Source organism: Trichosurus vulpecula, chromosome 4, assembly GCF_011100635.1.
Source record: "Trichosurus vulpecula isolate mTriVul1 chromosome 4, mTriVul1.pri, whole genome shotgun sequence".
Classification (NCBI taxonomy): domain Eukaryota; kingdom Metazoa; phylum Chordata; class Mammalia; order Diprotodontia; family Phalangeridae; genus Trichosurus; species Trichosurus vulpecula.
In genome coordinates this window covers 40,384,039-40,505,934 of record NC_050576.1, presented here as the reverse complement: position 1 = coordinate 40,505,934, position 121,896 = coordinate 40,384,039, and the positions used below count along the sequence as shown (strand labels likewise).

General features: G+C 39.2%; 2 protein-coding genes and 1 pseudogene across 2 annotated transcripts; 1 reads left to right on the top strand and 2 right to left on the bottom strand.

Annotated features, from left to right (window-relative positions):
• Positions 1 to 2,670: 2,670 nt before the first annotated feature.
• On the bottom strand, positions 2,671 to 34,642 carry GTF2B (general transcription factor IIB). Its single transcript, XM_036758003.1, has 7 exons — positions 34,532 to 34,642; positions 30,975 to 31,081; positions 11,646 to 11,779; positions 6,197 to 6,343; positions 5,931 to 6,060; positions 4,740 to 5,021; positions 2,671 to 3,184 (listed from the first exon to the last, which is right to left on the bottom strand). Exons 1-7 carry the CDS (start codon positions 34,546 to 34,548, stop codon positions 3,051 to 3,053), a joined length of 951 nt encoding a protein of 316 aa, XP_036613898.1. The 5' UTR covers positions 34,549 to 34,642; the 3' UTR covers positions 2,671 to 3,050.
• Positions 34,643 to 56,946: 22,304 nt separating this feature from the next.
• Positions 56,947 to 117,307, bottom strand: KYAT3 (kynurenine aminotransferase 3). The gene is made up of 14 exons (XM_036756204.1): positions 117,179 to 117,307; positions 108,581 to 108,681; positions 101,686 to 101,744; positions 100,532 to 100,679; positions 98,088 to 98,237; positions 96,493 to 96,579; positions 95,340 to 95,465; positions 95,129 to 95,249; positions 80,066 to 80,142; positions 74,592 to 74,681; positions 69,393 to 69,579; positions 66,701 to 66,771; positions 57,742 to 57,825; positions 56,947 to 57,006 (listed from the first exon to the last, which is right to left on the bottom strand). Exons 2-14 carry the CDS (start codon positions 108,677 to 108,679, stop codon positions 56,947 to 56,949), a joined length of 1,359 nt encoding a protein of 452 aa, XP_036612099.1. The 5' UTR covers positions 108,680 to 108,681; positions 117,179 to 117,307.
• LOC118847646 lies at positions 91,866 to 92,345 on the top strand (annotated as a pseudogene).
• Positions 117,308 to 121,896: the final 4,589 nt, after the last annotated feature.

Genomic DNA, 121,896 nt, shown 5'->3' with positions numbered 1-121,896 from the left:
TTTTGCATCTTGTATTTGAAAGTCAAATTTTTCTATTCAGCTCCGGTCTTTTCATCAGGAATGCTTGAAAGTACTCCATTTCATTGAATGCCCATTTTCTCCCCTGAAGGATTTGCTGGATAGGCGATTCTTGGTTATAATCCTGGGTCTTTTTCCATTTGGAATATCACATTCCAAGCCTTCCAGTTCTTTAATGGAGAAGCTGCTAAATCTTGTGTTATTCTGACTGTGGCTCCATGATATTTGGGTTTTTTGGGGGGCTGCCTGCAGTATTTTCTCCTTGATCTGGGAGGTGTAGAATTTGGCTATATTTCTGGGAATTTTCACTTTGGGGTCTCTTTCAGGAAGTGATCAGTAGATTCTTTCAATTTCTGTTTCACCCTCGGGTTCTGAAAGATCAAGGCAGTTTTCCTTGATTTCTTGAAAGATGATAGCTCTTTTTTTGGTCGTGACTTTCAGCTAGTCCAATAATTCCTAAATTGTCCCTTCTGCACCTATTTTCCACATCAGTTGTTTTTGCAATGAGATTATTTCACATTTCCTATTTTTTCATTCCTTTGATTTTGTTTCTTGATGTCTCATTAAGTCATTACCTTCCACTTGCCCAATTCTAACTTTTAAGGAATTACTTTCTTCAGTGAATTTTTGTATATCTTTTCCATTTGGCCAATTCTGCTTTTCCATTCTTTTCTTCATTGGATTTTTGTGCCTCTTTTACCATTGGCCTAGTCTTTTACAAGGTGTTGATTCAATATTTTTGGTGCCTCCTTTGCCAAATTCTTGACTCTTTTTTTCGTGATTTTCTTGCATCACTCATTTCTCTTCCCAATTTTTCCTCTACCTGTTTGATTTTTAAAGTCCTTTTTGAGCTCTTCCACAGCCTCAGACCAATTCCTACTTTTTTTTTTTTTTTTGAGGCTTCGGATGCATGAATTTTGACTTTGTTTTTTCCTTCTGGGTGTGTGCTTTGATCTTGTCACCATAGTAACTTTCTATGGTCAGAATATTTTTTTTGTCGTTTGCTCATTTTCCAGGTTTTTTCTTAACTTTTAACTATGCTAAAGTGGGGCTCTGCTTCCCAAGCGTAGGTGGCAATGTTCAAGCTTCACGTTTTTCGAGCAGCTCTTTTCAGAGGCAATTCTGGCAACCTGTAAGTTTTTGGCTCTTCCAAGGTGGTATGATCTAGGGAAAGGGGTATTTACTCTTCTCCTGTACTATGCACAGGTTTGCTAGCCACCACAAGCACTCTTTTCAACTCTGGAACTGTCCAGGGTCCCTGTTCCCCTGCAACTCCAAGCTTGGCTATGCTAGTGCTCCTCCTTGCACTGAGACTGCAACCTAGATCCAAGTATATGCCCCTGGCGCCAACAAAGAGACCCGTATAAATCTCCTACTGACTTGTTGTCTGATCCCCTTACCATCTGTGGCCTGGGAGGTCTAGAAACTGCCATTGCCGTCACTGATTCAGTCACCCTGGTCTACTGAGGCCTGGTCTGGGTGGATGGTCCTGGACTGCACTGGTCTTCTTGTGCAATAGACCTTTCCAGCCGACCTTCTAAGTTGTCTTGATGGGGTAAGAGTTTCATGCTTTCTGTGGGTTCTGCTGCTCTAGAATTTGCATAGTCATTATTTAAAGGTATTTGTAGGGGTTTGGGGGAAGAGCTCACACAAGTCCCTGCCTTTACTCTGCCATCTTGGCTCTTAATCCTACACAATTCTAAAGACTGTGGCTGTGTTAACTACTCCATGGGGCATTTTTGGAACATCCCAACTAGAATTAATAACACTCCTATACTCCAATAGCATTTATACCATTCATGACCCTTCACAGCCTGTCCTACCTTCATTAGACCCTCTTCTGTGTACTTGTCACTTATCCTACAAGGCTGTAAACTCCATGGGAAGGGACAGTCTCATACATTTTGGTAATCCCACAAGCAGTCAAAAATTTGCAACTCATACACAAGGTCAAAAGGCACAGAATAGTATTTCCTTTTTCCACTATTATTAATACTTATCATTGCAGTGTTGTGGTAGTAATTAATACAACACTGAGAACCTAAAAACCTTAGCACTATTAAGTATCGCTGTATTGTTTCCCTGACAGTTGAGTATTTGGTGGCTATTTTGTATAACTCTAACCACTTTGTATCTTCATGCATTGTTCTTTGCAAATCTATGAGTAACAAGAAAGTGGTATTAAAAGTCAGGGCTAGAGCTTCATGCAGAATTCTAATTGACCAAGCTTGGCTCCAGAGTAGAGTTGGAAAAAAGCTCCCCATTTGTACAAAAGTGAGGGAGGTGTGATGAGACAGAACACTGGGGATTCTGTGCTGGCAGATTCCCTGAACTGCTCCTCCCTTCCATTCTTTGTTTATGGTGGGGAGACAGGGGAGATATTTGAAAAGGAAGGTCATGTAAAGATAGCCATAAAAATAAGATGAGGGGAAAAGAAAAACACCTGAAAGACAGAGCATTGTCACTTTCTCTTCTGAGTAATGAGACAAAATGTTCAGGACTTTTGGCTTTTATTCCAGGAATAGATTATTTAGCGTACTTAGGGTCTCCTCCTCCTATTGTGTATCTTCTTTAATTGGCCATAAATAAAGTCTTTGGCCTTGTCTGTGTGCCATGCTAGACAGGAAAACAATTGTCAAGATTATGAAATGATCCTGTTCAGACTCACTTTATTATTCACAATGAAATACATAATTTGTGGAACAAGTTATTTTTGGAAAACAATTTATTCAGGAATTACATAATTTCAAATATCTTCCAAAATACAATTTACTAGAATGCTACAAAAGAAATGAAATACAATAAGAAATTAATCTTAACTGCCATTAAATATTTACTTTCACTAATATATACATACGAAATGCCACACAATTATTTTGCTTAGCCTTGGAATGTGCATTATGTTCCATACTGCTGCATCTTCATGTCTGTTTCTCCAACCTTGTGTTAGGAAGGCTCAATCTCAGCACTTTATACAGTTCTTACAATGGGCAAGTTCAATGTTCATGAAACCTTAAAATACATGGAGCAATTTACAGCTGCGGTAGTTTGTCCACAGGGGTGTCGAATTTGAAGTCTGCAGGAAACAGATCTGGGGCTCGAGGATAGATGAGTCTGTAAGACTGTCGGATTGTAACATCAGCAACTCCAGCAATATCTCCAATTTCTAAGAGGCCCAAAACAAGCAAACATAAAAATTACAGACTCTATAGTTTTTCTTTTCCCACATTTATGTTACAACGCGTTCGTATCAGAAAGAAATAGAAAGGTCATTTTTCGAGAAGTTGATAAGAGTTGAACTCCTGCTTTAGGCAGTGTTTACAGCATGACTGAGCACCACCTAAAACCTCAGCCTGATAAGACACAAGTGTACTTCTTTATGGCACAAGTCTCTTAAAGAGCTGTGTCCCGGTGAAATCACATTTTCATAAACCATATTGTGTAAGCTCTCTAAATTTTCCAGTCAATCAGACTGCTTTTCACTCCAGCCTCATTTTCTTTCCTTTTAAAAATACTGATGCTACTGTTAACCAGTTCAGCTTTACACTGTCCTCCACACATTATAATCCTTCAATCCCTTTCCACATGCTAACCTTGGACTAGCTTCACCCTCTGCCTCTGGACAGGACTTGTATGCTGGTGGACAAAGTCACACAGCTGTGCTGACTGGCCCACATATCAAATGTGTGCTCTTGCTGCTGCTCACCAGTCTTCTCACACTAGAAAGTTATCAGCTTCACCATTAAGTCTAAAGTTGTGGGGATGTGGCGGTGAAGGAAAAGGGAGATAAGACCAGCACTTGGATTTTCGGAAACTGTTCCCTGCTCTTTCACCACTGCTTTATAATGCTGTTAATTTTATTAGCACGGGTGGCTATAAAGTAGACATTTAAGCTGATAAAACTAAAACTAAGACATACAGGGAGACCTTGATCTCATGGCATCAAGTTTGAGCTATGTACCAAGATACACAAGCTTAGACACACACACAAAAACCCACCCACTCTCTTCAATAACCAACCACCCTTCAAAGGACATTAGTTCAAATTTCCTGGAAAACATAAGGCTTAGTCCTCAACACTTATACCTAATTATGTTATAGAATGATCACTTTAGTCCATATTAGCATAGGAAAGTATAGCTGGAGATTGCATGAAGAGTCCTTACATAAACATTCCCTTTTTGGGAAGGGGCTGGCAGCTGCTCTACAACAGCCAGTGGCAATGCAGGGACAGGGGTCTTCCTGACTCTTTGGCCAGGATCCCCTGAACCCTAACTCTCTGCCGCTCCATTAAGAGACATACAAATAAAACAAAAAATAAATAATGGCCTTTTCCTTTTATACAGCGATAATCATCAGAGCTGTCAGATTAAGCCATAAATATTTCATGTCATTCTAACAAAGTTTACTTACAGTATTAATGAGAATAACTGAACTCTGACCACACCATACAACCTCTGAAGGTGAAATCTGTAGTGATAGCTTTTCAAAGAGGGGAAAAAAAAAACAATACCACGGAAGAAGTCAGAAAGCAAAAAAGTTTAAAGAGGGAAAGGATTTCAAAAAACCATTGACAGCGGTTTGAACAGTTTCCTACCAGGAAAAAAAGGAGCACTTGGTTTTAGAGTCTGGTACCCACTTAACAGAAGGCTGAGCCCATCATCATGCACAGAACCCACACAGACTCCTATTGCCACCACTGGCCCTAATGAAACACTTACCTTTCTGGGTCCTTTTCTCTGCAGAGGCTTGGGAGGCCATGTAAATCGCTGCAGCAGCCACAGAAATGGGGCTCCTGCCAGGCACCAGGTCCAACTCTACAGCTTTCCGGGCAATGTGCGTGGCTGCCATCTGTACTTGTTTAGGAAGACCGAGGTTTGAACAAAACCTTGACATGAAATCCCCTGTTGTGATCAAATCCACACTGGTTTCTAAAGCCTTCAAAATTAGCTTAAAACACCGGCCTATTTCTTTCTTGGAAATCCGTGATACAGCACATATTTCTGAAGACAGAAACAAAACACACGAAACTTTAGCTATAGTATAATTTAGATCATATTATTTAAGATTTCTTAGTCAACAAAAATAGTACTTTTTCCCTTAAAGAGAGAAGCATGAGGCTATAATAAGACAATATATTCAAATTCTGTCTGACACGTTGATCATTTAATATTTATCAGAATTTCAAGCTTCTTCATCTATAAAACAGGGATAATCATTTTCAAATTAACTGTTATATTGAGGAAAAGCTTTTTGCAAACCTTACACATTATTAAAACAAGAACTATTGTTCTGTCTCTATGGATTCATTAATGTGATTCTCTGATAAATACTTGAGTTATTTCAAAAATTCAACAAATGAGCAAATAAAAAATATCAAGCCTTCTCTTGAAGAACTGAACATAAATAGGGAATCCTCAACTCCTTCTATCTCATGAGGGCAAGAGTGGGGACAGAGATCCACTAGCATTTCCAGAGGAATGCTGAGGTGCTTCAGTTTAAGTTGAAGATGCCCAAGTTATCACTCCACAAGGCTATCCTATGTCACCAGGCTTCAACTACAAGATAATACAGTCAACTACTATATCAAATTATTCTGTTTTGATAAGTATGCTTAGCGTGAAAAAAATTAAGGTAACAAAATATTTAATTAAAGGATAAAATAGTTGAAAAAAATCAAGACAGAGGGAGAGGTAGAAACTGTCTGTAATCAAAGCAACAAAGGGAAACTCAAAGATGACACTCAAGTAGGTCAAACTGCATTGTGAAAAAGACTGCCAAAAAAAAAGATGTCTGTTACAGATACTATTTAAGCTACTGCTGAAAACAGATAATTTACTCAGAACCTGTTTTTAACCAGCATCTATGAAATTAACATTTTTTGGATAATAAATTTAATGTCAGTAACATACCTTTAAATGTTCTAGGAACACCCTCTTGTCTACAGGCAATATAGAGACAAGCGGAAGCTATGGCATCATTAGCTCTCCCCTTCAGGCTCTTCTGTTCATACACTTGCTTGAATAAATTATTTGTTCGATCCTTCAAATCAAAGAAACTAAGTTTAATTAACTCTAGGCCATTTAATTAGCCACAATATCAAAAATTCATATGCTCATTATATTATGCAAACTAAGTCAATGCCAGCACAGTTCAAGAGACGTAGACAAGAACTCACAACTATATTTCGAGGGAGGTTGATTCTGTCTGCCATGGTGGTAATTTCTTTGAAAGCGTTCATCATTGCACGATCAGAACTACTCATAGTTCTGCGATTTTGATACTTTGAATTTCCAAATTCGTCAAAGCTTGCTGCTCCTGTGCCCTAAAAAATAAGAATTATAGATCTAGGTATACTGCTAACTTCTTTTAAAATTGCATATATAGAAAACAAGGTTCTTTGGAATGGGAATTGTGATTTTAACTAAATGGTATGAACAGCAAAATAATTACAGAATTTCTCTTGATACAATTTTTAAAATAGTGTATTTACTTTATTTATGTATACATTCAAAGTCATACTAAACTACCAAAGTATCATTTTTATAGTTACAAAAAATGGTAACAAAACTCATCTGGAGGAACAAGAGGTCAAGATTATCAAGGGAAACAGTAAGAAACAGTGGTAAAGAAGGGGCCAATTTTAGCGGTGCTCCATCTCAAGCTACGCTACAAACTAGTAATCATCAAAACTATTTGGTAATGATTAAAAACCTGAGAGGCTGACCAGTGGAACAGATCAGGTATAGAACAAACATAAGCAAATGAACACTGGTAGCACAATACTCAAGAAACCCCCAAATCCCAACTACTTGGGTAAGGCTCCACCATTCAACAAAAAGCGCTTGGAAAGCAAGAAGCAATTGGGCAGAAGAGGAATAGACCTTGTGCCATATACCAAGACAAGCTCCAATATATGATTTAGATATAAAAGATCACACCATAAATAGGAAGAGCAAAGAAGGGAACTCTGGATAAGGGAAAGAGTTCATGCCTAAACAAAGGACCCAAAAGGATTACAGAAGATAAAACAGAAGATTTTTTACTATATCAAAATCAATTGTTTTTACAAAACCCCAATATAGTTAAAACTGGAAAAATTAAAAAAAATCTTTTCATCCAGTTTCTATTAAATGTCCAAAAATCAAGCTATACAAGTTAACTGAGCCAAATTTATAAGATCAAGAACCATCTCTCAAATAAATGGATGTGAAAAGGCAGTTTTTAAAGGACGAAATCCAAACTATTAACAGCCATATTAAAAAAATGCTCCAAATCACTAATAATTAGAGAAATACAACTTAAATATCTCTCAGTCTACCTCACACCTATCAGATTGGCAAAGTTGGCAAAAAGGGAAGACAGTCAGTAGAAACCAGGCATACTAATGCAACGCCAGCAGATGATGAGTTGGTCCAGCCATTCCACGAAGCAATCTGGAATATGACCCAAAGGTCAATAAACTATGCATATCCTTTCACCCAGTAATATAATTAGCCTCTCTTTAGATGTATAAGTATGTGTGTCTCTGTGTATATGTGTGTGTATATATATGTATATATGTAATATGTATGTGTATATCCTCTCAGATTAAAAAAAAAAAAAAAAAGAGGACCCATAAATACAGAAACATTTAGAAAGTCAGAGTGTTCATCAATTGGGAAATAGCTGAACAAATTATGATATATAAATGCCACAGAACACTCTCGTGCTGTAAGAAATGGTGAAAGGGATGGTTTAAGAGAAACCTGGGAAGACTTGCATGAAATGACAGAATGAAGTGAGAAGTATCAAAACAACTTATACAATAGTAACATGGTAAGGAAAAAAAAAACCTTATTTTAGAACTCTGATCAATCTAGTGACAGACCATGACTCCAGAGGACCAAAGAGGAAGCATGCTACCTTACCCCTCTCAGATAATTTATAGATTAGAGATGAAGAATGATGCACAGACAATGGGACAACGTGTAGATGCTTTCTCCTTCACAAGCAGTATATGTTACAAGAGGTTTGTTTCTCTTTTCTTCCCTTTTACCCCCATGACACACCCCACCCCCACTACATGGAGGATGGAAGGGAGAGAGAAGGTAGGGATAGAACAGCCAAAAGGAAGAACAAAAGAAAAAAAGATCAATTAAGTATTTTTTAAAATCCTCAGGAAAAAACGGAAGGAAGTTGGAAAGAAGCAAAGACAAGCAGTACACTTTGAAAGTTCTATGCACACAGAAGTTCATTTTCATATTTAATTCTCCTCTCTTGATCTGGTATTCAGAATGCAAAAAAGAATTCTTTTAAAAAGGTGAATTATTCAAGCTACCTGATATAGAACAACATACACAGCCTGCAGGCACTATTTGCCTCCCACTAGCCTTTTCAGTTTAGATAGCCTCAGTTATTTGCAGATTACTGCATCACTTAAATGTAAGAAAAGCAAATGAACAGAAAATCATAATCCAAAAATCAAAGAATACACATCTACAAGTTCAATCCATCTCAATATACTGACCCAAAGTATCAATCCCCCCAAAAAACAAAACACCAAGCATGTGATCCAATTTCAGAGCAGAATTCTTTCAAATTCGCCAAGAACAATCCATAAAACAAATATGAATAATAATCAGTACCTTTATGAGGTAAATATGGTGTTGACTTTAAAACCAGTTATAAGCTAAAAAAACTATAGAGACCAATTTTGCTAATAAACAGATACAAAAATACTAAATAAAATAGCAGTCAACTGAAATTATAGCAATACATTGAGAAAATTGTTCATTATGACAAAGCCCAGTTTATGGTAGGCTGATTCAATACCTGAAAGACCATAATAAATAATGTAAACAAAAACTCTCCAAAACTACAATTTTCTCAACCAAATTAGAAAAAAGTATCTGATAAAATTCAATATCAATTTATGATACAAATTCTAAAGGAATGGTTAGAGATTCCCTATCCCCAACACAACTGTAATATTCAATGGAGAAACATTAGAAGAATTTCCACTAAAAACAGGCAGAAAGCCAGGATGCCCCTATCAGCACCTTTTCTGACAAGATTATTGCAAATGCTAACTACTTTAATAAGCAAGAAGATATCAGAGCAAGTAACACTGGAAATGAAAGGGTCCAAGTCTCATTTGATATACCCTGAGGGTATATCAAGAAAATGTTAACTACCTTAACTACCAAAATTAATGGAGAAAATGAGTTCAAGTTGCAGACTTGACTAACCCACAAAAATCACTCATGTTCATATTTACTTGTAATAAAGATGAATATACTAGATTTGTATAAAAATTATGAATAAAGGAAGGCAGAAATAATCAAGGGAAATAGTAAATGATTATAAATGGATTTGATTAGTATGGTAAAAACTGGAGCATTTCCTAAACTAATATATTTAATGAAATATTAACCAAACCACTGAAGGGTCTTCTTTACTGAATCAGACAAAAATCATAATGAAATTATATAGAAAAAGAAAAGTTGCTGAAAGGGATCTTGTACTCATGGATGTTAAAACGCATTACAAAGTGATTATTACTGAAACTTGTCCTAGAAAAATAGACCAAAAGAAAGAAATAGATATACCAGACACCCAATCATGTATATACAAAAGATTAGGTTTTTTTTTTTTTAAACTTTTAGAAAATAAAAACTAGGGAAAAGATCCATTTTGCAACTGCACTTGGGAAAATTCATTTGCAATTTGGTAGAAAAGGGATTTGGATTCATACTGTATCAATGAGTTCCTTCTTGTGATATACACAAAAATTGGAAAAGACCGAAGAAAACAGTAATTGAGTATTTTTTGCCACTGCTGAGGGAGGTTTAGGGATTTTTTAACTGAAAAACTGGAGGGAATCACTGAAGACAAAATAGATATTTTTGCCCATATAAAAATAATTTTTGTACAACAGAAAAGAAAAAGTTTTAGAAAAATATTTACAGCAAAAATAGATAAGGTGATAAAAAAGTCAGTTGTAACTCCCAGGCCACAATGGAAAAATGGCTAAAGGAGATAGGATTTTCAAAAGAGAAAATTGCTCATTACTAATAATCAAACTACAAATAAAAATAACACTGAGGTAATGTCTTCCACCCAAAACTGACAACAATTTAAATTAAAGAAACAATATGGACAAGGTTGTGGAGAGAAACAAATATACAAATCCACTTTCTAGCTGCACACCAATACCTAGGCATTATACAAATTATCACAGATATCCCTTGGCCCAATCATTCCAACACTGGTGATATATTCTGAAAGTGTTAGCAAAAAACAAAACAAAAAGCTTTTCAGATTTCTGCAACAGCACTGTATGTAATTTCAAACAAAAAACTAACACCAAAAACCTTCCCTCAAAACTAGAAGCAATTAATATGTCCAACAATCGGGGAATTGGTTAAATTGCGGTATATGAATATAATGTAATACAAGATAAAATCAAGATGGACAACTATGAGGAAAACAAAGAAATATGTTACTTTCAATATTGAAATTAATTTGGTTACTAAGCAAGTTTAACTACTGCATTGATAGTAAAAGTTTCTGCTAGTTAAAAAAAGAATCTGAGTTTCCTCACTGTTAGCTAGAAACTATACTTAAGAAATGGACAGGAAAAAAAAAAACAAGAAGAACAAGGCAACCACCAACACCTTTCTCCTCCCCCCACACCTGACTTAAATGGGACACATTCCAAAGTCCCTATGTGACACCACCATAAGATGTATAGACCATTTCTAGAACAATAATTCCCATATCTTGCTTCTGTGACAAAGCAAGGGTGCTCAGCTACATACATTTTATTAAGGTTATAATGAAGTTTTTAAAATTAACTTTCACACATACAAATGATGTACACAATTTTGAGGGAAGAGAGAATGTTATGAAATTAAACTAATGATAAAGTGCCACCAACTCCAAGAACGCTGGTCACTGCTATGGGAACACACACTATCAATCAATCTCTCCATGTTTAAATGTCACCTAGAACAGTGGGAATTCAAGTATCAAACATTCCATTTATATATTTGCACAACAGTCAAAATCTGTACAGTTGGGTTGATGCAAACGCAACTCTATTATGAAAGGACAGAGCCTTTACAGTACTTCCTTTTTAAAAACCACCATTTATAAAATCTCAAGTGTCCTTCAAAATAACAAAACTAGTTTTTCCCTAATCCTAGCTTTGCCCAATCTCTGGTAGTGGCTGCTTTGGGGACCTCCCCAACCTCTTTAAGCTCCTGACTGAGCCTTCCTTCCACCCTAAAAATGAGCCAGCAAAGAAAAGGGACACAGTTACCCTGTAACAGAGACATCTTTTGCCCTGGGCTGTACTCTAAATTTAGTTAAGGTGAAGTAAACATTACCATGGAAAAATCACTAAGACCCTCCAAAGGTCATATATATCTCCCAATTTAAATGCCATTTCTTCCCTTTTCCGTCACACTTCCATTTTTTAAGACAGATAACCTGATTTACATGGAAAAACCCTGGGATGTTAAGAACGTCTGACTTAGTTCACATTTCTTCTAATGGCTGAAAATGAAACGTCATAATTTAGTCCTTCCACCAATGTCAGGTGAAGCACAAAAGAGAACAGTTTTCCAAATGACAGAATATACCTTGCCAATCATTGTGGTCAAGTCTCCATCACTCAGGAGAGGATTCTGAGAGTCTCCAACCCGAGATGGGTCTTTGGTTGCTTTGTCATTGCTGAACGTTCTCCATTCAGATCCCACATCTATAACACGATCACCTGAAGAAGCAATATACACAACTTTAAATTTAATCATTAAATTTCTGTTTTCTGAACACCATATAAAAAATTAAGTCAGGTTATAATTCTTCACTTTTCTCTATGGATGACATCAGCTTAAATGTCAATCCTCCTCTAGAGGCTTTCTTTTGAAGAGAGATCCCACCTTAAAAAAGACTGCATGTGTGTGTACGCTTGCACATACACCAATTAGCACAAAACAACAAATTCCCCTGAAGTGTTTAGCATGTACTAAAATTTCCACTATTCAAAGTTATAATTACCTTTAGAATTCTTTTTTTAAAAGTAAAAATTACAGGTGGGGCAAAAATTTTTTAAAAAGCAAGAAAGAAGAAAGACTTGGAAGTTTAGCTGTGAGACCCTGATTGCTTGTTTGGGCCTAAGCTTCATGGGTTAAACAAAGCAGCTGGACTAAATGAGCCCTTTCAGCTCTAAATCTTGTGATAAACTATAATGTAAGATAATACAAAGGTGACTCAGAACCAATTAAAGTACAATTGTTTTGAGGGGCAGTTGTTAGGTGGAGAGCAAATAGAAGAAATCAGTACAGACTATTTTTGCTTCAAAATGCTTTAACAGTTAAGAAGAAAAGAACTAAAGGAAAGGTTTTTAGAATATGGAAAACCTGATTAGGCTTGTAGGCAGAGGAGACTGGAGATAGTGAGAGACAGAGTAACAGATGGGACAGACAGACTGGAAGGCACAAATGGAGGACAGAGCCATTTCAGCTTTGGAGCCTGCACAGGTGGACAGATATGTATGTCAGAATTTTGTAAAGGAGTAACTGGTTGAATAGTATAGTGAGGATTAATTATAATATAATGATTCTATTAACGTCACCTGGGCAAAAACTTCATTAGTTGAGACATTATGCAGCACATATCCATATGCATCTTTATCACTTCCTATGAAATAATAAGTTTATATTCCACTCAGACCTTAGCATAGTGTCTTGTATTTCTAGGGACTCAATATGAGTTGAACCTGATGGAATGAACTGCCATGGCCTACCCTAAACCCTTGAGAATCAAATTCTAACAATCCTCAAACAATCAAGGTCAGAGGACCCAAAAGACAATAGAAAAATGCTTGTTGGGTGTAAGGATGCTGATACATGACCAATTATGACATTCACAAAAATGAGATAAAATTTTTCATCCCAAAAATGTCTGACTGGAAAGGGAAATAGGCTGGTCACGTAGTGAGAAAAGAGACAGAGGAAGATCTCCACTGCAGTGCCTAGATCCTCCACTGAAGTTTTACTGGAGGAGGGGGGACAAAAGTCACAGATAAAGTGAGGAACATTAGCCACTTTTACTGATGGTAGATGAAAATATGGCTATTTCTAAGTATTAAAAAAAAAAAGACTAAATAAAAAAAATCAACCTGTCACTGTTCACCTCAAGTCTCTCTTCACTCCAGTTTCATCCCCACCCTCTTACCAAAGTGATTTTCCTTAAGTGAAGATCTGACTTGGTCACTCCCTTAATCAACTACACTGGGCTCCCTGGTGCCTTTAGGATAAACTATAAACCCTTCTGTTTCACAGCTTGGCACCAAGGTCTCCTTACAACCTCTCGCCCTCCCTGAGTGACCCTGCCTAAGGGGCAGGAGTGGGGGTGGAGGGTTGCCTTGGCACTGGCAGTCTCACAGGTGTGAGTGTGTTCTCCATCCTTAACTTTGTCTCACAGTCCTGCCCCTTCCTTTGAGATGTAGCTCAGGAACAGAAATGAAACAGCCCCTGCTCTCAGAAGGTAGTTTACACTTCATTAGCAGAGACAACATAGACACAGATCCACATGAATACACACATATTCAAAAGTACAAGTTAATTGGGGGCGCAAAAGGAAAAGCCACATTTAGATAGCGATGCTTTAGCTGAGATTTGAAAGAAACCAAGGATTCTGAGAGGCAAAGATGAGGCACCAAACTGTCATGTCGTGTCAGAGACAGTAAGTCTGGCTGCACCATGGTGTACGTAAACAGAATAATGTATAAAGACCAGAAAGGTAATTAATAGTTAACTACTTGCTGGAATGGCATCCATCGACTATCAAAGTAAATACTGTTATAGCACTGTTCCAAACAGGATCGTAGGAGTTACATTTTCAAAAGGCCCATATAACTGTGGAGTGAACTAAAGGGTACCTACCTAAAGAAATTAAAATTGTGTGAACATTTAGGAAATCAGAAGATATGATCAAAGACATGTAGATGTGTTCGCATTGTGTGTGTGTGTGTAGTTATATCCTCCAAACATGTAATTTACCTACACACTTCCTCACTCTGTATGCAAATGTCTGAATATACAGTGTTTCTCTTCTGGCCCAAGAACAACTTCTAATAAATGACAAGTCCTTTTACTGCTCATTGTACCTTAAAGAAAGCAAGTGGACTTTTAAAGAAAATCTGGCATGGTATAAATAGAACACTCAGTACTGGGTGGTGATGTCATTTTTCCATACACAGGAATGACCTAAATGACTCATTCAAGTATCTGTAGTTTGAGTTACGAACCAGTCCCTTGTTAATGATTTTTAAATATACATATAGTCGTTCAGAACATTGCATTTACAAGAATGCAACTAAATTTCCAACACCTAAATCACAAAATGTATTGTGAAGAACCACCAAACCAAGAAGTTTAGTTGAGTAAGGGAAACAGAAAAATCATTAAACAAATACTTGAGGAAAGCAAACTTTTACGTGTTCTTTCAGAAAAATATTACGTATGGATCACAGGATCTTCTCAAAGTTTAACTGACTACAACAAAATCCTATTTACCCATGGGTGTGATACCTTTTGATGAGGAATAAATCTGTCAATCTGCCAACATCATGTAGGCTTTAAAATTCTAAAAACAGAAACTAAATGCCAAGTTTTATCAGTTCAACTTCTCAACCGCACCTTGATCTCTGGACTTAATTAACATCTATAAGAAGTTTTCCATAAAGGCCTCATTTTAAATGCACCAGCCTTTCATCTACTCACAGACAACAGTGCTGACACAGATGTTTTTCTATGGGGTAGTGGGGAAAAAGATTGGATTTAGAGCCAGTTACTAGAGTCTGGCTCTGCCACTCACTAGCTGTGTAACCTTGGACAAATTTCTTAATTCTCAAACTACATTAGCTCCTTCATCTATAAAATGGGGATGCTACAAGAGACCTGATAAAGGCTAATTTGGGGGGTGGGATATGTGGCACTGATTCAGTATCACTTCTGCTGCAGGTTGCAGAGACTGCCAGCCTTGAAAAGGGTCGTGCCCCCTCCCCTGACCCACTCAATGCTGACTAGAGGCCATGTTAAATCCAAGAGTCCCAGCCCATGAGCTCTGCTTCTAGGGTCTCACAGAGCCCCGGTCCCCACCGGACATCCAGCCGAGCAGCTCCTGCGGAGAAGTGGCCAACTACACTCATTGCCATAGATGGACAGAGAGGACAAAGCTCCAGGCAGAGCCGCCCTCCACAGGCATGATGCATGGAAGAAATCCTTCCCTAGCTGTGACCTGGCAACTGTCTCTGAAGGTGCCTCAGGCTCCCCTCCACCACGGGATACCAATATATCAAAAGCTCACATGGTTTGTTCATGGAAATGACCATAAATGAGATTCATTGTCATTACCTTGGGGGTCCTCAGAAGGACCACTGACATAGCTGATGTCAGTGTTATCTTTCCCCATGATTAAGTAATTGCCCAGAGACTAGGGACTCTCTTCCTTTTCTACGTGTATCTCCAGTGTTTTGCACACAGTAAGAGCTTAATAAATGCTTTTTCTTTCATCTAGAAGAAAAGCCTGTCACAGAATCAGAATCTGCGAAATGAAAGGGACCTTAGTGGCGATCAATTTCAACTGCGCACAAAAGGAAGCCTCCAGCACCATGATGTCCTTAAGAAGGAGGTTGTCTTCTCTGCCTGAAGAGAGACCACCCCCCCCCCCCACCATCGTCTAAAGACAGCACAGGATTCAAACAGCTTCTTTGGTAGCCATAGATCACTTTGGTAAATCATACTGAGCTTATAGTACACTAAAACCTCTTATCCTTTTTCAGAACAACTGCTGTTTATCCATGCCTCCCCCACATTGTATTTGTGAAGATTTTGTTTTTTGTCCCCAAGTGCAACACTTTACATTTATCCCAACTGATTTTATTAGATCTAACCCTGTGGACTAATCTATCAAGATCCTTTTGGATACTGATTCTATCACCCAGTGAGTTAGCTATCCCTCACAGCATTGTGTCATCCCCAAATCTGATGAGCATATTCATCCAAGTCACTGACAGCAATGTTCAACAGCACAGATCCCTGGGATACTCCACGTTGACACTTAACTGCTCACAAGCATCCAAGCACTTCTGAATCTATTTGACTCTAGTCAGATCTAATCTATATGCCTCTCGTCTCTTCACAAGGATAGTATCAAATACTTCACAAGTTTTGCTAAAATCTAGGTGAACTATATCTACAGCATGCTTCCCCTCATTTACTAGGTTAGCAATCCTGTCAAAAAAAAAAAAAGGAAATAAAAGACACTACTATCCAGAATTTGGTTCACAGGTCACAATGACAACTGACACCTAGTCTACAAGTACCTAAAAATCACACCAACATCAAGCCAACTGCTTGTAATTCAGACCATCATTTGGTGCCAGCCAAATAAGGAATGTATTTACCTAAGTCTGTGACCTTGGCAAAGTCATCTAATTGGCTCTTATGATTAGGCCCACAGACCACATTATTGGTGTCTTCTGAAAGAGAAGAGCCACATAAAATGAGGTCTTGTTATTGGGAAGCAAAGAAAAATTTTGAATGAAGAGTGATAAAGCATGCTTAATATAAAATAACTACACCTCAATCTTAACTTTTTAAAGAAATAGAAAATTATATAAAGAACATAAAGTTCTCGGTTTCAACTAAGTTTTAACAAGCTGGGAAGAAAATATGAGATTTACTTGAAGACTTTCTTTTAAAGTTCCTTTTAGGCAAAACTTTTGTTGCCTTTACAAGACAATATACAGTAGCACAGGAGTGGGGAACCTTTAGCCTTAAGTACCACATGTGGCCTTCTAAATCCTTAAGTGCAGCCTTTTGACTAAATTTTTTGGATTCAGTCAAAATGCCAAACCTTAAGGTTTTACAAGGCCACATGTAGCCTTAGGGCCAAAGGTTCCCCACCCCTGCAGAAGCCCCTCATTTCTCTAGAATTCTACCATTCAGTGATCTCACTTAAGTCCAAGACTGCAGATTCACAGAAGGGAAAGAAATCAGAAGCTACCCAGTTCAACTTTTTTCATGGGGATAAGGAATCTCCCGAGCTTCCTAGGACTGTATAAATTTCAGATAAAATTCTAACTACTATAAAGAAAGACAACAGGCTAATCATAACTAAATTAACTTTGGATTTTTTCTTTTTTAGCAACTGGGACAGATACTGACAAATACCAAATTTATAGACTGTCACAACCCAAAGAACTTATATTATTCAGCATTCTGTTTGCAAAGAGCTTTTCTCAAAACGGCCCTTATGAGACTGTTAAAGCACCTTCACTTTAGAGAAGAAGAAACAAAAACTCAGAGACAAGGGAAAGACACTGGTCTGTCATCCGAAAGTATTAAGTATTGCCTCTTTAGTTTGTTTCAGGCCCTCAGTGAGCCCTCAATGCAAGCAAAGGGTCTGTGAATGGACTTTCAGATCAGTGATCCAGCCTTCAGTGGGGACAAGCAGCATGAACAGGATAAAGGAACAAGCACTGAATCTGCGGTAAGGAATCCTAGTTAAAGGTCTGCTCTCCTATTTCCCAGCAGTGACCTCGGCAAGTCAAAACCTCTGAGTTGGAATTCCTCATTTGTAAAATGGAGAGGAAAAGTCTCTTGTAAACCTCCAAGTGCTCTAAGTATGAACTCTCATCTTCTTTAAGTACTGTTACATGCAAGTTACTACTAATAGTGGTAATAAAAGATCAGATCAAAAGTATTAGCCAATGCAAAGAAATGTTGCTTTTTTCACATTTCCAACATTTACTGAACATCTAAATCAACAAATGATTGCATATTTCCCTAAGTGTAGTATACTACATGCTACTTTGCTTTAGGGAATAAAATATAGGACTATGCCTGACCTCAGGGAGCTTATACAATCCCTTTGAAGAGGCAAGGCAAATACAGGAAAAGAAGAATAAATAATGAAAGAGAAGCCAAGAGCCTACATATGAATAGTGGAAACAAAAAAATGCTACAATTTCAGAAGTCATTTGATCGCCAGTTTATAAAATCTATGAACACAAACTGCAAAATACACCAGTTAAAGTATGAATATGCTGCCATCTAGTGATCAATTTTTAACGTTCCCAGCACTTTAAACAAAAACCAAATATCAATTCTAACAAGATTTTGTAATCACTTGATTATAAATGCAAAAGTCTTGCTTTATAAGCTCTTTAAAAATTAAAACATATACACACCCGTTCCCCCAAACTGCTAAATTAGCCAATTTTAGCTTAAAATCACCAAATTACAGTTAGAAAACCTCAATATGTCCAATTATAAAACATAAAACCAGCCAGATATTGTACACTGGATTCTGACTAGTTTTTAAAACAACTATTAATGCCAAGTTTTGAGTACAAATAAAAGTGAACAAGGAAAGCCAAAAATATGATCAAGGCTCAGAGTATATGACCATGAGAAAAGGATAAAGGAACAAATCATTTTCTTTAGGAGCATTTGGAGAAAGCAAGGGAAATCTTAATAACATTCTTCAGAAGCTATTTTTACAGACTGGGAAAATATCCCTACTGAGGTCAGAACAAGAAAAAAGGATTAATCTAGAAGACAAGAAATTTAGGTCAGAAATGAAAAAGTTCCTTGACAACAAAGAGTTTATATATTGAGAGTTGCAAAAGAAAATTATGCAGAATCCTTTACTACAGCTTTTAAGTGGTTTAAATCTGTGTCTGCTTTGGTAAATCTGAATGTGGTTTTAACCATATTATACTTAAGAAATGACATTGTAAACTTTCATTGAGGAGAATACCAAAATCTGAACTTAGGCGTTTGGTATTGTTGTACTACACTGAAATAAGTACGAGGAAAGGAAAAAGCATTTATTAAGCATTTGCTATACACCAGGTGCTGTGCTAAGCCTTAGTAAGTTGGCTTCCCATTTATTAAGCATCTAAATGTATACATGTTTGTCATTCACTATATACTTGGAACAAGCATTTATTAAGTGCCTACCATGTGCCAGGCACTGTGCTAAGCATTTTACAAATATTATCAATTGATGCTCACAACAACCCTAAGAGGAGGGTGCTATTTATTATCTCCTTATAGATGAAGAAACTGAAGCAGACAGAGGTGAAGTGACTTACCCAGGGTCACGCAACTCAGAAGTGTCTGAAGCTGGATTGGAACTCAGGTCTTCCTGACTCCAAGCCCAGTGCACCACCTGCTGCCTAATAAAATGCCTACTTATGCCAGACACCAGGGATGAAATGATGGCAAAAATCTCTAAAACCCCAAAATGAGATAGTCCTTTACTTCAAGGAACTTACACAGAGGAGCAAATAAAGGGGAAAGGGCTAGTTGTAGAATATAATCAAGATATAACAAAGATAAATATTCACAAAAATAAAAACAAGAGGGGGAGTTAAGAAAGAAGAGTATTCCAGGTGCTGGGGTCTTATGCTCATATGGCCAGGCAATAAAGAGCTCTTGCCTGACAGGAAATGATGCATAACCAGCCTGAAAAAGTAAGGTGGAGCCAGACTGTATGTATGAGCCTTACACTTTTAATAAATCCTTTTAATAAAAGAATTTGTTCTGTAAAATTTGGATTCAGTCAAAAGGCCACATTTAAAGATTTAGGCGGCCACATGTGAACTTAAGGCTGCAGGTTCCCCACACCTGGGTAAGGCTTTAAATACCAAACAGATGACTTTATATTTTATCCCAAAGACTACAAAACCAAAAAAGTCCGGGCACTGACAGGGTCAGACTTTAGGCATCTGCATGGAAGACTGGTGAGGGGAGAAGCTGGATATGTGCAGACCAACTAGGAAGTTAATGCAAACAATTTTGGTACAAGGTGAAGATTGGTGGTTGTGGGGGACAGGAAGGAGTGAGCCAATGACTCTACTCTGTTCATCTACTCCTCTAGTTTCCATGAGGCACCTTTCTGCTAATGACTCAAAAATTGTGCCTTGAGCCTAATCTGGCCTCGTTTTCTACGGGTCCCCCAATATTGTCACTGAGTCGTTCTGCCACTTCAAATTTAAGGAACATAATACCAAAGAGAAGAATGAGTAAATTTAAAGAAGAGTGACAAAGTAGGGAAGGCAGGATTCTGGAATCAGTAAATTCTATCTCCTAAATGGGGACAGGAATGGTGCAGCATTATTCTTCAAAAATATTCAGGGTTGTCATGGTTCTGTAGAACTAGTACCAAAAGGTGGGACACAATTTCAGGGAGGCAGATTTCTGTTCAATAAAAAGAGCCTCCTAATGGCCCAAGCTGCCTCGATATGTCATGAACACCCCATCAATGGAAGTATTTGAGCAGAGGCTTAATGACCACTTGACAGGTATGACAGGAAAGCCTCTTACATCGAGCAGGGTGGGGAGCTGCACTGGATGCCTGCTCAGGTCCCTCTGCCTTGGCTTTCCCAATCATTTTCCTTCACCTTCATCCTCTCTATCCAATCAGTCCCTGAATTCTGGCCTTTCTCCCTTCAAGTTCAGCACTGCCTCTTTAGTTCCACAATCACTACCTGTGGCTGACTTAACATAGCTCTGACGTTTGCACAATACTTTACAAATGTCACCAAATTTGATTCATCCGAGCCATTCACCTCAATAGACTTTACCCACTAAATAAACTCCAACATACATGGCATGGTGCAAGATGTGACTCTGAAAAAAGACCTAAGACAAAATACCCTCCAGGAGCTTAAAATGTAGTACAGACAAGACCTGCATCCAAACAGCTTTAATATATAAATGCGTGAGACAGGTACAAAGTGATTTAGTTTGATCGACTGACTAGTCTCCTGGCCCATCTTCCTATTTGTAGCTTCTTCCCCTCTAATCCAGTCAGGACCACACATCTAGATCATGAAAGAAACACAGAAGTCACCTAACAAATTTCCACTTGACAGCCAAGGAATGAAGCTCATGGATGTTAAGGGACCTCCCCAAGGTCGTATGACAATAAAAAGCAGAGCTCTCAAATGAATTCCAGGTCACCGTTAAGTGTAGTTAGCCACGATGCCTTGCAATTTCAGCCAACTCAAAAGTCTATGATGATGGCCAGTACACAACGCTCTCTTCTGCCCAGATTTTAAGGGTCTCCATACTGATTCCATGGGCAACCTTCTTTACACACCAGGTAGAATTCCAAATGTGTGCCTTCCTCAAGGTCACTTTGCTCCCCATAAGCACAATGCTTGTGAAGTCCTATTTTTGTTCATATGGCCCTTAAGAAGAAGGCCCACCTAGTGAGGCTGGTGACTGTGCACAGCCTGCCCTCACTTCAATCCAATTCACTTGGCATGACATGGCATCACCTCCCTGAGGTCATGGTACTCTTCAAGAATGAAGGACAAACAACAACTACCACCACTTGGGCAACTATTATTTTCAAGGTATTGTGTTGCTGGGCAATATGAACATGAAAGAAGTTACTGCCCTTAAGGTGCTTTCAACTGCCAGGAAGAGTGCACGAAGGAGGGAAAGGAGGAAGAGGTTCACCAAAAACTACAAGAAAAGGCAGAACCAACGCGTGGCATGCGAGAATTGCTAAGTACAAAGTATCCTGATAGTCCAGAAGAAGAAATCAGGAGAGCAACGATGTAATGCTTGAGCATGGCCTTTAAACACAAAGAAGACTTCAGGAGCAGCATTTGGGACTGGGAAATAAAATCAGCAGGCATGACTAGAGGAAAGCAAGGGCCGAGAGTACTGTGTGGGATACCTGACCTGAAGAGAGAAATAAAGACAAGGTTGTAAAAAAAGACTGGGGCCAGGAAAGGGCAGAGGAGCTTTGTGGGCCAAGGTAGGAATCATCCATGTTTCTGAGAAATCCTGAAAGACTTAAAGAGTAAGAATTTTAACTGGATATCATAGTTATTTGACACCTCAAACACAGGCAGAAGTAAATCAGCAGCAAAGGCAGCTCTCTGCTTCTGTTGACAGCACCATCCTCCTACCACTGAAAAAAAGCATCACAGATTTCAAGAGTCTGAAGAGACCTTAGAGACCATCTAGTCCAAATCCTTCATTTAACAAGGAAACTAAGGCTAAGGTTACAAAGGTTAAAGATTTGCCAAGGACACACAGATATATAGCAAAGGTAAAATCTGCCAGCAGGTCCTGCCTCTAAAACAAGCTCTTTCCACGCCCGCCCCGCCTCCCCCCCACTCCTTTGCCCCCAGGCTGAAGACAGTAAGGTGTGGGGGCAGCAATATATACATTTTCATGTTAAAGAATATTAAAACATGGACTGTTTATACTACTTGGTTTGGTGGAAAGTGCATTAAGATTGTGCAGAAACCTGGGTTACTATTAAGTAGCCAGTCACCTTGGGCAAGTACTTCACACCTCCTGATACAAGTTATGCTCTTTCTTTTCCTTTCAGGAAGAAGAGAGGAAGCAAACTGAAATAGATTCCAACTTCCAGGGTACTAATCTATAAGTGCCTGCCACATGCCAGGCATTAGGGGTACAGAAACAAAAGACAGAGTCCTTGTCTCAAGGATCTTATGATCTTCAAGCTAAATGAGACTTTTCATTCCTGGTAGGTCTGGGTCTAATTTCTAGGTCTTAATTCATGCATCATCCTAAGGTAAATGGATCTTATGGGGCTCACAACAGAGGAACCACAGTTTGCTTGGCACTATACCTTCTTGTTGGCTTGGGTTTTAACCCAGGGTCCATGGATAGATTTCAGAAGATTCTGTAAATCTGGATGGGGAAAAAAATTATGTCTTTTTTTATAAGTGGTTTCCTTTGTAATCCTACATATTTTATGTATTTAAAAACATTCTGGAGGCAGCTAGGTGGCACAGTGAGCAGAGCACCGGCCCTGGAGTCAGGAGGACCTGAGTTAAAATATGACCTCAGACACTTGACACACTTACTAGCTGTGTGACCTTGGGCAAGTCACTTAACCCCAATTGCCCTGCCTTTCCCCCATGCAACACAAAACAGAACAAAACGCATTCTGACATGGGGCCATTGGCTTCACCAGAACACCAAAGGGGGTCCAGGACACACACAAAAGGTTAAGAAGTACTCTAGGCAACTTTACTTGAACTCGACAAGAAAATTTCAAGCTACCCTTGACTTTCTTCTCCTTTATCCTCCTCCCTCCCCCACATTCAACCAGTTACTGAATTTTGTCTGTTCTGCCTTGCTCAGAGCTCCTCATCTGTCCTCTATGCTCCACACACCCTTTCCAACATCTGTTTTCTACTGTGTCAAGTCAGTCAGTCAGTGAGTCAAGTGCTAAGACAAAGAAAGGCACAAACACGGTCACTGCACCCAGGGAGCCTCCACAGTGGGGAAGGCATCGTCATGGTAATAAATTTACGCAAAGTGATGCGAGGAGGGAAGAGAGATGGAAGAGGGAGGTCACCTGGGAAAGGCCAGCATAAGCAGGGAAACCAGGAGTAGGCCACGAGGGGACAGGGCGCTGCCTACCCAAAGGCATGGAGCTCTGTGTTTAAGGTAATAAGGCCTACTTTGGAGCAGTTGGATAACAGAATGCGTGAAGAGAAATAAAATAGAATAAAATGGGCCTTATACTTGATCTTTAAAGTAACACTGAAGTCCAATGAGTACAGGGCTCATAGTCACACACTTGTGGTTTAGAATTATCATTCTGGCAACTGAGCGGGGGATGGATTGAAGCAGGAAGAGACCTGAAGCAGGTAGATAAATCGGAGGCTATCACAGTAGCCCAGGGGAAAGACATGTTAGTCTGAGCTAGGGTGACGAGAAGAGCCGCTTTGAAGGTGAAAAGGACACAAGGTAGCAACAGATTGGACACGTGGGGTGACAGCAATGAGTGGTGGATGACAATGAAGGGTCACTGTAAGCCTAGGCACCCAGGAGGATAGAGGTTTAATAGGGAAGCTGGGAAGACAGACTGTAGATGCCTACAGAACACCAAGTTAAAGACACCTAAAAGACAGTTGGTGATGTAGGACTCTTAGTTCAGAAGAGAGACCAGGGCTGGATATTGAGATCTAGGGAATTGTCTGCATAGAGTTAACCAAACTCACGGGAGTTATATGATCACCAAATCCAACAGCGTAACTCAAAAAGAGAAGAGAGTCTAGGACAAAGCCTTGAGGTACACCCTTCGTTACAAAAACTGAAGGACTCTGAATGTGGGAGAGGAGAGAATATCCAGGAAACAATCAGCAGAAAAGTCAAGAAGGATGAGGAGTGAGAAAGGGGCACTGGATTTGGCAATTAAGAGACCATTGGTTACTATGGAAAGCAGTTTCAGTTGAAAGATGAAGTTGGAAACCAGATTGCAAAGAGAGAGGAAATGAAGACACTGAAAAGCAGGTGGCACCTCCTCCCTAAAACCTTCCCTGGCACCTCACAGTGACCTCCAAATTCTCACAGCATTTCTCCTGGACCTATTTTCTTTTAAAAACACACACACACACTTTTAATGTAACTTAAAATTCAATTTCCTTGTATTTTCAATTTAAAATTCGCTCCCCTCCCCCAACCATTGAGAAGGCAATAAATACAAAACCTGCTGAAAATATGTATAGTCTAATAAAATAAAATTCTGCATTAGTCATGTTACACCCTGCCTCCCCCTCCCCCCCAAAAAAAGAAAAAAAAGAGGCAAGAATGAAAATATTTGTCAATCTGCACTGAGTCACTCAGATCTCTATCTGGGGGTAAGGAGCATGTTTCATCATGCATCCTTTGGAACTGTGGTTGATCAGGGTTAAGTCTTACAAATTTGATTATCTTTACAATACTGTTGTTACTGTATAAATTGTTCTCCAGGTTCTGCTCACTTTGCTACATCAGTTCACACAGGTCTTCCTGGGGTTTTTCTGAAGCCATCCCCTTCAGCGTTCATCATTTCTCATAGCACAATACTGTCCCATTCATATACCATAACTTTTTCAGCCATTCCCCAACTGACCCCCTCAGTTTCCAATTCTTTGCCACCTTGAAAGAGTTTCTACAAGTATTTCTGTACACAGATGGACCTCTCCTTTCTATCTCAGTTCAACAAACATTAAGCAGATACTACATTTAGGGCACCATGCTCAGCTTTGGAGACAGACAAAAATTAAATAATTTATATTCTCAAGGAGCTTACATTCAACCAAAAATATTCTTTATAATACCAGTTATTTGTATATATGCTTTTCTTCCCTATTAGATTTTCCAAGCATCTCTAGGGCATGAACTGTATCCTATCTATCATTATATCCCTCAGTGCCCAGCCCATAGCAACAAATATAATGAACATATGTTGAACTGAATGGTCACATACAACAAAAAAATCCAGAAACCAAGAGAACAACAAATAGGTGTTCCTATACTTTAGGAAAATTAGTCTACTTCACAACAAACACTATTGTCAGAAAAGTTAAAGACTAAACCAAGCAGACTAGTTAGGGAGGCTATGTTGCAAGAGGGCAAGGACCTCTGGAATTAAATAAAATCAAAAGATCTGCCGCATATAAAACTGAAATTGTCAGCTGAAGAATTCAGGAAGATAAATAAGAGCTGATAACATAGAAAAAAAATCTCAATGAAGCAGAATGATTCAGAGCATGAAAATAAAATGCCCCTCTATAAGAAAAGTAGAGCAAAATTTTAAAACGTTGAAGTGCCAAAGCTACAGAATTATTTTAGTTCTTTACAAACCAAAGCAAAAGAACTAGAGGACAGAGCTCAGGAAGATAGTTTAAGATAGTTGTTACTGGTCCACTAGAAAAATATGAGTCAAGTCTGACTATCCCATGTAAGAAATCGTTCAGTTGCTAAGAAGTATTGAAAAGAATGAATGCACATCTACCAGATCCAAAAGAACCTGATACCAGAGAAATCCTAAATTTTACAAATCCTATATGAAGCCAAGTCAGAGAGTTTAAACAAAGACAACCTGGCAAGCAGTTAGGAAGAAGCAATTCACATGCTAAAAAGGACTAATTCAAATTATGTAAGAATATTCTAAGAAAATGAGAAATGAAAGAGGCCAAAACTCAATATATGGAAACAGGAAATGTGCCTGCACCACACACCTCCCAATTACCTGCAGCTAATAACTAGATATTGGAAGGACAAGCCATCTTTGTTGTCGGCTTCCACTCCTCAGCAACCATCTGTTAAGCATTTCCTGTGTGTCAGGCACTGTATTCAGTGCTAGGCATACAAAGACAACAAAAATACCTGATCCCTGCCCTCATGGAGCTGACATTCTAATTGTACTGTACATACAAAATACACAGATTGTAAACAGGGGTTCATCTCAGAGAGGAGGCACTCAGATTACCTCCTCAACTGATCTTTGAAATAAGATCCTCTCAGATCACAAATTATGTTAATTTAAGTAGAAAAATTCTGATACAAAACAGAAAGCTTAACATAAGCAGTTTACTGAGTTTGGGATATCTGAAATGTCATGGTGGTAAAAAGAAATAAGAGAATTTGCAAGGTGGGCAGAAAACTGAGTCATAAAAAAGCTGTATGTATAAGTCATCAACCCACTGGTTTGAGCTAGTAACATTATGGTCTTGAATATTTAATAACATTATTTAATAATTCATGACTTTCCCTATCCCAGTTTTGATATATCATGGGTCAGCATAAGAAATTAAATGAGAATTTGGGAGTTTATAAACTCAGAAATGCATAAAATATATGTATACCATTATATAATATCAAGAATAAAGGGAAGAAAATCTGCACCATCAGATGACTTCCTCTTTGGTATGAAGGGAGGGCCGATAAATTTTACATGGATTTTCCAGAATCCAGGGGTGCTGTGCTCCTAGCCCCAACAGGGTGGAAGGAATAACAAGCAATAAGTGGATTTATAGCAGTAGTTCATCCTGACTGTTTTTGAAAATTTAGTTAACTGGGTATTGTTACCCAAGAGGTTATTCAAAGTAAACGGGGGAAGGGGAGAAAATGGGGTCCTTATTACAAAACATACAAACTACCTTAGTAGGCCAGGCAGTGCGTATTTTTTCCTGTGCTGATGGGAAGCGTGAGTCTCTTTGGCCCAGCACATTTCCACTGAACTAACAAGTACCAAGATAAGGGATGGATTCGCTAGTGGAACAGAGAGGAAATAGTAACAGTGGGGAGTACTCATGGATCACTTTAAGATTTTCGAAGAGCTTACACTTATGATCTCATTTGGGCCTCACGATTTCCCTTGAGGGACCGATTCAGTGACTTGCTCACAGCCCCCCGTATTAACTCACACAGTTTGAACTAGAAGCCGTTTACTTTTACCCATGGGGGAATGGAATAGCACTGATCATACCCTTTGAGGGCACTCATACTATTTGGCACTGACACAGACTTAGGCTAGAATTCTGTAAATCCCACATGAAGGGTTGGGTGAGCTGACTCTGGGTGATTCATATTGGCTTATTTGCTGACAAATATAGTCAAGGAACAAAGGCAGGTCTAGAGAGCCTGATTCACCCTCACACTTCAAGTACAAGTCCAACGAGTTACCAAGATTTCATGGCTCTAGAAGTGAGATAGCATATCATTTCAGGACTGAAATATAGGAGAGCTGGAGACAATCTTGCAATCAAACTTCAGGTCCTGGACTTAATCCTGAATTTCAGATAATGACTTCAACAAAAACTGAATATTAATAACAAACAATTTGAATTGATGATTTAGGACATGATTATTCATATAAACAAGCACACTAGTAAACTCCTGTAGTAATGATCTGCAATAATTTCGATATGTGTCAATACCCCAAAAATGTCTAAACCACATTCTCTGAATTGATTTAGCACTCACACTCACAATTTAAAATCAGAATATTCTAAGTTTGCAAGCAATTTTTAAAAATGGTAAGCAGGATCAGCCCATGGTCTCAGTAATTTTTCTTCAAGTTGTTCAGGGAAGATACAAGATGTTCAGAGAGATTGAATCCAGCCATCAGAATAAACAACATTTCAAATGTAAAGAAATGTAAATGTTATCTCCTCAGTAAACTATAGAGTATTTGCCCAGCCAGAGTTCTTCCTCACCTCCAGTATAATAGAGAACATGGATAGAGCTGGTTACAGATAACACATGGCAGGAACCAAGTAACAAAAAGCCAAATTTGACAAGTGGATGTTAGTGAGATCCTTTCTTACTGACAAAGACACTACCTAGGTTTGTTTTGTTGCTTCTTAAAAGAAACACCTAAGAGAAATTTACTTAAAAATAAAATTTGTATTGCTTAGATTCCAGGAAGAGTCTAAATTTTAGACTCTGACTATTAAGTGTCTCTCCAAGGATTCTTAGGATTTCCCTAGCAAGGTACTATTCATCAAAAATATCCACAGATTTTTTGTCCAACCTTGTCTGGATAAAGAACAGCAACTTTGCTGTAAAAATGACAGCTACCTAATTCAACATCTGCTGGATAATTCTGTAACATACCTTAAAATTAAACTTACATTTTGTACTTTCATCATGAGCATCATATAAAGATAACTATGAACTAGAAAAAAACAAACCCTCAAGTGAAACATTGAAAGACCCCTTATTGTATTTTTTAAGTGTTAGATCTTAAAAATATGTATTCAAAGAAGTATTGGTGGGTAGGGGGTAATAAGTCAGTCACCAAGCAGTGATTAAGCACTTACTTTGTGTCAGGCACTGTCCTACTAAGTGCTGGGGATCCAAAGAAAGGCAAACACAGCCTCAGCCCCTGGGATCCAACATTCTAATGGGGGAGATAATATATGTACTTAATAGACAGTTATGTATCTTGTAAGACATATGTACATACAGAGTTCTGTGTATCTTATATAAGATATTTAACTATGGTTATTTGCATATTATCTCCCCCACATATCAGCCTTCAGAGGGCTTGGGACTAGGTTTGCCTTTCTTTGTATCTCCAACACTTAACACAACCCGCTCTCTCTCTCTATACACACACAAACATATATACGTGTGTGCATGCATACACACACACACACGTATAGTATACATGAATATATATATATACATCTAATGTACATATAGCGTAAACAGAAGGTAATCTTAAAAGGTACGGACTTGAGGGTGAAGGAAGGAGTGAGAAAGGTCTTCTGCAGAGGGGACTTGAGTCTGGAAGCCAGGGAGGCCAGGAAGTGGAGGTGAGCAGGGAAGGGAATTCTAGGCATGGGGAACAGCCAGTGAAAATGCACAGAACGGGGCAATGAAGAGCCTCCAGTCTTTTCGAGACTCACAAGGTAGGAAGAGAACATGTTATGAAGGGTTTTGAGAGCCAAACAGTTGACTCTTAATAGCTGGCTCTTTATAGTTGACCTCGGAGGTGAGAGGGAGCCACTGGAGTTTACTGAGTAAAGGGAGACTTGAGGACACCCAGAAGACTACCAATTGCAATAGTCTAGGCAAGAGGTGATGGGGGCGTACTATGGAAGTGTCTATGCGCATGGACATGAGAAGTTGTAAAGATAAAAAACAAAAAGATTTAACATTAGATTAGATATATAAGGTGAATATAAAGGAGCAGAGGATGACAGGGAGCCTGGGTGACTGAGTGCCCCTGACAATAAAAGAAGAGATGGAAGCAGTGGAGAGTTCAGGGACAAGAGATAATGAGTTCTGTTTCGGATGTACAGAATTTGAGATGTTGAGGAAATCAGAGATGTCCAACATGTGAGGAGAGAGATGAGGGCTGGATTTATAGATTTGGGAATCAACTGGATAGAGATGGAAACCAAGCCCCTGGCACCTCACCAAGTAAGACAGCCCAGAATGAAAAGAGAAGAGGGTCCAGGATAGCGTCTTGGGAGACACCCAGGGTCAGGAAAAAAACAACATGAATAATGAAGAATCACTGAGGAGTACACACTGACAAGGGAACCAGAAAAGACTAGTGTCACCAAAACCTAAAAAGAAGGTATCAAGGAGAAGTGTGTTTGGCAGCCCGAAAAGTTGCAAAGACCTCAAGAAAGATGAAGAGAGAGACAAGAAGCCAGATTGCAAAGGGTTTAGAATTGCAAAACAGGAAAAGTGGAGGTAGCGAGTGTAGATGGCTTTCTCAATGGCCAAAATGAGAAGGGAGAAAGAAATGGACATGGGACAAAAGCACAGATGGTCCAATCAAATGCTGAGGTTTTTTTTTTAAATCCTTTTAACCTAAATAAAGATCAGAATTGAAAATTAAACAAAAATAGCAAAACCAACTTTCCTTTTGAGTTGATACAGAAAGGAAAATGCAAGAAAAACGGGCTAGAACTTTACAATTTGAGAGAAGCAACCTGATCGCCCAGCTTACAACTTCATCTCTGTCTACACCAGGGAGCACAATTACTATAAAAAGCACCTAATGTCAGAGGACAAAGCCATTACGAAGTACAATAAAGCAAATTCATAACATGACAAGTTCCTTAACACAGCACTGATCTTACCCCACAAGACTCTTCATAGGTCCCAACGAGATGGAGTTCCAGAGTCACTCCATTTCACCTCCCTAACACAAGTTTTGTTTTTTTTTTCATTACTTGAGTTTTAATTCTAGGAAACTCTACAGAACCTGTGATTAGTTACAAAGTCTCTTCACCTCTAGCTTTCGGTGTGAATTCCAGGGCTGAGTTCTCCATATGACTGATAAGAAACAATATGTTTGCACCCTCCTGCTTCAGGTATCCTTGCTGGACAAAATGAAATGCTGACATGAAGAAAATGTTCATTCCTTATCTCATTTGCCTCAGGGATGCCAAGCTCAGATAGAAAGGGATCCTGCTGGCTGCTCTGACTTAGAAAACTATCAATGCACATTACATTGCACTATATTTTTATTTAGTTTGCTAAACATTTCCCAATTACATTTTAATCTGATCTGGGGCCTCTCTTTGACACCTCTGCCGTACATCATAGGAATAATTATTTTTAGGCACTTTCTTAATGAAAACCTCAGGAAATACTCACCAACAACCAGGCCACATTCAGGACAGATCATGTCCCCCGCTCTGTAGTCTTCCACCAAAATAGCATCTGGATGGTTTGGACACGTAACTCTTGGAAGTACATCCAATCTAAATGAAAAAGAAAAAAAGTTTTATGTTTATCTTCAACCAATCAATCACACTTGTTCTGCAAGAAAAGAATAAAGTATTTATTAAAATGGGAGGCTTTTGAATACCTTTCTACTATCACAGACACAGCCTACTTTGTAACTTAAAAGTACCTTCTAACATGTTACTAACAAAAACAGTAATCATTCCACATTTCTTTATATTCTTTTGTACTTAAAAGAAGAATCCAAAGCTTATTTTCTACTAGAGCCATCCTGGTCTGTTGACACCGAAGATTTAGAACAATAATCTCAAATTCTTAAAATACTTTTTAAAAATCACATCAAAAAGGAAGATTATTTATTTTAAAATATAGACTATTGTCTAGACCAGAAGTCTCAAAGGCACAGTGTGCGCAACCAAATTAAAATGTAAATAGCAAATATAATAAAGCACAGACAACACTATAGATATGGAGTCAACAAGGATGCTTATGTATGGTTTAGTGGCCCCTATTACTATTTGAATCTGAAACCCCTGGTCTAGACAAAGTAGGGATCATAGGAAGTCAGAGCAGACCATAAGGTTCGTATAATCAACTAATGGTATGGTGGTGAGGTGTCATATTCCCATCCTCCCTGATAGCCAATCACACACCTACCCTTAGTACATCAATGGAAAAAATTACTCCTGCTGAAACATTAAATTCGTTGTTAGGACATACACAGAAATGTACATTGCTTTCATTAAAACATATTGATTAGTAATAGAAACACAGTTTTATAGCATTAAAATGTAAAATATCATTTATTTCATCATAATTTGTATTTTGTGTGATTTATAAAGTACATAGCATACTAATACAATATAATCTATACATAAATACAAATACTGATGGTACATGTTCAAAACTTTTTTGCTAATATGAATGATCAAAAAAGTTTGGAGATCATTGGTCTAGAGAACAAATATTACTTTACGTAAACAGGAGTTCCTGAAGGTTGTGATGATTATTAACCATATAACTACAACAAGAAATTGCACGTTGTGTAAAGTTTTTAGGCAACTGAAGTGAATTAATTCAGGAGCTAATTATCCAGTATGTGGGTTTTCCAAGTAATCTGGTTTCACTTTCTGCCAACTGGTTGACTCTCTTGTTGTCAAAAATAGGTTCTCTCTTACTCTAGTGATGTTGTTCATGTGCAATCAAGTATTTGTGTACACGCTAGCTGATGTGGAGCCTTTCAGACTTAAGATTTCTTAAAGACAGAACAGGATCAGTTCAATCAGAAAGGTTTAAGCATACATCATGTTTTAAAAGCTGCCTTCCCCACCCCCTTAAAATCCAAATAATAATTGTCTCACTTGCCACTTCTATTCCATTCATAAATCCACCTCAGGACAGATATAAAAAATGTTTTCTCAACAATCAGGATCCCACTGAATTAAAAACTCCCAGTATTCTGGTTACTTGAGATAACTAAAAACTTTCATAGGCTACAGCATCAGGTATCTTGATTATTATAGGGCTGGTTTCAAGACTTATATTCTCAATGGACATACCAACTCAGGTTAAAGCTTAACAGAGGAGCAGGTAAATTTTCAAAGTTTCATAGATTTTTCACTGGAAAAAGCACTAGAAATCATTTAGTCAGATATCTTCACTTACAGATGAGGAAGCTGAGGTCTGATGAGACTTAGTAACTTGACTAAGATCCCCTGACTCCTAGGTCAGTACTCTCTGCGCTATGTTACAATTCAAGATAAAAAGATGATTTTAATTCCTGCAAAACTTAAATTTCCTTGAGTTATGCTATGTTTTCTACTCCCTTCTCTTCCCTTGCCACCAATAAAACATGAAAATGTTTTCCCTGACCTATAAATACCTAAAACGAACATGAAAGCATAAAGAGTAACAATTACACCACCATAAAAAGATAATGGGGAAGGGAGAAGATGAAGGGAAAAAGGGAATCTGAGATACACGATTCTATGGTAAAGGGAAAGAGGAAGCAAATGGCCTCTCTAAAGTCAGAGCTAATTCCAAATTTTGTTTTGGGGTCCAGGCTCTATCAGACTCCAGAAGGCAGGGCCTATGTCTCATCTAAACTCTTCCCAGTGCCTACCACAGGCTTCTATGCATAACAGGTAAAATCTGTGCCAAAGTTGAACGCAAAAACTTAACTCTTTTCTCTACCTTTTTTTGGAGAATACAGCTCTTATAAAAACTAAACAGCTCCAAGAAGTAACATTAACAGATTCAGGTTTCCCACAAGCTTTCCTTGCTGCTCCTTTCTTTGGTGAAGGTATTAATTCAGGAGAGATCGATTAGTGGAAGAAAAGAAAAAGTCCTTAATCCTCAAACTATAAACACAGCCCTGAATAGTGATTTAACACTACAGTACATTCTTTGATTTGCAGGGCAATTCCTAGTGTATTCCAATATATTTTCAACTAAATTCTGCCCTAAATATTAGGGAAGATTTTGAAATGTACCTAAACATCTATGGTCAAGAGATTTTTTTATATTTTTATAAATTGAGCAGCTCAATGGCCATCCTGAACAACTGAAACTCGTATTAAGCAGATTGGACTGTCAAGTTTTTCCCCCCCACACCCTCACCTGTCGGCCACACCCACTTCGATGATGAAAGTAGTGGTCACCCCAAGCATTCTCAGCAGAGGCTGTAAACAAGGGTGTCGGGGCCACCCAAATTACTGCCACCCAGGCCAGCCATCGGCAGCCGGATGAAGCTTCTGCGCTAGTTTAGAATGCCACCCCCGGCCAGGGCTCGGGAGCTTTCAGGGGCAGCTTTACTGGGAACGTTCAGAATCAGAGGCTATTAAAGACGAAGACTGCAGACTCCGCCGTGCCCGGGGGAAGGGCAGCGGGTCCTCCCGACGGGAGGAAATCTGCGAGTCCGGGGTCGGCGTCTCCCCGTGGGAAAGTCGACAAGCGCAGGACTCAGTTTCGACTTCGAGCAAAAGGAAGGGCCTAAGACCGGACTCCGGGGGAGGGAGGCTCGGCTGGGGTCTGCACCCGCCTACGAGGCTTGTGCCAGGGTGCAAAGGGCAGCCTGTCCGGGGAACGACACATCGGAGGGCGAGGGCTGCGCTCCCCACCCCCACCGAGGGACTTCCCCAAATCGACCGAACAGATTTGGGGCAGAAAGATTTGCTTTCACAGGCAGCTCCCCAAGCGGAGGCCGAAAGCGAAGCCGCGCTGTCGCCCTGGGCTGAGTCCGAGACCCGCGGAGGGGGCGGCCGAAGGAGAAGCCGCGACGAAGGCCAGGGGTAGAGAAAGAGGAAGCGTCGGAGAAAAGCCCCGGGGCGGGAGAAAAGAAACCCCCGCGTCCCTCCCGGCCCCGCCTCGGCCCGGCCCCGCCTCCCCCGCGTCGCCGCCGCGGCGCCCCCCGGAAGCTGCCCCACCGAGGATTCGCTCCCAGCCGGTCTGGGGCAGGGTTTACTAACCGGCTGGTGGACGCCATCTTGACGACGGCCGCGGCTGCGGTATCGATGAGACTCCAAGCGTAGGGAAAAACAACGATCCGAGGCAGAGAGAAGCGCAAGGGCAACTCCGGGAAGCCGCAGGCGGCGCCGCTTTTATAGACAGACAGCGCGCAGCCGTAGTAGGGCGCACGGACTACGGAACGGGAGAGGAACCAAGAAGCTCCACCGTGCACGTGCTTCGCCTTTTCTTCTTCCCGCACGCCTCGGCTGTAATTAACTCGGCCTCCCCCGAGAGTCAGCTGACTCGACTTGAGTAAGGCTCGTAAATGAATGAAAACTGGAAACGACCCGGCGAGAAAAGCTTTTGCTCTGGTCCCTAGAGCTATGTTACGTAAACCGGGGCTGCCCCTCACCGTCATGCCTGAAATTAGACCCCTCGAGTGCAAGCCTTTTTGTCCTCAGGACCCCTTAATTATCGAGGACCCCCCAAAACGTTTGTTTATGTGGCTTATATCTATCGATATTTACCACTTTAGACATTTAAACTGATAAAAATTTTTAAATGTTTATAAGTGTACTATTAAGATAAAAACAAACCCATTACACATTATAGCATCAATCAATCCTTATATAATTATATATTAATCATATATTTATAAATAACATTAATTCTGTGTATGTATTATGTATGGACATAAGGTGATGCAGTGGCTGGAGCACCAGGCCTGGAGTCTGGAAGTTCTGAGTTCAAATCCAGCCTCATACCTTACTAGGGATGTGATCGTGGGCAAGTCACTTAACCCTTATTTGCCTCAGTTCCTCATCTGTATGACAGGGACACAGTGGAAAAGGAAATGGCAAACCACTCCAGTATCTTTGGCAAGAAAACTTCGTTAACAAAAGTCCATGGCGTCACACAGAGTTAGACAAATCTGAAAAACAGCAAATGTAATATTGTGATAAGTAATGTTATATAATCAATAAACATTTAATAAGCACCGAGTATGTGGTAGGCACTGTGCTCAACAGTGGGGATACAAAAAGAAACAAAAGACAGCCCTTGCCTTCAAGGAGCTTACAGTCTAATAGGAAAACAACATGCCAACAGTCATCTATAAAGCAAGCTATATACAGGATAAATAAAAAAAATAATTAACAGAGGGAAGACACTAGAGTTAAGATGGGTTGGAAAAGATTTCCTGTAAAAGCATAATTTTATGAAAAAATAACTTTTCCAAAACAAAAAAAAATGGGGAGACAAGTGGCAGTTTAGCATATTTTTGCAAAACTCTTTAATGTCTGGCTTAAATAGAAGACAGCTAGATTCTCATATCTGCTTCTGCAATCTGTCTGTGAGCACCTTGGAAGCCAAAAGATGAAAGTATATGCCCAGTAGGAAGGAAAGACCTTCAATAAAAATTTTTCCATTACAGAAGTTTGCATATTTATAATAGTAGGAAAAAGGAAAGAGGAAACACCAGATGTTTCCACCTAAAGGGGTGTGGCATGAGAGGGGGAAAGGTGCAATAAAAGTAGGAAAAGGATAAAACCCCTCTTGAAGGGGAGAAGCAAGATGATGGCAAAAGCCCCATTCCTGTCCCTTGGGAATTTCTAGACTACGAAAATAGGATGGTCTGTTTGTCTACAGGGTCCCAGCTGCATAAGCAGTTTCTCAGTCTAGTGAAGACTGGCCCCTGTCTTGACTCCCAAGGGTACACAGGGAGTCCTGTTTAGTATACAAACAATAAGTTATGCCAGCTGGAGGGGATGCGGAGGCAGGGAGCTTTGTCCTTGACACATTTGGGACCTCCTGCATATTTTAGGTCCAGTGTTTCTGGAAAAATACGGCAACTCAAACACACAATTTCAGGGGACTCCTTAACCTTCCTTAACATGTCCCACCAAGCTGTATCATGTATTTAGAACTGAAAGCACTCTCAGAGGCCAGCTAGTCTAAACTCCACATTTTACAGATGAAGAAAGTGAGACCCTGGAAAAGTGTAGAGATTTCTCAGAGTTCACATAGGTAGTAAACAGCTGAGCTGGATTAAAACCTAGGACCTTTGACTCCATTGGGCCTACACAGAGCTTATTGTCCACCATATAATTCTGTTCATTACTGTCAATAAAATACGGCTATTTTGTAATTGAATAATAGGAGAAAGAAATGAAAGTAAGGAGTAAGAAATGAAAGTAAGGAGTAAGAAATGAAAGTAAGGAGTAAGAAATGAAAATAAGAAATGAAAAGAAAACCCGAAGGCTTCCAGAGTACACTGAACTCTCATGTCATGAATTTAGTCTTCAAGAAAAGTCAAGAAAGATACTCCAAATGATATCACTAACAATGAATGTGATTATATTTTAATAGAAAGAAAATGACTGGCCACCAATGTGGGAGCCATTTCTGAATCAGCTATCTGTATGCAACTAGAACACGAAGTTCTTAAAAGACCCAAATTCATATGAAATTAAAAGTAAAAACGAAAGTGGGCACAATTCAGATAACTCCAACCTGACTTGTTTCAACAAGTTATTGATGTCCAAAATGGGAGATAGATTAAAGACAAACATGGACACAAGATGTCCCCATTTGAACAATGTAAATTAATCACCATAACAAACTGATCAAAAGACCAAGGAAGCACCTCAACCAGAAAATATTTGATTTCCATGCCAGGTAGAAACATATGGCATAAAAACACATGCCTTTAGTTCATATTGAAACTCACGAATTCTTAGTCACTGACTTAGAATACAAACTTTTTGGTTAAGCACTATGTGGTATCTTGGTGTGAGATTGTAAGCAATTATGATCTCCCAGAATCCTGAGAAGCAGTGGAGTGAAAAACTATTTTGCAGAAAACACAGAAACCCAAGGAAACCAGATCATCTTAAAGACTTTACAAAACTGGAAGGATAGTGAACAGAAGAAAAATAAGAAATCCTTAAGAATTTCTATAACAATGTCTTCTCTATCAATGACATTAAGATTTTAATATCACTGCCTTCTATGCCAAATGAGAAAATAAAAATGTCATTGAAGAAGCCAAAAACAAAAGAACAGCTGGACTAGACCAAGATTTTAAGGATGCTGAGGGATCAGTACTAAGCTCTTGGGAAAAACCATGTATCTTATTGACAAAAAATGGGAAAACAAGAAGATGTCAATAACTGTTGACCAATGTGGTTAATTTCTCATTGCTACAAAATCTTTATGATGATAATCTATACACACATCAAGAATATAATCTATGAAAGCTTAAAAAAGGAGTCTTAAAGAAAGCCAGGAGCCAGACTGAGTGATCATTGGCCATGGAGTTCGTATTTAGAGCACCAGCCATTACATTAATTTTTATAGATGGCTGAAAAACTGTGACTTTTAGCATTTTCTGCTCCCTTTTCAACCACCTTGATAATGTCACTGCAGAATAGAGCCAAAACTGGGATATGGCTGTGAGGCCCCAGGATGGGAGCTTTAGAAGATCTGACAGTGTCCCCCTGGGGTATGCTTTTCCCCCCTTCCCATTAGGCCATTTTGCAGCTTTCTCCTGAATTCTGGTCCCTCCCCTGCCTAGCTCATGCCCGGACTCTTTTCCTTCCCTTCATTGTTGGAGAAGCATTGTGGTCTTTGAGGGTATACTTTTCCTCTGAAGCTTTGGCTGTGGTTGTGGGTATAATCCTAGAACCTCTCCTCCTATACCCCTACCCCAGCTACTTCTGTGCGTCATGGTATTCCAGTGTGGGCAGCTAGGTGCACAGTGGGTAGATAACTGGGCCAAATCAGGAAGATCTGATTTCAAATCTAGCCTTAGTCACTTACTGGTTCTGTGACCCTGGGCAAGTCATTTAACCTCTGTCTGACTCTGTTTCCCCAACTATAAAATGGATTTCATAATAGTACCTACCTCTCAGGATTGTTGTGAGGATTAGATGAACATTTGTAAAGCACTTTGCGAATAGTGCCTGGCACACAGTAGGTACTTTAAAAATATTTGTTCAACCCCTATGCCCAAAGGACTGTAAAACTGTGCACATCCTTTGACCCAGCAATATCACTTCTAGGTCTGTATCCCAAAGAGATCATACAAATGGGAAAGGGACCCACATGTACAAAAATATTTATAGCATCTCTTTTTATGGTGGCAAGGAATTGGAAATTGAGGGGATGCCCATCAATTGGGGAGTGGCAGAACAAGTTGTGGTATATCAATATAATGGAATATTATTGTGCTATAAGGAATGATGAGCAGGAGGATTTCAGAAAAACCAGGAAAGACTTATATGAACTGATGCTGAAGTGAGCAGAACCAGGAGAACATTGTACACAGTTCACAGCCACAATGTGTGATGACTAACTTTGATAGACTTAGGTCTTCTTAGCAATGCAAGGATCTAAAGACAACTCCAAAGGACTCATTTTGAAAAATGCTATCCACATTCAGAAAAAGAACTACGGGGTCTGGGTGCAGATTGAAGCATATTATTTGCTCTCTCTCTCTCTCTTTTTTCTTTCTGTTTGTTTCTTCTTTCTCGTGGTTTCTCCCATTGGTTTGAATTCTTCTTTACAACATGACTAATGTGAAAATAGGTTCAATATGAAAGTAGAAGTGGAGTCTATATCAGATTGCATGCCGTCTTGGGGGAAGGAGAAGGGGAGAGATGGGGAGAAAATTCAGAACTTGAAATCTTATGGAAGTGAATGTTAAAAGTAAAAATAAATACATAATAATAATAATAATAATAAACCACATTTCTTCCCATCCCACCCCCTCCCTTTCTCCTTCTGGGCCACAATGCAGGTAACCCTGCCCTGGCTTGCACCCTAGTCTTTTAGTGTACAAACCTCATGATGTCAAGGGTGACCTTCCGCTCCTCGAGTCTCCAAGCCTATTTTCTCATAGTAGCAATCCAGGAAGGGCTTCCTGATGTTCCAGATGTAGCAATCATTAGTTATGAATATGCCAAAGTCCCTCAGGATTGAAGGTCACTTTATATTTTTCTTTATTTCATAAATTACCACGGCCAAAGAATCCAGCATCAAATGGCTAGCCTATGTTACTGAGTGAAAGTGAGGTTGGTTCTCGGAAAGCAGTTTGTTTCTATAACAATCCATGAGGGTAGAGCTAGCCAGAAGTTCAATAGCCTTAAAGAAGCAAAGACTTTGAAGACTCAAATTCATCTCAAGAAGGCTCTTGGTGATGGCTACTTCCATTTTGAGATTTTACTCATCATCTTTCTAATGCTCTGCTCTGATTCACGCAATTTCTGCCCTGAAGAACCTTGCTCTCTAGTAGGTAGAAAAGGTATGAATACAAATAGCCGATAAAAGGAAGCGTGTAATAAATGCCACGATAGTGATATAAAGCAGAGGAGAGAGGTCACTATTGGTTGATCTGAACAGGGAAAACTTCAGAGAAGAGATAGCATTTGACTTTAGTTTTGAAGTGAGGAAACCAACACTTTGATTAGTGGGAAGAATGTAAAGATAGAGAGGTGGGAAATATACTCCAGTTGGCCTGGAATATATAGCATCTGAACAGGGGAGTAAGAGAAGCTAGGTTTGGAAAGGTAGGGAGGAGTTAAGTTGTAGAGGGGCCTAGATCTTTTAGGAACTGGGGAACCATTTAAAGGTTATCAAGAGGCATGATCAAAGTGGAGCTGCTGTAGAAAGGTTACTCCAGTGATAGTGGTCAGGCCTGATTGGGAGAAGACACTGGGGATGGGGAAAACAGGAAGCCATTGCAATAATTCAGACAGTAGGTAATAGGGAAGGGGCAGATGGAAGGGGTATTTTGCAGATAGAATTAACAATTAATGAAACTTGGGGACCGATGTCATGTGAGAGAAGGCGTCTAGGAGAATGCCAGGGTTATGCCCACAAAAAACAAATCCTTCTCCAAAGGGCCTTGACTAAGCCAAGTTCTGCTAATCTTGCTTGTGTTGCTGCATATTCTTAAAAGTTATTACATTGCATTTCTTAAAAAATAGTTCATAATTCAAGTATCTTCCCAGTATCCATAAACTCAGTTTTATTCCAAAGGGCTTTGCCTATTAGTGACCATGGGAAGATTCCAGTGAACTTTTACGACTGCCGTTCCACAATCCTTTTGCTTACTCTCACCACCCTCGGTCCCTTCCTAACTAGGTTTCTGACCTTTCATCTTAGAGGTAACTTAGCTCTACTCAGAGAGGCAAGATGTCAGAATGGCAGGGCTACGGAGTCCTTGTTTGCTTCGTCTCTAACTTCATAGCGTTGTTACATAGAGACTGCATTTGTGGTTCTTCTGTGATAGGGAACTTCCTGGGGCAGAAACTCCCTCTAGCAACGAAAGTTGGAAACTTCTCTGTAATTTGTAGTCTGAGCCACCCCATTTTGGGGGGATTTTTTTGGTAAAGAAACTGCGGAGGTTTGCCATTTCCTTCACCAGCTCATTTTAAAGATGAAATGTTAGTAAAGAAAATTAGTAAGTATCTGAGGTCAGATTTGAACTCGGGAAGATGAGTCTACCAGACTCCAGGCCTGGTACTCTATCCCACAGCACCACCTTGCTGCCCTACCTCTGGGAGTGGCCTAGAGTTACATTTTTTTAGAAAAACTAATCATGTAAAACAAATAGCTCCTTCTGTGTCTGCTTCACTGTCCTAGTGAAGTTTAAAGTTAATCTTGAGACAAACAGTTCCAAAACAGTCAGCCTATTTATAAGATAGTCCCAATTCAATTATCAAAAGTTACTTTTGTTTTGGTAATAGACTTTTGGGGCAAGGGGGAGAGAAATGAAACAAATGTACTATTAAATTTCAGCTTTAAAAAAATTACATCGACAGGGGGCTCAGCATGTCAGAAATCCTCCACTGATTTTAATGTCATTCTTCTTTGGCATCCTGTCTCAAAATTCAGAATAAAAGCAACTTTGGAATCAGTGAAGCTTTTCTTGTGCATCTGTCTTGACCCAGGTCTCTGATAGAAACACTGCAGCTAACTCAGTGGTACATTACCATCACATCCCCACTGTTAAGAGTATCTATGGGTCATCATTTTTATTCTTTTCAATAGCACTGAAGTCTGGCTGCGGTCGCACCTTATTATCCACTCTGGGCAAGGAGTGTTAGTTATTGCTTTCTGAAGCTTAGTTATTCAGATCTCTGAAAACTGGAAAGATTTTTTTTGGATTGTTTTTTAAAAATCCCCAAGGCCTAGGTCTTCCTTTCAGTATGTACTATGGATCCTGGGAATCTCCCCCCAAGCAACCAACGTTCTGGTAAGTCCAGTGAAATCAATCACAAATCTCTATACTCAAAGTGGCTGAAATTTTTTGAGTCCTTTCAAGTCTCTAAAAATTATTTCCTACCTGAGTAGGATATTAGGAGCTGCATTTCAGCCTAATGAGGATTTTGCTCTCTTTCAAACAGTCAGAAGGCTCTATGGGACACTGACATTTTGGACTACTTTGACTTGTGGGTATCAAAAGAATTTAGATCCATTAATGTGCTTGCTCCTCTTGAAGCAAATCAGTACTGTTTTCCCATAGAGCTGATTAGGAACCTGAAGAAAGAGCTTAAATAGCTTATATGAGGTCATGCTGGGTGCCAGTCAAGAGCTCCCGAGGACTATTTTTAGTAGCCATGTCCCAAGCCTGGTTTGTGCTCTCATTAGCTCTCGGCCAGGCTATTGTTACAACCTCCTAACAGCCCCTTCTCCAATCCATTCTCGCACCACTGCTATTGTATCAGTTGGATCTGGCTCTTTGTGAACCTATTTGAAAGGTTTTCTTGACAAAGAAACTGGAGTAATTTGCCATTTCCTTCTCCAGCTCATTTTACAGATGAGGAAACTGAGGCAAACAGAGATTAAAAAACCTGCCCAGGGTCACACAGATAGTAAATGTCTGAGGCCGGATTTAACTCCAGGCCTGATGCTCTATCCACTGTGCCACCTAGCTGCCTGTATCTTTTTTGTCATTTATCAATTGGGTAATTGCTAATTTCTCCATAAATTTGTATCAGTTCCTTATATATAGAAACCTGCTGTGAAGACATTTTCCCCAGTTAGCTGTTTCCTCTTTAATCTTAGCTGCATTGGACTTGATTACGCAAAAAACTTTTAAGTGCAGTCAAAATTGTCCATTTTATTTGCTGTGGTCCTCTCTATCCCTTGTTTGGCCATGAATCCCCCAGCTATCTGTAGATAGGACAGTAATTTCTTCTTTATTCCTCTAATTTGTTTATGATATGTCCTTTTATATTGTGGAACCTTTTATACCATTTTATATCATTTTTGTAATTTCAATAAGACTCAGAGTCTGAACTGATTAACCAGAAGAAAAGCCTGATCCTAACAGTCTCTTTGTTCTCTGAGTAAACTCAGAATGCCTCTATCTTATGTCAACAAGCCCAGATGGAGCTGATTTAAGAGCATTCATTCCTTCTTCTGTCCATGGCCATTAAGGATGAGACCTTTAGCCCTGAGGAACTATCTTGAATTATGTGACTTTTTCTTATCTTAATATTTTATGGGCATATACTATGTTATGGAATGTTAATGGCAAATTAAACACAGAGATCCTGGGTTGTAATTCCAATTGACACTTTGTCAACTATCCTGACTTCTTGTATTTACAATCTATTCCATTAAGGAAAATCCTCTTTTTGTATCATGGTTAAACATACATGGGGATCATAAAAGTGAGGTAATACAGAGGTAATACAGACATGCTGAGTCTGCTAAAAATAATGTACATAAGTTTTCTCATTTCTTTGTTCAGACAGTCAGAACTTATGCTCTGACACCTTGTACGTACAAGTAAGCTAGCTCTGCTATGCTTTAAGGGAAAATAATAAACAATATGGATTTTTCTATCACCTAGCTTGTTTGCCTCCTTTAACCAACTTTCAGGATTAACAGCTATGATTTCCTCCTTTTGGTCAAAGGCAAAGTGAAAGTTTCGCCTATAGACCAATTAAGGTATGGAAAAAACCTCCATCTTCCTCAGGGGTGAAGTTCTAAAAATTTTTATCTAGGTGGATTCAGGTTTGTTTTTCTTCCTGTGGTTGGACATCCCTAGAGATGGGCAGTAATTGTAAACTAATTGTAAACAAGCAGAGGGAGCAAGTTGCAAGGGGGATCAGGGTAGGGAGCATAATGGCTATGGATACCAAAGACATAGGCAAACAGTCTTGGGAATACGAGGGACTCTGAAAGGGAGCTGTCCTTCATACAGGTTCTGGTCCAGTCTCTCGGAAAAAAGCTGTCTGCGTCTGATGCTGTCCCCTTCAGGCTCTTTGAAACCAGAGGGCAAGGTCTCCCATGGGCTCAGATGTCCACTCGGAAGCAGGGGCAGTCCTCAGATGTGACAGAAGAATCAAGGAGTCCATATCTACAAGTTGGCAGCTATAGGAGTAGTCAGACCTGACAGGAGCTCCCAGAATACATATGATTTGGTAATTGAGAGGAAAACATTACAACATAGGTCCCAGCCATGCAGGGCTAAGTTCAAACAGTGCAATAAATGGTTCAGTATCCCAGCCACACAGGGCTGAGTTTAAACAAATACAATAAAGTTTTTCTCACAATTCACAAAGTTGTACAATTACATTAAATCAGGTACAGACCAAACCACTTAGATGGTTCACAATAGACTGGTATGGGGGGGGTGGAATTTGCATGTCACATGTTTTACATTTACACATTAGATAACCAAGAAAACTTAAACATGAACCATACAAAGGTAATGCAATCATTATTAACAATGTTGAGCATCCTAAACTTTTAGTCATGTCATGTCTCTTTGATGGTATTTGCAAAATAAACCACAAGCCATTCTTAACAAAGCTTTAGACAGGCATGATATTAACAAAATAATATTCTCACAAGCCCTTGACCTAATTGTCTTCATACCATTACCAAGAATTAAAGATCTAACTTATACAGGAACACTAGTTCCAGTCCTATAGTAATCTAAGATGTTCCATAATAGATTATTTTTAATAAATTTGTTACTGTACTATAATATCGCATTGCTTAAGGAACATCCTTAAGACTAGTTTTAGATAGCTTGCATGATGTTTCTGATTTAATTCCAGCAATTAATTGCACAATTTGTATTAATACCCAATTTGCTCTTATATTACTTTGAAACATTTAAGGACCTTATTCGACATAGATACAAAGTAACTTTAAATCCCAGTTACATATTCCCAATGTCCATTTGAAGCAGTACTTTTTTTTTCCAGATGCCTCATTGTAGTTATCTGGTCCCTAGGTACTAAAAGAGAGTTCTGCTTCTCTGTTTCAGATCTAGAAGTTCTTAGATAATTCTTACTTAATATAACTTAGTAGAATCACTTAAATTTGGCTCTCTTTTTTTTTGAAACTTCAGAAAATTTCAGTTTATATATCATCTGCTGTTTCTATGCTTACCTAAATTTTGTACCTGGTATAAGAATCCTTTAAAATATGAAGGTCCATCTAACCATAAAATTGAACTCATCTTCCTTTTAAAATTATCAGACAGATACTTTATAAAGGAAATATAATTTCACTTTTTACCACTATCTTATGCAATTTTATTGTGCAAAAATCCAAATTTAAGATCTTATTACCAAAACACACTTGTGGCTTGAATTTCCATGACTGATAAATTTTGGAGCCAATCATACATATCTGTACATAATTCTTAGAGGAATCAATCTGATCCTGTTATTTTCCTCAAAATTTTGCTTTCCTATTTAATTCGACATTCTATCACATTACATCTTTATCTTATTACTTGGCCTAATCATTTCCTCCTTTTGGAGGATGTTATCTCCATATTATTTTAATTTTTATTTGGCCATGAACATAGGTTAAAATTGTAAGCTATTCATTCCTGCATCTTATTATAATAATGCAGAGATATTCCAATATCCATCTATTACCTAATAGACTTAGCATTGTGCTTACAAAACTTCTTGGTAATATAAATTTTCTATGAAAGAAAAGAGGGACAATGTCATATCTCTTAACAGAAAGAACTTCCTTAGCTCTGTTTGATTCCAGGCATGAGTCATATATGAAAGCCAATCATATAGTCACTAGGTGCTGAAAGCAGGGCTTAGCAGTAATCAGGTGGGGATTTTCCTTTTCAGAAAGGAAAGTCAGGAAGTCAGGAAGATCCTACCTCAGCTGTGTCCAAGGATCTTCTTTAAAACTTTTCCCAGATACAGACATCCACCTTTAAAGTTCTCAGCCTACAGTACATGCTGTTCTACTATTGGCTTTATGATACCCATCCCTGTAATCAGAGCTTAAAACAATAGTAAATTGTAGTCCCATAAAATCTTAAATAGCAAATAAATATCCTTCAGATAGGACTGTCCCAAATTTCATTGAGCTAATAATTATCAAATCAAGCTACATAACTTTTCTGTCTTCTAAAATACTTTCTCACACTCTTTCAACTTACTTAAACCACCTGAAACTAGTATTCTCTCGGGACATCAGAGGTTTAGCTAACTCCCATTTGTCCCTGAACTTTCTTATCTGCCTCTCATATTTCCAATCAAACCTTTATTTACCTTTCCAAATCTTTCAAACCCATTATTCAGCCTTCCTTTACATTTCAACAATAAGACAGGGTAGCTCATAAGTTAGTAATTTTTTACGGACATAACTGTCTGTACTGGAATCCCATTACAGCTTAAACAGAACAAAGAAGTTAATGACCAACCTCACAGGTTGATGGATTTACATCTCCTATTTACTCATTCTGGAGGAAAGGGACACTTTAGTAATTAAATCTTACACACATTGATAAGTTCTAACTCTTGCTTAAAATCAAAAAATATTTTTCAAAAGATTTCTAGAATATTTCCCTTCTTTAAAAACAGTTTAAAATTTATCCTGATGTTAAAAGGAATACTCACTAAACTTTTCTGAAGAAAATTATTTAGAAGGTTTTAAAATGATAGACATCTCCTTCTTTCTCTTTAAAGCAAATTAACCCTTAAACACTGGAATTCATTAACTATGTTGGTGGAAAATGTCCTCATTTTCAAATACTATATAGAATTCCTAGATATTTCAAAGTTCCTTAGTCAAAAAGGTGCCGTAATGTAGAGGACACTTAGTTTCTTGTAAGGTTACACAATTAAATTAGCCTTATCACAATAACAAAATTTACCAGGACTTTAAAAACTTACTTCTTAGGAATTCCTCTACACTGAAAACTTTACATAGGATTGATAAGGATTCATGGCTAGGTGGTTCCAAAAATTCTTGTTTCAGTCAGTAAACTCAATTTCTTTTTTTTTTTTTGCTTTTTGGCAGGGCAATTGGGGTTAAGTGACTTGCCCAAGGTCACACAGCTAGTACTTGTGTCAAGTGTCTGAGGCCGGATTTGAACTCAGGTCCTCCTGACTCCAGGGCCAGTGCTCTACTGACTGCACCACCTAGCTGCCCCCTTAAACTCAATTTCTTAATTAAGTACAATTCATAATCTAATAACATCTAGATTATAAGAGGAATTGTTTTTCTAACCGCATAGGTAATGCAATGTTAATCAGGTTATACAATATAAGAAAATTTAGAAATATAAGCATACCACAAGCAATTATCATGTCATGACTTAGTTGGGTGAGCAAGTCAAATCTGGATTCATAATCACTAGTGGTAACATTTTTAATTTCTAAGGCCCTTCTTAAGACTCTTAGCACTGTAAAAGAAAAGATTATTATCTATGAAGTCACATTTTTTTCTTCAATATTACTGATACATCTGCTTGTTAAATTACACAATTTAGAAATGTAACAATGCCCAAAATATAATTATGCATTTAAAAATTGAAACAATCCATTTATCAATTTAGGTGAACGCATTTCTAAATCTCCTTGCACAGAGAATTTTTCATCTCATCATTTGAAACTATAACATTAAACCACCAGATATATTCTCATAATAGAAAAGTTTTTCACATGGAAAATCTGTTTTCATTATTAATTATTTACTTGTTATAACAACATATAACAGTTCCAAAGCATCAAATTTTTGTCACATCCCTTTTAAAAAACTCAATTCACATATATCAAATCAGAATAGAATTGCTATAATATCATTTCTATCACACCATGATCTTCTCAAATTTCACAGTCCAAGAGAATGTTAGAAATACAATGCAATTTTAGAAATACAGAAACAATAATTTTCAGATGATGTCAATTGTATTTCCAGATTATCACATACAGAAAAATTTTCAACTTATTACTTTCGGTATTCAAAAACCACTTCAAAAGTTAACAATTACATTAAATCAGAGAGAGATAATAACAAGGTTGTGTCTAACATATACTAGACATTATGTTAAGCATTTTACAATCATTATCATTTTGATCGCATAACAACCATCATTATTACTTTCCCTTTACAAATCAGGAAACAGGACAAACAGAGATTAAATACAGTTTTGTAATTGGAACAGAGAAGTATGAAGTTACCTAGAGCAGAGGCTTTTATCAGTGATGACAATTCTTGGAGGCAGAGCTTAGGGAATGCTAACCACAGTCCAAATCCATCTACCTTGCCCTTCCCCCACAACTGCGGAAGTTACTGAGCCTAGAGTGGTTTTGCAGCTGCTGGGGATAGAGTGGGCAGAATGCATAGGACCTGGGTGACATTTCCAAGCTTTGCCAAAAAGGATGGGCTACAAAGGTACCCACGGGGCACAGGACTGTCAGGATACTGTCAGTCTGTGATTTTCTGCCCTTCTCCTCCTTTGCCAGGTGGGGAAGGGTGATTTAAGTTTTCCCTACAGTTCTCCTGCATTCTCTTCTCGTAATCTGATCTGGGACGAGAGGAATTTGTTTTAGCTGCTCTAACTTTTACTGCAGCCCTGGCTCGGTCAGAGACAGAACAACAGGGTGAAAGATCTCAATGATTGTAACTCAAGTAAACTTCACCTTTTGCTTACCCCTTAAAAACTTTTTGCACTTAAATCTAAGGGAAAAGATTCCCTCTTACCTCTGGGGAGGGAGTGGGGAACGATAAGTGATCAGCATTGGGAGTGTCTTTCTGCAATTGTGAGCTCCTGGAGTGATTTCACAGTCTCTGGAGTTCTCTCTCAAAAATCCAACTAATCAGTTTCCAAACTTTTAATGATTAATCCCAGAATCTGCTAAAATGTTTTAGATCCATTTTTTTTTTGTAAATCTGGTTGGCCAGACCAGACATTACAAAAAAAAAAAGAGTCTCTGTTTCCCTAGCTGCAGCCTTAGAGATCTCTGGCTGCCTGTGTTTCAGAATTTACAAGGTATAGACATTTCACAGCACACACTCTCACTCACATACTAACAAACAATTAACTGAACAAATACAGACTGAGCTCAGAATTTAAACAACAGAGAGAAAATTAGAAGCTTTCGTGAATTGGCTATCAGCACCCCTATGGTCTTTGGGGAAGCCTTGGTGTCCCTGATGTTTCTGACTCTCCATAACCTATCCCTTAGGAAGGGGGAAAGGGGAGATGGAGGAGGACCAGGGCAGGTAAGGGAAGGCAAGGAGTAAGGATAAAATGCATTTATCCTCCCCATAATCAGAGCCTTTAAGGGAAAAGAAGCAGGAATAGGGCAGAAGGTAAAAACAGAGCCCTTAAGGGAAGGGGGAAAGCAAGGGAGGAGGAGAGAGAGGATGCAACGGTAGCAGAACAGAGTTACCCTTCTCCGGTTATAGTAGGTACTGAGAGGCAGAGGGAGAGGGGGTAACAGCAAAGTGCAGTTTTTCTCCCCCAGATCAGGGCCTCAAAGGGAAGGAAGGGAGGGAGTGAGGAATAGGGTGGAGGGAGTGGAGGAACGGTTAGACTTCTAATTTTAGTTTTTGATTGATCCACAGCTAATTTTCTAGATCAATCAGTGTTTCCAGGGGAACTATGTGCATTTTACCGCAGATCTGTGTTTTACCACAGATTTGATCCCTTGCCTCCAGGGCAAGCTTAAAGGGAATTTTCAGACTTCAACCAATTTTGTGGGAGTCCTTTTTGGAAGCTGGGAATAGGGACAACTTACCTCCACCTTGTCAAGGCCAAAATTCCAGGAAAAATTAATCCTGTGGCACCTGAAGCATTGGCAAGGTTGGGCTACAGTTCCTTGTCTGGGTCCACCATTTCCATCCGCAGTTCATGGCACTGTAACTGTTAATCCTGAAAGTTTGGTTAAAGAAGGCAAACAAGCTAGGTGATAGAAAAATCCATGTCGTTTATTATTTTCCCTTAAAGCATAGTGCTAGCTTAGCTATGCCTTCTTTAATCAAACTTTCAGGATTAACAATATGTAGGTCATGTAACCATTTGGAGCTTTTCTTGGTATATGGTGTGAAATGTTAGTCTAATCCTAATTTCTGCCAGACTGCTGTTCAATTTACCTAGCAGTTTTTGTTAAAATGATTCCTTACTTCAGGGGTTGGAGTTTTTTTTTTTAAATGTATGAATTTTTTTTTTTTTTTTGCTTTTTGGCAGGGCAATCGGGGTTAAGTGACTTGCCCAAGGTCACACAGTTAGTAAGTATGTGTCAAGTGTCTGAGGCCGGGTTTGAACTCAGGTCCTCCTGATTCCAGGGCCAGTGCTCTACTCACTGAGCCACCTAGCTGCCCCAGGTTGGAGTTTTTGAGTTTATTGAACACTAGGCTACTGGGGTCTTTTGCATTGATATGTTGTATAACCTGTTCCACTAATCAACCTCACCATTTAAAAAGTCCTTGATAAATTGTTTTGATGATTATTTCCTTCTTGGATATTTTGAGAACTGGTGTTTCCAGACCCCCTTCCTTCCTTCCTTCCTTCCTTCCTTCCTTCCTTCCTTCCTTCCTTCCTTCCTTCCTTCCTTTTTTTCATGATTTCTTTTGAGAGCCTTGGTTCTTTTATTCTTCCTGATTAATTTTGTTACTTTTTTTAGTTGTATAAAAGAATCCTTTGGTATTCTGATCAGAATGTCACTAAGTAAATTTAAGTGGCATTGTCATTTTTATTACATTGGCTCAGTCTACTCATGAGGAATTAACACTTCTCCAATTATTTAGATCTGTCTTTATTTTCATAAAGTATTTTGTAGTTCTATTCATCTAATTCCTGTGTATATCTTGGTCAGTCAGTCAAAAAACACTTATTATGTGTCTACTGTGTGCCAAGCACTGGAGATACAAAGAAAAGCAAAATTTAGTCCACGTCTTCAAGGAATTCACAGTCTAATGGAGGAAGACAACACATAAAAAGAAGCCAAGAAGCCTGGAGAGGGACTGAGGGTAACCAGTGAGGGTGTGGAAGCATGTTAGCATGTTGATGTTTTACCCTTGGGTAGTCCTCTATGCCCCCTCCATAAGTGGAGGACCTAGGAGGAAATCTATGTCCATCCTCCATCTTCTCCAGTTAGAGGGAGGGATGTACCCCAGGAGGAGGGGATATTGAGGAGATGCAAGTTTCAAAGTTGATTCCATCTTGCAGGAGGATGGCTTTGTAGGACAACGATGCAGTCCAGGATTGCTGCCAGGTGGGAAATGATGATCTTGGTAGCTTCCAAATATTTTAACTATTCCCTACGTATTGTAAATGATTTTCTCTTTCTCTCTTTTCATGATGGTCTTTATTGGGTATGTTTAAAAAGATGTTGAAGATTAACATGGATTTATTTTTTAACCTGTGACTTTGGTGAATTTGTTTCAATTATTTTTTAGTTGACTCTTTTGGGTTCTCTAGGTGCATTTCCCACCAGCTGCCCTTCTCTGGGCTTTTCTACACATACCACTAACCTCAACCTTGCACCTCCCACCTCAGCAGTACCCTCTGCTCCTGAGGCACCACTTTCCCTCTGATTGGAGAGGGTGGAGGGTGGGAAACAGAAAGCTCCTCCTAGCCCCTTCATTTAAGGGAAATACCCAGGTCAGCCACCTCTTTATTTTCCACATTAGATTCTGAGCTCTTTGAGGGCAGGGACTGTCTTTTTTCTTTCTTTACATCCCTGGCACTTAGGACAGTGCCTGGCATGTAGTAACCTCTTGATAAACGTTTGTTAACAAACTGATCACACCATCCTATTTTTTAGAAAACGTGATAATTTTGTTCCTCCTTTGCCTAAATTTATTCCTTCAATTTCTTTTCTTGTCTTATTGCTTTAGCTTTACTAGAGGTCACAATGGACATGCCAGTTTCACTCCTGGTCTTACTGGAAGGAGATTAGTTTATCTCCATTACGTACAATGATGTCTGTAGCTATAGTGTATAAGCTTTGTGATATGCTGTTGTAGACTCTTTGTTAATAGGTTATTTAAGATTTTCAAATCAATGATCATTAATCAAGTCCACAAGCATTTATTCAGCTTACTGTGTGCAAGGAACTACGCTAAACATTGTTGTTACTTGTCCTTCATTCTCAAAGAGGACAATGACATCAGGAAAGTGATGCCATGACTTGCAAGTGAATTGGATTTAAGTGAAAGAGGGCTGTGCAAAGTCACCAGCCTCATTGTCTCCTCCGGAGCCATCTGTATCTAGCGGCAAGATATAGATCAGGACGACTGAAGATGGCCCCTCATGTTAAATTTACAAATACAAGCAAATGGGATGCAAGTAGAAACAAAAAGACACTTACTGCCTTCTAGGAGCTTATATTCCAATGGGGAAACAACACCTAAACGGAAGCTGAAAATTGTTGGTGGTAGGAGTGAATTCAGGAGGTACCAGAGAGAAGGAAGGCTGAAGAGTCAGAAGTGGGGATGCTTTCAAAAGAAAGTTTTCTTTCTCTGCTTTGACTCTACCTGATTCAGATTGACTCTACCTGATTCAGATATCAAGATCATATTTATGCCATAAGAGGAATTATGTGGGACCCCTTCTTTTGCTATTTTTGCTAATAGTTTGTATAATATCGAAATGAATTGTTCTTTGAATGTTTGATAGAATTTGCTTGTATGTTCACTTAGTCCTGATAGTTTTTTTTTCCTTTTGTCAGTTCATTTGTGGCTGGCTTAATTTCTTCCTCTGAAATTGGGTTATTTCTTGTTCTATTAATGAATATTTTATGTTTTGTAAATATCCATCCATTTCTATGATTTCATCAGTGGGGATGCTTCTCCCCTGAAACTTGTAATCTTATAGTTGTCTGAGGCTCAGAGAGTCAGAAACATTAGCTAGAAATTTTGGGGTCCGGGAAGCTCATATGGAAAGAAAAGTGCTGCTGGGAAGTAGTTTAGGTAGATAGCTGGTAGGAAACGTTCCCTGGGACAGTGCTATGTGTGCCCTCAAAATTTCAGTGCCCTGCAACAAAGTCCCAGGAGGGGGAAGGGAAGGGAATAAGCATTTATTAAGCCCTTAATTCTTAATAGTGCTTATATATATATATATAGTGCTTATATAGATAGTAGACTGAGCAATTGATGTAAGAAGATTATTCCCTCTTGCAATATGAAGTTTAGAAGAGGGGGCAGGGATTACAAGGAGAACCATCTGATTCCATTAATTCATTAAATACTATGTGGAAAGCCAGATGAATCATCTGAAGAGCTGAGTTGGGGGAGAGTTAGCAGGAAAAGTTCATGTATCTGGCTGTGTCTAGTGAAACAAGAAAATACAGGGGAAAGATGAGAACAATGTGGGATAAGACCAGAATTCCAATCCTGTCCGGACACTAGCTTTATGACCTTGGGCAAGTCAACTCTGGTTTCCTCTTCTGTAAAATGGGAATAAGTAGTAGCATCTACCTGACAGGGTGGTTGTACAGATTGACCAAATAAGACAACGTTTGTAAAGCACTTTGCAAACTTTAAAGGTTATTATTATTGAGCTCTGTAGAGCTATAACTAAGAGTACTACAGAGGCAGCTAGGTGGCATCATAGTGCACAAGGCACCAAGCCTGGAGTCAAGAAGGTCCGAGTTCAAATCCAGCCTCAGATGCTTACTAGCTATGTGATCCTGAGCAAATCATTTAAGCACTATCTGCCTCAGTTTTGTCATTTGTAAAATGAGGATAATGATGGCCTCTATGTCTCAGAGTTGTGAGGATCAAAGTAAAATTCGTAAATAAAAAATGAAGGATAAATAAAGGATAAAATTTGTAAAGTGCTTAGCATAGTGCCTGGCACATAGTAGGTACCATATAAACATTAGCAGTAATGATGATGATGATGATGATGATGATGATGATGATGATGGTGATGATGATGTCAGGCAGTGTGGTGGGTAGTGAGCATACAAAGATAAAAATAAAACAGTCTCTGCCTTCGAGAAACCTGTATATCATCAGAGACCAGACCAAAAAGGGTAAGGTTGAAGGAAATAGAGAAAAAGGGAAGGTCTGGCACCAAGGAGTCCTCTCTTTCTGGGGAGAACTCAGGACAGAGAACAGAGCTCCCCAAGGGCTTAGAAACTGAGATGAGATGTGATCAGAGCAATAGAATGACCGCCAGGCCTAACTGAAGAAAACAGCTGGAGGCAAGAACCTGGTGTGGGAGTAACTCATGGACAACCTTAAACCCTGAATTTGAAGGAAGGTAGAGTGGTATAGAGTGGACCTAAGGAATTGGAAGTTAGAGGGCCTGGTTTCAAATCCCAGCACTGCCACTGGCCACTTGACCTTGGTAACCTCTTTAGTTCAGGCTCACTTTGCTCACCTCTAAAACGAGGAGATTGGTAAGGCCCCTTCCAGCTCAAAATCCACCAACTCATTGTCGAGAGGCTCCTCAGCTAGAAGAGAACTAGTAAACCCAAGGTGGTGATTCCAAGGCTTTCATTTGAGGATTATCTATATTTGGGGTACACAGTAAGCCATTTGTCCTTTATTTCATTTGCCTTTTGTAATGGTATGGGTAGTATATTTGCAAGAGGTACATTGGGCTGGTCAGTACAGAGATTTTTTTCCCTCAGGATTCTGGGTGGTGGCTCTGAGCTATTAAGTGGAAAAACAGCTCCCCAAGGTGGCTGAGCTCTTTGTGCCAGAGGGGACCCCAGTTCAAAGGTTGTACCAGGTTTCAAGTTGGTGGGGTAATATGGCTGTATCTTGTCCAAAATCTCCTTAAATTCCGGGTAAATTAACTTTTTCATTCTAACTTCTGTTAATTCTATACTCTAATAGAATAGCCAACTCTTTAAAAATGTTTTATTTTTTTCAATCAATGAAAATCTGCCTTCTCTCTTCTACCTCCTCCTCCTTTCCCCAACCACACATTGAGGAAGAAAAACAAAATCTTTGTCACATACATGTATAGTTAAACAAAGCAAAGCAAAATCCCCCATTGGTCATTTGAAAAATGTGTCTCAATCTGCACCCTGAGTCCATCATCTCTTTTTCGGGAGGTGGGTGGCCTGTTTCATCGTGAGTCCTCAGAAATCATGATTATAGTCAATTCCTCTCAATAGTAGTGAGGTAGAGGAGAAATGTGGACAGCAAAAAGACAAATAAATTATCTCCCAGGCTTATTTGTCTCTAGGTTGCTACCAGGTAGCCTAGGATTTTTAAAGGTATTACTGAATGCTTGAGTTTCAATAATTAAGATTTGACCAACATGAAATACTTCCTATGCTATGTGCTAGAGTTTAGCTAACACACAGTCCCTAGAGAAAACGCAAAAGATTTGGGTAACTTATAAATTTAAAAATCATTCTTTGTGGGACAGGATTTACTATATAATCTCTTTATCAGGTGGTGTCATCTCTTTCAAACCTTCAACAAAGATTTTAGTTTGATCTTAAAAATGCTAATCTGAACAATTTTGGCAGCTGAAATGTTTTTTTAAAGAAAATATTTGGATGTCTGAACTCCCTTTAAGCTAATAGAGCTGATAGAAAGTCATTGCCTATACACTCATAGTAAAAAGTTCAGATGGTCAGTTCTGAAGCTCTAAGACTATGGGAGGATAAAACACATCTAATGATCCTTTTTCTGTTGACAGATGTCTCTGATTCCCTCCTAACCACCCCGCCCCCCACATCAGACTTCTGATTGAAATAATTAGCTACTTCCAAAATTACCAGAATATATAAAATCAGGAATTATTATCAGATCAAGTAAAGGTTCCCTTTAGCCTTAGTTAGATAATTCAGGAGGGAGACAAAAACAACCCACTAAGGCATCAGGGCTTCATTTCATTGCTGCTGAGAGAGGATACATCTAATTACCCAATCATCCCAATTAGACAGGAAGTTCACCTGCTGACAAACAGCAATCTTGGGATCGCTTAGAATAAATTGTAGAAATAATTGGCTTTTCCAATCAATATTAACCTCATCATACTATACAGCTGCTGTATACACCAGCTATGGTGCCATTTTCTACAATATCTAACCTAGGTTTGATGGCAAAATCTCATAGCTAAGAAGTCAAAGTATAATCTTTGTTTAGCATTTTTTTCCCTTATGATCAATTAAGTAGAAGTTGCCATCTTTTTTGAACTGCCAAACTCTTGTAACTAATTCTTTCCCCTCAGGAAATAAGCTTGAATTGTTATAGAATTTACCTGAAAAGTGATTTTAGCTCTTCTTTCCTACCTATGTTCCCAAAGTCATAACTCATTTCAAGATTTAAAGGCCAGCACTATTCGAGCTTTTCTCCTCAAAAGTTAACAAATGAAATTTCAAAATTTTGTTAAAATGTATTTAAGAATATATCTTGCATTTTTGATTTATGCATCTTGTAAAATTCTGTAGATTCATTTGCTCTGAAAGCTGTAGAAGATAGCTTCATACTATTTTTAGAAAAAAGTTAAAATTAAAACTAAGGTTGTAATTAAAGTTTCTGTGAATTAATTTACAAAAAATTATGTCCCTACTATGTACAGAATCCTGTTCTAGGTACTAAATTTGTGTTAGCTATTATGAGCATAAGAACAAGCCTCATTAAAACAACCAGGTCTGCAAAGTGACTTTCTATGAAAGGAAAATGGCAATTTTTTTTAGCATGTGGTGTTAGCTCCCCTTCCAAAATAAAAATGGAAATACTTAATTTTCCTCTTCTGTATTGGAAAATTTCACAAAGAAAGTGGCAAGGGAGAAAACTAAGAATAAGGACTACACAGCCAAGGGTTTGATGATTATGTAAACTACTAATAGTGTGACTTATGAAGTATGAATAGCACACATAGTTATGATATATTTATTATGAAGTATCCAATTAAATCTGACACTTCGGGAAAGAAATATGCAGCCATATATAGTAAATACAGAGTATAAAGAAGTTTGGAAATAAGTTCCATTTGTTGTTCCTGTTCCACGATTTGCCTGGAATTCTGAAAATGCAGCTATTTTTTTCAGTTCTTTCCATTGCCTTCCTGCAGCCAACAGTCAACATTTTTTTTGCATATTTCTTCTAATTTTCCTTGAATTTCTACATTATATGACAGTATTATATGGCATCCATTTTTGCTATTTCTACTAAAAGTTTTTTTTCAATATCCAGTAGGTGGCAGCAACTTCATTTTGTTGGCAAAAAATTAGGATTCCTTTGCCCAGTTCTTGATGATCTTCTCAAAAGCATCCAGGGTACTGTCTTTCTGTAAATTAAGAATATAATTGTTATAAAGATCTATAACAATTATATTATTTATTTAACAAGTATTTATTATCCCCACGTGTAGAGGGGATTGACGGCTAAAAAAATACTCAAGACACCATTCCCTGTGTTTTAGGAGCTTACGACCTAATAGCTGACAAACAATGAACTAAGTGCGAGGGAAGGAGGCTTGATCAATGTCAAATGACTCCACTGGTCTTCATGGAGGATGGGGGAGTTGAAGTAACCACGAAGGAATACTAAGACTTCTGAGGTGGAAGGGAGAGACATGGTGTTCCAGGTTTTGTAGGATTAGCAACAACTTAAAACTGTTAATGTGTGTGATGTGTTTGAGCTACAGGCACCACCAGAACGGAACATCCCTCAAAGACTTGAGAAAGCACTCATACCAGCCACCACCACCCCCCAAAACAGTCAACTCATGATGCCCTGAACTACTTCTTGACCTTGTCTTCCACCTCTCTTTTATGGCTGTTTTCCCCCATTAGAATGTAAGGTCCTTGAAGGTTGGGACTATCTTTCTTTTTGCCTGTATTTGTAATCTGAAAGTTTAGCACAGCATCTGGCACAAAGTAAAGGACTTAATAAATGCTCTGTCTCTGTCTCTGTCTCTGCATGTCTCTGTCTCTGTCTGTCTGTCTGTCTCTCTCTCTCTCGCTCTCTCTCTCATGCCAGAGGAAATTCTGTGATTCACTAGAGCAGAATATAAACTTACTTTAATGAAGCAAAACCGTATGTATTTTTCAAAATATTTTTTGTTGGCGCTACAGAAAGCTGTAACAGGAATGGCTGTCAGTTTCTAAAGAAAATAAACATAACAATTTATAATAAACCATAAGTTAAGATTTCACCATAGGGTTACATTTAACACTCTATTTTAGTGACTATTCACATTAGAAACAAATTGATTTTAGATAGTTATAATAATTTTGTCTTATTTTTTCCACTTATATGTAAAAAAAATTTTAACATTTGGTTTTAAAAATTTTATTTCCAAATTCTCTCTCTCCCCTCCCACTGAGAAGGAAAGCAATTTGTGTGGGTTTATTTTATATCCTGCAACTTTGCCAAATTTATTATTTCAAGTAATTTTTTTTATTTGATTCTCTAGGATTCTCTAAGTATACCATCATGCCATCTGCAAAGAGTGATAGCTTTGTTTCTTCTTTGCCTATTCTAATTCTTTAATTTCTTTTTCTTCTCTTATTGCTAAAGCTAACATTTCTAGTACAATATTGAATAACAGTGGTAATAATGGACATCCTTGTTTCACCTGATCTTACTGGAAATGCTTCTAGCTTACCTGCATTACATATAATGCTTGCTGATGGTTTTAGATAGACGCTACATATGATTTTGAGGAAGACTCATTTATTCCTATGCTCTCTGGTGTCTTTAATAGGAATGTGTGTTGTATTTTGTCAAATGCTTTTTTCTGCATCTATTGAGATAATCCTATGATTTCTGTTAGTTTTTTTTTGTTGATATGGTCAATTATGCTGATAGTTTTCCTAATAGTGAGCCAGCTCTGCATTCCTGGTATGAATCCTACCTGGTCATAGTGTATCATCCTCAAGATAATTTGCTGTAATCTCTTGGCTAATATTTTATTTAAAGTTTTTGCATCTATATTCATTAGGGATATGGGTCTATAATTTTCTTTCTCTGTTTTCGTTCTTCGTGGTTTAGGTATCAGCACCATATTTATATCATAGAAAGAATTTGGTAGGACTCCTTCTTTGCTTATTTTCCCAAATAGTTTATATAGTATTGGAATTAATTGTTCTTAAAATGTTTGATAGGATTCACTTGTAAATCCATCCGACCCTGGAGATTTTTTCTTAGGGAGTTCATTGATGGCTTCTTCAATTTCTTTTTCTGAAATGGGGTTACTTATTTTATTTCCTTTTCTGTTAATCTAGGCAATTTATATTTTTGTAGATATTCATCCATTTCACTTAGATTGTCATATTTATTGGCATACAGTTGTGCAAAATAGCTCCTAATTATTATTATTTTGATTTCCTCTTCATTGGTGGTGAATTCACCCTTTTCATTTTTGATGGGGTAATTTGGTTTTCTTCTTTCTTTTTTTAAATCAAATTAACCAAGTGTTTATCTATTTTATTGTTTGTTTTCCATAAAACCAGCTCTTAGTTTTATTTATTAGTTCAATAGTTTTCTTAATTTCAATTTTATTAACCTCTCCTTTGGTTTTCAGAATTTCTAATTTGGTATTTAGTTGGGGATTTTTAATTTGTTCTTTTGCTAGCTTTTTTAGTTGCATGCCCAATTCATTGATTTCTTCTCTCCCTATTTTATTCATGTAAGCATTTAGAGATATAAAACTTCCCCTAAGAACCGCTTTCATCCCATAAGTTTTGGTATGTTGTCTCATTATTGTCATTCTCTTGAATGAAGTTATTGATCATTTCTATGATTTGTTTGACCCATTCATTCTTTAGGATTAGATTATTTATGCTTTCAATTAATTTTTTGTCTATCTTTTCATGGCCCTTTATTACATGTAATTTTTATTGCATCATGATCTGAAAAGGATGTATTGATTATTTCTGTCTTCTGCACTGAATTGTGAGGTTTTTATGCCCTAATACATGGTCAATTTTTGTGTAAGTGCCATTTACCACCAAGAAAAAGGTGTATTCCTTTCTATCCCCATTCAATTTTCTCCAAAAGTCAACCATACCTAACTTCTCTAAAATTCTATTCATCTCCTTAACTTCTTATTTTGTGGTTAGATTTATCTAATTCTGAGAGGGGGAGGTTGAGGTAACCCACTAATATAGTTTTGTTATCTATTTCTTCCTGCAACTCCCTTAACTTCTCCTCTAAGAATGTGGATGCTCTACTACTAGGTGCATATATGTTTAGTATTGATATTATTTCATTGTCCATGGTGCCTTTTATTTTTTTATTTTTATTTTTAAAATTTTTTTATTTAATATATTTAGTTTTCAGCATTGATTTTCACGAGAGTTTGGATTACAAATTTTCTCCCCATTTCTACCTTCCCCCCACTCCCAGATGGAATATATTCTGGTTGCCCTGTTACCCAGTCAGCCCTCCCTTCCATCACCCCACTCCCCTCCCATCCCCTTTTCCCTTACTTTCTTGTAGGGCAAGATAAATTTTTATGCCCCATTGCCTGTGTATCTTATTTTCTAGTTGCATGCAAAAACTTTTTTTTGTTTTTGAACATCTGTTTTTAAAACTTTGAGTTCCAAATTCTCTCCCCTCTTCCCTTCCCACCTACCCTCCCTAAGAAATCAAGCAATTCAACATAGGCCACATGCATATCATTATGTACAACCCTTCCACAATACTCATGTTGTGAAAGACTAACTATATTTTGCTCCTTCCTAACCCATCCCCCTTTATTGAATTTTCTCCCTTGACCCTGTCCCCTTTCGAAAGTGTTTGTTTTTGATTACCTCCTCCCCAATCTGCCCTCCCTTCTATCATCCCCCCTTTTTTATCTTCTTCCTCCTTCTTTCCTGTGGGGTAAGATACCCAATTGAGTATGTATGGTATTCCCTCCTCAGGTCAAATCTGATGAGAGCAAGATTCACTCATTCCCCCCTCACCTGTCTTCTCTTCTCTTCCTACAGAACTGCTTTTTCTTGCCACTTTTATGCGAGATAATTTACCCCATTCTATCTCTCCCTTTCTCCCTCTCTCAATATATTCCTTTCTCATCCCTTAATTTGATTTTATTTCTTTTAGATATCATCCCTTCATCTTCAACTCACCCTGTGCCTGCTCTCTCTCTCTCTCTCTCTCTCTCTCTCTCTCTCTCTCTCTCTCTCTCTATATATATATATATATATATATATATATACATACACATACATATATACATACATACACACATATACATATATATATACATAAACATACACATATATATGCATATTCCCCTCAGCTACCCTAATACTGAGGTCTCATGAATCATACACATCATCTTTCCATGTAGGAATGTAAACAAAACAGTTCAACTTTAGTAAGTCCCTTGCAATTTCTTTTTCTTGTTTTTTTTCTTGATTACCTTTTCATGCTTCTCTTGATTCTTGTATTTGAAAGTCAAATTTTCTATTCAGCTCTGGTCTTTTCACTGAGAAAGCTTGAAAGTCCTCTATTTTATTGAAAATCCATATTTCGCCTTGGAGCATGATACTCAGTTTTGCTGGGTAGGTGCCATGATGCCTTTTAGCAAGGTGTATTTTCCTTCCTTGTCTCTTTTAGTTAGGTCTATTTTTGCTTTTGCTTTGTCAGGATTGCTACCCTTGCTTTTTTTTTAATTCAGCTGAAGCATAATATATTCTGCTCCAGCCTTTTACCTTTACTCTGTGTATATCCCTCTGCTTCAAATGTGTTTCTTATAAACAACATATTGTAGGATTATGGTTCTTAATCTGCTCTGCTATCTGCTTCTGTTTTATGGGAGAGTTCATCCCATTCACATTCACAGTTATGATTACTATCTGTGTCTTTCTCTCCATCCTACTTCCCTGCCCCCTTGTTTATGCTTTTCTCTCTCCTTTCTCCCTTTCCCTCCTCACTAGAGTTGCTTTCTACCACCACCTCCTTCAGTCTGCCCTTCCATTAGCCCCCTCCCCTTATCTTCCCCTTTATCCTTACTACTTCTTCCCTCCCTTCTATCTACACCCTCCCTTTTCTTTCCCCTTTCCCCTCCTACTTCTTATAGGATAAATTAGAGATCTATGCCCGATTATGTTATTCCTTCTCTTTAAGCCAAATCTGATGAGAGTAAGGTTCAAATAATGCTCACCTCCCTCCCTTCTTTCCCTCTACTGTAATAGGTTTTTTTTACCTTTTTATGTGATATAATTTGCCCTTGTCTGCCTTTTCCTTTCCTCTTCTCCCAATGCAATCTTTTTTAACCACTTAGATTTTTTATCATCACATCAAAGTCAATTTATATCCATGCCCTCTGTCTATGTATACCCCTTTTAAATGATGTAATAACAATATAGTTCTCAAGCGTTATAAGTGTCATCTTCTCTTGTAGGGATGTAAACAGTTTGCCCTTATTAATAACATGTTTTTGTTTTTTCTTTCCTGTTTACCTTTTTATGCCTCTTTTGATTCTTGTATTTCAAGATCAAATTTTCTGTTGAGCTCTGGTCTTTTCATCACAATGGTTTGGAAGTCCTGTATTTTGTTGAATGTCCATCTCCTCCCCTGAAAGATTATGCTCCATTTCACTGACTAGTTAATCCTTGGTTGTAATCCAAGATCTTTTGCCTTACAGAATATCATATTCAATGTCCTCCAATCTTTTAATGTAGAAGCTGCAAGGTCTGTGTAATCCTGTCTCCTGATATTTAAAATTGTTTCTTTTTGGCTGCTTGCAGTATTTTTGCTTTGACTTGGTAATTTTGGAATTTGGCTATGATATTCCTTGGTGTTTCAACTTGGGATCTCTTTCAGGAGGTGATCAGTGTATTCTTTTGATGACTATTTTGCCTTCTGGTTCTAGGACCTCAAGGCAATTTTCTTTGATGATTTCCTGAAAAATGCTGTCCAGGCTCTTTTTTTCATCATGGTTTTCAGATAGACCAATAATTTTAAAATTGTCTCTCCTGGATCGATTTCCCAAGTCAGTTGTTTTACTAATGAGGTATTTTACATTTTCTTCTATCTTTTCATTCTTTTGTTTCTGTTTGACTGATTCTTGATGTCTCATAAGAGTCATTAGCTTCCACTTGCCCAATTCTAACTTTTAAGGAATTGTTTTCTTCTATTAGATTTTATAACTCCTTTTCCATTTGGCGAATTCTACTTTTTAAGGACTTGTTTTGTACAGTCAGTTTTTGTCCTTCCTTTTCCAAGCTACTGACTCTCTTTTGCATGTCTGTCATTTCTTTTTCCAATTTTTCTTCAACCTCTCTTATTTGACTTTTAAAATCCTTCTTGAGCTCTTCCAAGAAGGCTTTTTGGGCTTGGGACCAGTTCATATTCCCCTCTGAGGTTTAGTGGGTATAGTGTCAATGCTGTCCTCTTCTGGATTTGTGCCTTGATCTTCCTTGTCTCCATAATAAGAATCTATGGCCATTGTCTGTTTCTGCTTTTTGCTCATGGAGTTTGCCTAATTCCTGGCTTTTAGAGTCAAGCTCTCCTGCTGGAGCACAGGAGACAGTGACCCAAGCTTTTAGTGCCGGGAGCCTGAGACCTGGTCACTGGCTTTGTGTGCTAGGGCCTCACATGCTGGCAGCTGGAGGCTCTAGGGGTCTGACAGCTTACCTGGTGCTGAGCTGGGGTCAGCAACACTAGGGCTCTTGGAGTTGGGGTGGGGAGTCTGGCCACTGTGGAATACCCAGGCCTTGCACTGGCTCCTGCTTACCCTAACTTTTTATTTGAATGCTTGGCTTCTGGAGGATGTCTGCCTGCCACCTGGAGCTGTGCCTCCTACAGTTGTGCCTCCTGGAGTTGTGCTGAAGCACTGGGAGATTGGCTGCTGGAGAATGCTGGCAGACCTGGAGGTTTTCCGAGCTGGTATCTACCAGTTACCCTGCCTGTGCTGAGGCATTTGAGGGGATGCTCCTGGTGTTGGTGCTTGCCTGCTCTACCACCCTGGTGCTCAGAATTTCCCCCTGGGTTTGCTGAGGTGGAGCTTGCCACTGGCTTGCTGGGACACCTCCCACCCTGTACAGCTCCCCCTCCCCTTGAGTGAGAGGTGCCATTCCCTAAGCTTCCTGGGCTACCAGATTGCTGTACCTCATGTTTCTGCTGGCTTAGCTCTTCCAGTGTTTTTCCTGTAGTGATATTTTCTGGGCTTTCTGAGGTCAATAGGGAAGGGTGAGAGTGACTTCCTACTCCACCATCTTCGCTCAGGAAAACAATGTGGTATAGGTTATACATGTGCAATCATGCAAAACATATTTGGATATTAATTATATTGTGAAAGAAAACACAGTCACTTCCTTCCCCCTCCAAAAAACCCCAAGAAAAATAAAGTCAAAAAAAGATGCTTTGATCTACAGACTCCATCAGTTCTTTTTCTGGAAGTGGGTAGTGTTTTTTATCATAAGTCCTTTGGAATTGTCTTGGATCATTGTATTGCTGAGAAGAACTTAGTAATTCACAGTTGATAATCATACAATATTGTTGTTACTGTGGAAGATGTTCTCCTGGTTCTACTCACTTCACTTTGCATCAGTTCATATAAGTTAACTTTTCCTGAGGGTATCCTGCTCATCATTTATTATAGCACAATAGTATTCCATCACAATCATAGACCACAATTTGCTCAGCCATTCCCCAATTGATGGGCATCCCCCCTCAATTTCCAGTTCTATGCCAACACAAAAAGAACTGCTATAAATATTTTTGTACAAATGGGTCATTTTTCCAGTTTTAAAAAATCTCTTTGGGATATAGACCTAGAAGTGGTGTTGATTTTGAAGCCCTTTGGGGATAGTTCCAAATTGCTCTCCAGAATGGTTGGATCAGTTAGCAACTCCACCAACAGTGCATTAGTGTCTCCATTTTCCCACATTTCCTCCAACACTTGTCATTTTTCTTTTCTGTTAACCAATCCAATAGGTTTGAGGTGGTGCCTCAGAGTTGTTCAAATTTGCATTTCTCTAATCAATAGTGATTTAGAGCATTTTTCATATGACTATTGATAGCTTTGATTTCTTCTGAAAACTGCCTGTTCATAACCTTTGACCACTTCCCAAATGGATAATGAATGCCTTATCTTTCCTATTTACCTTCTTATGCTTCTCCTGAATCTTGTATTTAAAAGTCAGATTTTCTATTCAGCTCTGGTTTTATCATCAGGAATGCTTGAAAGTGCTCTCTTTCATTAAATAGTCACTTTCCCCCTGATAGATTGTACTCTGTTTTGCTGGGTAGGTGATTCTTGGTGGTAATTCTAGCTCCTTTACCCTCTGGAATATCATATTCCAAGGCCTCAGTTCCTTTAACGTAGAAGCTGCCAGCTCGTGTGGTCTTGACTGTGGCTCCACGATAGTTGATTAGTTCCTTTCTGGCTGCCAGCAGTATTTTCTCATTGACTTGGGAGCTCTAGAATTTGCCTATAATATTCCTGGGAGTTTTCATTTCAGATTCTCTTTCAGGAAGTGATGGTAGATTCTTTTACTTTTGACTTTACCCTCTGATTCTAGAATGTCAGGGCAGTTTTCCTTGATAATTTCTTGAAAGATGACATCTAGGATCTTTTTTTGTTTTTTTTGATCATGGCTTCCAGGTAATCCAATAATTCTTAAATTGCCTCTTCTGGATCTATTTTCCAAGTCAGTTGTTTTTCCAATGAGATATTTCACATTTTCTTCTATTTTTTCATTCTTTTTTGTTTTATTGTTTCTTGATGTATCATGGAGTCATTAGCTTTAACTTGCCCAATCCTAATTTTTAAGGAATTATTTTCTTCAGTGAGCTTTTGTACCTCCTTTTCCATTTGGCCAATTCTGTTTTTTAAGGACTTCTCTTCAGTGGATTTTTGTGCATCCTTTACCGTTTGGCCTATTCTTTTTTAGGTGCTGTTTTTTTTTCAGTATTTTTTTGTGCCTTCTTTGCTAAGTTGCTTCTTTTTTCATTATTTTTTTTTGCATCACTCTCATTTCTTTCCCCCATTTTTCCTCTGTCTTACTTGATTTAAAAAATCCTTTTGAGCTTTTCCAGGAATTCTTTTTTGGGCCTGAGACCAATTCACATTTTTTCTTCGAGGCTTTGGATATAGAAGTTTTGACTTTGGTGTCTTCTTCTGAGTTAGTGTTTTGATCTCCCCATTACAATAGTAACTTTCTATGGTCAGGTTCTTTTTTGTTGCTGTTGTTTTGGCTTTTAATTTTATGCTAAAGCTGGGCTCTGCTCCTGGGGTAGAGGGAGCACTGTCCCGTGTTTCAGATTTTTCATGTTGCTGTTTTCAGAACTAGTTCTGGGGTGGTGGGGGTGTAAGTTTTCAGTTCTTCCAAAGTGATATGATCTAACTAAGGATAGGTGTATTTACTACTCTCCTGGCCTATGCTCTGATCTTTCAGCAACCACAAGCACTCTTTTCCACCCTGGAGCTGTGACTAGGGTCCACACTCCCCTTTGACCACTTGCTCTTGTGTGCTAGTGCTCCTCCTTGCCCTGGGACTATGACAGAGACTTGCGCCCAGAACCAGCAAAAGGTCCCTTGTAAACTCCTTTTGATTGTCCAAACCTCTTACCATCTGTGGGTTGAGAGCTCCAGAAGCTGCTGATTCAGTTACCCTCAAGGCCTGCTACTGACTTGCTGGGTGTGGCTTGTTAGGACTATACTCCACTCTCACCTCAGTGAGACAGACATTTTCCTGATGACCTCCTAAGTTGCCTTGGGGTGGAAAATTGTTCTAACTTCTCCTTCTTTGGTTCTGCTGCTCCTGAATTCATTTTGAGGCATTATTTTAGAGTTGTTTGAAGAGGAATTTTAGAGAGCTCAGGTGAGTCCCTGTCTTTACTCCCTCCACTTTAGTCATTATAATTTTCAAGAAGTAGATTTTAAAAAGCATCATCCAAGTAACCAGCTGTGATGGTACAATAATGAAACTCCAGGCAATATTTTCATAATGATTTAGTAGCAACACAAAGATTTCCTTCTATACTGTTCTAAAATATTAGAGTTGATAATAACCCATTACCTTATTTTTAATCATCCACTTCACAAATTTATAGTCATAACAGTCATCTGTCATTTCAGAGAGGTCTACATCTAAAATGAGGGAGAAAAACAAGTTAATTAGTATATTTAATGCAAATCATTTCTTAGCATTAGATTATTATTAACAACCACTTTCTTTTTTTCCTTTATGTAACTGAATTAAGTTTGAAATTCTCTCATTGGAGACCAAAACCTGGACACTAGAACCCACTACCAAGGGAATCACTAGGAAACCTTATAGGAAAAGAGGAACCAAAACATTCAATGGGCCCTCGGAGGTTATCTAGGTCATCCTTTAACTGGAATTTACAGATAAATTTTTGAAGTAAATCACTTTATTGATGCTCTAACATTGTGCCTGTTGGCCTACTGTTACAGTATAGTTACAAATTAGTGTATTCTATCAATTAGTCAAATTGATTGTGTTTCTAGACCAATTGCAGTTGCTAGATGAGCCCCTCTGACACTCTGGTGGAAGCTCTGGGAGAGAGAGGCATGGATTGCCTGTCCTAAGAATGAACTTCGGGATATAAGACTCTCTTGTCACTGCAAAGGAAATCCCTCTTCATATGTGAAAAAATTTCACCTCATATTTCATCCATTTGGAATAATCGTATCACCAAATATTTTATTCATTAACAGTCTTTGTTTTCTTAGACTCTTTATTCAGAACTTCTTTTGCTGTTCAGCCTCATGTTGTCTTGACTCTCTGTCATCCCTAATATTCCCAGACATCTTTGTTGCTCAAGGCTTTTTTCATAGTCTAAGACTTGACCCCCATGCTTCCCTGGTGTTTGGTTTGAGTAATACCCTTGGCTACTTGTTCTTGTCACCTTCACTTTCTGTAAATTCTTACACTTAGATGTTTTTGAGTGCCTTATAATCCTTAGTTTACTTTCATCAACAACATAAAATGATTTATTTTTTCACAAAATATTCATGAAAACATTCTCCACATTCATTAAAGTACTTTTTACGTAGAGAAGTTAACCTCTAATTTATACTTGTCCCAGTGTTTCATTAAGGATTATATATTTACATATGACATTTAAAATTTAAATATGACCCTAGAAAAAAATTAAGTAATTTCAGTCTTATTACCCATTTGTAAATCATATGAACAATTTAGAAATGATATATAAATGACACAGACCAAAATCGTTAGGTATCTGTCACTGGGACACTTCAGTCAGCCAGTCAGCCAATGAACATTTATTAAGCACTTGCTGTGTGCCAGGTACTATGCTAAGGGGTGGGGATATAAAGTAAGGTTAAAAAAATTCCTTGCTCTTAAGAAGCTCACAGGGGAGACAACCATTACGAATAAGTTGTATAGGATAAATCAGAGACAAGAGTGATTTTTAAGAGGGATCAGAAAGGAGTTCCTATAGAAGGAGAGACTTTATTTGGGGCTTGAAGGAAGCCAGAGAAGCCGGGAGGTGGAGAAAAGGAACGAATATTCCAGGCAGGAGGACAGAAAGCCAGTGAAAATAGATTAGTGTCGTATGTGCAGAACAGTAAGGAGACCGGGGTCACTGGATCATGTGCTTTAGGAAGACCAATGTGATAGATGAGTGGAAGAGGATGGACTGGAGCTGGGAGAGGTTTGTGTCAGGGAGATCAACTAGCAGTATACAGGGAGAAGAGGGTCCAGGAGAGAGTCCTGTGGGACACTTATGGGTGTAACCTGGATGAAGACCCAACAGAGACTGTCAGAGAGGTAGGAGGAGAACCAGGAGAGAGTAGAGAAACCCGTAGAGAAGAGGGGATCAAGGAGAAGAAAGTGATTAACAGTATCAAAGGCATGTCAGTATCAGTATCAGTATCAGAGATGTGGAGAAGAATGAGAGTTGGAGAAAAGGCTACTGGATTTGGCAATTAAGAGATCATTAGTAACTTTAGCAAGAGTAGTTTTGATTGAATGATGATGTCAGAAGCCAGACTGGAGAGTTAGTTATCGAGTGAGAGGAAAGGAAGTGGAGATACCTATTACAAATAGCCTTCTACTTGGCAGATTTCTTTCTCAGTTCTCTGCATGAAATTTGTTCTGTTTTAAAACTCCTATCATGTTCCTAACGTCAGCACATTCACTTCGAGTCACCTCTTTGTCTTTTTGCTTCTCCTTAGCTTGATAAGAATAAGGTGGGCTATGTCAAGAGGACAAATTGATTTCAATTGGAAAGTCCAGCCCACCTTGCTCACTGCAGCTCATCGCCATGTAGGAGCACAGCTCAGAATCGGACACATCATATTTGCTGCTTTCTTAGTGTCAAGACCAACATGATTTGGATGGTTACAATCCGATCTCATGACCAGCCAGCTCTTCTTATGGAGTTCCAGACACAGTTTATTTTTAGAGCATTGATTCAGAACTTAAGCTCAGGACATTTCAGTTTTTTCCTCTTTTCTATAAAGAGACTTTTTATGACATACTTGCTAATTCAATAATCATTACAGAATTACACTCAGATTTACTAGAACTACTTGTAGCAATGACTACTATAAGATGGGAAATGATATTACATGCATTTTCCGAGTAGACAAATCTTTACCAATCTTGTAGGAAGATTGCTTGTTTCCATGTAAGAATATAGAAGGAACTACCCAATAAAAACAATATCATTCCACATTTATGTTTATGTGCACTAAAAATTTACAAAACCTTTACTAACTTAGCCCTGAAGCATCAGCAATGATGAAATATCCCCCTTCAGGAACTATGGGTTTCAGTCCAATGATTTGGAGTAACCAGATCATCCGATCCCGTTTCGCTTCCAGTTCCCGGGGCAGAGAATAAAAGTAGCATTCTGGATCATCCATTCGTTTGATTTCAAACCAAAAAGCTCGAGCCAAAGCCTCCTGTATTGCAAAGGTTCAAAAACAGGGAGGAAATATGTGATTTTCCCTATTAATTACTGTAATTAAAATTTAATAAAAGAGAATCAATATTGTTCCTAATACATAATTAGTCAATGATTACTTAACCAAGCAGATAGGAGAGGTTCTTTTCTGGTGTTAGCTGAGGCTAATATTTCTGCAGACTTCAGCTTTTACAAATTTTTTTGCTTTGTTATGAGTTCATCAGTGTCTAATTCTGCCTACTATGGAGGTCATGGATGTGAAACTATCATATTCTTAATCATGATGATGTACATTAAAAAATTATTACACAAAAAAGTTTCCCTCTGGAATGCAAATGATGCCAAATTATTTTCTAATACGATCAATTACCAAGTGACTCTGACTAATGTATTGGAGTGACAAGGACAGGAGTTGTTTTGCTTTTGCCTTTTTATCCCCAGCACCTAGCCCATGCTCTGGCACATGGAAAGTGCTTAATGCATGTGTGTTTAATTGAACTGACTAGAGAAATAATGACGGAGGTCAGTGGCTCCCAACCTGTGGACCAACGGCTCTGGTAGTCGGACTGTGGCATGTTTGTACAGGGCTCATGAATCCTCATACCCACCAAGGACTGCCATTTTGATATTTAGTTCCAAGAAAATAAACTGTGAATAATGCTTGATTTTATTTTTTAAGTGGATGCAGATGATGTTGTAATGAATAACATAAATACATTTCAAAGTGTCATTGAATTCATAGGAATCTTTTGTCATTTTGTGTTTTATCAGTCAATGGATGCTAGCAGTACAATTTCTATTATGTGGGGAGAGAGTCTATACAATATTTAGACTTTAAAAAGTATACCTGAAAAAGTTGGGAACCACTGATCCTAGGCATACACCAGCACATAGAATATATACTTATATGGAAGATGGAAAGTGTCCCTCAGCCTTCTTTCCAAGTTCATGGGAAGAGTTTTATGTTAGCATATTCAGGAAGGATGGAGAATTGAATTGTTGAACAGGAAGGCAGCAGCTGTTACCAATAAACCTGCCCCAGATACTATCCTCTTTTTCCCTCTGAAGTCACCTATAGCCAGCCTACAAAAATCCAAGTCAGCCCAGGCTCCTAGGCACCTGGTGTTTCTTAAAATGGTTCTTATACTATAGAAATAATTGTGTGGTAAGGAGAGAGCTCTAAGAAGTCAGGTCAGACCCTGGGAGAACAGTATATCTTCGAGGAGTATTTCATATGACCCTAAATAAGCACTTAAAAAGACCATTGAGCAGGGCATCCTATGTCTGGAGATTTGACAGCCTTGGCTGATATGGCTCATATGACCATTCAAAGATGTAGACCCAGGAAGAATATATTGAGCCATCAGCGAAGCAGACACATTTCAAGTCTATGCAGCAGTGAGTGGGAAGGGGTGGTCAGCCAGAGGCTATAGTCCCTCAAGGGGTAGTAGTACCAGTTGCTATGTTCTGCCCTTGTGATGTGACACCCTTCACCACCTAGCACAGTCAGTGAGTGTGGAATAGGACTTACAGGAATGGGCCCTAAGACCAGACAAGTAGAGACTAACCAGAGACCTTAGTTTCCCAAGATATGCCCATAAGGGGGTCACTGGGTCTGGAGTTTCCAGTGTAGAGACTTTAGTCTCTTATTCTAGTGTCAGAGGAAACAAGTGACCATGGGGAAAAGGCCTGTGAGTGGCAACCAAAGCAGTGCTGGGGATATGGGTGGGACTCTGAACAATCCCCAATGCCTTTCCAGGCTCAACTCATCTGCTGCCTCCTACAGGGAGTCTTCCTGATCCCCTCAGTCATTGCTTTCTCCCTTATTTTTCTTAAATTATCATATATTTGATTATCTATATACATATTATATCCTCCCAGGAGAATATATGTTCCTTGAGGGCAGGGACTGTTTTTCATTTTGTTTTTGCATCTGTAGCCCCTAGCAGAATACATAGTATGATGTGGGTGCTTCATAAATGCTTGTTGGATTGCATAAATCATCAGTGCTATTCTTGTGAGATCTATAGGCTATGAGGAGAGATGTGGGCCAGGAAAATAAGTAGATCTGGACGTAGCTCAGCAGAAAACATTTGTATTCCAAGCACTTTGATGGCTTCCACCTTTAAGAAGCATACAGTCTACTGGGGGAACCAACATTTTCACAGATGAGTCAATTTAAAAATTGACACCCCCATCCAGAGATGGATACAACATAAACACACATTATATATGTAAAGACATGTTTTTTCTTTCTGAAAATGACTTGTGATTTTACTGGTAGAGGGAACTTCTGATGAGGGAACTCTCCACCAATGCTGACTGGCACTTGCCTTTCATCCTACAAACTTAAAGAGTTGCCCCAGGGTACTGAGACTCAGTGACTTGCCCTGAGTCACATGGATGGTATGTGGCAGAGTCAGGACTCAAGCCCAGGTCTTCATGGCTCCAAGGTCAGCTCTCTGTCCACTAAATAGTAACACCTCTTATACAGAATGTCACCAAACATGTACAAAGTAAATACAACAATTTTTAAGGAGAGAGCAAGAATCAATAAATCAAGCCAGGTGCTAAGCTAAACGTTGGGGATACAAATGTTATACAATGATAAACATTTATTAAGCACCTACTGTGTTCCAGGAAGTGTGTTAAGTACTAGGGGATACAAATAAGAAAAAGAGACAGTCCTTGCCCTCCAGGAGCTTACATTCTAATAACTAGGGGAAGGCAATGCACAAAAGGTAACTGAAAAGAGGCTGGCTCCGTGTGGGCAGATGATGATAATATTGGAGAAGAAACCAACAGAGCAGCTGGTGGCCAATGAAAAGGTGCTGGCAGGGGAGTTATGGGAGGAGCTCTTTGCTCTGCTCTTCAGATCGCCAGATGGGCAAGAGCAGTGGAGGGGGCTGAGGAGGTGACAGTGCCAAAGCTGAAGCAATCTCCATGATCTCCATGATGTTGAGGTTCCAAAAATGCTTGTCCTGGGAGAGGCATGATGATGATGAGGATGAGGAGGAGGAGGATGATGATGATGGTGATAATGATGATGTATACAAAAACAAAAGTAAAAACACTTCTTGCCCCTGACATCCTCACGGAGGACACAGATGGGCCTCCTATAGAAATTGGCAGTTGATCTGAACCCTGAATGGACCAAGGAATTCTACAAGGCAGGTGAGGATGAAGAGCATGGCAGACAGGGAGAACACTTGTCCAAAGGCCCAGAGGTGGGGGATGGGCACTGTCTATGAGGAAGAGTAAACAGGACAGGTTTGCCTGCCATGTGGAGAACACAAGGGACAGATAGGCTGGGGTGAGACTATGAGAAACTTGAAATGGCAAACAGAAGAGTTCCTATTTTATTTTGAAGGGACAGGGAGATGCTAGAGATTCTCTGTGCCCTAGGAATGTCTGCACAGGGTACAGATGGGAGAGGGGAGAGACAGGAGGCGTGGAGACCATTTCAGAGTCTCTGACTGCAATCTAGGCAGGAGGCTGAGAGAGCCACGGAAGTAGAAAGAAAGGGAAATATGGCAGAAAGGCAGAATTGGCAACTGATCAGATAGAGGGAGAGGAAAGAGGGAAAGATGGTGTAGGCTTCAAACCTGGGGGACTGGAAGGATGGTGGAGCCCTTCCACTCATGCAGATTGGCACCTGCTCTTAGAGACTTGACTGAGGCAATGAGAGGTTTAGCAACGTGCCCAGGGTCACACAGCCAATGTGTGTCTGAAGGCGGATTGGAACCCGTTTTCCTAACTTTGAGGCCAGTTGTCTATATGCTATGCCAAGCTGCCTCTAGGGCGCAATCTGGAAAGAGGAAAATTTAGATGTGATATCAGAAAAAACATCCCAATAATCAGAGCTTTCCTAAAGAGGAATGAGCTGACAAGGCAAGCATCAGCTCTCCCCTGGCAGGAGACTTTCAAGCAAAGAATCAATGACCATTTGTTGGGAAGTTAGAATGCTGGAGAAGAGATTGTTTTTTTGTTCAGGTTGCAGTTTGGATTGCATGGACTCCTGGGTTCTTTCCAATTCTGAAATTCTGTGATTTGGGCTTTTACTCTGTATGCTTTGGTTATATGCATTATTACTAGTTTTAAAATGAAATTATTATTTTAAAAAAGAATAGGATTGGATTAGTACTTAACATCATCTAAACACTGTATTTGTATAAACAGCCTAAAGTTGCTTTAATTTTTAAAAGCCAACCACATAACATGGTTCCCTTATAGTCATACTGTGGGAACTGATTGAAAGTGACATCTTTCCCATCCTGAGTTTTTGAGTCTAAACATAGAACTTTAATTTATCTGTAACTTTCATTTTGTTGGTTTCCATCTGGCCTGCTGCAATGATTTGGAATGCTGATTCTATCATCTAATACAATGCCTTCGAATGTGAGAAGCATGCCATCCACAATGTCATTGTTACATGAGATTATATAAAATTATTGGTAAATCTTAAAAGAGCTACATAAATGGCAGTTATTAATGTTGTTCTTATGAATGTTTTCACCTAAGTTATCAATAAAAAAGATGTGGAAAAGGAATCCAATGTAAGTGTAACTCAGGCCTTAGAAAAATATTTTAAACCTTTGTTAAAAATCAGCATTTTAGAATAGAAATTTTCTACTCAGGAGTTTTTAGTGGTGGGTGGTTTCAGGTTTTTTTTTTTGCTTCTTAGAAACAAATTCATTTTTCAGTGAAAATATAATTCACAAAATAGCTAACAGTGAAAAACTAATACTTTGGATATGGTAACATTTTCTAGAAAAGTCATTTTTTCTATATAAAATATCAAAGATTTACTATGAAAACATTGTTACAGCAGTTGATAATGTTCCCTAAATTCCCCAAATATATTATATGTAAGTTGGACTCAAGCAGGGGTGAAATGTCACTTCCAGGCTTGGAGGCAAGAACTCATCTATCTAAAATATGTATCACATCAAATGCCTTCTTCAAATGAAAAACATTCATCATAAACTCCCAGGTACTATGTGCACTTACCTGTAAAGGAGTGGCACAAGTATAAATGACATGTTGTTGTACAGTCTGCATTTTTCTTATGAGAGTCTCAGGACCAATAGACCAACCAAGCTAAGAAAAGAAACAGTAAGAGCAGATATAAATAATCTAATTGCTAATAACAAATTCTAGAGAATAGAAAAATTTTAAGTTGTATTCAGTTTACAAATTTACAAACACATGGCGAAGACTCAAACGCTGGAATTGGGACTCATTTTACCACTTTATTTTTAAATAAAAGTCAATCAGTTCCCACAGTATGAATATAAGGGAACCGTGTTATATGGTCAGTTTTTTAAAATTAAAGCAATTTTAGGCTGTTTAAACAACTACGGTGTTTAGATGATGTTAAGTACTAATCCAATCCTATTCTTTTTTGAAACAATAATTTTATTTTAAAACTAGTAATACTTAATAATTAGCTTCACTGACCTCAAGTCTTTATAAACTTTGGGCCAAGAAGGTTGTTTTAACAGGAAGATGAAGGCCCAGACCTCCTATACCTGCTCTTGCAAAACTTTTCAGTTCCACTAGACCAATAGAAACTACAGTTAAGGGACCTTTTATGCCCCAGTACTGCATCATAGACAACAGAAAAAAGGGCCCATCAGCAAAGCTAGTGTCAGCATGGTAGCCTTGAAAGACAACCAAAGCTGGTCTGGGACATGCGTAGCCTATAAGGCTCTGTTTCTGGAGGCAGCAAGAGGGCAGGAGGGCAGGGACCTGAACTTGGAAGCCTCAGGAACCACAGCAAAAAGCGAGCAAAACAATGCCATAGGCAAATACTTAGACCAGGACACTGAAGGCTCCCGGGCAGCAGAGATGGAAAAGGGCATTCCACCACAGCCAGATACGAGAAGTGCCATCAACAGACAGTAGATTAATAAACATGGATACAGAGATAGATTATCTGTTGTTCACAGACAGTCTAGCTAAGGGGTGTAGGGTATGTTCAAGGAAGACTAGTACCTCTGGTGTGACAGCTGCTGAGCCCTTTTCAGGGCTGCTTTCCACCATTGGTGTCCACCTGTTCCACCTAACTCTCACCTGTGGCTTCAAGAAGGTGTAGCATGTGTAGTGGCCACACCCTGGTAAACCATTTTGGCAAATGGGCTAAACCAGGTTGAGGGTAACCAAGGAGTCTTAAACTCATTGGTGAGTTAGGGGGCTGTCTACCCCAAGCATGTGAAGATTTCCCCTAGTGGAATGGGCAGATGAGAACAATTTATTCCAACGGCCATGAAGGCACCTGAAGCAGGTGCTGTGTAGTGTTTAGGGCTTGGTTAGACATTGAAGACGCTAAGGTCATCCACTGCATCTTGAGCTATCACCAATCATCTTGACTCTGTCCTGCCATCAGGATGACTGGAGATGACCAAGCCTTTGAGTGAATGTCAATGGTAACTATTTCTCTTTGGAACAGCAACCCTGAGGGTCTTCCCCTCCCAGCTTGATTTTTTTTAATCTTTTTTTTTCTAATTAAAGGGGCCATCCCTTGATTCACTTCTTAAAGAGGCCTATTCACCAAATGGGTATTTCCTCACTCTAACTGAGTACATGAAAAGGCCTTAGCGTAAAAGGGCCAGGGTCCCCCATTGCATCCTGCATCATCTCCAGTCATCCTGATGAATATCTGGTCACTGGATCCAGATGACTCTGGAGGAGAAAGTGAGGCTGGTGACCTTGCACAGCCTTTCCTCCCTCAAATCAAAGCCAACTGCAAGTCATGTCATCATTTCCCTGATGTCACGGTCCTCTTCGAAAACAAAGTACAAACACAACCAGCCAAGCAAGTGTGTGCACATTCCACGTACCAATGGTGAGGGGAATCATCTTCCCAAAAGTTTTTGTACCTTTTTTTTGTATTTTGACTGCAGGGTAGGATCCCCATCTACTGTAGTAAGCATGCCAGAGTTAGGTTGAAGCAGACAATTTTTAGGGTACCTTTCAGAGCCCCTTCTGCACACCAGGAGGTAAGCAGCGTGGTCCTTAAAAAAGGCTGCTTAGACACCAAATCTCACTGCTGTTTCAGTCTGGTGAGATGACCCTATGGCTTGGGCTGTCTGTGTACAAGGCAGTGACTGAAGCTCCCAGTGTATCCACACCTGCTGCTTGTTCACTTGCCTGTTGCCACAGAACTTTGAGGTAGGTAAAAACGGTAAAATGGTAAGGGTGATATCTTTTGACTTGCACATTAATTGGATTTAATGAGGCAGAGTTCTGTGAAGTGGTCAGTCTCACTCTCTTCTAGAGTTATCGAAGGCCAGTGGCAAGACAAAGGCTAAGAAAACTGGTGATGGCTTAGGATGTAGTAGATGACCTTGGCATATTCAATGTCTAACCAAGCTCTAAGCACTCCACAGCACCAGCTTCAGCTGCCTTCATGGCCCATTGGAGCAAACTGTTCTCATCTGCCCATTCCACTGGGGGAAGTCTTCACATGCTTGGGGTAGACATACCCCAGCTCACTGATGGGTTTGTGGCCCATTGGTTACCCTCACCATGGTTTAGCTGAAACAATTTACTGGAGCTGCACGTGTTACAGCTTCTTGGAGCCACAGATGAGAGTTGGTTGGCAGGGGGACACCAAAGCCCTAAAAGGGCATGGCAGCCCTCATACCAGAGGTACTAGCCTTCCTTTAACACCCATATACCCCAACAGGCACCTACTACTGGTGTATATCTACAGGAAGAAGCCATTAAGACCAATGTGCCTTTTCTCTGACATACATGTGACTGTTATGTTCTTGTAAGCTCAGGAACTTAGTTACACAAGGGAAAGCTTTTATAATGGAAGGGAAAATAGTGTGTGTGGGGGGGGAGTGGTAAGCAATGCTTGAATCTCAATGTCATCAGAATTAGTTCAAAGAGGGAAGAATATATAAACACACTCAGTTGTGTATAGGGAAATAGGAGGGGAAAGGGATAAGAAGAAGCCAGGAGAGAGGGGAATGATAAAAGGGGGGGTGGATTAAGGGAGGCAGTGATTGGAAATTATATAGACTTTTAAGGAAGAGCAAGCTAAAAAGAGAGAGAAAGGAAGAAACAGAATAAAGGGATGAGCTCATCCATAAAATGGAAGCAGACAGCAGAATGGATTAGAAACTGGAATCCAACGATATGTTGTTTACAACAGACTCCCTTGAAATAGAAAGACACACAGAGGGTTAAAATAAAGAACTGGAGCAGAATCTAATATGCTTCAGCTGAAGTAAAAAAGACAGGGGTAACAATCATGATCCCAGACAAAGCAAAGGCAAAATAGACCTAATTAAAAGAGAAAATCAGGGAAAACTACACAATGCTAAAAGGTACCACAGAGAATGAAGTGATATGAAAACTTTTTACAGCAAGTTGCTCTGATAAAGTCCTCATTTCTCAAATATACACTGAGTATAGAACCAAGTCAAGTTTATAAAAATGAGAACCATTCCCCAATTGGTAGTCAAAGGACATAAACAGGCAGTTTTCAGAAGAATAAATAAAAGCTATAGTAATATGAAAAAGGCTCTAAATCACTATTGATTAGAGAAATGCAAATCAGAGCAACTCTGGGGTACCACCTCACACCTTTCAAGTACACTAATGAACTACTTACTGGTGAAGTAGTGAACTGTTCCAACCATTGTGGAGGATAATTTGGACTTATACTCAAAGGGCTGTAGAGCTATGCATGCCCTTTGACTTAGCAATACAACGACTGGGTATGTATCCCAAAGAGAACAAAAAAAAAAAAGGAAATTGGACCTATATGTACAAAAATATTGATAGCAGCTCTTTTTGTGGTGGCAAAGAATTGGAAATTAAGGGGATGGTCATCAACTGGGGAATAGCTGAACAAGTTGTGGCATATGATAAGTGAGGGAGTACTCTTGTGCTATAAGAAATGATGAGGGGAGTAGTTTCAGGACTCTTGTCAAGACCTGTATGAATTGATGAAAAGTAAAGTGAGAAGAAATGGGAGATCATTGTGTATAGTAACAGCAGTGTTGTAACAATCAACTGTGAAAGACTTGTCTACTCTAATCAATACAATGATCCAAGAAAATTCCAAAAGACTTATGACGAAAAAGTGCTATCCACTTCCAGAGACAACTGATTAACTCTGAGAAGTGCAAATTTTTCTCACTTTCTTTTTTTTGTATAATTTTTCTCACTTTTTTTTGCTTTTTTTGAAAAATGGCTAATATGGAAATATGTGCTGCATGATTTCACATGTGAACTTGATATCATAATTCTTGCCTTCTCTGTGGGTTTGGAACTCAAAATTTTAAAAGAAAAGAATGTCACTAATAAATTAAAATGCAAAAAAAAAAGAAATCTGGGATGGATGCAACACAGTTTTAAAGGAATTCTGGGACCAATTTTCAAGATACTGGAAGAAAAAGATGATACTGAATATTGGGAAAATTCATGGACTGTATTATTTCCTCCCCTGCAAAGAAATCAATAATCACTAATCCATATACTTACTTTCTCTTCTCTGTAAAGCCTTTATGATAACAATTGACATATGTCAAGGGTATTCTTGATAAAAGGAGAACAAGAAGGTTTTTCCAAGGCATCTTTTAATAGAGAGTACTTCTCGACAGTCATACAACTGACTGAAATAAGATCCTGCTGTGTTTATTATTTGTGGATTATAAAAACGTTGATGTGGTAAAATAGAGTGTTAGTCACTGAAATGCAGGATGTCCTTGGCAGAATCCCAGTGAGGAGAGATTCACTATGTAGCTAGATGGTACAGTCCTCCTGATGCTCTTACTTGTGGATGACATCATGTTGATGCCAACAAGCCCTAAAATGTTACAGAGCACAGATGCCATTTCTCCTTTTTTCCTAGCCTGATAGCTAGGTTCTGGTGAGATGAGATTGTCGTTCATCTTTGAAAATTTTTGAAGAGGACCAGTGACATCACAGGGTGATGTCTTGACTTGCGTGTGAATTGGATTTAAGTAAGGCAGAGTTGTGCAAAGTCATCAGCCTTTGAGATGAGTCATTACTGTAATAAATAATCAGCTATATTTTTCTTTTTAGAGTTATGAAATCTTTGTGATATACACTCTACTGTTCATTTTATTAAAAAAATAGAACTTCACCTAATTATTTTCATTTTCTAAAAATATTGTGAAAATTGATAATAGGTCACAACAGTATTGAATTTTAGAGCTGGAAAGGGATTTAAGGGATTCAGCCTTCTCATTTTTTGAGATAAAGAAATTGAAGCCTAGAAATATTGTCATACAGTTAGCATATTAATGGCAGAAGCAAGACTATGGTATGCTGTCTCTGGAATAAAGATCAACATGTCTGAGTGTTAGGAGAATAAAAAAACAACTATGCATATATTCTGTGAATTAAAGAATAAGTCTTCAAATTAAACACAGAAACTTAAAAACACAGAAAAGGAAAACTCATGTCTGTTTTCAGCTACAGAGTTCTTTAATTCATCTTACCTTCCAGCCAGTCACACTGAATGTCTTTCCAGCACTTCCTACTGTTATTGTCCTTTCCCACATACCTGGCAAAGTAGCTGTACGGGGAAAAAAATAAAGTCGTTAATCTCTAATGAATTTAGATTCTCTATATTCTGATACTAAATCATGTCATTTTAAATAAAAGTCATTTTGGATTACATGATTAAAGCCAAAATATTTACTAAAATATTATAATGTTTAAGATGCCAAAATTCTATACCAGCATAATATACTTTTAATTGTCTTTGGTGTAATTTTTTTCTCAATTAAGTGATGCTACACAAAGGATTTTGAAAGGCCGTCATGTTGAAGTAGCACTGGATTTTATGAAATCATGTAATCTCAAGAGTTGGAAGGGACTTCAGAGGTCTTCAGATCCTACTAGTGTCTGAACAAGTATCCTCTCTATGACATAGCATACAAGCTGTTGTCTGAAGACTTCTGGAAAGGAGAAGCTACTATCTGCCAAGGCAGCTCATTTCACTTTCGGATAGCTTTCATTGCTGGAGTTCTTTCTTGTATCAACTCCCAATTTGCCTTTTTACAACCACCCCCTTGCTTTTAGTTCCACCCTCTGGGGCCAAGAGGAATGAATTAAACTCTCTTCCTTATGTCAGCTGTTAAAATATTTGAAGACAGTTTCATATGCCCCCACTCCCCCCAAGTCCTTTCTTTTCTAGGCTAAACATCTCCAATTCCTTCATAGAATTTTCATACGGTATGAGCTCATGGTGACCCTTCCCTGAACACTCTCAAACTTAAATTTCCTTCTCATCTTGTGGCCCATGGTCTGATTAGGGAAGAGAGAGAAGTAGTAAGTGAGGATGTATTAGCAGGAAGGGAGATAACAGTGTTTCCGATAAATATTTATGGAAAATGGTAAAATTCTGTGCTTATTTCTTTTCTTAAAAAATAAAAACCACAACAAAGCTTGAAACATTTTGCTTGGGTATAACAGATACTTCCAAATAAACACTCAAACAAAACTCCCTAACAAAGTAAATCTCTCAAAAAGTCATTGATGACTTTTGAAGCGTGAACATGTTACCTTCTGTGTGTGTAATTGATCCATTCCTCTAAAGGCTATGTCTTTTAACTGTTAAAGTGTGATCCCAGCACTGACCATTGTATCTGTTTCATTGTCTCAGTGCAGTGGGTCTAAGGATTAGTGGAAATGCTCAAATGAGCGTACAGGTAATCACATGAGTCTCCAGTGTTGCTCCAATAATCCTCTGTTACAATCTCTGTTCATGTTCTTTAAGTCAGTCAAGGCAGCTGTTATACTTTTATAAGTCAGATAAGAGTTAGAGACATGAGAGCCCCACTCCAGGGAAAACTGCCTATGTGATGACATAAAGATGTTACTCATTTCCTGAGGTATGGTTGCAAACCCTTATTACATTATGTTAAAGAACCACCACTACATTCTGCAAATTGATGTAATAGCCATCGTGCATCTTTCCTGAAACAAATGTCACTGCATTTCATAGAACAGGTAAAGTTTAATGTGAGTGAATGGCCCTCTCTAAATAGTGAAATAGTAGGCTCATTTTTCCCTTGTTTTATTTTTATGGACTGTGATAAAAACTAAAAAGCTGAGTTTAAAAAGACGTCTTGCTTCTCTTTGGTAAAGCTATTTTATTAGTTACATTTTTACTCTGAAGGGTTTATAGTTTGTAGGTTTAAACAATAAATTTCATGGTCATTTAAAATGACCTGTTGGAGGAACATACCTAAATGAAGTTAACTCAAACTCTGGAGAGTTGAGCAGAGCCATTATCGTGTAGATATATTTTATGTTGGGCACAAAATGCTTTTGGTTCATTAGCTACTCTTTCTCCCCCTTTAAACTAAAATCTTAAAGTAAAAGTGATTTCAAATGACTACTTTTCTCTGACTTCCTACTGGGGAAAGATTCAAGCCTGCATATACCTCAAGCAGTGGCTTATGATAAAAGTCTCATGTTGCATCACAAACTACTCATCCAGGAAAGTACTTCCATAAGTAAGTACAGGTCAAAAACCCATTCAACTTGTTGCATTCCTGAGGTAATCAGGGCTTATCTGGCCTGGCAGGTCAACTCTTGTAGTCCCAGGTCTCCCAAGGCCAGAGGACCTGATGGAAGTCAGAAGAATTCTGCACCTTAGCCCATGTGGTTCGGGCTACAAATATTGTATCTAGAACCCAGAATTAAAGTCCTCCGAAATCCTAAGATCGACAAAAATGTTATTCAGCCCATTAGTGTGAAGCAGGGGCCCTGTGTAGCATCTTTGATGAGTCAGTTTGCACTACTCAGCTTTTCTTCTTACTCCTCCTCTTTATGGCCATGTCAATAGTACCAGTTATCTACTTCAAGCTGGTAGAAAAAGGGCTTGTGACAGAAGCCTCTGCCATATAACAGCAGTGGCATGCTCTTTCTCCCCAAAAACCCTGATATCCCTCCTTTTAAAGCCAAAGTCAAGGTCTCAAATATAGGAACCATATGCATGCAGATAGCAGCATGATTTGATGATCAGAGCACAAGGATAAGAATGAGGCGATCTAGATTTCAGCCATGGTTTGGAACCTTGGCCAAGGTGGTATATTAATCGCTTCGATCCTCTGCAACACCTACTTCATAGAGTGGCTGCTAAGATAAGATTAGGTAAGAAATACTATTTTATATTACAGTATAAACTAACTTTTCTTTCTGGGCTTAGTGCCCACTATTCCATTTCATGTATTCAATGTTTCAGTTAAACTAGACTTCTCATTGATCCCTGTTTTTTTTCACCTCCAGAAAATTGCTCATACAAATCCCTTAACCTAGAGAGGGTCCTCTTCCAGTGGTAGCTCTGTCAAAATATCATCCATCCTTTAAAGCTCAACTCAAAAATTGATAAACTCTCTGCTAACTCCCCCCAACTGATAACATCTGCTCCTTCTCCTCCTTTGGTCCACTAATACACTGACATATTTCGAAGTACGTCCAATCCTTCTCAGGCTACAGGCAAGTGTCTCCTTGTTATCATCCCTTGGCGGATAGGACTGTTTTACTCATCTTGGGAAGCACCTACCACTGCAGAAAGACCACAAAAAGTATTCTGCTACTCTGGAATCCCTAGCATTATGGGAATTGGTTTGACTTGATCAGCGGAGACAGTCCAGCCCTAGGCAGAGAAGGAGCAAATTCTTTACTGAGGAACTAAGGAACAGCTTATATTTTGGTGATAAGACAATTAAAAATAGCAAATATTAACTTGATTTCTGCAGCCTAAGGGCCTCCTTCTTACTTTGAGGCCAGGTGGCCTGGCAAAACAGGCTTGGAGTTTTGGTCTCGGTTTGTTCTTTTCATTTCTAAGGACAGGGAATGGAGTCCCAGAAATAGAAGCTCAAGCCATGCGACTTTGGAGCCTAGGATCCCAGGTCAGATGTTGCAACCTTCCCAGAAGGGAATTCCTGAGTAGCCAGAATCCTAGGAAGCTAGTCCAGAGGGGGTTTGGCCTTGGAACTTGGTGGGACTAATGCTAGGTAGGAACTGAGCTGAGCTGTGAGCCTAATCCCCCTCTGCTGCCCAGAGACTAACACAGCAGTGTAGTGGGATTATGCTTTGTGGGGAAGGGTAAAGGGGGTATGGGGAGAGAAATGATTGTTTCTTTGTTTTGGCTAAACTTTGAAGTAACTGGCTGTCCCCCATGCCTGGAATTCAGTTCCTCCTCATCTCGGCTTCCTGGCTTCCTTCTATAAGAGCCTTTCCCAATCCCCCTTAATGGTAGTGCCTTCCCTCTCTTGATTCTCTTCAAGTTATCCTGTAAATATCTTGTCTGCACCTAGTTGTTGGTATACTTTCTCCTCCAATCCACTGAGAGCTCCTTGAGAAAAAGAAGACTGCCTTATGCCTTTCTTTGTATCCCCAGTGCTTAGCACAGTGCCTGGCACGTTGTAGGCTTAATAAATACCTATTGACTGACCATTGTTCAACAAAGTAGCCCCAAATCTCCCCTAGGTTATGACTATTCATGCATAAACTCTTATAACTACTGGCTATTATTGGTGATAAAAAGGTTGCTATAGATTATCTATTCAAACTCCAATGCTCTACCTGGATCCAATGAATTAGTATATAACCTGTATGTGTGCAGTATATTTATACACACACACACATAGATATATGCTATGTGTACATATGTATATGTATGCGTATATACATACATATATTCACTCACCTAATTGTTCACTTAAATAATATGAGGATGAGTTAATAATGAAGGTGAATTTAAACATATCTTCAAAATGCTTTATTTCAGAAACAAGAACAAAAAGACTGAGAACTTCATATTTCAGAAACTGTATGAATATTGCGCATTCTTATAATGATGAAAATATATTGTGAGTCTTTTTAAAAAAAAAATGTGTGATGTCATTGGTATTGAGTGAAGAAACTCCCTCTACCAGAAAACATTCTGCAATTTATAGTCAAAGAAAGGTACCTAGGCACTGCAAGTTTAAGTAACTTTCCCAGGATCCCACAGTCAGGAATGTGTAAGAACTGGGACTAGAACCCAGGCCTTCCAGACTACAAGATTAGCTCTCTCTCCACTCCACCATGCTGGCCCTCTAATGTACATGCTAAGATAAATAATTGTTGTGATTATTGAATTGATAAAAAAGTATTTACTTTACCTATTGTCACTCTCTTATACTTTTAGGTGCCCATGGCAAACAACAGATATCTGGGTCTAAGAAACAGGTTAGTTGGTTGTTCCACATAAGCCCATACTTACTTTGAGATTATGGATCTACATAATGTAAGCAACGGGAGGTTTTGTTTCCACAGAGTTAAAAGTATTCCTCTTCCTCCCCTTCCCCACCTCTCCCAGCTTTAGCAGAAATCAGGCCTCTGGTGGGTCAGGTGAAAGGTTAAATACATGCTTAAATGAGCCATTTGAGGAGGGCATGACATAGGCAGTCAGGGGTTTGCATCTGGCCAATGAAGAGCCTGGCTGGAGATTTGATGTGGGGGTCGATAAACGGATTGATATCCACCTGAGTCCTTTGTACTTCCTCCTGTACTCTGTTCAGGGGATGTACCCATTTATTCAGGAGGAATAAATGTAAACTATAATTAAAATGTTCCTGGCTTCCCAACAAATATTGTTTAATCCTAGACAATGTATGTTTCTAACAGTTGAGGGCTCATCGCAGGATCCATGTAGCATCAGAAGAAAGAGATATTTCACACAGAGAATGGGTAGCGCCCCCATGTTTTACAGTGGGCCCTAGTATCTGTGGGTGAAAATTTCCTTCTTCAGACTGCTAATTTCCTGGGAGTATTCTTCTGGAATCCTTGGGAACCCAGAAATGTGAGTAAAGGGGGAAAAGTGAAGGAAAATGGCCATAGACAACATAAGTCAGGTGCCTGAACAAGGTGGGGGAGTCCTGCTTTGTCATGTCTGGATTCACTCCAAGTTGAGAAATTAGATTTGCTTGGAATGGGGAAAAGAGCTCTAAAAATATTTGACCTAGGTCAGGAAAATGGATTTCTCCTAGTGCTTTGAAGAAAAGCACTGGTGGGTTGACCCAGGGAAAGGGATTTGGAAGTTTGGTAGGTAGATGGTAAAAATTCTCTCTCAGAGAGAGGTAGATTGATTTGCATTTCAAAACCTTTCACTGCTTCACAGAAAGGAGGTTTAGCTGGGAGGTGAGATGTGAAGCATGAAATGTGCTATTTTTAATTTAATGCTTGGGATGGGTCTGAATTCTAATTCTAAATTGTTCTTGTGAAATGTCTTGTCTAATGTCTTGCCTGTGTGTTAAGAAAAGTTTATGTTCTATGTTCCTGTAGAAATTATTAACTCTGGGAACTGAGAGGTTAAAAAGGAAGTAATTAGCAAAAGAAAGCCTGGAAGGCTGTGGAGAAAGAAAACAGGTTGAGAGACTGAAGTGGGCTCCTTTAGTATGCAAATTGTCAGTCATTAAACTTTGTTTTCAGCTGGAAAAGAAGCTTGGTGAGCATCATACAAACATGTATATATATAATTTACTTGAAATATTTGAGGTAGTTTGAGTCAAGATTAAGAAAGAGATTGAAATTGGAGTGAGAATATAGAGGGTAAAATGTTTCAGTAAAGATTGGGAAAGAAAGAGAGATAGAAACTGGAGGTAAGGAGTGGCTGTGAAACTAGAGCTAAGTCGAGTGGTTTTGGGTCCATGTGCTCTTAGCCACCCCCTCCCTCACCCTCCACATTGGAAGACTGTAGGTGAGTCAATCAGGAGCTGGGACTGAAAGGAGCCTGTAGCCTGATTGGAAAATAAGGCTGATTAGTTAATAATGAAAGGTCTTATTGAATCTGGATATTGATTATAGCAAAGATATTGCTTTGTGTAATTATAAAATAAGCTTTGCTTATGTAAGGTATGATTTGAGTTTTGTTTTCACGGAGATTATATAAAATTACACTAGTGACTAGGGATAACCTCCTGAAAATTAGCATATCTAAAAGGCAGGCTCCTTTGTTCTCAAAAGAGACTGCCAGGCCCAAATGTAATTCACCTAGGGATGAGATCTGAACTATTGATAATCCGGTGCTCCTCTTCAACTCACCTTTGTCAATTGTCTTTAGCAACTGAAAGGGATCTTCCCCTCCATGCTGAGGCAGGAAGATGGAGGGGAAACTAAAAATATTTTAGCTTGGTATAAAGAGTTGGTGTGTATGAAGATGAGAGGGGTGGGGGAACAGCCACTCCCTCCTCATCTTTCTTTAGAGGACTAGAGGACTTTTTAGAGTCCAAAGCCTTTTTTTTTTTTTTTGCTTGGAAGGGAAGTGACCACACCTCCCTCAAATTTCTTAGGCATTTTATTTTGGCTAATCTAATCTAATTCAAATATTTTTGTAAAATCTCTGACTTTTATGAGTAAGGAATTGGAATGCCTCAGGTGAGGTTTGGTGAAAGCTGATCAGTGAGGATCAGGGCAGGAACTTCAAATCTGGATGATTTATAAAAGCAAGTAATGATATGAAATAAAAATCTTTTTTTCTCTAAATTCACTCATGGCTAGGCAAATATTCTTAATACCTGGGCCAGAGGCAGTGGCTGGCTCAGAAGAAGAGCTGTTCAGTGCTGGGAATGTACAGCTAAATAAAATGTATTTAAGGGAATATATAAATACCAGAAGTAATAGGATCAATAATTCCTGTATGTGATAATCTGAAAATGTAATTGAAGTCATCTTATTTCTAAATTGTATTTTTAGAGTTCTCTTAGGCTGTAAAATTTGAGAGACCCTTGTGAGGTCTAAATTTTGTTATATATATGAATTGATCTTTTAAAAATGGTGTGATAGGGGGCAGAGCCAAGATGGCAGCTGGAAAACAGGGACTAGCATGAGCTCCCCACTGAGTCCCTCCAAAAACCTATAAAAATGGCTCTGAACCAATTCTAGAACTACAGAACCCACAAAACAGCAGAGGGAAGCAGGGCTCTAGCCCAGGACAGCCTGGATGGTCTCTGGGTGAGGTCTATCTCGCATGGAGCTGGAAGCAGAGCACAGCAGAGTGGAGCAGAGCCCAGCGTGAGCGGCGGGGACCAACCAGACCAGGAGCCGGGTGGAGCGGGCCCTAGCGCTCTGAATCAGTGAGCTGCAGCAGTTACCAGACTTCTCAACCCACAAACACCAAAGACAACAGAGAAGGTTAGTGGGAAAAGCTGCGGGAGTGGAAGGAGTTCCAAGTTTGGCTACCGCCCCGGGGGTAGCAGAGGTGGGGCAGCTACAGCTGCAGTTGCTTCTGGCCCCAGGCCCCCCTGGTGGGAGGAATTAAGTGGCAGATCAGAGCAGGAGTGAAGAGTCTGCTGAAGATCTAAGTCCAGTCCGGGTTGGGGGTTCTTGGGGAAGGAGGAGTGTTGGTGTGGCAGAGCTGGCGCATCCCCCCAAGTGTGGAACATAGTTCTCTTAACTCTACAAGCAGCCATACCCCGCTGAAAAACTCAAGGGTCAAGTTAGTTGGCTGGGAATATGGCCAGGCAGCGATAACGCACCCAGATTCAGTCTCAGACTTTGGATTCTTTCTTTCGTGACAAAGAAGACCAAAACATACAGACAGAAGTCAACAAAGTCAAAGAGCCTACAACAAAAGTCTCCAAGAAAAACATGAATTGGTCCCAGGCCATGGAAGAGCTCAAAAAGGATTTGGAAAAGCAAGTTAGAGAAGTAGAGGAAAAATTGGGAAGAGAAATGAGAAGGATGCAAGAAAACCATGAAAAACAAGTCAATGACTTGCTAAAGGAGACCCCAAAAAATATGGAAAAATATACTGAAGAAAACAACACCTTAAAAAATAGACTAACTCAAATGGCAAAAGAGCTCCAAAAAGCCAATGAGGAGAAGAATGCCTTGAAAGGCAGAATTAGACAAATGGAAAAGGAGGTCCAAAAGACCACTGAAGAAAATACTTTAAAAATTAGATTGGAGCAAGTGAAGCTAGTGACTTGATGAGAAATCAGGATATTATAAAACAGAACCAAAGGAATGAAAAAATGGAAGACAATGTGAAATATCCTTGGAAAAACCACTGACCTGGAAAATAGATCCAGGAGAGATAATTTAAAAATTATTGGACTACCTGAAAGCCATGATCAAAAAAAAGAGCCTAGATATCATCTTTCAAGAAATTATCAAGGAAAACTGCCCCAATATTCTAGAGCCATAGGGCAATATAGAAATTGAAAGAATCCGCAGATCGCCTTCTCAAATAGATCCCCAAAAGAAATCTCCTAGGAATATTGTTGCCAAATTCCAGACCTCCCAGATCAAGGAGAAAATATTGCAAGCAGCCAGAAAGAAACAATTTGAGTATTGTGGAAACACAATCAGAATAATCCAAGATCTGGCAGCTTCTACATTAAGAGATCGAAGCACTTGGAATATGATATTCCGGAGGTTAATGGAGCTAGGATTAAAACCAAGAATCACCTACCCAGCAAAACTGAGTGTCATGCTCCAAGGCAAAATATGGATTTTCAATAAAATAGAGGACTTTCAAGCTTTCTCAGTGAAAAGACCAGAGCTGAATAGAAAATTTGACTTTCAAACACAAGAATCAAGAGAAGCATGAAAAGGTAATCAAGAAAAAGAACAAGAAAAAGAAATTGCAAGGGACTTACTAAAGTTGAACTGTTTTGTTTACATTCCTACATGGAAAGATGATGTGTATGATTCATGAGACCTCAGTATTAGGGTAACTGAAGGGAATATGCATATATATGTATATGTTTATATATATACATATATATATGTGAATGTGTATATATATATATATATATATATATATATATATATATATAGAGAGAGAGAGAGAGAGAGAGAGAGAGCAGGCACAGGGTGAGTTGAAGATGAAGGGATGATATCTAAAAGAAATAAAATCAAATTAAGGGATGAGAGAGGAATATATTGAGAGAGGGAGATAGGGAGAGATAGAATGGGGTAAATTATTTCCCATAAAAGTGGCAAGAAAAAGCAGTTCTGTAGGAAGAGAAGAGAAGACAGGTGAGGGGGGAATGAGTGAATCTTGCTCTCATCAGATTTGACCTGAGGAGGGAATACCATACATACTCAATTGGGTATCTTACCCCACAGGACAGAAGAAGGAAGAAGATAAAAAAGGGGGGATAATAGAAGGGAGGGCAGACGGGGGTGGAGGTAATCAAAAACAAACACTTTCAAAAGGGGACAAGGTCAAGGGAGAAAATTCAATAAAGGGGGATAGGTTAGGAAGGAGCAAAACATAGTCTTTCACAACATGAGTATTGTGGAAGGGTTGTACATAATGATACATGAGTGGCCTAGGTTGAAGTGCTCGACTTCTTAGGGAGGGTGGGTGGAAGGGAAGAGGGGAGAGAATTTGGAACTCAAAGTTTTAAAAACAGATGTTCAAAAACAAAAAAAATTTTTTGCATGCAACTAGAAAATAAGATACACAGGCAATGGGGCGTAGAAATTTATCTTGCCCTACAAGAAAGGAAGGGAAAAGGGGATGGGAGGGGAGTGGGGTGACAGAAGGGAGGGTTGACTGGGGAACAGGGCAACCAGAATATACGTCATCTTGGAGTGGGGGGGAGGGTAGAAATGGGGAGAAAATTTGTAATTGAAACTCTTGTGAAAATCAATGCTGAAAACTAAATATATTAAATAAATTTTTAAAAAATGGTGTGATAAAAATGTGATAGTTTGAAACTGTTATATTTGGTTATGGACAAGTAATATTACTTCTAATTTCCACGTGTGGGTAATGAGATGAGTGACTTCCTGTGTAAGGAGACTTAATGCATTCGCCTAATTTGATGGGTAGCTTCGAGTTTTAAATACATAAAAATGTTCAAGACATTATTGCGTTTGTGTGGTTTAAATGTTAAGAATTGTGAAAAAAAGATGAACGGGTTAAAAAGCTGTTATTGTTCAGTTAAAATTGTTTTGCTATCACTTAATAGCATTTGTGAGATTGTTAACTAAGACTTGCGAGATCTTTTGTAATTTTTATGTACAAGAGGTTTTGTGAATAGAAAATTGGAGAACTTTATGATATCTAGAAATTCTATAATAACAAGGAATTTAGTTGTTATAATACTTTGGGAATTTATGAAAAAGCAATTTTTCTTATAATCTAGATGTTAGGCTAGGAATTGTGCAATATATATATATATATATATATATATATATATATATATATATTTATATATATATAAATGATAGGATAGACTCCAAACTCTGTCTCTGTGCAAAAGGTTTAGGTGTTGTAGAATTCCTACTGAGCAAATGAGAATCCTTGGAAAAATATAGGGGTGTGATTTTCAAGCCTGTATCATCTAAAGATACATTAATGTATGTTAATTTGGAGATTTACGGACTAATTTGTGATGGCACTGTGAGTATTTGTAAATGAATCCCAATGTTTAAAGGTTTATTTTTGCTTTAAGGAGGAAAGAGACACATGTCATTTTAGAGCTGTCCAACTGATTTTCTTCATGAAAGTTCAGTGACTATTTCTCTTAATATTGAGATAAATTTTCAAGATAATTTATTACTAAATTAATGTAATGAGCTTTAAAGCACAAGAGACTTTGCTGTCTTGATCTGAATTTGTAGCTATTCCATGGCCTAAGCAAGGATTAAAACTCGTGTTTAAATATGTAAAAGATTTGATTGCTGAATTATCTCTCTCTCCCAGACAGACTATAACTAGAAAGGGGTAAACAAGCTTGGGAAACAAAGGTGTGTATCTATTCAGCAGTGAGATCAAAGTCAGGAACCTCTTTTGTTTAAGGCAGTTAAGGAGGTTTGGGGACAAATGGGAGTTACCCAAGCCCCTCCTGTCCCTACATAGTTGTTATATTGAGACAGTGTGAGGAAGTATAACTAAAACGAGGATTCTTGGCCTAATTCTTATCAACCCTGTGTGAAGTCTTGAATTTTATGAGTCCCTGGATGGGACCTGGGATAGAAGATAAGGAAGGGACAGGAAATTCTAAAGGAGTTAAAGTTAAAAAGAGTTAGGACTGCTTTGAAAAGCCAGTCTCTTCCCTCACTTCCTCTCCTCTCCTTTGGTCTAGATAAGAAGAGAGAGTGCTATCTATCCCCACTGGTAGAAGGGAAGGAAGCGGGAGGGGCAGAAGTTACTGGGATTTAAGTTTTACTAAAAGAAAGAGAACAGATTCCAGGTGCACGGGGCTCGTGTGGCTCTTGCTTCGGGGTGTGTTATTTCCTTTCCGGGGAAGATCGGAAAGAGCATTTGAGTGAGTTGCCAAAATGACTAACACAAAAGGAAAAAGAAGGGCACGCTACATGTTTTCTAGGCCCTTTTGAAAACATGGTGTTGTCCCTTTGGCTACGTATATGCGAATATGCAAGAAAGGTGATATTGTAGATATCAAGGGTATGGGCACAGTTGAGCAAGGAATGCCCCACAAATGTTACCACGGCAAGACTGGACGAGTCTATAATGTTACTCGACATGCTGTAGGCATTGTTGCAAACAAACAGGTTAAGGGCAAGATTCTAGCCACGAGAATTTGTGTGCGTATTGAGCATATTAAGCATTCCAAAAGCAGAGATAGCTTCCTGAAGCGTGGAAAGGAAAATGATTGGAAGAAGAAGGAAGCCAAAGAAAAAGGCACTTGGGGTCAACTGAAACACCAGCCTGCTCCACCCAGAAAAGCACACTTTGTGAGAACCAATGGCAAGGAGCCTGAGCTGCTGGAACCAATCTCCTATGAATTCATGGCATAAATGACTGCTAAAAAAACAATAACAAAATCTTGGATTATAAAAAATAAAAGAAAGAGAACAGCAGGGATTAGAAGCCTGTGGATCTCCACACCTAGCTTATTAAAGTAAGCAGAAAGTGATGGGTTTTTAGGATAAGATTAGAGTTTGAGATGTGGGTCTTGGTACTTTTTATTGGTGAAACTTGCCATCTGATGTAAAAGAACCCGCCCTCTGGGGGAGATGATATGATGCTGCCTTTTTTTACGGCAGGTCTCTGTAGTCAAAAATAAATAGTTAGTGATAAAAGGAAAGGTATCTGCCAGAATCTGTTACTATTGTGAAATGAAGTTGTGATACCTACAGACCTAGAAGGTTTTATGGGGAGAAATGGAAAATGTGAAATCTTGCTGTTTTTAATCAAATGATTGGGTAAATTGGTACTCTTGTATAGTCATATGAAAGATAACATTCTTTCTAAATATTAATGGGAATAATTGGACAAAGGGAAAAAGAAGTTTGTGAAATAAAGATACAAATGCAATGTTGAATCATAATCCCATAGACTAAGACTGGGATTTAAAGTTACTTTGTATCTATTTGGAATAAGGTCCTTAAATGTTTTAAGGTGATGTAAGAGCAATTGGGTAGTAATACAAAAGGTGTGATTAATTACTGTAATTAAGTCAGAGACATTCCAGTTTGGGGAAAAGAATTTCAATGTGTAAGTCTCTTAAAGAGAGATAAGTTGTAGAATACTTTTGCATTGGTGGGAAAAGTTAAATGTGGCTGTTTGGATTTGAATTCATTCCATGGTCTAAAATGTAAGACAAAGTTAATGTTTGAACCTATCATATTTCTTTGGTTCAATTCTTGAAGAATATCTCATTCTTTCAGATCAGGCATAGGGGAGAATAGAAAAGCCTGGGAAACTGATGCAAATGTGTTAGAGCAATAACTTATGATCTTAATGGGAAGATTTTATGAATAAGGGAGGAAATGCATGTGAGCTACTTAAGGATCACTTTAAGGATGTTCCTTAAACGATGTAAGATTATAGTCATATGGTAAATTGATTATTGGAACTTGCTATTCAAAGACTTAATGGGACTGTTAACTGACTGTTTTTCTGAGTCTAACTCCAGGTGTGAATATCAAGGAAGGCTGTCTGAGCCACTGATCCATGGTGCCAGTTATGAACTGCAGGTATTATTTCATGATAAAGTTAAAAGGGCAACTGTGCATGTGCTGAGGTGGGACTCTCTTGATCTGATCCCTTAACTGAAACCTGGCAGACTTTAAGCCTGGCTCAATGCAGCTTGCAGTTTGACATAACTTCTGCCTGTAGTTGACAGGAAGCTGGGGAAACATCGTCCTCTTACTATAAGTCCCTAATCTCTTGGTGGCAAATTTATATAATCAGAAGGTTTTATAAGTACAGTATTGTTACTGTACTGTTTAATACATACATTTGTATGTATTAAAATAATTGATTAAGGAACATCTTAGGTTACTATAGGACTGTGACTAGTGTTCTTGTGTGTGGTCCTGTATAAGTTAGGGTAGTTTATAAGGGCCTTGTATAGGGTCTTTTATAAGTTAGGGTCCTTTAATTCTTGGCAATTGTATGGAGACAATTAGGTCAAGGGCTTGTGAGAATATTACTTTGGTTGATATCAAGCTTGTCTAAAGTTTTGTTACAATTAGTAATGTTAAAAGAACAATGGCTTGTGGTTTATTTTGTAAACACCATGAAAGAAACATGGCATGGCTAAAAGTTTATGATATTATATGTACTGTGTTAAAAATTGATTATTTGATGTATTTATGTATGTACTGGAGCCTGTTGTTAATTCCTTAGTGAAATGTCATCCTTCTGGTGAGGAAATTAGTAATGGGTTAAAGTATAAGAAACTGGGTTCTGATGTGAATTTCTTAAACATGACAACTGGTCAAGCTTCCAATTTTGAATTTGTAAAAATGATCAGGGTAGAAGGATTAGAAATGGTAACTTAAAATTATGCTAACATCACTTTTGTAGGAGAATGGAAAGAAAGCTGGTTCCTACAAGAAGGAGAAGATGCTGAGGTGCTGTGCTGGAGATGCCTGGAACAAATACCAAGGACCAGAGGACTTCATTGATGATGTTCCCTGCCAGACAGCTGTATGGGAAGAGACTTTTGAATCTTAAAGGGATAATTGCATTGTTGTTTTCTTTTGGGTCTCTGTATCCATATTTACAAAAGGGACTGTCCCCTTTGATTTGTCGATGCGGCGATCAATCTTTACCCCTTCCCATATTTACTTAAAGGGGTGATGGTGAAGGGGAAGAATTCAGATGATAAAGAGTAAAGGAATACTAAAGATGGGGAAACAAAAATTTGAATAAAAGAAGAGGGGAAAATTGTAAGAAATGGGGGAGCAGTTTTGTTTTCACAGAGTTAAAAGTATTCCTCTTCCTCCCCTTCCCCACCTCTCCCAGCTTTAGCAGAAATCAGGTCTCTGATGGGTCAGGTGAAAGGTTAGAGGCATATTTAAATGAGCCATTGGAGGAGGGCATGATACAGACAGTCAGGGGTTTGCATCTGGCTAATGAGGAGCCTGGTGGGAGATTCGATGTGGGGGTCGATAAAAGGACTGACATCCATCTGAGTCCTTTGTACTTCCTCCTGTACTCTGCTCAGGGGATGTACCCATTTATTCAAGAGGAATAAATGTAAACTATAATTAAAATGTTCCTGGCTTCCCAACAAGTATTGTTTATTCCTAGACAATGTAAGTATGCTTCTAACAATAATAATTAATACCTATTTTAATATGTTTGTGTCCAGTATACACCAGCCATTCATAAACCTCATCACTGATGCAAATGATATCATGTTTAATACAAAGATCAGCAATTCCTTGAAGCTCTTTTTTGGAAAATATCTGAAATACAAAAATATACAAAAGAATTTGTTACTCAATACATATGAAGACTATAAATTTTAGTAACTGGGGCAAAGGAGAAAGACTTACCTTGCCAGTGGGATTGTGTGGAGTATTTATTATAAGAAGTTTGGTTTTTGAACTAAATTTACTTTCCAGTTCTTCAAGATCTAATATCCATGAGGCACTGGACCATTCATTTCCCTCGGTAGGTTGCTAGGATATGAAGAATGAAAAATGAAGATGTGATTTAACTTTAAATAAGTAATTATTGTCAATGAGCAAATAAAAACAATAAATGAAGAGTTACAGAAAGGTAAGGCAAAAAAATTCTCAAAAATGAACAAGGAAAATAGAAAATATTAGGCTCTGTCCTGCTTGAGTTTCCTAGAGGGCTAGATGCATACATGGAGGGGAGATCAGTTTGTAGATATCCCACATGCCTGCATTAGAATATATGCCCCTGCAGAGAATCCACCTGAGCTAGGCTAATGGGCACCTTTTAGTTCCAATTCTGAGATAACTGATGTGAAAAATGGTGCAAGCAGTTTTGTTTCCACTGAGTTGAAAGTATCTCCCTCCCTCCCCCAGCTTTAGAGCAGAGACCAGGCTTCTGATCAGGTTAAAGGTTAGCAGCTGGTATGCATGCTTAAGGAGCTGTTTGAAGGAGGCATGATGTGGGCAGTTCAGGGGGTTGCATCTGGCCAATGAAGAGCCAGGCGGGAGATTCCAATTAATAGCCAATAAAAGGACTGGCATTTGTCTGAATCCCTTGTACTTTCTCCTGTACTCTCTTCAGGGCATGTAACCATTTATTCAGGAGGAATAAATGTAAGATATAATTAAAACCTTCTTGACCTTCCAATGACTATTGTTTATTACTAGACAGTGTAAGTATGTTTCTAACAACTGATTTTGTCCTTTGCCTTAATGTATTAGTTAGCTGGGTGGAAATTTTTTAAAAATCATGCCTTCTTAAAGGGTCACAAAGTTATTGGGAGAAAAGATCTTTATAAACTACAAAGTGTTTCTTAAATGTGAGCTACTATTGTTGCTTTCTGGAGCAGTTGTTGACAATTAATGAAAAAGATTCAATAATTAATTAGGAGACATTGACAAATTCAGAAATACCATTTTCACGCTATCATTGTCCAGAATAGCCAGTGAATCCTTTGGAGCAGTGTTTTGGACCCCCGCTGAAGGATTCCCAGGCTTTTCATAGCCTCCTAGTCAGCATACTCACAAAACGTAAGGGGATATAGACAGGAATTGCTCCTGCCATCTTGATCATGGGATCATAGCAGTCAAAGAACGGTTCCACGATGATCACCTGAAAAGGGCCACACAGTTAGGTGTTATAGCAGCCCTCTGGGCCAGTCCCTCCAGGCATTGTGGATCTCCTCCTTGCCTGCCTTCCCCTTAATCTATGCCCATCACTCTCATAGAAGGAACACATTCCCTGCAGGTCTCGTCCTTCTAGGCCCATGCCAGGTGCTGGTTCCTCCATGAGGTTGTCTTCTTTTCCAATAATCCTGCATGTCAGCACATACATGTTGTAGGCCACTCGTGCAAAGTAAGCTCTTGGAGGCCAGTGACTATTCACTCATGTCCTTGTGCAGTCCAATAGAGCAAGCATTTATTAGTCACTGAGTACCAACAATGCACAAGCCATTGTGCTAGAGAACAAAGAGGGAACATTCCCTGTATTCACCAAGCTTATATTCTGAAGAGGAAGGATTGGGGGTGGGAGTAGGGGTGGAGAGGTCACCATAGCATGTAGTTCTTAAAAAAAAAAAGGCTGTTTGGCTGCAATGTAGCAGAGGTGTCCAGTTCACAGCAGGCCAGAAGTGCAGCGTGGATAGTGTTAATTTGCAGTTTTCTAAATCAGCATGTAATCTGTCAGTATCTGTTTGAGTTTGACTCCACGGATGTGGATCACATGGAGGAAGAGACATAGAAAGAAGAATGAGTATCAGTTGCAAGGACCATTAAATCAAGGAAACAAACTCAGATGTCTACATAAAAATGCACAAAGTATGGAACTAGAGATCCTAATACAGATGATATCATAAGAATCACAGACTTGGTGGAATGGGATTTGTGGTTGGAATGTGACTATGAAAGAGGGAATGTGATTTCTAGGGAGAAAATGAGTTGATGGGGCAGTGGAGAAGCATTCCAGATGCAACCTGTGGACCAGGACTCTTCTGCTTCTCTGCACCATGGGATTCTGGGGTCACAAAGGCCAGATCTAATCCTGGAGCCTTGCACATGCTTAAAATGCATTGGGTTATAGATACTGGGTCAATGGTCTCCGTTTCATCATCTCATTATTTACACTTGTTCTTTACTGCTTTCCCAAACTTTTTGATTTGTTTTTCTTTACAATATTGCTATCACGTAAACTGTTGTCTTGGTTTTGCTCACTTCGCTCTTCATCATTTCATACAAGTCTTCCCAGGTTTCTTCAAAACAACCCCTTTCGTCATTTTTTATGCCACATTAAAATTTTATTGCATTCCTAGACCATAATTCTCCAGTTGATAGATATCCCTTAGTTTCCATTTCTTTGACACTACAAAAAAAGCTGCTATAATTTCACCTTGATTGTAAACTCCCTGAAGGCAGTAACTTACTTATGTTACTAACCATTCATTCAATCAATCAATCAGAAAGGACCAAGTTATGTACCTGTTTTGTATAATTTCTGGGGTTTAATGTAGTAGAATACAAGAAGAAGGGAGATTTTTATATAATTTTCCCCTCCATTTAAATAAACTGTAAAACATACCAAAGCCATAAAGAAGGTAGTAATAACAAACACTTCAGTGAACTTACTTCTTCTTCTTCATTAACTAATCCTTGTATGGCATTAAAAAGAGATCCATATGCTCCCACTGTCACTATTGTTTCATGATTTGGGTCAATTCGTCTGTCATAAAGCTTTCCGTATAGAGAAGATAAAGCTTCCACCAGTGATGGATGACCCTGTCCACAGCAAAAAAAAAAAAAGAAATCTTAAATTTTACTTTAAATTTAAATTCCAAAAGATGAGCATTTTGTTCCTTTCGATTTAAATGCTTGAACTTCTGCCAACATGACTTATATTTTTAAAAACATTATGAAAACATTAAAATATATAATTTAAAACACTATATCTCTGTGTACCTACGTCTAGTTCCTGAAGCAGTAGCTATTTTATCATTATAGTTATTTTATCATTAAAACTGTATAAGCCTGCAAAGGCATTCTACAACAAGAATATAAGTCATTCTACAATTGATAAATGGTCAAATTTTATGAAACTTTTTTTGATGAAGAAATCAAAACTACATAGTCATATGAAAAAATTACTGATTAGGGAAATGCAAATTAAAACAACTTTGAGATATCATCTCACGCCTATCAGACTGGCTAAAATGATAGAAGGGGAAAATGACAAATGTTGGAGGGGAGAAATTGGGATACTAATACACTGTTGGTAGAACTGTGAACTGATCCAACCATTTTGGAGAGCAATCCAGAATTATGCCCAAAGAGTATAAAACTGTGCATACCTTTTGGCCCAGCAATGCCACTATTAGGTCTGTTTCCCAAGGTGAGCAGTGAAAAAGGAAAAGAACCTGTATGTTCTAAAATATTTATAGCAATTTTCTTTGTGGTGACAAAGAACTAGAAATTGAGGGGAAGCCTATCAACTGAGGAATGGCTAAACAAACTATGGTCTGTGATTGTGATGGAATATTACACTGCTATAAGAAATGATGAGCTGGTTGGTTTTAGAAAAACACTGGAAGACTTGCATGAAATGATGCAGAGTGAAGTAAGCAGAACCAAGAGAATTCTGTATACAGTAAGAGCAATATTATCTGAAGAACAACTGTGAATGGCTAAGTTATTCTGAGTATTACAAATACTCAAATTAACTACAAAGGACCTATGAAGGAAGATGCTATTCACCTCCAGAGAAAGAGCTGATAAATAGAAGTATGCATAGCACTTATTATATAATTTTTCAAAAAAGAAGTAAATGGAAATGGAGATTCATGGTTTCATATTGAATCCTCTTTTTGTGTTATGCTGTGTGCAAGGAAATGCTTTTTTTTTCTTTTTACATTTAAGTTCAAAATGAATTTTAAAAAAAGAAAGTTAGCTTTTATCAAGTTGCTACTACCAGAGGATATTATTCTTAAGCCAATCTTTACCTTAAAAGGGAAATAGTTTTTCCACTTCTCCAATATGATTATTACACATATCAGTCTAGTCTCTGGCTATAAGATATTTAGTGCAATGATCTTTATCCTTATTTTGTGGATGATAAAACTGAGTTTCCGAGAGGTTAAATAACTCTTCCATCATGGCCCCAGTAGTGTATGCCTGGGATGCAGCTAGGTGACTCAGTGGATAGAGTGCTGGGCCTGGAGTCAGGAAGACCTGAGTTCAAAACTGGCATCAGATATTTACTAGTTGTGTGACCCTAGGCAAGTCATTTAACCTCTCTTTGCTTGAGTCCACTGGAGAAGGAAATGGCAAACCACTCCAGTATCTTTGCCAATAAAACCCTATGGATAGTATTGGTGTGGTGTGATCCATGGGGTCATGAAGACTCAGACACAACTGAAAGACTAAACAACAACAGTATGTGTCTGAGGTGGAATTTGAACTTGGATCTCCTGCGCTCTGACTGGCCACTGAACACTCACATTGAAACAGACATTAGGTTTAGAAGGCTCTTCCCTAATGGCAGTGCAGGCGACATAAGGATTATTACTCCCGCTTCAGAGATAAAGAAACTAAAGCTCATAAGGATAGCTAAGAGCGGAACCTGAGCCTGGTCCCAGGTGATCTCCCTCCCAGGTCAAGTATTCTTTCCGTTGGACATCTCCAATACACCTGAGCTGTCCATCACTAAAGAAACACGGGCAATAGTGGCTGACACCTGCAACCCTTCCAACAAGTTATCACTATGATAAAAGAGAGAAGATAATAAACAATTGAAGAACTATAAAACTCCAGCTTTTGACAATAAAGTAAAACTGTTAAAAGTATCTGGATATATTTTTATATATCTGGATAAATTTTCTGATTTCATGGTGCATCAAATTCAGTGCCCCACATACTTAGCAGAATATCTTACTATAACATGGACATTTTATAAAGGGGAGGACTGTGTTCCTTGTTCCTAGACCCTAACATTACAATGAAATTCTTCTCTTTATATGTACTTCTACTGTATGATCATACAACATGTGAGCTTGCTTAAAATATTTTTATATACTTACAAAGCCCCGTGTATACTGATTCATTGAATCAATTGCTGCTACCTCTGCTAACTGTTCTTTAATATGTTCAGGAGGGGATATATCTGGTTGGCCTTGGCCAAGATTCACAATAGCAGGGTCTGCAGAAGATAGCTTAAAAAATTCAACCCTACAATGGAAAATAAAGAAAGTGTTAGTGATAGTCAAAATTATTAAATTTAGTCAGTGCTTCATGTTCTAAGTATTAAACCTAAAAACAAGTTTTAACTGACTGTCATAATTCAAAAGGACAAGAGAAGAGAAGGAAACAGAAGAAAGGAGAGGAGAGAGAGGAAAGGGAAAAAGAGGGAGAAAAGGAAGAGAAAGACTGGAAGGGAGCATTTATTTGCTCACAAAGTATACAGCTGTACCAAACTTCACTAATTCTATTTTCTTCTGACCAATTCTTCTTATAGCTACCCATAACTAGCTCAATTGGTAATAGCATAAACTCATAAAAGCAAGGTTATGGGCAAGATGCCTCCATAGATGGATTGTGCCACTGACTCTTAACTTTGGTTGCAAAAAAGGCTGGCTAATAAGTGTGGCTAGATATACACAAATGTATTATGACTAGAAAAAACAAATCAAAGTATATGCTGATGATGGGCCAACAGTGACATCTATGTATAGGAAGGTCAACATATTATCAGGCTAAGAGAGCTCAAGTTTATGCCTGCAGTCAAAACACTTTAGAGTTCATTCACAGATAAAAATTTCCTGAAGTTAAAAAAAAAAGACAACAAAATGAGGGGGTGCTTCTTGAATTCCCTTGGAGTCCACTTTATGTCCTTTAACTCAACAGGCAGATATGACCTCCTTAGTACAAAAAAATAACATTTTAAGTCATATTGGCTAGTGGATTTTTTTTTTATTTAACTCATTAAGGCTGTGGAAGCTGAAGCCAGACTTCTTACACAGTATATTTTTAATCTTTCTGAAGTGTTTCTTTCTACTCTTCTTATATTTCATAAGTTAGAAGATGATATTGGTTTTATCCACAGAATACACACACACACATACACACACACGCATGCACACACGAATACACACCCCTAACAAACTCCAAATAAGATAAAAGACTTGAAAAAGATGGCAAGCAAATGGTAACATTTTGTAGATTGTTAGATACTCACCACACATTCCTATCAAGTCCTTCAATTCGTCTTGCAATTTTGAATTTCTTGCACATTTTCTAAAAGATGCAAGCACACAATGGGGTTCTTTTATAATAAATCAATACATTTCCTTTTTCCAATAGGTATTTATCAGATAACCACCAGATGATTACTAGGTACAAATTCTGGTAACTGAAACAAATTTGTTTTTTAGAAAGACTTAGCTCAGGGGTGGGAAACATGCAATTTGGATTCAGTCAAAAGGCCACACTTAAGGATGTAGAAGGCCAGAGTTTCCACACCTCTGACCTAGCTCCTATTCACAGTACAATCTGTCATGCCCTTATAATCTACTCCAGGGCTCTCTAGAAGTTTGTGGCTGGGTTTTTTAGCTCTTAATCCTTAAAAGGTCTGTTTGAGTGGTCCCCGGAATTCTACTTAAATATACATATTGTAGCATTTCAACGAAAATATTTGTTCATGGTTATTTAAAAAAATACTTTATGACAACTTATCAATGGACACTTAGCATGCCATTTATAGATGCAAAGTGAAACAGAAAATGGACACAGTTTAAGAAATCATTTTTTCTGAAATATCTGGATCGTGAATTCAAGCACTATTTGTGTTTGCTTTTATTATTTTAATAGTTGCTTCAATTATTCAGTTTCCTTTTAGTACCAATACAGCTTCTGAAATGAATGAATCATCCCCAATAGTGAATCAGGGCTTTACACAGATAAGGCTGCCAGGTGGAGAGGTTGCTAGAGCTTTGGCCTTGAGGTTTATACTGCCATGTGACCTTGGGGAAGTCACAGCCTCTCTTAATCTGTTTCCTCATCTGTAAAATGGGAATAATACCACCACTTACCTCACAGGGTTTTGCGAAGATCAGCTGAGATAATGTATCTCAATGGCTTTTTAATCCTTAAAGCATTATATATGTCACTTACATAAGTGAATTGTCTAGATAACTAAAGATTTTCCCTTGTAAGTACTGAACCTTTTATTTTGGTTATTTTAGATGAAGCTCTCTACCATGTGACAGACTTCCCAGTCATAGTAAACAGAGTATGTCAGATATAAATTAACCTTTTCTTCATGACTCAGCGTCCTTGCTATGAACATCAAGTGCTATATTGTGCTGTAAGGTATGTCCTTCGTGAATGATGGAGCTGTGTAAGCAGGATTGTGTTGAAGACAGAGATGACTGTTAACTATTCAGTGTGAGCATTTAAACCTTGGAAACTGGAGAACAGGGCTTGATTTGTTGTTCTGGTGGTTGTCTAAACTTAGGAAGTTTTAATAATGCAGAGTAAATTTGGAAAGGTGAATGCATACTTTTTTTTTTCTGCAGAGCCCACTGTCATTGTTAAATATTTACCAGCACATTTCTATGTGTAAGGCCTTTCTTTGTATCCTCAACACTTAGTACAGTCCCTGGCACATAGAAGACACTTGATAAATGCATCTTGACTGTTTGCCCTAGATTGGATTGCTTCCTCTTCCACAATTCTGTTGGCCTCCAATTACAACAAACATTTATTAAACATCTTAAAATCTGGTTCTGCTGAATTCTGTGACCTTGGCTAAGTCACCAATTTCTGCATCTGTAAAATGAGGGTTTTGATTAAGTGAGCTCTCCGTTTCCTTCTAGCTCTAAATCTCTGTTCCTAAATACCATAGGTAGGGTTAAATTTCAGTATACTTTGCATATTGTGCCTGGGGACCAGCTCCCAACCTCCTCATTTGATTTGGAGTTAGAGAACCTCTGTTCAAATCCTGGCTCTGCCGATGACCACCTGTGTAACTGGTTCTAGCCTAAATCAATATAATCACAGACTTTTAAGAGGGCACAAAGATAACTTTAGTTATCTGGAAAATTCATGCATATCGAGAAATTCCATTCAGTGACAGTGCTGAATAAATTAGTCATTACTATAGCAGTGTTACTGCAATTGTTCATTTCATTTAAAAAATTAAGTCCTTTATCATAAAATAGTCTTTGGAGAACAACACAAAGGAAAAATCCAAGCAGTTAAAATATTAAAGAAATAAAAAGAAAGTAACAATGATTATAATGTTAAATTAAATAGTTGAAAAAATGTCTTAAACCAATCTTGAAATAATTACTTTAATCAGGCCTGCACAACTTGCCGCCCGTGAACCACCTGAGGCAGGCAAAAGGATTGCAGGTGACCTGTGAGAAATGTAGAGAAAAGTATTATTTGTAGGTACAGGAAATCCTTTGGTGTGCTGCAAGTTGTGCAGGCCTGACTTAAACAATAGGGGCTGAAGTCCAAAGATGGGGTTCCTCAATGGAAAATAACCTGTCTCTATCCCAATGACTTCGTGACAAGGGATTCAAAATGGTGATTAGAATGAGATGAGGAATATAGCTTGGGAAACCAGTATTTCTTTTTGTTTTGTTTTATTGCATTTTTATTTATTTTGCTAAATAGCTGCCAATTAAATTTTTATAATTAGTTCAATATTTTTCTTGAATTACATGTAAAAACACTTTTTAACATTTGTTTTAAAATTTTGATTTCCAAATTCTTTCCCTCCCTCTGCTCCCCTCCCCTCCTTCATTGAGAAGGAAAGCAATTTGATATAGGTTATACATGTGCAGTCATGCAAAACACATTTCCATCTTAGTCATGGTGTGAAAGAAAACACAGACCCCTCCCCCCAAAAAACAACCAAGAAAAATAAAGAGAAAGTATGCTTCAATCTGGATTTGGACTCTATTAGTTCTTTCTCTGGGGATGGACAGCATTTTTCATCATAAGGCTTTCAGAATTATCATTGCACTGATTAGAAGAGCTAAGTCATTCACATTTGATACAATATTGCTGTTACTGTATACAGTGTTCTCCTGATTCTGCTCATTTCACTTTGTATCAGTTCATGTAAGTCTTTCCAGGTTTGGAAACCAGTATTTTAATTCAACAAATTCACTAAGTGCCAACTATGTGCAAAGCCTTGTGAAATAAATCATCAGAAAATACTCTTCTGAAGAATGTGGTTCCTTCAGAATTGCATTTGTGATTAAATCCCCTCCTGTATAAGATGCATTCCTAGGCACTGCTCATTATTTAAACTAAAAAGCTATAGCGTGACAAATAATTGAAAGCATTTTTTACAAATACCTCTTGCAATCCCAATGTAAAATTTTAAAATTCCAAAGACTTTATGGAACATAAGGATAATTAAGGTAAAATTAATAATAAATGACCTTAGATGAAGGGGTCTGACTAGATCAGAGATGCTTAACCTAGGGTTTGTAAAGTGTTTTATATATATGTATATATATGTACATATATACATATATATACATTTTTTATTTTATACATTTAAGCATTGTTCTTCTGAGAAGGGGTCCAAAGGCTTTCCCAGACCACTGCCAATGACAGGGGGCCAGGACACAAACAAGACTAGACCAGATGGTCTTTAAAGGCTCCTTTCTACCTCCTGAAACCCAATAAAAATGTGATGCAGGTAAAAATCTTTTTTTGACTTAAATTCAATTATTTTTATCACGTGAATGTGTAGCATTAGTTTTCCTTTCATGTTTCTTTTTTTTTAAACTGGACTTGTCACTTTGTTGGGGAGAGAAATTCCTCAGAAGAAACTCTTCTTGATGTGAATCAGTACTTTTTGGCAGTTTCCATAGTCTTTGGGGATTGCCTGGGGGGGGGGGGGGTTGACTCCTGTCAGAAGGAGGACTCAAATCCAGGTCTTTCCGACTTCAAGGATGGCTCTCTGTCCACACCACCATATCATCTCTTAGGTTTATTTAAAAGCAACAAAAACATTTCTTCATTTGGGTTATCACCAACATAGTATATATACAATAGGCTAAAACTAAGTGACAGTAGTGCCCTATTCTGACATGCCTATACATAGAACATGTATGTGTGATATATATATAATTGTGTAGTGTACACAGATACATATATGTACAATACATGCACATTTATAATTACATATAAGCAATACATGTAAAACATGTAACCATGCATGCATATCCAGGGCACATCCCCAAACTGTACTGAGCATATGACATCAATAAAATTGCCAGTGATAGCCTTAATACAGTCATTTAAAAGTGTGTAGGTGATATAAGGGTCTGAAATACAATGACCCCTTTTTCCCCTGGTGCCTTTGGGTGGCATCTGCTGGCCAGACATGCGAACACCCTTAGCAGTCTTCATGGATGGACTCTGTGTCTGCACTCCTGTCTCCATGAGATGAAATACATACAGGTGTTTCCTCTTTTGAGGTATAAGAGCTGCACAAGGACCACAAACACAGTTTGACTTTTCTATCTAATTAACTCTGCAGCCAGAATATATTTTAGAGTTTGAATAACTACATATTTGGGGCTGGAGATACTGTTTGTGAAGCAAGTGGAGAGGCAGGAAAACGGCACCTGGGCCCTTTGAACTGTATGTGGCCACTGACCCTGTTAATCTCCTCTGGCTCCTGTGCACTGTATTATGGGGGGTGGGGTTCCTCTTTTATGCCCTTGGCTAATTCCTCTTCCTAAATGCAGGAGTTCCCCTCAGCCCTCTTCTCTCATCACCCTTTCCCTTAGCCAACTTCTCCATGTCTAAAACTTTGACTTTATGCAACTATTCCCAAATATGTAACTAAATTAAGTTCTAATTAGTCAATTGCTTGGTAAGATATCTCCAATTCTGGAGTCTCACAAGCAGAGCTGCAGGAGCAAGTTTTGTGCCTGAGACAAGAAGGAGAAGAAGGAGGGTTACTAGGCGACCAGGATAAAATCCATGCCAGGACTTCTGAGATTTTCAGACTGCCACATGAGGGGAAAGTGTCTCTACTGCTGGGATTCGGGTTGGCAGGAGAGGAAAAGCCTCTGGGATAGTACTGCCCACATTCTCTAAATTATCCACCTAGAACAATGCTCTCATAGATTGGCCCTAGTTTTGACTTTGCCCACTAGTATCGAAAACCCAGAGCGGCGAAAGCTTAAACTAGTGTTCCTGCCATCTGCCTCTCCGGTGTTAACTCTACTATTTTATTGTTTTTTACACCAATCCTGCCTCTCCCCATCAGGCACAAAGTCCACTTCTTCTTTTAAAATGTCTCTCAAATCCATCCCCTCTTCTCCATTCCCATTGCTACCAGCCTGACCCAGACCCTATTCTCCTCCTGCATGTATACTACTACAGAAGTTTAACAAGTCTCCATGCCTCTGACCCATCCAGAATGTCACTATCAGATTAATCTTGCATAGGTCTATGCAGGCCACACCTTTGTTAAAAAAACAAAAACAAACAAACAAAAAAAACAACCTTCCATAGTTGGGCCCAAAGTGGACAGAGAGCTGGTCTCGGAAGCAGCAAGTCCTGCCTCTGACCCATACTTCGTGTGTCTCTGTGTGACTTGGGCCCTAACGCCTCGGTTCCCCCCAGCTGCAGGTGCTAGAACAGCTGCTGGTCTGCATTGGTGGAGGAAATTCCAAACTGGGACTTCCCTATAGTTCCCAAAGAGCTCACAGGTGCAGTCCAACAAAAGAGCTCATCACTACTTGGCGGCTATTGGACCCTTGTGCCTGGGGATTCAAGTCCTGCAATGAATGATCTGGCTCCAATCTGGCTTTTCAGCCTTATACATCCATGAAAATCCGGGAGCTCACCATTCAGTCACCTACAGTACCAAACCCTTCCATACTGCAATGTGTGGGACCGGGAGCCAGAGGCAGCTCTACCAGGTGCTCCCTGTGTGGTACCACGCAGGTCATCTATCTCCAGGGCTCATTTTCTTCATCTGTAAAATGAAGGGGTTTCACCACACAACCTCTGAGGTCCTTATAGCTCTAAGTATATGACCTTTCTACCTTTAGTCAGGTTATTCCCTCTACCTGGAGTATCTCCCTCACAATCTCAGCTTATCAAAATTCTACCCATTTTTAAGCTGCCCCCCCATCAATGGAACCTTCCTTGATCTTCTCAGACAGAAATGACCAAGCTTGACTCCGAACTTTGAAAGCATTTTGTTTGTAGCTTGTTTATGACGTATATTACATATGACCTGAAATTATCAGAATTTCTGTGCCTGTTTGATCTCTTCTACTTGATTTTAAGCTGTCTGGGGGCAGAGACCATGTCTTATCATAGAATCCTAGGTCCAGGGCAGAGGGGTCAAACACATGGCCCAATGCATCTTGCAGTACTCCAGAGGTCAGCCTGAACCAGATTAAAATACAATTGGGAAACATTTAAGAGAATAAATACAAATACAATAGATGATAGATAATGTTCATATGTGGTTTTCCAAGTCAATGTGTGGCCTGTAAGATCCTTATGAACCATTTAATGACCCCCATTTCTATTTGAGTTCGACACCACTGGTCTACAGTAAGAAAGGAGCTCAGAGGCCATCTACCCAACCCCCTCATCTTATAAAGAAATTGAAGCCTAAGGAGGTCAAGTGACTTCCCCAAGGTCACAGGGCTGATGAACATCAGAGGCAGATTTGAATTCAGGTCCTGAGCCACTGCTCTCCTGAGGCATTTGCTTTCATATCCCTCATGGTACCCACTGCAGTGCTTCATGCATAAGGAACACCCAGTTATCTGCTGAATGGATAAGCTGTCAATGCAACATTAGTCATCAAAAACTCAATTCAAGTGACAAAGAAAAGTGGGCCAGAATTGATTCTTCAATACGGTGGTTGTCCCTCAGGTCCCATAATAAAACTGTATTCTGTTACTCTTTTCCTACAATGAGGTCCTTCACTGATGTGCTATCTTACTATTTTCATATATTTAAAATATCCCAACAGAATATCCATATACATCATCTGTAGACAGGTTCGTCTTTTCTTGCTAAGCTGGAATACACACAAACTATGTAATTTGTAAGTGATCGGTGATACATACAGAAGAAGTAGAAAAAGGGTGGCATCCTGAGGCACAAGTTATCTTCAATAGTCTTGCTTTATTGCTGAGTGACCAGAGACACCTCTGAATTAAAAACATATCTGCATGATAATTCAGAAAGAAGGAAAAAGAAAAATTAGTCACCAGCATGAGAAAGAACTATCTTAGCAATGGAGAACAGACTATAACCTTGTATTTTAAACTGAATCTCTATGTTCCCCATGATATAATCTCTATATGCCAGAGTTATTCTGGTAAATTGCTTTCACTTTAAAGCCACAAGTACATATATGAATTTTAAAAATATAATGTTTCATTTTATTTTGATTGTTGTTCAATTACGTTGTACGATATATTTACTTTATTTTTAAAAATTTTGAGTTCCCAGTTCTCTCTCTTCCTCCCACCTCTTCCCTACACATTGAGAAGTTAAGCAATATGACATCAATTATGCATGTGAAATTATGCAAAACATAATTCCATATTAACCATATTGCCAAAACAAGGCAGGAAAATGTAAGTAAATGAAAAAAGTTTGCTTCAGTATTCATTCAGAGTTCATCAGTTCTCTCTGGATACAATTTTTTTTTAATTCACAAGTTTTTTGGAATTGTCTTAGATCATCATTGATTAGGGCAGCTAAGTCTTTCACAGTTGATCATCATTACAATATTCTTGTTACTGTATATAATGTTCTGGTTCTGCTCATTTCACTTTTCATCAGTTCATATAAGTCTTCCCAGGGTTTTCTGAAACCATCTCTTTTTTTTGGTAAAAGATCAAATTTAATTTTTAAAAATTTGATATTTTTATTTTTTATTAACCTGTGAATATTTTTAATCCACAGCTCAAGAAGGCAATACTATACAACATTAAATTATAACAAAAAAAGTCCTTTCTTCTAACATTGGTAAAATCCAGGCTACTTTAATCTAGGGACTGCTCAAAGCATAGTAGTGTTTATGCACTGGTCCTTGTTTCAAATGCAACCCATATCAGCAGTAGACAAAGGTATCACGGACCAATGGCTATTTAAAAACTTATATGGAAAAGAGTTGGTGGTCTCCTCTGAACAAAACCACAGAAAGCAGGTCATCTTAAAGAAGAGCCTAGTTACAAAATATGAATGATGAACTTACTTTCTAGTTGTGAAGTGATGATGATTGGGCATGGTTACAATAGTTAGGAACAAAAGCAATGTAAAGTTGCATTATTACTTTGCCCATTTAGAAGACTAAAAGTAGAACTCCTGGTTATATACTCACAAAATAAGACTTTCCATCAAGTGTAAATCTGATAACATTGCACTCTCAATTAAATGGACTGGTGCATGTGAGAATTATATTCCCTAAATTTCCAGGGCTGAAACAAGAACAACAGAAAAAAGATTGGGCACTCCAAAACAAACCTATAATACTAGTGGTATTTGTTGTTCTGTTGCTTTAGTTGTGTCTGACTCTTCATGACTCCATTTGGGGTTTTTTTTTTTGGCAAAGATACTAGAGTGGTTTACAGATGAGGAAATTGAAGTAAAGAAGGTAAAGTGACTTGCCCAGAGTCACACAGCTAGTAGGTGTCTGAGGTTGGATTTGAACTCATGAGGATGAGTCTTCCTGATTCCAGGATTTGAACTCATGAGGATGAGTCTTCCTGACTCCAGGCCTGGCAATGTATGCACTATGGCACCACCTAGCTGTCCTGTGCTGCTATCCACAACTCTTCACTCCACCTACCATCTGCATGTCTTTGCACAGACGGTCTCCAATGTCTAGAATGGACTCCTTAGTCATCTTTAACTCTTGGAATTCCCTAGGCACCACCTCATTCAAGAGGCTTTTCCCGATGTCCACTTATTAGTGATCTCTTTTGGATAGTCTGTATGCATTTTTCTGTGAATATGCTGAATCACAATAGAACAAAAGCTCCTTGAGAGTGTAGTAGCAATTTAGATCTGAAGATCTTTCCCACCCATTAATAGGCCATGTGACCTGCTTATGTCACAGGAAGTCCAAGTCACAAAAGTGGTAGGAGGAGCTTCCTGACAGGAAAAGGAAGTTATGTTACAGGAAATGCAGAGAGAGGGAAAGAGAGAGAGGGAGAGGGAGAGGGAGAGGGAGAGGGAGAGGGAGAGGGAGAGAGAGAGAGAGGGAGGGAGGGAGAGAGAGAGAGAGAGAGAGAGAGAGAGAGAGAGAGAGAGAAACACAGAGATAGAGAGACAGAGAGAAAGAGAGAGATGTTATGGCTGCTAATGGCCACTAATGGCCATTGTGATAGCTAGAGTTGAACAGACTATGACTTAACTGTACTGTGAGTTTGTCTTTGGGAAGACCCCAGCAAGGGGTTGGAGAGGTTTTGGGGTGGCGAGGCTACACATTGTGATATGTTTTAAGTTCCTTGATGTTATGATAAAGTGGACTAACTGGCTGTAGGAGCTGAACATTTGGTTATGGGATATGGTTCTCTGGTGTCTGATAAATGTTATGCTTCTTCTACCTTCTTTATGGAGAATCTCTCATACTTTGTGATACAGAACTACATAGGCACATTCACGATTATCATTGATGTTGTATTTATTGATTTACTGATACAGAGGGCTGGAGCTTATTGTTTTTCTTTTTTGTATTTGTATCTCCAGTGCCTAAAAGTACTATATGCATATACACCAGCAAGTATGTTCCTACAGTTTTGTCTTAAAACCCTTCTTTCACAATTGTAAGAATATTTGAATACTTCCCCTTGTCTTCTGCCCTTGAATCAGAAATGTCTTCTTTCTTTCTCTACTCCTCTCTCTCCTGTGAAAGGTGCTACAGAATGTTGCTTATTGACTGGCTGTGACCCTAAATGGACCTGAAATGTTATAAAACAAAATCTGTTCTCTAAGAAGTCTAAGTCAGCTGTGTCCTTAATGTGCTAGTAAATCTCTTTGTATTTAATTTGGCCTTCCTCTATTTGAACTGCAGTCATTGGGCCCCCATGAGGGTCTGACTCTCCTAAGAGGTTATATTCCTTTTGGTTGAGAGAATTTCCTGACAATTTGGTGTCAGAAGTGGGATAACTGAGACTCTCTCTGAGGTATTGGAATGATCAGACACCTGGAAGAGCTGGAGCACACATGAGGCAAACATTTTGCCCATGTTAATTTCCTCAAGGTTGCTCTCCTCCTACTCATTAGACATAAGAGTCATTTTCCTCAAATTTCTTTCCTCTGAAAGAGAGCATAGTGAAACACATATAAAAAGTGATGGAGGCTTCTGGAGTTCTCAGCCCACAGATGGTAAGAGGGTAGGACAACAGAAGATTACAGGGTCCCTTTGCTGGCATTGGGTTCAGGACTCTGATACATTGCCCACACTTAGATCTGGGTTGCAGTCCCAGAGTGAGGAGGAGCACTAGCACATTAAGAGCTTGTGGCCACAAAGTCATAGTTTCGGGGCAAAAAAGAGTAATTTTGGTCACTCACACACCAGAGCATAGGCCAGGAGAGTAGTAAACATCACTCCTTAGATCATGCCACCTCAGAAGAATTGAAAGCTTATAGACTCTTGGAACTAGGTCTGAAAACAGCTACACAAAAAAACTAAAGCTTAGGATAGTGCTCCCTCCATCCCAGGAACAGAGACCAACTTTAATGCAAAATTGAAAGTCAAGAAATAAGCTGGAAAAATGAGCAAAGACCAACAAAAAGATTCCATAGAAAGTTACTATTGTGATAGAGAAGATCAAAACACAAACTCAGAAGACAGCAAAGTCAAAACTGCTACATCCAAAGACTCCAAGAAAAATGTGAATCAGTCTCAGGCCATGGAAGAGCTCAAAAAGGATTTTAAAAATCAAGTAAGAGAAGTAGAGGTAAAGTTGGGAAAAGAAATGAGAATGATGTATGAAAAAAAGTCAATAGTTTGGTAAAGGAGGCACAAAAAAATACTTCTTCTGAAAATTACATCTTAGAAAAAAAGAACAGGCCAAATGTAAAAGGGGCACAAAAATTCCCTGAAGAACTCCTTAAGAAGCAGAATTGACTAAGTGGAAAAGGAGGTACAAAAGCTCACCAAAGAAAATAATTCCTTCAAAATTACAGTTGGGCAAGTGGAAGATAATAACTCCATGAGACATCAAGAAGCAACAAAACAAAATCAAAAGAAAGAAAAAAATAGAAGAAAAATATGAAATTTCTCATTGGAAAAACAACTGACCTGGAAAACAGATGCAGGAGAGACAATTTAAGAATGACTGGACTACCTGAAAGCCATGATAAAAAAAAAGTCTAGATATCATCTTTCAAAAAATTATCAAGGAAAATCACCCTGACATTCTAGAATCAGAGGGTAAGATAAAAAGTAAAAGAATCCACCATTTGCTCCCTGAAAGAGATCCCAAAATGAAAACCCTGGGAATATTATAGCTGAATTGCAGAGTTCCCAGGTCAAGGAGAAAATACTGCAAGAAGTCATAAAAAATGATTTAAATATTGTGGAGCCATAGTCAAGACAACACAAAATTTAGTAGCTTCAATATTAAAGAAGGAGAGAGCTTGGGATATGATTCCAGAGGTCAAAGGGGCTAGGATAACAACTATGAATTAGCTACCTAGAAAAACTGAGTATAATCCTTGAGGGGAAGAAATGGATATTCAACAAAATAGAAGACTTTAAAGCATTTCTGATGAAAAGACCAAAGCTGAATAGAAAATTTGACTTTCACATACAAGACTCACACATACAAAGGTAGATGGTAAAAGCAAATCATGAGGGATTCAATAAGGTTTAACTGTTTATATTCCTACATAGAAAGATGATACTTGTAACTCATAAGAACTTTCTCATTATTTGGGCATAGAAGGTACACAGACAGAGGCATGGGCATGAATTGAATATGATGGTTTGATATTTAAAAAAAAAGTAAGGGATGAGAAAAGGAATGTGCTGGGAGAAAGGGAGAGGTAGAATAGGGTAAATTGTCTCATATAAAAGAGGTATGAAAGAGCTTTTACAATGGAGGGGAATGTGGGAGAGGTGGATGGGAGCACTTGAACCTTATTCTCATCAGAATTGGCTTAAAGAGGGACTAACATATACAATGTATAACATGTAACCCTACATGAAAGTAGGAAGGGAAAGGAATAAAAGAAGGGAGGTGGGCTGATAGGAGGGCAGTTTGGAGGAGATGGTGGTCAGAAGCATAACATGTTTGAGGATGGACAGGGTGAAAGGAGAGAGAGAGAATAGAATAAACAGGGGGGAATAGGATGGGGTGAAATACAGTTAGTAATCAGAACTGTGAAAAAAGTTTTACAAGTAACTTTCTCTGATAAAGTTCTCATAAATAAAGGCCTCATTATAAAAATAAGCTATTCCCCAATTGAGAAACAGTCAAAGGATATGAACAGGGAGTTTTCAGATGAAGTCATCAAAGCTAACTATAGCCATATGAAAAAATGCTCTAAATCACTATTATTTAGAGAAATGCAAATTAAAACAGCTCTGAGGTACCACTTCACACCTATCAGATTGACTAACATTACAGAAAAGGAAAATGACAAATGTTGGAGGGCATGTGGAAAAACTGGGACACTAATGTGCTGTTAGTGGAGTTGTGAACTGATTTAACCTTCTGTAGAGCAATGTGGAACTATCCCCAAAAGGCTACAAAATCACATATACCCTTTTGGTCCTATAATACCACTAGGTCTATATCCCAGAGATTAAAAACAAAAAGGAAAAGGACCTTTAAGTACAAAAATATTTACAGCAGCTCTTTTCTGGTAGCGAAGAATTGGAAATTGAGGGGATACCTATCAATTTGGGAATGGCTGAACAAGTTGTAGTGTATGATTGTGATGGAATACTATTGCTCTATAAGAAATCACTAGCAGGATGTTCCCAGGAAAAACCTGGAAAGACTTACATGAACTGATACAAAGTGAAGTGAGCAGAACCAGGAGAATATTGTTCATAGTAATAGCAATATTGTATGATGAAGAATTGTGAATGACTTGGTTAATCTCAGCAATACAATGATCCAAGACAATTGAGCATGAATTAAATATGATGGTTTGATCCAAGACAATAGTATGAATTGAATATGATAGCTTGATATTTAAAAAAAGAGATGAGAAAGAGGAATGTACTAGGAGAAAGGGAGAGGTAGAATAGGGTAAATTATCTCACATGAAAGAGGTGTGAAAGAGCTTTTACAATGAAGGGGAATGTGGGAAAACAGAGAAAGAACTGATGGAGTGTGAATGCAGATCAAAGCATACTTTTTTAAAACTTTATTTTTCTTGGTTTTTTTTTTTGGTCTATATTTTCTTTCACAATATGACTAATATGGAAATATGTCTTGCATGGCTGCACATGAATAACCAATATCAAACTACCAGCCTTCTCAATGGAGGGGGAAAGGAGAGAATTTGGAACTCAAAATTTAAAAAAAAGTTAAAAATTGTTTTTACATGTAATAGGAGAAAATTAGATACTAAATACCTTTTAAAAAGTGATGGAAAGGGTGATGATTAAAGCTTTTTCTGTCCTGGGGACTATCTTAGTGATAAACTATTGACTAAGGATTGGACCACTCATCTCAGGAGCCAAACGTCATTCTTAAGATTTCTCTTAAGGAATTTTGTTGTTGTTTGGTACTTCAGTCATGTCTGACTCCTCATGACCCTGTGGACCATACTGTCTATGGGGTTTTCTTGGCAAAGATACTGGAGTGGCTTGCCATTTCTTTCTCCAGCTCATTTTACAGATGAGGCAAACAGGGTAAAGTGACTTGCCCAGGTTCACACAGTTAGGAAGTGTCCGAGGCCAGATTTGAACTCAAGAAGATGAGTCTTGCTGACCCTGGGGTCAGGGCTCTTTGCACTATGGTGCCACCTAGTGGCCGTGTTTAAAACAGAGACTACTATACTGATGATAATAGCTGGTTACACTTTCATCCAAAGTAGGCTTACCATAATAAAGTAAGAAAAATGAAGTCACCCAAAACTTTCAAATATGACTTATCAAGACCTCAGGAAAAAAAATTGAGGACAAGGTTGAAACTTCCAGCTAATATGAGGTCTTTAAATGTTACCTGTGAGTTAAATTTTCCAAAGAGCACATAATAAAAATGAGCTATATTAACTCCGCAGCTTTCACTTTGTAGAGATTTAACTGATGTAAAACAGGCACCACAGTGAAGAAACTAAGTGAACCACAAAAACTTCCAGTAAGGAATGGTGAAAGGTCATGCCAAGCAGGACCACAGGCAGCCAAAGACAACAGCAGCCTATGGTACAAGTTTATCTGCAAACCATTAAGTAGGAAGATGAGGGAGGATAACTTTGGCATAACTCCATAAAACAAAACAAAACAAAAAGGCAAATTAAGAAGCAAGCAGAAGGAGGGCAAAGAGATGAGAAAAGAAGCCTCTGCATGGAAATGACTTGGCCAACCTTGCTGGGCTTCACATTTCTCACCTATGAAATGAAGAGGTTGGACTAGTGCTATCTAGTCCCTTCCTTCTCTCCCTCTATAATCCTACGACTATGAACAAATACAAAACCCCAGTGATTTGGTGCAAATAGCATTCCATGCTCTTATCTAACAATGTTTCCCCCATACGCATGTTAAGATTGGACAGGAAAGTCTGCTAAGTGAAAACACAGAGGTAACGCTAAGGATATGGAGGAGGAGGCATAGCACAGGGGAACAGACTTGCCAACTGTGTTCTCAGGTCACGGTGAATGGACTGAAATAATTCCAAAAAGAGTTTCTTAAGAATGGCAAGGTGCTTCACATATTTCCATTTGCAAATAACATTGTATGTGTGGGTGGGGTGGGATGGGGGGGAGAGGTCAGAGAGGAGAGAAGGGAAAAAGTATTTATCAAGCTCCTACTATGTGCAAAGCAATGTGCTATAAGTCCTTTACAAATATTATCTCATTTTATCCTCACAGTATCCCTGGGAGGAAGGTGTTATGATCATCCTCCTCATTTTACAATTGAGGAAACAAGCAAACAAGTTAAGTGACTTGCCCAGAGTCACACACCTGTTCTGAGGTTGGATATGAATTCAAGTCTCCCTAACTCTAGGCACAGAGCTCTATCCATTGTGCCATCCAGCTGTATAATGAGTAAACATGCAAGAGTTCCACCTTCCATATATACATGTAAAATCAAGTGGATAAAGGTCTATTTGTTCAGACTATATGCAGTCAGAAAGACAGCCAAATAGAGCCAATGTCACGTGTATATTGGATAGAAACTTTGTGTGGAAAATAACAAGAGCCCAGAACTGAACAGAAAATAGAAGATTGGCCTTATCCCACCCCTTCCTTCCCATTCCTACCTAGACCTTAGTTATTGAATGAGCATTGCCTCAAACAAACTGAGACCTAGGAAAGACCTTAATTTAGAAAGGCCAAGGTCACCCTCTGCATCCCGGGCCATCACCAGTCGCCTTGACGTTTGTCTTGCCGTCGAAGTCTCTGGAGGACAGGCTGACACCTAGCAGCCCGGCCTCACTTAAAATCCAATTCACGCGCCAGTCCAGACATCACCCAGCGGTGCTCTTCCAGAAGGGAGGAGGAAGGAGGAGAACAAGACGCTTACTTACTGTGAGGCTTGTTTACGGGCAGACAGATGCCTTGAAGCAGTCCGTGAGCCGGGGCTGGCCGGGACTAGAATCATCACCGAGGGATCCGAGTCAGTTTAGCCATGCAGGACTCGCTGACTGGGCTCTGCGCTGCGGAAACACGGGTCATTACTGTTACTGCTATGAACAAGAGCCGCTCTCACGAGCCCTGGGGGTCCCTGCCAGAGTTCGGAGTCATTTCTGACTCTCGGGTTCGTGCCCCTCCGGACTCCAGCCACGCTGACCTGGGGCAAAATCAGCAGAGCCTTGGCAGGCACAGCTGGCACCGGGCAGTGGGGGCGGCTCGAAAATCCAACACTCCCCTTCCCACTGGCTCGAAAACAATTCGATTCGATCCCGTCTTGGGCAGCCTGGGGTGGGGTGGGGTCAGGAGGACTCGGATCTAGGGCTGGGAGAGCCCTCGGAGGCCATCAAATGTCACATCTATCCCCCCAACCCTTCCCATTTTACAGATGAGTAAACCGAGACTCCCCTGGGCCTCACTTTCCTCCTCTGAAAGAGGAGAGAGGCCCCCTCTTCCGGAGGTGGCATAGACTTGTCTGGGGTTTTTCAGGACCCGGGTCAGCACCGCAGCTCAGTCAGAGGTGGACGGGCGAGCGCCCCACGCTGCGCCGGGAGGAGGAAGGGGGCTCTTCTCGCCAGCCTAGGCTGAGGCCTTCTTTGACCCCTTACCCAGGGTCGCTCTTCATTCCCCATGGAAGACTCACAGCTACAGCCACCAACGACTCCAACGCCTCCAAAGTTGCCGGACCTAGAATGTCTGAGGAGGGGCGGGGCCTCGTGTAGGGAGGATAAAGGAGGGAGGTCCTAGGGGGCGGGGCCTGGCCTGGGGAGGCTAAAGAGAGGCGTGGCCCGAGGGGGCGGGGCCTGGCCTGGGGAGGCTAAAGAGAGGCGTGGCCCGAGGGGGCGGGGCCTCATGTGTGGAAGATAAAGGGGGCGGTGGGGTCAGGGCTCTTGTATGGGGAGGCTAAAGGGGGTGGGGCCTCGTGTGGGGAGGATAAGGGGGCTGTCTGAGGGAGGGGAGATCTGGAGGGGAAAATGAAGAGGGGCGTGGCCTCATGTGGGGAGCATGAAGGGAGGGAGCAGCTGGTCTGGGGAGGGGCGGGGCCTAGTGCGGGGGAAGACCAGGGGACCTGTTTGAGAAGGCTCGTGTGGGAAGGGTGAATGGAGAGCAACAAGTCTGAAGTGGGGCGGGGCTTGAGCGAGGGTGGGCGGGGTTTCGGAAGGGGCGGGACCTACTGTGCCAAGGACAGGGAAAATTAGGGCAGAACAAGAATAGAGGGAGGGGCCGATCTGAAAAAAAAAAGACAGGGAGAGGGGCCGGTCTGCAGAAGGGGCGGGGCCTAGGGGAGGACGAGACCTGAGTGGATGAGGACCGAGGCGGAAGGGGTGGGGCCTGAGCGGAGGAGGCGGTGAATCTGAAGAAGGCGGGGCAGAGGCGTCCAGTCTGAGGGAGAAGGCGCTTGGGAGGTACGAGGCTTCAATTTGAGTAGGAATGACCAGAGGAGGGCCTCGGCGCGTGGAGAAGGCGCAGGAGCGCGCTTGACGCGTGGCGGAAGCCTCCTGGGCTCCCCATCCTTCCCTCTCCATCCTCCCCGCCCCCGCCTGCCCGGTCACACTGGAAAGCACCGCCGTCCTCGCGTTCCCTCAGGCTCACGACGTAGGCGCCTTCGCTCCTCCCCCCAACCATCACCTTCTCTTTCTCCCCTCGAGGTAGCTGGGTGGTGCAGTGAATAGAAAGCCGCGTGTAGAGTCAGGAAGACCCGAGTTCAAATCTATCCTGAGCTGTGCGTCGCAGTGAACCTCTGACTCTCTTCCTCCGTAAAATATGGAACAGAATGAGATACTTGTAAAGGTCATTGCCAACCTCACATCTCTGTATAACACCAGCGCCGTGGGGAAGGGGAAGGGAACAGGCATTTTTATGAAGCACCTACTATGTGCCAGGTATGGTGCAGGTCTCCTCACCTCGCGCATGCCTGGACCACTATAGCAGCCCGTTGGATGATTCCTCCGCCCCCACTCAGCCGCAGTAGTCTCGGGGGAGGGTCTGACCGTGACAGCCCCGCCTCCCCCATTCAAACTCCTGGAGCTCCCCATCACCTCTAGGATCCAATATAAACTCCCCAATTTGGGGCTCAAAGCCCTTCATTACCTCTGCTTCACCCTTCCACCTTTACCACTCCTTACTCTCCAGCTAGGGCCAGTTGCTCCTAGCTGTTCATTGTGGAAAACCCTCCGACTCTGGGTATATGCTCTGGATGCTGCCCCTCATCTCTGCCTCCTGGCTTTCTTGGCTTCCTTCCACTTTTCCAGGACACCTTTCTCAGTCCTTTAATGTTTTTTGCCTTTTCTGGGTTGGTTGTCTCCAATATATGCTATGTATTGCATGAGCTCCTTGAGGTCAGGGACTAAAGTTTTTGCTCTCCTTTGTATCCCCAGGGCTTAGCACATTATGGTCCAATACAGAGCAAGCGTTTAGTAAATGCTGTTGTCTAAGATCGGGCAATGACTGGGCTTTGGCTATAAGGGAAACGGGGTTGGGGGGGAGGGGAGGGGAGCAGTGGAAGGGGCACTAGGTGGGCAGGGTCTGTTGGGGTGGGGGTTGACTTGGAAGGAGGAGTACTAATGTGGTCTATGGAGGGCAGGGGTGAGGCACAGCCATGTCTCAGGAGGGAGGACCTTGGGGCTTAACATGGAAAGAAGGGATCTAGTCTGGGGAATAAAACCAGGGGAGGAGGGGGAAGGGGAGAGGATGAATGAGGAAGAAAGGCCAGGTCTGGAGGAGGGGTGGGTGCACCCTAGGAACTAGTTAGGAGGATCCAGCCTTGATACCAGATTTGGGGCTCGGGGGCTCCAGGGCACTTAGGGAGGCAGTAGGCACAGTGGTTAGACTAATAAAAAATTCTGACTAATGTGGTTGGCTTTTAAAAGAATGAGTTCCTGAGAGGCAAGTTGGGGTGGTCTGAGAGATTTAGGAGGGTGGGAGGAAGGGTGTTACCATATTAAACCTGAAAATTTGGTTGAAGGAAACAACAGAGCTAGGTGATAGAAAAATCCATGTTGTTTATTATTTTCCCTTAAAGCATAGCTAAGCTAGCTCACTTGTATGTACAAGGAGTCAGAGCATAAGCTCTGGCTCGCTGAACAAAGCAAAGAAAAAACTTATATACGTTATTTTAGCAGACCCAGCAAGCCTGTGTTACCTCATTTTTTTATGACCCCCATGTATGTTTAACCATGATACAAGAAGAGGATTTTCCTTAATGGAATAGGGTTGTAAAGAATGTTGACAAAGGTCAGTTAATATTAAGCGAGGTAGTGTCTCTCTTGGGGTTAGGGTCTCATCCTTTAATGGCTAACAGGGGTAAGAATGTCCTTAGGTCAGTCTAATCTGGCCTTTTTGACAGTGGTAAGGGTATTTCCTGAGCAAACTTTTAGAGAGAACAAAGAAGCCCAGGTCCTGGATCTTCATCCAGTTACTCATTAATTCAGGCTCTGGGTCTAGTTGAAATTAAAAATGATATAAAATAGTATAGTATTTTCCACACCTAAAAGAAATGAGCAAAAGATGGCCAGAGAGCTGTGATTAAGGGAAAGAAAAGGATTTTAAAATTAAGACCTTTTGGAGGTTGTGTCCCAAACTGAGATAAAGGGTCTAAATATGGAGATTTAGGGAAGAGTGTTAGGGAGTTGCTTGTAAGATAGGTAAGCTTCAGGGAAGGATACAGGGAGTGTATGAAGGGATATGGAGAATTATTTGAAATCACTATAGAGGAATTTCTCCTAAGGAAGCATAGGGAATCTGTGAGAGGGGAAGAGGCTAAGAGGCCCTGGGAGAAAGGCTATAGGACAGATCAGAGAAAGAAATCTAAAAAGCAACTTCATCAGTTTACAGTGATTTAAGTAAGGATTAGAAAGCACTGTCTAACCCTAATAGGAAGAAGGAGAATAAAGCACAACCCTAGGCAAGAGGAGAGAGTATCAAAATGTGACTAAGTTAAGGAGCTATATCAGTAAGGCAAGATTCATGACCTGGAGGATGACCATGAACGTGCCTGTATGGTTCAGAATCACAAAGTATGGAAAAACTCTCTAGGTAGAAGGCAGAGGAAGTATAACATTTATTTAGGCACCAAAGAATCAAATCCCAGAACCAGTAATTCTGTTGAGGGAGAAAAACTGAGGGATTCAGGAATCCTGAAACTAAAGTTCCCAGGGCAAGGTTGCCTGGACTGAATTCATGGACCCAAGCAATCTTTAAGTCAAGTTGGCAAAAGTTTATTGTTACGCTTTACAGCAGGCAAGAGTCCTTAGGGAACCTGAAATCTAAAGGGGGATACAGGTATATCTTATGTAGGGCATTTTCGGTGGGGAGGGGAACATGTGCCAAGTGTCTTGATTAGTTGTTTTGGGGTGGGATTAGGGAGTGGTTAAGGCATGGTTAAGGAATGGTTAGTTTTTAAAGGAACATGCACATTTAGCATCTACTGCACAGGCGTATTACCCAGAGTTCACTGGGAAATAGCCCAAGGAGGGGCAAGGAAGACATGTGGTTTTGACTGTGAAAAGTCACTAAGTCAACTAATGGTCAGGGTTGACTGGAGATATCCAGGTTACTTCCATCAAATGTCTTGTTAGACAAGATGAATGTAAGGGAGTATGCATTTGACTATGTC

Coding starts and splice junctions, on each gene's coding strand:
- GTF2B (XM_036758003.1), bottom strand. Junction 6,344..11,645: donor TGACCACAATGATTGGCAAG/GTATATTCTGTC, acceptor CTTATTTTTTAG/GGCACAGGAGCAGCAAGCTT. Junction 6,061..6,196: donor ACCTCCCTCGAAATATAGTT/GTGAGTTCTTGT, acceptor TTTGATTTGAAG/GATCGAACAAATAATTTATT.
- KYAT3 (XM_036756204.1), bottom strand. CDS start 108,679: ATGTTTTTAATTCAGAGGTGTCTCTGGTCACTCAGCAATAAAGCAAGA. Junction 95,250..95,339: donor CACACAATCCCACTGGCAAG/GTAAGTCTTTCT, acceptor TTTGTATTTCAG/ATATTTTCCAAAAAAGAGCT. Junction 57,826..66,700: donor AGTGGATGATTAAAAATAAG/GTAATGGGTTAT, acceptor TATTTTCTTTAG/AAACTGACAGCCATTCCTGT.